We start from the raw sequence: 128,652 nt of genomic DNA, 5'->3' as shown, positions 1-128,652 counted from the left end.
AACCCGACCCGCTGAGATTCAGTACCCGAGGAAGTCGGTCTTAAACGAAAATAAAGTTTACAGGATTCTTTAAAATTAAAAAACTCTTTTCTATCACCAGAAAAACGGTCAGGCAAATGCATCTTTGGTTCAGGGACTACCCTTGGGGAAGCTCGCAAAAGATCTTCCTGCGACTTCACCCGAAGAGAAAGATCCTGAACCATCTGAGTAAGTTCTTGAATCTGGCTGACTAAGAGCTGACCAGGATTTGGCCCTAAACCTGTTGGATTCATGAGGCCGATAAACTCTCACAAAACTGAATGAGAAAAAATTAAACCCCGTTTAATTTTAAGTTTTGGTATGGCCGGTAATAATGTTATGATTCCAGCACTCTGGTCAGAGAAGATCTTATGGCAAGGACTGGAGCACTGGAACGGAATGCTGGGGAAGGGAGCAGGACAGGAAAATAGCCCCTGGCGCCCTAACTCTGTTGTCTCACCCGTGTTGTCAGAAATCCCCTGCGAGACTATGGTTTCTTGAGCCCTTGGCAGCCGCGTTTGAAGGGCGGATTATGTCTGCCCAACTTCGATGCCCCCCGGTCTTAATGAGAGACAAAGGGAAACCCGAGACAGGGTGATAACAAGAGGCCCTCTAACTAAACAACCAGGCCAGGGGCTAAGCAAACTCAAAACTATAATATGTGCGGAGAAACCGCCAGGAAAAAGGACAACCAAAATATCCACTTGTCCAATTCTCCTACCCGGCACCGCCAAGTACCAGAGAGGACTTGTGGAAGCGGAACCCTCCGCAAATGCTCCAAACACAAAATATAAAAGGTAAAGCGGCTGAGCCGCAACACACGGCAGAGCCGCAACTCACGAACACCACTGGATATAAAACGGTGATCAGTCAGGACTCCAGGGAACCAAACGACCTCTTGGGATGAGATGACAACTCCCGAATACCGGACTTCTGCGGACTGGAATGACCGGATACAGCAGGACTGGAAACAGACTCTCAGCAAACAAAGGCAGCATGCAGGAAGCTATTACCGGCGTCTGTGAGAAGCCCTGGGAGTGTATTTAACAAGGAGTCCTCCAATCAGCTGCTAAAGGCTGATTAGAATAAATGCCGTGCAGCTGCCTTGCTGCACGGCCAGAGAGCAGGTGAATATCTTAATTTCCTAAAGCCTAGCAACGGGGAACGCGGTCCGCCAGTGGCGTCCCCGTTGCTAGGGTCCGTGCGGCTCAGCGCGCCCGGCGTCTAGCGTTGCTAGGGAGCCGGCGGCAGTACGTGCACGGCGTCTCTAGTTGCTAGGCGCCGGGCCGCGCAGACCATCAAGCGGACCCCGGCGCCTAACAGTATGACTCCCAAAAACAACAACCGCGTCATTGGGACCAACTGCGATTTTGGCAAGTTTAGGAGCCAACCATGTTGTTGAAGAACTGTCAGGGAGAGTAGATGTTTTGCACCAACTGGTCCCTGGATCTTGCCTTTATCAGGAGATCATCCAAGTACGGGATAATTGTGACTCCTTGCTTGCGAAGGAGAACCATAATTTCCGCCATCACCCTGGTGAAAATCCTCGGAGCCGTGGACAGACCAAACGGCAATGTCTGAAATTGGTAATGACAATCCTGAATTGCAAACCTTAGGTAGCTTGAGGCAGTGGCTAAATGGGAACATGTAAGTAGGCATCCTTTATGTCTACCAAAACCATGAAATCTCCGTCCTCCGGACTGGAGATCACTGCCCTGAGAAATTCCATCTTGAAATTGAATTTCTTTAGGAAGAAATTGAGGGATTTCAGATTTAAGATTGGTCTGACTGAGCCGTCCGGCTTCGGGACCACGAAGAGGCTTGAATAAAAACATTCTCCCTGCTGACTAAGGCCAATTTGAACAATCGGTGAGGGGGAACGTCTTGAAACCCCAGTTTGTACCCTTGGGACACTATTTGTAAAACCCACGAGTCCAGGTCCGAATGAATCCAGAACTGACTGAAGAGTTTTAGACGTGCCCCCACTGGTGTGGGCTCCTGCAAGAAAGCCCCAGTGTCATGCAGTGGATGTTATGCATTCAGGACTGGGTCCTGGTGACCACGGATTCCAGCTTGAAAGGCTGGGGAGCAGTCACACAGGGAAAAAAATTTCCAGGGAGTGTGATCAAGTCTGGGGACTTCTCTCCGCATAAATATACTGGAGCTAAGAGCAATTTACAATGCTCTAAGCTTAGCAAGACCTCTGCTTCAAGGTCAGCCGGTATTGATCCAGTGGGACAACATCACGGCAGTCGCCCACGTAAACAGACAGGGCGGCACAAGAAGCAGGAGGACAATGGCAGAAACTGCAAGGATTCTTCGCTGGGCGGAAAATCATGTGATAGCACTGTCAGCAGTTTTCATTCCGGGAGTGGACAACTGGGAAGCAGACTTCCTCAGCACGACCTCCACCCGGGAGAGTGGGGACTTCATCGAGAAGTTTTTTCCACATGATTGTGCACCGTTGGGAAAGACCAAAGGTGGACATGATGGCGTCCCGCCTGAACAAAAAACTGGACAGGTATTGCGCCAGGTCAAGAGACCCTCAGGCAATAGCTGTGGACGTTCTGGTAACACCAGGGGTGTACCAGTCGGTGTATGTGTTCCCTCCTCTGCTTCTCATACCAAAGGTACTGAGAATTATAAGACGTAGAGGAGTAAGAACTATACTCGTGGCTCCGGATGGGCCAAGAAGGACTTGGTACCCGGAACTTCAAGAGATGCTCACAGAGGACTCAGGGCCTCTGCCGATAAGAAGGGACTTGTTTCAGCAAGTACCATGTCTGTTCCAAGACTTACCGCGGCTGCGTTTGACGGCATGGCGGTTGAACGCCGGATCCTAAGGGAAAAAGGCATTCCGGAAGAGGTCATTCCTACCCTGGTCAAAGCCAGGAAGGAGGTGACCGCACAACATTATCACCACATGTGGCGAAAATATGTTGCGTGGTGTGAGGCCAGGAAGGCCCCACGAAGAAATTTCAACTCGGTCGATTCCTGCATTTCCTGCAAACAGGAGTGTCTATGGGCCTCAAATTGGGGTCCATTAAGGTTCAAATTTCGGCCCTGTCGATTTTCTTCCAGAAAAAATTGGCTTCAGTTCCTGAAGTCCAGAAATTTGACAAGGGAGTACTGCATATACAACCCCCTTTTGTGCCTCCAGTGGCACTGTGGGATCTCAACGTAGTCCTGGGATTCCTCAAATCACGTTGGTTTAAACCGCTCAAATCTGTGGATTTGAAATATCTCACATGGAAAGTGACCATGATGTTGGCCCTGGCCTCGGCCAGGCGAGTGTCAGAATTGGCGGCTTTGTCTCACAAAAGCCCATATCTGATTGTCCATTCGGACAGGGCAGAGCTGCGGACTCGTCCCCAGTTTCTCCCTAAGTTGGTGTCAGCGTTTCATCTGAACCAGCTTATTGTGGTACCTGCGGCTACTAGAGACTTGGAGGACTCCAAGTTGCTAGATGTTGTCAGGGCCCTGAAAATATAGATTTCCAGGACGGCTGGAGTCAGGAAAACTGACTTGCTGTTATCCTGTATGCACCCAAAAAACTGGGTGCTCTTGCTTCTAAGCAGAAGATTGCTAGTTGAATGTGTAGTACAATTCAGCTTGCACATTCTGTGGCAGGACTGCCACAGCCAAAATATATAAATGCCCATTCCACAAGGAAGGGGGCTCATCTTGGGCGACTGCCCGAGGGGTCTCGGCTTTACAACTTTGCCGAGCTGCTACTTGGTCAGGGGCACACCCTGGCTGAGGAGGACCTGGAGTTCTCTCACTCGGTGCTGCAGAGTCATCCGCACTCTCCCGCCCGTTTGGGAGCTTTGGTATAATCCCCATGGTCCTGACGGAGTCCCCAGCATCCACTTAGGACGTCAGAGAAAATAAGATTTTACTTACCGATAAATCTATTTCTCGTAGTCCGTAGTGGATGCTGGGCGCCCATCCCAAGTGCGAATTGTCTGCAATACTTGTACATAGTTATTGTTACAAAAAAATTGGGTTGTTATTGTTGTGAGCCGTCTGTTCAGAGGCTCCTACGTTTGTCATACTGTTAACTGGGTTTAGATCACAAGTTATACGGTGTGATTGGTGTGGCTGGTATGAGTCTTACCCGGGATTCAATATCCTTCCTTATTGTGTACGCTCGTCCGGGCACAGTATCCTAACTGAGGCTTGGAGGAGGGTCATAGGGGGAGGAGCCAGTACACACCACCTGATCCTAAAGCTTTAGTTTTGTGCCCTGTCTCCTGCGGAGCCGCTAATCCCCATGGTCCTGACGGAGTCCCCAGCATCCACTACGGACTACGAGAAATAGATTTATCGGTAAGTAAAATCTTATTTTTATAACCTCAGCCTGCACGAGACCCCTTCCCTCACTCACTCTCGCTCTCCTGGCGGCCACTGCGCAGCCGCAACAAATTGAAAAGCCCTATCTCTATAATGGGGCATATTTCTCTTAATTAAAAAAACCCTATAACTTTCTGAAAAACCACAACCCCAAAAGGCACTACACTGGGGCATACTCTATCTAGTAAAACAAACCCCAAGTCTTAATTCGTCCTCTATCCGGAGTTATGCCTTCCCAAAAAATATCTAATTCACTCTATAGGAAAACGGTGTCAAAAAGCCACAAAGAAGTCACAGAAAAAAACTGACAGTTGGAATTTTAGGTTACTCCCAATTCCTCATTTTTTATTATTTTGCCCTGAAATTTGGCATGCAGCACCGGGTGACGATTCTACACGCCCATGCCAAATTTCAGCTCAGTACGTCCAATCAGTTTTGAGGTGTAGCCCCTCAAACACCATGCCCCCATCTCAGAAGTTCCCTATGGGAGAATTCCGTTTGTTCGATTCAGCCTTAATATAAGGGCACGACCGTGCCCTTATAATATCTATCTATCTATCTATCTATCTATCTATCTATCTATCTATCGTATGTGTGTGTATATATACATCTATACATACATGCGCTAACACCTGGACATACACTGATGTACCCACACCTAATATCCATACATACACGCCCTGACACCTGGACATACACCAACATTCCCACACCTGCATCTATACATACACATGCTGACACCTGGACATACACCAACATACAAGCACCTGCATCTATATATACACGCGCTGACAAATGGACATACACCGACGTACCCACACTTGCATCTATACATACATGCACTGACATCTGGACATACAAGCACCTGCATCTATACATACACGCGCTGACACCTGAACCTACACTGACCTTCCCACACCTGCATCTATACATACACATTCTGACACCTGGACATACACAGACGTACCCACACCTGCATCTATACATACACGCGTTGACACCTGGACGTACACTGACGTACACACACCTACATCTATATATGCATGGATGCAAATGTGGGTACGTCTGTATACGTCCAGGTGTTAGCATGTGTATGTATAGATGTTAGGTGTGGGTACATCAGTGTATGTCCAGGTGTCAGCACATGTATGTATAGATTCACATGTGGGTAAGCCGGTGTACGTCCACGTGTCAGCATGTGTAGGTATAGATGCAGGTGTGGGTACGTTGGTGTACGTTTAGGGGTCAGCGTGTTAATGTATAGATGTTGGTGTGTGTATGTCAGTGTACGTACAGATATAGGTGTGTGTGTGTGTATGTATGTATGTATGTATATGTATAGAGGAAGGTGTGATACATACATATAACACATACATGATAGATACATACATATATCACACACACGATAGATAGATAGATAGATAGATAGATAGATAGATAGAACACATACATACAAGATAGATACATACATACATACATGATAGATACATATATATACACACACATACGATAGATAGATAGATAGATAGATAGATAGATAGATAGATACATACATACATATATATACACACACATACGATAGATAGATAGATAGATAGATAGATAGATAGATAGATAGATAGATAGATAGATAGATAGATAGAGATAGATACATATATATATATATATATCACAAACATATATGATTCATACATATATCACACACACATACATGATACATACATGAGAAAGACCTGGGATGGTGATGAGGCCAGGGCCCCCTGCTGATGTTGCGTTGAGGAAGGCAGTGTTCCAGGGCGGATGCCAGTCGGGGAGAGCGCCGCGCAGCCCGGGAAAAATACTGCTGAGGAGCTACATCTGGAAGAGCCCCTGGGAGGGAGAGTGCCACATGCCCCATCCTGCGCGGCAGACTCTGCAGGCCTGCACATGGGAAGGGAGGTCTCTGGCCACACGTACTCACCCTTCTGCTGAAGCCCCGCTGCTGTCCCCATCAGCGCTCTCCAGCGGGGAGCGGGGCCAGGATGAACCTCAACCTGTGAGAACTATCTTCATGATCAAGAGATCTCATATGCAAGATAAGTATGTGTTGGGATAGGGCTGGGGAGGGTGGCTGCTCGGGCACACCCCCGTCAAGTTAAGGAGATTTAACTGAGGAAGCACAAGGGAACTCTCGTCTGGGGACAACAACTGCAGGGAGACCACATCTTTTCAGATGAACATGGGAGGGCGGAAGGCTGCCTAATACTGAAGCACCCTCAGACATTAAACCATATGCAACAACTATTGCAAGCATTCCTGGGGGAAGGTCTGCAGCAGACGGATTTGCATACGGTGATGTCATCCAAGCAGTGGGCCAAAGTTGGCTGGAACCCTCATCTGTATATGAAAAGAGAAAAGGGGCATGCGGGGCATGGCGGTCTTTTGCGGCGCTTGGATAACCCCAAGTTTGCATTAAACACCCCCACCCTCCTTCGGTGTGGGGCTCATGTTGGCCATGCCCAAGCCCCTGAAGCATTCAAGCTGATTTCTTGCAGCAGCTGGGCACTGTAACAGCTTCAGAGCTGCTCTACAAGACAAGTAAAAGGGTGTGGGCCCTGCAGCACCACCGGTAGTTTGCATACACACATATATAGTAGTGATGAGCGCCGGAAATTTTTCGGGTTTTGTGTTTTGGTTTTGGGTTCGGTTCCGCGGCCGTGTTTTGGGTTCGACCGCGTTTTGGCAAAACCTCACCGGGTTTTTTTTGTCGGATTCGGGTGTGTTTTGGATTCGGGTGTTTTTTTCAAAAAACACTAAAAAACAGCTTAAATCATAGAATTTGGGGGTAATTTTAATCCCAAAGTATTATTAACCTCAAAAAACATAATTTCCACTCATTTTCAGCCTATTCTGAACACCTCACACCTCACAATATTATTTTTAGTCCTAAAATTTGCACCGAGGTCGCTGTGTGAGTAAGATAAGCGACCCTAGTGGCCGACACAAACACCGTGCCCATCTAGGAGTGGCACTGCAGTGTCACGCAGGATGTCCCTTCCAAAAAACCCTCCCCAAACAGCACATGACGCAAAGAAAAAAAGAGGCACAATGAGGTAGCTGACTGTGTGTGTGAGAAAGATAAGCGACCCTAGTGGCCGACACAAACACCGTGCCCATCTAGGAGTGGCACTGCAGTGTCACGCAGGATGTCCCTTCCAAAAAACCCTCCCCAAACAGCACATGACGCAAAGAAAAAAAGAGGCGCAATGAGGTAGCTGACTGTGTGAGAAAGATAAGCGACCCTAGTGGCCGACACAAACACCGGGCCCATCTAGGAGTGGCACTGCAGTGTCACGCAGGATGTCCCTTCCAAAAAACCCTCCCCAAACAGCACATGACGCAAAGAAAAAAAGAGGCACAATGAGGTAGCTGACTGTGTGTGTGAGAAAGATAAGCGACCCTAGTGGCCGACACAAACACCGGGCCCATCTAGGAGTGGCACTGCAGTGTCACGCAGGATGTCCCTTCCAAAAAACCCTCCCCAAACAGCACATGACGCAAAGAAAAAAAGAGGCGCAATGAGGTAGCTGACTGTGTGAGAAAGATAAGCGACCCTAGTGGCCGACACAAACACCGGGCCCATCTAGGAGTGGCACTGCAGTGTCACGCAGGATGTCCCTTCCAAAAAACCCTCCCCAAACAGCACATGACGCAAAGAAAAATAAAAGAAAAAAGAGGTGCAAGATGGAATTGTCCTTGGGCCCTTCCCACCCACCCTTATGTTGTAACTATAAACAAAACAGGACATGCACACTTTAACCAACCCATCATTTCAGTGACAGGGTCTGCCACACGACTGTGACTGAAATGACGGGTTGGTTTGGACCCCCACCCAAAAAGAAGCAATTAATCTCTCCTTGCACAAACTGGCTCTACAGAGGCAAGATGTCCACCTCATCATCATCCTCCGATATATCACCGTGTACATCCCCCTCCTCACAGATTATCAATTCGTCCCCACTGGAATCCACCATGTCAGCTCCCTGTGTACTTTGTGGAGGCAATTGCTGCTGGTCAATGTCTCCACGGAGGAATTGATTATAATTCATTTTAATGAACATCATCTTCTCCACATTTTCTGGATGTAACCTCGTACGCCGATTGCTGACAAGGTGAGCGGCGGCACTAAACACTCTTTCGGAGTACACACTTGTGGGAGGGCAACTTAGGTAGAATAAAGCCAGTTTGTGCAAGGGCCTCCAAATTGCCTCTTTTTCCTGCCAGTATAAGTACGGACTGTGTGACGTGCCTACTTGGATGCGGTCACTCATATAATCCTCCACCATTCTATCAATGGTGATAGAATCATATGCAGTGACAGTAGACGACATGTCCGTAATGGTTGTCAGGTCCTTCAGTCCGGACCAGATGTCAGCATCAGCAGTCGCTCCAGACTGCCCTGCATCACCGCCAGCGGGTGGGCTCGGAATTCTGAGCCTTTTCCTCGCACCCCCAGTTGCGGGAGAATGTGAAGGAGGAGATGTTGACAGGTCGCGTTCCGCTTGACTTGACAATTTTCTCACCAGCAGGTCTTTTAAACCCAGCAGACTTGTGTGCGCCGGAAAGAGAGATCCAAGGTAGGTTTTAAATCTAGGATCGAGCACGGTGGCCAAAATGTAGTGCTCTGATTTCAACAGATTGACCACCCGTGAATCCTTGTTAAGCGAATTAAGGGCTCCATCCACAAGTCCCACATGCCTAGCGGAATCGCTCTGTCTTAGCTCCTCCTTCAATGTCTCCAGCTTCTTCTGCAAAAGCCTGATGAGGGGAATGACCTGACTCAGGCTGGCAGTGTCTGAACTGACTTCACGTGTGGCAAGTTCAAAGGGCATCAGAACTTTGCACAACGTTGAAATCATTCTCCACTGCGCTTGAGACAGGTGCATTCCACCTCCTATATCGTGGTCAGTTGTATAGGCTTGAATGGCCTTTTGCTGCTCCTCCAACCTCTGAAGCATATAGAGGGTTGAATTCCACCTCGTTACCACCTCCTGCTTCAGATGATGGCAGGGCAGGTTCAGGCGTTTTTGGTGGTGCTCCAGTCTTCTGTACGTGCTGCCTGTACGCCGAAAGTGTCCCGCAATTTTTCTGGCCACCGCCAGCATCTCTTGCACGCCCCTGTCGTTTTTTAAAAAATTCTGCACCACCAAATTCAAGGTATGTGCAAAACATGGGACGTGCTGGAATTTGCCCAGATGTAATGCACGCACAATATTGCTGGCGTTGTCCGATGCCACAAATCCACAGGAGAGTCCAATTGGGGTAAGCCATTCCGCGATGATCTTCCTCAGTTGCCGTAAGAGGTTTTCAGCTGTGTGCGTATTCTGGAAACCGGTGATACAAAGCGTAGCCTGCCTAGGAACGAGTTGGCGTTTGCGAGATGCTGCTACTGGTGCCGCCGCTGCTGTTCTTGCGGCGGGAGTCCATACATCTACCCAGTGGGCTGTCACAGTCATATAGTCCTGACCCTGCCCTGCTCCACTTGTCCACATGTCCGTGGTTAAGTGGACATTGGGTACAGCTGCATTTTTTAGGACACTGGTGACTCTTTTTCTGAGGTCTGTGTACATTTTCGGTATCGCAACCCTAGAGAAATGGAACCTAGATGGTATTTGGTACCGGGGACACAGTACCTCCAACAAGTCTCTAGTTGGCTCTGCAGTAATGATGGATACCGGAACCACGTTTCTCACCACCCAGGATGTCAAGGCCTCAGTTATCCGCTTTGCAGTAGGATGACTGCTGTGATATTTAATCTTCCTCGCAAATGACTGTTGGACAGTCAATTGCTTGGTGGAAGTAGTAAAAGTGGTCTTACGACTTCCCCTCTGGGATGACCATCGACTCCCAGCAGCAACAACAGCAGCGCCAGCAGCAGTAGGCGTTACACGCAAGGATGCATCGGAGGAATCCCAGGCAGGAGAGGACTCGTCAGAATTGCCAGTGACATGGCCTGCAGGACTATTGGCATTCCTGGGGAAGGAGGAAATTGACACTGAGGGAGTTGGTGGGGTGGTTTGCGTGAGCTTGGTTACAAGAGGAAGGGATTTACTGGTCAGTGGAGTGCTTCCGCTGTCACCCAAAGTTTTTGAACTTGTCACTGACTTATTATGAATGCGCTGCAGGTGACGTATAAGGGAGGATGTTCCGAGGTGGTTAACGTCCTTACCCCTACTTATTACAGCTTGACAAAGGGAGCACACGGCTTGACACCTGTTGTCCGCATTTCTGGTGAAATACCTCCACACCGAAGAGCTGATTTTTTTGGTATTTTCTCCTGGCATGTCAACGGCCATATTCCTCCCACGGACAACAGGTGTCTCCCCGGGTGCCTGACTTAAACAAACCACCTCACCATCAGAATCCTCCTGGTCAATTTCCTCCCCAGCGCCAGCAACACCCATATCCTCCGCATCCTGGTGGACTTCAACACTGACATCTTCAATCTCACTATCAGGAACTGGACTGCGGGTGCTCCTTCCAGCACTTGCAGGGGGCGTGCAAATGGTGGAAGGCGCATGCTCTTCACATCCAGTGTTGGGAAGGTCAGGCATCGCAACCGACACAATTGGACTCTCCTTGTGGATTTGGGATTTCGAAGAACGCACAGTTCTTTGCTGTGCTTTTGCCAGCTTGAGTCGTTTCATTTTTCTAGCGAGAGGCTGAGTGCTTCCATCCTCATGTGAAGCTGAACCACTAGCCATGAACATAGGCCAGGGCCTCAGCCGTTCCTTGCCACTCCGTGTGGTAAATGGCATATTGGCAAGTTTACGCTTCTCCTCCGACAATTTTATTTTAGGTTTTGGAGTCTTTTTTTTTCTGATATTTGGTGTTTTGGATTTGACATGCTCTGTACTATGACATTGGGCATCGGCCTTGGCAGACGACGTTGCTGGCATTTCATCGTCTCGGCCATGACTAGTGGCAGCAGCTTCAGCACGAGGTGGAAGTGGATCTTGATCTTTCCCTAATTTTGGAACCTCAACTTTTTTGTTCTCCATATTTTATAGGCAGAACTAAAAGGCACCTCAGGTAAACAATGGAGATGGATGGATTGGATACTAGTATACTATATATACAATTATGGACGGACTGCCACGGTTAGGTGGTATAAAAAAACCACGGTATAAAAAAACCACGGTATAAAAACCACGGTATAAAAAAACCACGGTATAAAAAAACCGCACTGTACACTGGTTGATAAAGAGATAGTAGTATACTCGTAACAATTAGGATGACACTATGACGGTATAAAGAATGAAAAAAAAACCACGGTTAGGTGGTAGGTATATAATAATAAATAATACAATTCTGGTCGGACGGACTGCCTGCCGTGTGCCGACACAGAGGTAGCCACAGCCGTGAACTACCGCACTGTACACTGGTTGATAAAGAGATAGTAGTATACTCGTAACAATTAGGATGACACTATGACGGTATAAAGAATGAAAAAAAAACCACGGTTAGGTGGTAGGTATATAATAATAAATAATACAATTCTGGTCGGACGGACTGCCTGCCGTGTGCCGGCACAGAGGTAGCCACAGCCGTGAACTACCGCACTGTACACTGGTTGATAAAGAGATAGTAGTATACTCGTAACAATTAGGATGACACTATGACGGTATAAAGAATGAAAAAAAAACCACGGTTAGGTGGTAGGTATATAATAATAAATAATACAATTCTGGTCGGACGGACTGCCTGCCGTGTGCCGACACAGAGGTAGCCACAGCCGTGAACTACCGCACTGTACACTGGTTGATAAAGAGATAGTAGTATACTCGTAACAATTAGGATGACACTATGACGGTATAAAGAATGAAAAAAAAAACCACGGTTAGGTGGTAGGTATATAATAATAAATAATACAATTCTGGTCGGACGGACTGCCTGCCGTGTGCCGACACAGAGGTAGCCACAGCCGTGAACTACCGCACTGTACACTGGTTGATAAAGAGATAGTAGTATACTCGTAACAATTAGGATGACACTATGACGGTATAAAGAATGAAAAAAAAACCACGGTTAGGTGGTAGGTATATAATAATAAATAATACAATTCTGGTCGGACGGACTGCCTGCCGTGTGCCGACACAGAGGTAGCCACAGCCGTGAACTACCGCACTGTACACTGGTTGATAAAGAGATAGTAGTATACTCGTAACAATTAGGATGACACTATGACGGTATAAAGAATGAAAAAAAAACCACGGTTAGGTGGTAGGTATATAATAATAAATAATACAATTCTGGTCGGACGGACTGCCTGCCGTGTGCCGACACAGAGGTAGCCACAGCCGTGAACTACCGCACTGTACACTGGTTGATAAAGAGATAGTAGTATACTCGTAACAATTAGGATGACACTATGACGGTATAAAGAATGAAAAAAAAACCACGGTTAGGTGGTAGGTATATAATAATAAATAATACAATTCTGGTCGGACGGACTGCCTGCCGTGTGCCGACACAGAGGTAGCCACAGCCGTGAACTACCGCACTGTACTGTGTCTGCTGCTAATATAGACTGGTTGATATTTAAAGAGATATTAGTAGTATACAACAATACTATACTGGTGGTCAGGCACTGGTCACCACTCCTGCAGCAAAAGTGTGCACTGTTAATTAATATAATTGTACTCCTGGCTCCTGCTAACAACCTGCAGTGCTCCCCAGTCTCCCCCACAATTAATTATAAGCTTTTAATTTATACATTGATGACTGTGCAGCACACTGGGCTGAGCTGAGTGCACACAGACTGAGTCACACTGTGTGACTGACTGTGCTGTGTATCGTTTTTTTTTTCAGGCAGAGAACGGATATAGCAGAGAGAAGTGAACGGATATATTATATTAAATAAAAGTTAACTAGCAACTGCACTGGTCACTGACTGTGGTAAACTAACTCTGTCTGCGACTCTGCACAATCTCTCTCTATCTAATCTATCTATCTCTATTCTAATGGAGAGGACGCCAGACACGTCCTCTCCCTATCAATCTCAATGCACGAGTGAAAATGGCGGCGACGCGCGGCTCCTTATATAGAATCCGAGTCTCGCGAGAATCCGACAGCGTCATGATGACGTTCGGGCGCGCTCGGGTTAACCGAGCAAGGCGGGAAGATCCGAGTCGCTCGGACCCGTGAAAAAAAAAGTGAAGTTCGTGCGGGTTCGGATTCAAAGAAACCGAACCCGCTCATCTCTAATATATAGGACAGCATCTCTTATATGCCCCAGGGTCAATAAAATAGTATCCTTGTCTAGGCTATCCATCCCCTCAAATAAGGCATTTATCCATGCCGCTACAGCACTACACACCCAGGTCGACGCAATTGCCGGTCTGAGTAAGGTACCTGAATGTGTATAAATGGACTTCAGGGTAATCTCCTGTTTGCGGTCAGCACACTCTTTGAGGGTAGCCGTATCCTGGGACGGGAGGGCTACCTTCTTGGATAAGCGTGTTAATGCTTTGTCCACCCTAGGGGAGGATTCCCATCGTAACCTATCCATTGATGGGAAAGGATACGCCATAAGAATCCTTTTGGAAATCTGCAGTCTTTTATCTGGAGATTTCCAAGCTTTTTCACATAACTCGTTCAGCTCGTGTGAGGGGGGAAAGGTTACCTCAGGCTTCTTTCCCTTGTACATATGTACCCTCTTGTCAGCGACAGGGGGTTACTCTGTGATGTGCAAAACATCTTTTATTGCCATAATCATAAATCTAATGGATTTTGCCAATTTTGGCTGTAACTTTGCATCATCGTAATCGACACTGGAGTCAGAATCCGTGTCGGTATCTGTGTCAACAAACTGGGATAGTGGGCGCTTATGAGACCCTGACAGTCCCTGCAACATAGGATCAGGCATGGGTTGAGACCCTGACTGTCCCAAAGCTTCTGCCTTGTCTAATCTTTTGTGCAATGAGTTTACACTAGCATTTAAAACATTCCACATATCCATCCAATCAGCTGTCGGTGGAGACACCACATTCATTTGCTCCCGCTCCTCTCTAATATAGCCTTCTTCCTCAGACATGTCGACACACGTGTACCGACACACCACACACACAGGGAATGCTTTTTCTGAAGACAGTTTCCCCACAAGGCCCTTTGAAGAGACAGAGAGAGAGTATGCCAGCACACACCCCAGCGCTATATAACCCAGGAATAAAACAGTAACTTAATGTTTGCCCAGTAGTGCTGCTGTATGTAATTTGCGAATTATGTGCCCCCCTCTTTTCAACCCTCTTGTCTGACGTGGTATAAGCAGGGTAGAGTCCGGGGAGCTTCCTCTCAGCGGTGCTGTGGAGAAAAAATGGCGCTGGTGAGTGCTGAGGGAGAAGCCCCGCCCCCTCGGAGGCGGGCTTCTGTCCCGCTTAAACTGTAAAATTGGTGGGGGCTCATACATATATACAGTGCCCAGCTGTATATATGTTATATTTTTGCGAAAGAGGTTTATATTGCTGCCCAGGGCGCCCCCCCTGCGCCCTGCACCCTTACAGTGACCGGAGTATGTGAGGTGTATGGGAGCAAAGGCGCACAGCTGCAGTGCTGTGCGTTACCTCAGTGAAGATCATGAAGTCTTCTGCCGCCTCTGAAGTCTTCTTTTCTTCTCATACTCACCCGGCTTCTATCTTCCGGCTCTGCGAGGGGGACGGCGGCGCGGCTCTGGGACGGACGGCGAGGGTGAGATCCTGCGTACCAATCCCTCTGGAGCTAATGGTGTCCAGTAGCCTAAGAAGCAGGACCTTGCAACTCAGAGAGTAGGGCTGCTTCTCTCCCCTCAGTCCCTCGATGAGGGAGTCTGTTGCCAGCAGTGCTCCTGAAAAGCACCCAGTCTCCACTGGGCACAGTATCAAACTGAGGTCTGTAGGAGGGGCATAGAGGGAGGAGCCAGTGCACACCCAGAACTAAAGTCTTTCTTAAAGTGCCCATGTCTCCTGCGGAGCCCGTCTATCCCCATGGTCCTTACGGAGTCCCCAGCATCCTCTAGGACGTTAGAGAAACTAGGATTTTAATACCTACTGGTAAATCCTTTTCTCTTAGTCCGTAGAGGATGCTGGGCACCCGTCCCAGTGCGTACTGTGTCTGCAGTTATTAAATGGCCCTTAACTCCAGAACATTTATGTGGAGAAAACTTTCCTGACTTGACCATCTTCCTTGGATGTTTTCCCCCTGTGTGACTGCTCCCCAGCCTCGGAGGGTTGCATCCGTGGTCCCTAGGATCCCGTCCTGGATCCCAAACCATCGCCCCTCTAGGTGGTGAGAACTGTGCAGCCACCAATGGAGTGAGATTCTGGTCTTGGAAGACAGGATTATCCTCCGGTGCATGTGTAGGTGGAATCCGGACCACTTGTCCAACAGGTCCCACTGGAACACTCTGGCATGGAGCCTGCCAAACTGAATGGCCTCGTAGGCCGCAACCATCTTCCCCAGCAACCGAATGCATTGATGGATTAACACTCTTGCTGGTTTCAGAATTTGTTTGACCAGACTCTGGATCTCCAGAGCCATTCGACTAGAAGAAAACCTCTTCTGTGTCCAGTATCACTCCCAAAAACAACAACCGCGTCATTAGGACCAACTGCGATTTTGGCAAGTTTAGGAGCCAACCATGTTGTTAAAGAACTGTCAGGGAGAGTAGATGTTTTGCACCAACTGGTACCTGGATCTCGCCTTTATCAGGAGATCATCGAAGTACGGGATAATTGTGACTCCTTGCTTGCGAAGGAGAACCATCATTTCCGCCATCACCCTGGTGAAAATCCTCGGAGCCGTGGACAGACCAAACGGCAACGTCTGAAATTGGTAATGACAATCCTGAATTGCAAACCTCAGGTAGCTTGATGCAGTGGCTAAATGGGACCATGTAAGTAGGCATCCTTTATGTCTACCAAAACCATGAAATCTCCTTTATCCCCCGGACTGGAGATCACTACCCTGAGAGATTCCATCTTGAAATTGAATTTCTTTAGGTAGAAATTAAGGGATTTCAGATTTCAGATTGGTCTGACTGAGCCGTCCGGCTTCGGGACCACGAAGAGGCTTGAATAAAAACCTTCTCCCTGCTGACTAAGGCGGATTTGAACAATCGGTGAGGGGGAACTTCTTGAAACCCCAGTTTGTACCCTTGGGACACTATTTGTAAAACCCACGAGTCCAGGTCCGAATTAATCCAGAACTGACTGAAGAGTTTTAGACGTGCCCCCCAGTGGCGGAACTAGCGAGCAGTGGGCCCATGTGCGACAAAATGGCTTGGGCCCCCCCCCATCCCATCCCATCCAAGTCCACCCCCTCACCCCTGGAGAGGATCTGGTGAGGGGCGCCTGCTCAGGGAAGTGGATACCTAGCAACAGTGCCGTAACTAGACATTTTAGCAGTGTGTACAAGAAACGGCATTGGAGCTCCACCCCTGCATGCAAAACAGGGGCAGTGCGCGCCGTAGGCGCGCGCAAAAATACATAGTGGCGTGGCTTCGTGGTTAAGGGGTGTGGCCACAAAATAATACCAATTCATAAACGGTGCACAGTAGTCTCCATTATTCAAATTACGCCGCACAGTAGCACCACTACACCAGGTAGAGACCCTTTTACACCTTACGGCGGACAGATTCCTCTTTTTACACATTACAGCAGACAGCGTCCTCTTTTTACACATTACAGCAGACAACGTCCCCTTTTTACACATTACGGCAGACAGCATCCCCCTTTTTTACACAACGGCAGACAGCGTGCCCTTGTTACACATAGCGGCAGACAGCGTACATTTTTTTCACATAACGGCAGACAGCCTGCCCTTGTTAAACATAGCGGCAGACAGCGTACACTTTTTACACATAACGGCAGACAGCCTGCCCTTGTTAAACATAGCGGCAGACAGCGTACACTTTTTTCACATAACAGCAGTCAGCCTGCCCTTGTTACACATAATGGCAGACATCGTACACTTTTTACACATTACAGCAGACAGCTTGCCCTTGTTACACATTACAGCAGACAGCTTGCCCTTGTTACACATTATGGCAGACAGCGTGCCCTTGTTACACATTACGGCAGACAGCATCCCCCTTGTTACACATTACGGCAGGCAGATTCCCCCTTGTTACACATTGCGGCAAGCAGATTCCCCCTTTTTACACATTGCGGCAAGCAGCTTCCCCCTTTTTTACACATTGCGGCAGGCAGATTCCCCCTTTTTACACATTGCGGCAGGCAGTCCCCCTTTTTACACATAGCTGCAGGCAGATTCCCCCTTTTTACACATAGCGGCAGGCAGATTCCCCCTTTTTACACATTGCGGCAGGCAGTCCCCCTTTTAACACATAGCTGCAGGCAGATTCCCCCCTTTTACACATAGCGGCAGGCAGATTCCCCCTTTTTACACATAGCGGCAGGCAGATTCCCCCTTTTTACACATAGCGGCAGGCAGATTCCCCCTTTTTACACATAGCGGCAGGCAGTCCCAACAAAGAAAGAAAGAGATGAAAGAAAGAAAGAACGAAAGAAAGAAAGAAAGAAAGAAAGAAAGAAAGAAAGAAAGAAAGAAAGAAAGAAAGAAAGAAAGAAAGAAAGAAAGAAAGAAGAATTATACTTACCCTCTCCGCTGGCTCAGGCTCCTCGTGCAGCTTGACGATTCCCGGGCAGTAGAGAAGGAGGAGGAGGGAGGTGGAGGAGGGAGCCGCAGCAGCGCTGTGTTATTGGTGGAGGCGCTGCTGCTGCTGCCCCTCTGCTTCACTATAGGCTGTTCTCGGAAGACAGCCTATAGTGAAGCAGAGGGGCAGCAACAGCAGCGCCTCCACCAGTAACAAAGCGCTGCTGCGGCTCCTTCCTTCACCTCCCTCCTCCTCCTCCTCCCCCCCGTGCCGCTGCTCCTCTCATCTCCAAGCGACCCTCCTCCCTCTTCGTGTGTTACAGAGGCGGCAGCGTGTCTGGTGCTGCGGCTGCTGCCCGTAGTGCCCTGGCCTGATCTGTTCGTTACGACGGGCGGGCGGCGGGAGTCGCAGGACGCAGACCCGACGGGAGCGCTGGTGTGCGGCTGCGGCATGATACAATGAGTCATTGTGACTCATTGTAATGCCGGCGGCTGTGGGCCCTTGAGTGCGGCGGGGCCCCAGTGCAATGCACTGCCTGCCCTGCCAGTAGTTCCGCCCCTGGTGCCCCCCACTGGTGTGGGCTCCTGCAAGAGAGCCCCAGCGTCATGCAGTGGATTTGGCAGAAGCAGAGGACGATCTCTGCTCCTGCGATCTTGAAGAGGCTACAGACCTCTTCCCTCTTTTCCTTCCTCTACCTGCAAAGAAAGGGGAATCTTAACTTCTTGTATATCTATTGGGCCGAAATGACTGCGTCAGATAATGATGCGTCTTCATCCGTTGAGAGGGAACATAGGGCAAGAAGGCTGACTTACCTGCGGGAGCTGCCGAGATCAAATTAACTAGGCCGTCGCCAAACAAGGCTTTACCTTCATAGGGAAGAGACTCCCTTTCTTCTTGGAGTCAGCATCAGCATTCCCTTGGTGAATCCACAATGCCCTCCTATCCGAGACTGCCATGAAATTGGCCCGTGAGCACTTGTGCCCGGTGTAGGATTTTTAAATATGTGTAGTTTACTGTATGCAAGGGTTTAAAACCTTTTAGGAACTGAGATCTAAGGTGTATTACATGTAGTTTAAAAAAAAACAAAAAAGGTTTATTTTATGGCAGTAGTTTCCAAACTGGGGTTCTTGCACTGGTAGCATAGTTTGGTGGTCCAGGACCAATTAAAATTATTTATACTTTATTAAATTGGCAAAACCATTCCCTCACAACATAACTGAACCTGAGGATGACATGCTATAAACACAATTTACTTAATTTTATATTTTTTTCTGAATTTCTCAATAAAAAAAACTTTGGCCTAGGGGTGCCGTGAAACAAATTTTGATACTATTTATTTATATAGTGCTCTTTCTCCAACAGGACTCAAGGCGCTTGAGATATGGCTTCTGGAACTGAACACAGGATTCTAAATGTGGCTGTACCAAGGACCTATACAGTGGCATTACAGGTTGAGTATCCCTTATCCAAAATGCTTGGGACCAGAGGAATTTTGGATATCGGATTTTTCTGTATTTTGAAATAATTGCATACCATAACGAGATATTATGGTGATGGGACCTAAATCTAAGCACAGAATGCATTTATGTTTCATATATACCATATACACACAGCCTGAAGGTCATTTTAGCCAATATTTTTTATAACTTTGTGCATTAAACAAAGTGTGTGTACATTCACAGAATTCATTAATGTGTCATATACACCTTATACACACAGTCTGAAGTTCATTTAATACAATAAGGTTTCACTATCTCAGTCTCACTCAAAAAAGTCCGTATTTCGGAATATTCCGTATTTCGGAATATTTGGATATGGGATACTCAACCTGTATTACTTTTTTCTGCTACTGGTTCTTTAACCTATGCAAACAAGCATCTGACTTGCCTTTCCTATTGCTTTGTTACATTGCTCACCTGAAATAGTAATACTTAGATAGCTTTCCTCTTGCCATTATAATGCCCTTAATATTATAGTTAGCCTTTGTATTTTTGAGACGTGTATGATTTTGCATTTTTTGGCATTAAATGTTGCCATGTTCTTGACCATTCCTCTAGTCCTGGGGCGGAACTGCCAGAGACAACGGAGTCAGTTGCCGCCGGGCTCCAGCCCTAAAGGGGCTTCCTCCATTGCCCTCCGGCTGTTACGTGCCCTTCCTACTAAATAGACAAAGGCGCTACCAGCAGGGTCTCGCAGTTTGTACATTCCATGCCGTAACACCCTTCTTTCCACCTTTTTCAAGACCCAGCCCAGCAGCCTCGCCGCTGCCACCACCGCTAGCTGCAGCACTGCCAGCGGTGGGGTGCCCCTGCTTCTTCTCACACCACAGATAGCTGGGCAGCACTGCAACTGCCTGCCTGATTGCTCCACCCCCTTCCGGCTCCCAAGCACCTCTGCTGCCCAGTGATCCAGGAGCCTGCTGCTAGGAAGAAGTGGCCGAGCTTCAGCAAGCGAGTCTGGACACTGGCGGAGGAAGCCATGATAACCAGATAATGGGGAGTGGAGAGCCAGTTCCAAGGTAATACTTTATACAGCTGGTTGAGATCCTGGTCGGTGGATATGGATTCCAAGAAAACCCTGGAGGTGCTTCCTTTCAAGGGAGACACTCTCTTTGGAGAAGACCTCAATAAGATTGTAGCTGATCTGGCTACTGCTAAAACAGCTTGCCTACCTAGTATGACTCCTACCACGCAGAAGGCTAAAAGTACTTTCCCTTGGCCCTTTCATCCTCAAGGTAAAGCGTACCCAAGGTCAGGCATACCCAAAGCAAGCTCATGCTTCCAGACCTGCCAAGCCCAGACTGAAGCAAGCCTGGGCTGCCCATCAGCCTGCTTCCAAAACGGACAAGCCTGCCGCATGACGGTGCAGGCCACCCTCTGGGGGATCCCAGGGTGGGGGGCCCGACTTCTAGGTTTGGCATAATTCTAAGCTAGAGAATTCTGTTTGGAGCTCACCTTGTACTTTGTGAAGAAATAGTCAGCATTGTGGCTGAGCAGATACATGTAGTGTGTGGCTGCAAACTGCATGGATCTGCTGCGTTGTAATGCTGATACTTTTTTTTTTCAAAGTACCAATAGCTTCATATAATGTTCACAATTTTTATGCAGGATCAAATAGTTCAATTGGTAGGGTGTTTGATTAGAATTCAACAGGTTATAGGTTTGAATCCTGGGTATGGTAGTTTGAGATGTGTTATTTAATAAAGTATGTTGTTCTGACTGCCGGCATCCTATCACCTGGGATATCATACTAAATAAATGGAGTTGATCAATTTTTTTTTTTTTTTTAAACTAGGGACAATTTCCAGATACTTTTCTTTATAACTGAGATTGCCCCCTGGAACTTCACATCACTTGACAACTATGCATGAGTGGGCAGTGCTTGCTCTGGATCTGCCCACCCATTTATGTGCCGTCATAAAAGAAAGCACAACTGACAGTTATCCTGGGCGTACACTACACAATTATCTGTCAGGCTATCTATCCAGTCTGGATGGATGGAATGAAAATCTGGTAATGTATAGTAGCAAATGTCAATTAACCATTTGCTCCCAAACACTAGAAAAGTGGTCAAAAATGGTCATTACACAAATTGGTTAAACCCAAAATTTAACCAATTTGTTTAGGGGACCATTTTTGTCCATTTTCTAGTGTTTGAGAGTAAATCGTTGATGGTCATTTGCTCACATAGATAACCGGATTTCTATTCCAACCAGCCAGTGTTGGAGATATGGTCTGCCAGATTACATAATGCATACCAGAGCCATAACTAGACTTTTTGGTGCCCTGTGACAGAGAATTATATGCCCCCACCCACCCCATTTGTGCAATATGGACAAAAGGCGCATGCCTTGTGGGGAAGGGGCATAACAAGATTGGTCTCAGAGAAAGCACATGAGATATGAAGATATATCTAGTATACTTGACACTCAATGGTTTGTGGTATTGCCGGGGTGCCCTCCTTAAATGCATATACAGTCACACATGGCGTGTTTGTGCAAATGGCATATCAGCAGTCAGCACTAACTGGTGACATGCCATTTGTACAAGTAAGCCATGTGTGACTAATATACAGGTTGAGTATCCCTTATCCAAAATGCTTGGGACCAGAGGTATTTTGGATATGGGATTTTTCCGTATTTTGGAATAATTGCATACCATAATGAGATATCATGGTGATGGGACCTAAATCTAAGCACAGAATGCATTTATGTTACATATACACCTCATACACACAGCATGAAGGTAATTTTAGCCAATATTTTTTATAACTTTGTGCATTAAACAAAGTGTGTCTACATTCACACAATTCATTTATGTTTCATATACACCTTATATACACAGCCTGAAGGTCATTTAATACAATATTATTAATAACTTTGTGTATTAAACAAAGTTTGTGTACAATGAAAAACAGATGAGAGGATAGATCAAAGGCGATAACAAATAAATACTTTTGATATACGTCACATAATATGGTGTCCTTTTGGATATTCAATCTCTCAATTTTCCCATGATATCCAGATGTCAAACATGCAAAAAAGAGAGATAATACACATGCATGGGTGGTATTGCTTTCAACAATTAATATAAGCAACCAATGAGTGTCCAGAAAATGAAGCCTGAAGTGCTGGACCCAACTTGATAGTAGATGAGAATAGTATCTCGCCACCAATTTATCAATATTTTGTGGACGTACCGAAACTCACATTAAAATGTGTAGGAACAGGTGTATAAAGGTATCTTTAAACTGCTATTTACCACGTGATGTAACACAGAAAAAGAGCTATTTTAAGAGGGCGTACCCCACTCACTTTGGAGGGGGATTAATTCCACATATAAAGGTATCTTTCAAGCCAGGATCAGGAATGACATCAAAAAATTAATCAAAGGGTTTTTATTAAAAGTTCATAAAACAGCAATCTGATGTTTTTCTAAGTAGTTTCCACTCTCTGGTACAAAACATGCAGGTCAGATGTAGTAGACAAAAAAACTGATGTAATCCGGTTTTACACCAGTACTGTCACGTTGAATATACTCCAAAAGTGGTATCTCATAAAAACAAAAGGTAAAAAATATAACTAAAAAGAATGAAAAACTCACTACCTGGTTTTCACCTGAAAGATACCTTTATATGTGGAATTAATCCCCCTCCAAAGTGAGTGGGGTACGCCCTCTTAAAATAGCTCTTTTTCTGTGTTACATCACGTGGTAAAATATTGATAAATTGGTGGCGAGATACTATTCTCATCTACTATCAAGTTGGGTCCAGCACTTCAGGCTTCATTTTCTGGACACTCATTGGTTGCTTATATTAATTGTTGAAAGCAATACCACCCATGCATGTGTATTATCTCTCTTTTTTGCATGTTTGACATCTGGATATCATGGGAAAATTGAGAGATTGAATATCCAAAAGGACACCATATTATGTGACGTATATCAAAAGTATTTATTTGTTATCGCCTTTGATCTATCCTCTCATCTGTTTTTCATTGAATATTGTTTTGATCTGTTATTTGGACTGATCTGCAGAGGATTTAGATTGGGCTGACAACTTTTTGCGCCAGGAATTTACACTACTGTGTTTTAATAAAGTTTGTGTACATTGAGCCATCAAAAAACAAAGGTTTCACTATCTCACTCTCACTCAAAAAAGTCCGTATTTCGGAATATTCCGTATTTCGGAATATTTGGATATGGGATACTCAACCTGTATAAACATACTTTATTAAATAACACCTCAAACTATCATACCCAGGATTCAAACCTATAACCTGTTGAATTCTAATCAAACACCCTACCCATTGAGCTACTTGATCCTGCATCTATTCTAACCTCCAAAAACAGATTCAGTTGCATTTTCCAGCGTGTTTTGTTTGCGCCTTTGCAAATGTCTTACATCGACAAACTTATTTAGTACTATTTTGCAAATAGGGTTACATTGTCGCAACATTGTGTTCCCTAATTGCTTGATTTTTTAAATGCAACAATTGATAAAGACACCTGATAATTGCTCTGTGGAGTCTTATTTTGTGTCTACTTCTTATCTACATTTAATTCCCTACCTCTAATCAAGGCATTTTTAAATGCTGGGGGCTGCCAGGACGTGAGGCCTACCTAGACTTTAGATCTGAATTTGAATGTACTTGTGAACTAACTTAATTTCCTACTTCTAAATTCATTCCTAAATTCACTACTTACATTAATCCTGTGGTTGGGCATTTTGAGCCTTCAATTGTGGGCATTGTTTTGTGTCCAGACCAGCAGCTGGTGGTGTGCATTTGCTGGAAAGGCATCGAAGACCTCCGATATGCTGCATCTCCTGATGTGTGTCTCCCTCAAGTGGCTGTCAGCAAATGCATGCTAGACACCCCATTCCAAGCTGATTGTGACATCACGGAACATGCATCATAGAACAGGCATGCTAGAATATGGGTCTTCAACCTGCGACCCTCCAGCTGCTGTGGAACTACACATCCCAGCATGCCCAGCCTCAGTTTTAGCATACCTTAATAGCAAAACTGTGGCAGGGCATGCTGGGATGTGTAGTTTCACAGCAGCTGGAGGGCCACAGGATGAAGACCCATGTGCTAGAGCCAAGCCGCAGGTACATTGAATGCTAGCAAGCTGAATGTTTAAATCATTTTTGTTCCGCAGCATTCCAATGCGGAAGATTCCATGGAACCAGAGATTATTCCATTGAGAAGGACATGCTGCCTGGATGACTGCACTGTGCAAATTAAATCACGGAGCCAGTTGGCTTGTGGGTGGCTCTGGTGACTGGGTGGTTGGGTGGGCGGTGTGTCGGAGGTGGAGCACATGCAAATGAATGTGTATCATCCAGCTAGTGAGAGTGAAAACTCATGCAGGAGTGTGCCTGCTTGTCAGTGGGTTATGCACCTTGCCAGGCGTCAAATCTACATGGAGCAGCTGGAGGGGACAAGAGCAGGTTTGCAAAATATAGATAGAAGAGCATATATGCTGGCGCATTTTCCATGATTGTGTCAGCTTATGTTTTGGTGCACTGCACTTTCCTTCACTAAGTTTTAGCCATTTTGGTTAAACGCAAGTGTAGTTGCTTCTCGCCCTTTTGGCTGTGATCTTGTATCGTGGTTGAAGAGTCTGCTGGAGGGATTGTTTTCTTCATTGGCGAGAGATTGAAGATATTCCAGGATGGAAGGCTTGGGAACACTATCCGTTTTTCAGTTGTGGAAGAGTTGAAAGACCGGATTGGACTACATTCTATAGTAAAGTCTTTGTATTTATTAATCCTCCCTTTATATGTGTCTGTCTTTCAATAAAGCTTCGGGCTTGTGATTCCCTCACCCTCTTACACTCCACACCCATAGCCTTATTAACTGTTGTATTATTGTATTGTTTAAATGTATAGTGCAGTTCATGATTTATAGTGTAGGCTGGCCTGTACTGTAGTTCTTGAACTGTACTATACCGACAGCATTTGTATTGTGTTTTGGCTGTGCTGCAACACGGTACTTATGTGTGTAATGTTTATGTATGTTTTTTTGCTTCTTTATGTCAATAAAGACTGCTTTTTCAATCCAATATCTGAAAACAATCAATGTTTATCTTTGATGGCAATAGAAGTGGTATGATATTTGCTGCTTTTGAAAGGCAATATCTGATATGTCCCCTATCTGGGAACCATATATTAAATGGCTTTTCAGAAAAGGGAGATGGGAGAAGAGCTTTCAGTACTTGTAGGACCGATGCACATTTCCTATTCTAGCCTCCAAAAACAGATTCAGTTGCATTTTCCAGCGTGTTTTGGATGCGCCTTTGCAAATGTCTTACACCGACAAACTTATTTAGTACTATTTTGCAAATAGGGTTACATTGTTGCAACATTGTGTTCCCTAATTGCTTGATTTTTTAAATGCAACAATTGATAAAGACACCTGATAACTGCTCTGTGGAGTCTTATTTTGTGTCTACTTCTTATCTACATTTAATTCTCTACCTCTAATCAATGCATTTTTAAATGCTGGGGGCTGCCAGGACGTGAGGCCTACCTAGACTTTAGATCTGAATTTGAATGTACTTGTGAACTAACTTAATTTCCTACTTCTAAATTCATTCCTAAATTCACTACTTACATGAATCCTGTAGTTGGGCATTTTGGGACTTCGATTGTGGGCATTGTTTTGTGTCCAGACCAGCAGCAGGTGGTGTGCATTTGCTGGAAAGGCATCGAAGACCTCCGATATGCTGCATCTCCTGATGTGTGTCTCCCTCAAGTGTCTGTCAGCAAATGCCTGCTAGACACCCCATTCCAAGCTGATTGTGACATTACGGTACATGCATCATAGAACAGGCATGCTAGAACATGGGTCTTCAACCTGCGACCCTCCAGCTGCTGTGGAACTACATATCCCAGCATGCCCTGCCTCAGTTTTAGCATACCTTAATAGCAAAACTGTGGCAGGGCATGCTGGGATGTGTAGTTTCACAGCAGCTGGAGGGCCACAGGATGAAGACCCATGTGCTAGAGCCAAGCCGCAGGTACATTGAATGCTAGCAAGCTGAATATTTAAATCCTTTTTGTTCCGCAGCATTCCAATGTGGAAGATTCCATGGAACCAGAGATCCTTCCATTGAGAAGGACATGCTGCCTGGATGACTACACTGTGCAAATTAAATCACGGAGCCAGATGGTTTGTGGGTGGCTCTGGTGACTGGGTGGTTGGGTGGGTGGTGTGTCGGAGGTGAAGCACATGCAAATGATTGTGTATCATCCAGCTAGTGAGAGAGAAAACTCATGCAGGAGTGTGCCTGCTTGTCAGTGGGTTATGCACCTTGCCAGACGTAAAATCTACATAGAGCAGCTGGAGGGGAAAAGAGCAGGTTTGCAAAATACAGATAGAAGAGCATATATGCTGGCACATTCTCCATGATTGTGTCAGCTTATGTTTTGGTGCACTGCACTTTCCTCCACTAAGTTTTAGCCATTTTTGTTAAGCTCAAGTGTAGTTACTTCTCAGCCTTTTGGCTGTGATCTTGTATCGTGGTTGAAGGGTCTGCTGGAGGGAGGGATTGTTTTCTTCATTGGCGAAAGACCAAAGATATTCCAGGATGGAAGGCTTGGGAACACTATCCGTTTTTCAGTTGTGCAAGAGCACAGAGGTCGGATTGGACTACATTCTATAGTAAAGGATACCTTTCTATTTATTGCCCCTCCCCTTATATGTGTCTGTGTTACAATAAAGCTTCGGTCTTGTGATTCCCTCACACTCTTACACTCCACACACATAGCCTTATTAACTGTTGTATTATTGTATAGTTTAAATGTATAGTGCAGTTCATGATTTATAGTGTAGGCTGGCCTGTGCTGTAGTTCTTGAACTGTACTATACCGACAGCATTTGTATTGTGCTTTGGCTGTGCTGCAACACAGTACTTATGTGTGTAATGTTTATGTATGTTTTTTTGCTTCTTTATGTCAATAAAGACTGCTTTTTCAATCCAATATCTGAAAACAATCAATGTTTATCTTTGATGGCAATAGAAGTGGTATGATATTTGTTGCTTTTGAAAGGCAATATCTGATATGTCCCCTATCTGGGAACCATATATTAAATGGCTTTTCAGAAAAGGAAGATGGTAGAAGAGCTTTCAGTACTTGTAGGACCGATGCACATTTCCTATTCTAGCCTCCAAAAACAGATTCAGTTGCATTTTCCAGCGTGTTTTAAATGCGCCTTTGCAAATGTCTTACATCGACAAACTTATTTAGTACTATTTTGCAAATAGGGTTACATTGTTGCAACATTGTGTTCCCTAATTGCTTGATTTTTTAAATGCAACAATTGATAAAGACACCTGATAACTGCTCTGTGGAGTCTTATTTTGCGTCTACTTCTTATCTACATTTAATTCCCTACCTCTAATCAAGGCATTTTTAAATGCTGGGGGCTGCCAGGACGTGAGGCCTACCTAGACTTTAGATCTGAATTTGAATGTACTTGTGAACTAACTGAATTTCCTACTTCTAAATTCATTCCTAAATTCACTACTTACATGAATCCTGTAGTTGGGCATTTTGGGACTTCGATTGTGGGCATTGTTTTGTGTCCAGACCAGCAGCAGGTGGTGTGCATTTGCTGGAAAGGCATCGAAGACCTCCGATATGCTGCATCTCCTGATGTGTGTCTCCCTCAAGTGGCTGTCAGCAAATGCCTGCTAGATACCCCATTCCAAGCTGATTGTGAAATCACGGAACATACATCATAGAACAGACATGCTAGAACATGGGTCTTCAACCTGCGACCCTCCAGCTGCTGTGGAACTACACATCCCAGCATGCCCTGCCTCAGTTTTAGCATACCTTAATAGCAAAACTGTGGCAGGGCATGCTGGGATGTGTAGTTTCACAGCAGCTGGAGGGCCACAGGATGAAGACCCATGTGCTAGAGCCAAGTCGCAGGTACATTGAATGCTAGCAAGCTGAATATTTAAATCCTTTTTGTTCCGCAGCATTCCAATGCGGAAGATTCCATGGAACCAGAGATCCTTCCATTGAGAAGGACATGCTGCCTGGATGACTACACTGTGCAAATTAAATCACGGAGCCAGTTGGTTTGTGGGTGGCTCTGGTGACTGGGTGGTTGGGTGGGTGGTGTGTTAGAGGTGAAGCACATGCAAATGATTGTGTATCATCCAGCTAGTGAGAGAGAAAACTCATGCAGGAGTGTGCCTGCTTGTCAGTGGGTTATGCACCTTGCCAGACGTCAAATCTACATAGAGCAGCTGGAGGGGACAAGAGCAGGTTTGCAAAATATATATAGAAGAGCATATATGCTGGCACATTCTCCATGATTGTGTCAGCTTTTGTTTTGGTGCACTGCACTTTCCTCCACTAAGTTTTAGCCATTTTTGTTAAGCTCAAGTGTAGTTGCTTCTCGGCCTTTTGGCTGTGATCTTGTATCGTGGTTGAAGGGTCTGCTGGAGGGAGGGATTGTTTTCTTCATTGGCGAAAGACCAAAGATATTCCAGGATGGAAGGCTTGGGAACACTATCCGTTTTTCAGTTGTGCAAGAGCACAGAGGTCGGATTGGACTACATTCTATAGTAAAGGATACCTTTCTATTTATTGCCCCTCCCCTTATATATGTCTATGTTACAATAAAGCTTCGGTCTTGTGATTCCCTCACACTCTTACACTCCACACACATAGCCTTATTAACTGTTGTATTATTGTATAGTTTAAATGTATAGTGCAGTTCATGATTTATAGTGTAGGCTGGCCTGTGCTGTAGTTCTTGAACTGTACTATACCGACAGCATTTGTATTGTGTTTTGGCTGTGCTGCAACACAGTACTTATGTGTGTAATGTTTATGTATGTTTTTTTGCTTCTTTATGTCAATAAAGACTGCTTTTTCAATCCAATATCTGAAAACAATCAATGTTTATCTTTGATGGCAATAGAAGTGGTATGATATTTGCTGCTTTTGAAAGGCAATATCTGATATGTCCCCTATCTGGGAACCATATATTAAATGGCTTTTCAGAAAAGGAAGATGGTAGAAGAGCTTTCAGTACTTGTAGGACCGATGCACATTTCCTATTCTAGCCTCCAAAAACAGATTCAGTTGCATTTTCCAACGTGTTTTGGATGCGCCTTTGCAAATGTCTTACACCGACAAACTTATTTAGTACTATTTTGCAAATAGGGTTACATTGTTGCAACATTGTGTTCCCTAATTGCTTGATTTTTTAAATGCAACAATTGATAAAGACACCTGATAACTGCTCTGTGGAGTCTTATTTTGCGTCTACTTCTTATCTACATTTAATTCCCTACCTCTAATCAAGGCATTTTTAAATGCTGGGGGCTGCCAGGACGTGAGGCCTACCTAGACTTTAGATCTGAATTTGAATGTACTTGTGAACTAACTTAATTTCCTACTTCTAAATTTATTCCTAAATTCACTACTTACATGAATCCTGTAGTTGGGCATTTTGGGACTTCGATTGTGGGCATTGTTTTGTGTCCAGACCAGCAGCAGGTGGTGTGCATTTGCTGGAAAGGCATCGAAGACCTCCGATATGCTGCATCTCCTGATGTGTGTCTCCCTCAAGTGGCTGTCAGCAAATGCCTGCTAGATACCCCATTCCAAGCTGATTGAGACATCACGGAACATACATCATAGAACAGGCATGCTAGAACATGGGTCTTCAACCTGCGACCCTCCAGCTGCTGTGGAACTACACATCCCAGCATGCCCTGCCTCAGTTTTAGCATACCTTAATAGCAAAACTGTGGCAGGGCATGCTGGGATGTGTAGTTTCACAGCAGCTGGAGGGCCACAGGATGAAGACCCATGTGCTAGAGCCAAGCCGCAGGTACATTGAATGCTAGCAAGCTGAATGTTTAAATCCTTTTTGTTCCGCAGCATTCCAATGCGGAAGATTCCATGGAACCAGAGATTATTCCATTGAGAAGGACATGCTGCCTGGATGACTGCACTGTGCAAATAAAATCACGGAGCCAGTTGGCTTGTGGGTGGCTCTGGTGACTGGGTGGTTGGGTGGGCGGTGTGTCGGAGGAGCAGCTGGAGGGGAAAAGAGCAGGTTTGCAAAATACAGATAGAAGAGCATATATGCTGGCACATTCTCCATGATTGTGTCAGCTTATGTTTTGGTGCACTGCACTTTCCTCCACTAAGTTTTAGCCATTTTTGTTAAGCTCAAGTGTAGTTGCTTCTCAGCCTTTTGGCTGTGATCTTGTATCGTGGTTGAAGGGTCTGCTGGAGGGAGGGATTGTTTTCTTCATTGGCGAAAGACCAAAGATATTCCAGGATGGAAGGCTTGGGAACACTATCCGTTTTTCAGTTGTGCAAGAGCACAGAGGTCGGATTGGACTACATTCTATAGTAAAGGATACCTTTTGTGACAAGAACACTGGGATAGTGTTTGAGGGCAGGTATATTTGTCCCAGGTTCTTGTCTTACATGTTTTAGAAAATGTTAACTTCTAGGAAAAATGCTTTTTGTTTTGTCTGAACCTTTTCAGTTTGCTGTAAAAGCTGGGTAAAGGCTCTGAGAGAGAGATAAGGCGAGTTCTAGACATTGGGCCCAGTTCGGGTCTTTGGCCTCACAGAGGGCTAATCAGGGTTTCAGCTGTGTAAGTGTGTTATAGTGCTGCTAACCTGATTAGTATGGGCAGACTGCCTGGGAAGGCTGAGGGATCTGTGTGTGAGAGACACGTTTTCTGATGCAAGTAAGCTATACAGTATGTACTGAAGAACTCTGTGTTTTGTTTAGTGACAGTTAGGAATATCTTATGTTTAGTTAGTGCCGGACAGGCAAGGTATTTTTATTTTGGGGTTTGTTTTATTTTCTGTTTCAATAAAACTGGCCGGGGTCAGTTGTACCATAAACTGGACTTGTGTTGTTCCTCAGCTGCTGCGTGCTACCATATTCCCCAGGAAAAGGCGCCTTGCACCCCTACAGTGTTACAACTTGGTGGAGAATGCGAGCAACCCCGTTCTGCGCATAAGTGAAAGCAGCAGCTTTGTGAGGCCTGCAGAAAACGGTGGTTTATGCAGATACAGCCCAGTGTGAAGTTACTGAGACTCACCCCTGAGGGTTTGATATATGTCTTGGGTGAAAGCAGCTACAAAGCCGCCTGAAAAATCTGTCGACATGGAGGATCTGCATAAAGCCTTGCTGCAAGCTACAGCGGCTCAGCAGGAGGCCAACCGACAGCAGCAGGTGGCAATGGAGGAAAATAGGAGACAGCAGCAGGTGGCTATTGACGAACTTTACCGGCAACAGCGTCAGGATAGAGAGGCCTTAACAGAAGTGGTGCAGAGCCTTGCAGCCCGGATTGGAGATGTGGCCGTCAGTGCTCCGACCAGCTCTAGTTCTATACGGGCCAGTCACTTCTTGCAGAAAATGACAGAGGCTGACGATGTGGAGGCCTACTTGACCACGTTTGAAAGGACTGCAGAGCGTGAGAACTGGCCAAAAGCACAGTGGGCCAGTCTGCTGGCACCTTTTCTGTCAGGTGAGCCCCAAAAAGCGTACTTTGATTTAAGCCCTGCTGAGGCTCGGGACTATGATAAACTAAAGACTGAGATCCTGACCCGCCTGGGAGTCACGCTGTCAGTACGAGCACAACGGGTGCACCGTTGGGTGTACGCCATGGAGAAGCCTCCGCGCTCTCAGATGCACGACCTTATTCAGCTAACAAAAAAATGGCTACAGCCAGAGACATTAACTGGTCCCCAGATGGTTGAAAGAGTCGTCATGGACCGCTACTTGAGATCTTTGCCCATGGTCCTGCGCAAGTGGGTGAGCCATGGAAACCCGGGTACTGCTGACCAATTAGTAGACATGGTAGAGCGGTATTTGGCAGCAGAGGAACTACTGATGACCACCCAGCAACCCATAGATCCTCGACAGCGCCCTTCAGTAAAGACTGGTAAGACTGTTCCGTGGGAAAATGTTGCTGGGCGGTTAAGAGAACGCAAGGCTGGAGAGACTGTAAACACTGGCCCTGGAGACAGGCCAATGGGGCTAGAACGGTCTATGTTGCCCAAACGGGTTGATAATCGTGTGGTTAAATGTTTTAGATGTGGTATGCCAGGTCATGTTGTTGCCAATTGCCCAGTCATGCAAGAACCCATGCAATGTGATGCTGCCTTTGAATGTCGCAGAATGTCTTTCTTTGCTAGGTTAGCCTGTACTGTGGTACCTTCACCTGAGCTGGAAAAACAAATGTGTGATGTGTTCTTAGAGGGTAACCGGGTAGAGGCCTTGCTAGATTCAGGAAGTTTAGTTACCCTCGTGAAAGCTGGGTTAGTGAACCCCTTAAAGGTCCAGCAAATACCTATTGGGGTAACTTGCATACATGGGGATACCCAACATTATGCCACTGCTGAGGTGAATATAGAAACTTGTTGTGGGTCAGCAATGGTTAAAGTGGGACTGGTCCCTACCTTGGTGCATGAGGCCATAATAGGGAGGGATTTTCCTCATTTTTGGAAACTGTGGGAATCACGGTTATCAACAGATGTGAGAAGTAAAAAGCCAGTTGATAATACCGGTGATTTTATGGATGTACGTGGGTCTTCGGAACTTTCTGGCCCTTTGCCTTTTGCTAGTTTGGCTGGGGAAGTGACAGATGGGGAGTCCAGTGAGGACCCTCTTGCCGGGAACAGAGACATAGTAGTTAGAACTGAAAGCGTGCCTGACCTGGAGGTAAAGAAGGATCTGTTTGCGTCTGAACAGTTAAAGGATCCTACCTTAATAAAGGCTAGAGAGAATGTTAAGATTGTTAATGGGGAACCTGTGGTACCAGGTGACAGGGTTACGTATCCCCACATGGCCATCTGTAATGAGCTCTTGTACCACATTGTCAAAAGGGGTGAGGATGTGGTAGAACAGCTGGTAGTTCCCCAGCCTTATCGGAGAACGGTACTAGATTTAGCTCATAGTCACGTTACCGCAGGACATTTAGGGGCAGAAAAAACCACTGAAAGAGTTTTACAAAGGTTCTTTTGGCCAGGGGTTTATAAAGAAGTGTCTGAATATTGTTCTTCCTGTCCTGAATGCCAGTATCATGCCCCTAGACCCCATTTCAGGAGCCCACTAGTTCCCATGCCTATTATAGAGGTCCCGTTTGACAGAATAGCCATGGATCTCGTGGGGCCCTTGTTAAAGTCTGCTCGGGGCCATCAGTATATCCTGGTAATTATGGACTATGCCACTCGATATCCTGAGGCTGTCCCTTTACGCACTATCACAACCAAGGCGATAGCTAAGGAGCTGGTGCAGGTATTTAGTAGAGTGGGAATACCAAAAGAAATTTTGACTGACCAAGGTACTCCATTTATGTCAAGGATCATGAAAGAATTGTGCAAGTTATTTAAGGTCACTCACCTCAGGACGTCCATCTACCATCCCCAAACTGACGGGTTGGTGGAAAGGTTTAATAAAACATTAAAAAGTATGTTAAAAAAGGTTGTTGAGAGAGATGGGAAAAACTGGGATTGTTTGTTGCCCTACTTGTTAATGGCCATCAGAGAAGTTCCTCAGTCCTCTACGGGGTTTTCTCCGTTTGATTTGTTGTATGGTAGACACCCCAGAGGGTTGTTGGATATTGCCAAAGAGACGTGAGAAGGACAGCCCACTCCTTATAGAAGCGTTATTGAGCATGTAACACAAATGCAGGATAGGATTGCAGCCGTGGTACCTGTTGTCAGAGAGCACATGGAACAGGCCCAAAGTGCTCAACAGAGGGTCTATAACCGGAGTGCCAAGATACGGGAATTTGCTCCTGGAGATAGAGTTCTTGTTTTGGTACCCACTGTGGAAAGCAAATTCCTAGCTAAATGGCAGGGTCCATTTGAGATTAGGGAAAAAGTGAATGAGGTTAATTACAAAGTATACCAGCCGGGAAAGAGAAAACCCGAACAGATTTACCATGTTAACTTAATCAAACCCTGGAAAGATAGGTTGTCTCTGTCAGCGGAGCCTTGCCCTTCGGTGTCTTCACCCCGGTTGCTTCCCGCAGTGAAGGTGTCAGAGACATTATCAGCTGATCAGAACAATCAGGTTAAAGAATTTCTCATCCAAAATAGGGAGGTATTTTCAGAGCTGCCTGGCCGAACGACCATAATAAAACATGACATTGTCACAGAACCAGGGGTCAGGGTTCATTTAAAGCCATATAGGATTCCTGAAGCTCAGCGAGAAGCTATTTCTAAGGAAGTTAAAACCATGTTAGAACTTGGAGTCATAGAGGAGTCTAACAGTGAGTGGTCCAGTCCCATAGTGCTCATCCCGAAGCCCGACGGTAGCATACGCTTCTGTAATGACTTTCGTAAGTTAAATGAGGTGTCCAAGTTTGACGCATACCCCATGCCCCGTGTGGATGAGCTTGTAGAAAGGCTGGGAACAGCCAGGTTTCTCACCACATTGGACCTGACCAAAGGTTACTGGCAAATACCTTTATCTGATAGCGCCAAAGAAAAAACAGCCTTTTCGGTTCCGGAGGGGCTGTACCAGTATAAGATGTTACCCTTTGGGTTGCATGGGGCTCCAGCAACCTTTCAACGGGCGATGGATAAAATTTTGAGGCCCCATAGAAAATATGCAGCTGCCTATTTGGATGATGTGGTAATTCACAGTACAGACTGGGGGTCCCATTTGGTTAAAGTACAAGCAGTACTGGACTCAATCAGAGAGGCAGGGTTAACTGCTAACCCAAAGAAGTGCTGCCTCGCAATGGAGGAGGTCAAATACTTGGGCTTCACCATAGGCAGAGGTCTGATTAGGCCCCAATTGAATAAAGTTGATGCTATTCAAAACTGGCCTCGTCCAGTGAATAAAAAACAGGTAAGGGCTTTTTTGGGAATTACTGGGTACTATAGACGGTTTATTCCTAATTTTGCGACCACAGCGGTGCCGTTGTCAGACCTTACCAAAGGGAAGCAGTCAAATGTGGTGAAATGGAACCCTGATGCAGAAAAGGCGTTCCAAGCGTTAAAAGTGGCTTTGTGTTCACAACCGGTGTTGATAACACCAGATTTTTTCAAAAGAATTTGTGGTACAGACAGATGCCTCAGAGGTAGGGATAGGTGCTGTGCTGTCCCAAACCAGAGATGGGGACGAACACCCTATCATTTATTTGAGTAGGAAACTCAATGAGCATGAAAAAAGGTATGCCATTGTGGAAAAGGAGGCTTTGGCCATTAAGTGGGCACTAGATACCTTGAGATATTACCTCTTGGGTAGACAATTCAGACTAGTGACAGACCATGCCCCTTTAAAATGGATGTATGTAAATAGAGGCAAGAATGCTCGTGTAACTAGATGGTTTCTAGCGTTGCAGGACTTTAAGTTTACTGTCGAACATAGACCGGGAACACAATTGGCCAACGCAGATGCATTGTCTCGCATCTTCTGTTTGGGGGCTACAAGTGTTCCGGCCCCTAGGTCGAAACAGGGGAGGGGGATATGTGACAAGAACACTGGGATAGTGTTTGAGGGCAGGTATATTTGTCCCAGGTTCTTGTCTTACATGTTTTAGAAAATGTTAACTTCTAGGAAAAATGCTTTTTGTTTTGTCTGAACCTTTTCAGTTTGCTGTAAAAGCTGGGTAAAGGCTCTGAGAGAGAGATAAGGCGAGTTCTAGACATTGGGCCCAGTTCGGGTCTTTGGCCTCACAGAGGGCTAATCAGGGTTTCAGCTGTGTAAGTGTGTTATAGTGCTGCTAACCTGATTAGTATGGGCAGACTGCCTGGGAAGGCTGAGGGATCTGTGTGTGAGAGACACGTTTTCTGATGCAAGTAAGCTATACAGTATGTACTGAAGAACTCTGTGTTTTGTTTAGTGACAGTTAGGAATATCTTATGTTTAGTTAGTGCCGGACAGGCAAGGTATTATTATTTTGGGGTTTGTTTTATTTTCTGTTTCAATAAAACTGGCCGGGGTCAGTTGTACCAGAAACTGGACTTGTGTTGTTCCTCAGCTGCTGCGTGCTACCATATTCCCCAGGAAAAGGCGCCTTGCACCCCTACAGTGTTACACTTTCTATTTATTGCCCCTCCCCTTATATGTGTCTGTGTTACAATAAAGCTTCGGTCTTGTGATTCCCTCACACTCTTACACTCCACACACATAGCCTTATTAACTGTTGTATTATTGTATAGTTTAAATGTATAGTGCAGTTCATGATTTATAGTGTAGGCTGGCCTGTGCTGTAGTTCTTGAACTGTACTATACCGACAGCATTTGTATTGTGTTTTGGCTGTGCTGCAACACAGTACTTATGTGTGTAATGTTTATGTATGTTTTTTTGCTTCTTTATGTCAATAAAGACTGCTTTTTCAATCCAATATCTGAAAACAATCAATGTTTATCTTTGATGGCAATAGAAGTGGTATGATATTTGCTGCTTTTGAAAGGCAATATCTGATATGTCCCCTATCTGGGAACCATATATTAAATGGCTTTTCAGAAAAGGAAGATGGTAGAAGAGCTTTCAGTACTTGTAGGACCGATGCACATTTCCTATTCTAGCCTCCAAAAACAGATTCAGTTGCATTTTCCAGCGTGTTTTGGATGCGCCTTTGCAAATGTCTTACACCGACAAACTTATTTAGTACTATTTTGCAAATAGGGTTACATTGTTGCAACATTGTGTTCCCTAATTGCTTGATTTTTTAAATGTAACAATTGATAAAGACACCTGATAACTGCTCTGTGGAGTCTTATTTTGCGTCTACTTCTTATCTACATTTAATTCCCTACCTCTAATCAAGGCATTTTTAAATGCTGGGGGCTGCCAGGACGTGAGGCCTACCTAGACTTTAGATCTGAATTTGAATGTACTTGTGAACTAACTGAATTTCCTACTTCTAAATTCATTCCTAAATTCACTACTTACATGAATCCTGTAGCTGGGCATTTTGGGACTTCGATTGTGGGCATTGTTTTGTGTCCAGACCAGCAGCAGGTGGTGTGCATTTGCTGGAAAGGCATCGAAGACCTCCGATATGCTGCATCTCCTGATGTGTGTCTCCCTCAAGTGGCTGTCAGCAAATGCCTGCTAGATACCCCATTCCAAGCTGATTGTGACATCACGGAACATACATCATAGAACAGGCATGCTAGAACATGGGTCTTCAACCTGCGACCCTCCAGCTGCTGTGGAACTACACATCCCAACATGCCCTGCCTCAGTTTTAGCATACCTTAATAGCAAAACTGTGGCAGGGCATGCTGGGATGTGTAGTTTCACAGCAGCTGGAGGGCCACAGGATGAAGACCCATGTGCTAGAGCCAAGCCGCAGGTACATTGAATGCTAGCAAGCTGAATGTCTAAATCCTTTTTGTTCCGCAGCATTCCAATGCGGAAGATTCCATGGAACCAGAGATTATTCCATTGAGAAGGACATGCTGCCTGGATGACTGCACTGTGCAAATAAAATCACGGAGCCAGTTGGCTTGTGGGTGGCTCTGGTGACTGGGTGGTTGGGTGGGCGGTGTGTCGGAGGTGGAGCACATGCAAATGAATGTGTATCATCCAGCTAGTGAGAGTGAAAACTCATGCAGGAGTGTGCCTGCTTGTCAGTGGGTTATGCACCTTGCCAGACGTCAAATCTACATGGAGCAGCTGGAGGGGACAAGAGCAGGTTTGCAAAATATAGATAGAAGAGCATATATGCTGGCGCATTCTCCATGATTGTGTCAGCTTATGTTTTGGTGCACTGCACTTTCCTCCACTAAGTTTTAGCTATTTTGGTTAAACGCAAGTGTAGTTGCTTCTCGCCCTTTTGGCTGCGATCTTGTATCGTGGTTGAAGAGTCTGCTGGAGGGATTGTTTTCTTCATTGGCGAGAGACTGAAGATATTCCAGGATACAAGGCTTGGGAACACTATCCGTTTTTAAGTTGTGGAAGAGTTGAAAGACCGGATTGGACTACATTCTATAGTAAAGGATATCTTTGTATTTATTAATCCTCCCTTTATATGTGTCTGTCTTTCAATAAAGCTTCGGGCTTGTGATTCCCTCACCCTCTTACATTCCACACCCATAGCCTTATTAACTGTTGTATTATTGTATTGTTTAAATGTATAGTGCAGTTCATGATTTATAGTGTAGGCTGGCCTGTGCTGTAGTTCTTGAACTGTACTATACCGACAGCATTTGTATTGTGTTTTATCTGTGCTGCAACACAGTACTTATGTGTGTAATGTTTATGTATGTTTTTTTGCTTCTTTATGTCAATAAAGACTGCTTTTTCAATCCAATATCTGAAAACAATCAATTTTTATCTTTGATGGCAATAGAAGTGGTATGATATTTGCTGCTTTTGAAAGGCAATATCTGATATGTCCCCTATCTGGGAACCATATATTAAATGGCTTTTCAGAAAAGGGAGATGGTAGAAGAGCTTTCAGTACTTGTAGGACCGATGCACATTTCCTATTCTAGCCTCCAAAAACAGATTCAGTTGCATTTTCCAGCGTGTTTTGGATGCGCCTTTGCAAATGTCTTACATCGACAAACTTATTTAGTACTATTTTGCAAATAGGGTTACATTGTTGCAACATTGTGTTCCCTAATTGCTTGATTTTTAAAATGCAACAATTGATAAAGACACCTGATAACTGCTCTGTGGAGTCTTATTTTGTGTCTACTTTTTATCTACATTTAATTCTCTACCTCTAATCAAGGCATTTTTAAGTGCTGGGGGCTGCCAGGACGTGAGGCCTACCTAGACTTTAGATCTGAATTTGAATGTACTTGTGAACTAACTTAATTTCCTACTTCTAAATTCATTCCTAAATTCACTACTTACATGAATCCAGTAGTTGGGCATTTTGGGACTTCGATTGTGGGTATTGTTTTGTGTCCAGACCAGCAGCAGGTGGTGTGCATTTGCTGGAAAGGCATCGAAGACCTCCGATATGCTGCATCTCCTGATGTGTGTCTCCCTCAAGTGGCTGTCAGCAAATGCCTGCTAGACACCCCATTCCAAGCTGATTGTGACATCACGGTACATGCATCATAGAACAGGCATGCTAGAACATGGGTCTTCAACCTGCGACCCTCCAGCTGCTGTGGAACTACACATGCCAGCATGCCCTGCCTCAGTTTTAGCATACCTTAATAGCAAAATTGTGGCAGGGCATGCTGGGATGTGTAGTTTCACAGCAGCTGGAGGGCCACAGGATGAAGACCCATGTGCTAGAGCCAAGCCGCAGGTACATTGAATGCTAGCAAGCTGAATATTTAAATCCTTTTTGTTCCGCAGCATTCCAATGTGGAAGATTCCATGGAACCAGAGATCCTTCCATTGAGAAGGACATGCTGCCTGGATGACTACACTGTGCAAATTAAATCACGTAGCCAGTTGGCTTGTGGGTGGCTCTGGTCACTGGGTGGTTGGGTGGGTGGTGTGTCGGGGGTGGAGCACATGCAAATGATTGTGTATCATCCAGCTAGTGAGAGAGAAAACTCATGCAGGAGTGTGTTTGCTTGTCAGTGGGTTATGCACCTTTCCAGACGTCAAATCTACATGGAGCAGCTGGAGAGGACAAGAGCAGGTTTGCAAAATATAGACAGAAGAGCTCTCCAGCCTAGTTTGCTGTCTGTTTCCACTTCTCTTTTCTTGAGCCGCTCCCTTCTATGCCCTTGCGCACTATCCTGACTTCTCCCGTCTGCTTACTTTGTGCCTTCCAATGCACAATGCAAACTGCAGGTAGTGCTGCAGGGCCCACACCCTTTTTCTTGCCTTACAGAGCAGCTCTGGAGCTGTTACAGTGCCCAGCTGCTGCAAGAAATCAGCTTGAATGCTTCAGGGGCTGGGGCATAGCCAACATGAGCCCCACACCGAAGGAGGGTGGAGGTGTTTAATGCGAACTAGGGGTCATCCAAGCGCCGCAAAAGGCCGCCATGCCCTGCACGCCCCTTTTCTCTTTTCATATGCAGACGAGGGTTAAAGCCAACTTTGACCCACTGCTTGGATGGCATTACCATATGCAAATCAATCTGCTGCAGGCCTTCCCCCAGGAATGCTTGCACTAGTTGTTGCATTTGGTTTGTTGTTTGGGGGTGCTTCAGTATTAGGCAGCCTTCTGCCCTCCCATGTTCATCTGAAAATATGTGTTCTCCCTGCAGTTGTTGTCCCCAGATGAGAGTTCCCTTGTGCTGCCTCAGTTGAATCTCCTTTACTTGACAGAGATGTGCCTGAGCAGCGGCCCTCTCCAGCCCTATCCCAAATCATACTTATCTTGCATAGGAGATTCCATGGTCATTAAGATTGTTCTCCCAGGGTGAGGTTCATTCATTGCATTCTGGGTATGCTGACCCCTGTGATTTCCCCAAATGTGGGAAACTTGACTGCATGATTTGTAGTAGTGGGGGACTGTGTTTGTGCTTTCCTCTGGTCAGCTCTGGTAAAAGTCAGATTTCTTTGTCTCATTTCTTCCTCTAGTCTTATTCTTCTTTTGAGAGTTCCCTTGTGCTGCCTCAGTTGGATCTCCTTCACTTGACAGGGGGGTGCTTGAGCAGCGATCCCCCCCAGCTCTAGCCCAACTCCTACTTACCTGCCAGGTGAGATACTATGATCATGAAGGTGCTTCTCCCAGGGCAAGGCTCACCCATTGCACTCTGGGTGTGCTGCTCCTGCGATTTCCCCAAATGTGGGACACTTGACTGCATAATTTGTGTTTCCCCTGGTCGGCTCTCGTATAATTCAGATCTCTTTGTCTCAGGTCTCTTTCCAGCCTAGTTTGCTGTCTGTTTCCACTTCTCTTTTCTTGAGCCGCTCCCTTCTATGCCCTTGCGCACTATTCTGACTTCTCCCATCTGCTTACTTTGTGCCTTGCAACGCACAATGCGAACTACAGGTAGTGCTGCAGGGCCCACACCCTTTTACTTGCCTTACAGAGCAGCTCTGGAGCTGTTACAGTGCCCAGCTACTGCAAGAAATCAGCTTGAATGCTTCAGGGGCTGGGGCATAGCCAACATGAGCCCCACACCGAAGGAGGGTGGAGGTGTTTAATGCGAACTAGGGGTCATCCAAGCGCCGCAAAAGGCCGCCATGCCCTGCACGCCCCTTTTATCTTTTCATATGCAGACGAGGGTTGAAGCCAACTTTGACCCACTGCTTGGATGACATCACCATATGCAAATCCATCTGCTGCAGGCCTTCCCCCAGGAATGCTTGCACTAGTTGTTGCATTTGGTTTGTTGTTTGGGGGTGCTTCAGTATTAGGCAGCCTTCTGCCCTCCCATGTTCATCTGAAAATATGTGTTCTCCATGCAGTTGTTGTCCCCAGATGAGAGTTCCCTTGTGCTGCCTCAGTTGAATCTTCTTTACTTGACAGAGATGTGCCTGAGCAGCGGCCCTCCCCAGCCCTATCCCAAATCATACTTATTTTGCATAGGAGATACCATGGTCATGAAGATTGTTCTCCCAGGGTGAGGTTCATTCATTGCATTCTGGGTATGCTGACCCCTGTGATTTCCCCAAATGTGGGAAACTTGACTGTATTATTTGTGGTAGTGGGGGACTGTGTTTGTGCTTTCCTCTGGTCAGCTCTGGTAAAAGTCAGATTTCTTTGTCTCAGATCTTCCTCTAGCCTTGTTCTTCTTTCGAGAGTTCCCTTGTGCTGCCTCAGTTGGATCTCCTTCACTTGACAGGGGGGTGCCCGAGCAGCGACCCTCCCCAGCTCTAGCCCAACTCCTACTTACCTGCCAGGTGAGATACTATGATCATGTAGGTGCTTCTCCCAGGGCAAGGCTCACCCATTGCACTCTGGGTGTGCTGCCCCTGTGATTTCCCCAAATGTGGGAAACTTGACTGCATGATTTGTAGTAGTGGGGGACTGTGTTTGTGCTTTCCTCTGGTCAGCTCTGGTAAAAGTCAGATTTCTTTGTCTCATTTCTTCCTCTAGTCTTATTCTTCTTTTGAGAGTTCCCTTGTGCTGCCTCAGTTGAATCTCCTTTACTTGACAGAGATGTGCCTGAGCAGCGGCCCTCTCCAGCCCTATCCCAAATCATACTTATCTTGCATAGGAGATTCCATGGTCATTAAGATTGTTCTCCCAGGGTGAGGTTCATTCATTGCATTCTGGGTATGCTGACCCCTGTGATTTCCCCAAATGTGGGAAACTTGACTGCATGATTTGTAGTAGTGGGGGACTGTGTTTGTGCTTTCCTCTGGTCAGCTCTGGTAAAAGTCAGATTTCTTTGTCTTATTTCTTCCTCTAGTCTTATTCTTCTTTTGAGAGTTCCCTTGTGCTGCCTCAGTTGGATCTCCTTCACTTGACAGGGGGGTGCTTGAGCAGCGATCCCCCCCAGCTCTAGCCCAACTCCTACTTACCTGCCAGGTGAGATACTATGATCATGAAGGTGCTTCTCCCAGGGCAAGACTCACCCATTGCACTCTGGGTGTGCTGCTCCTGCGATTTCCCCAAATGTGGGACACTTGACTGCATAATTTGTGTTTCCCCTGGTCGGCTCTCGTATAATTCAGATCTCTTTGTCTCAGGTCTCTTTCCAGCCTAGTTTGCTGTCTGTTTCCACTTCTCTTTTCTTGAGCCGCTCCCTTCTATGCCCTTGCGCACTATTCTGACTTCTCCCATCTGCTTACTTTGTGCCTTGCAACGCACAATGCGAACTACAGGTAGTGCTGCAGGGCCCACACCCTTTTACTTGCCTTACAGAGCAGCTCTGGAGCTGTTACAGTGCCCAGCTACTGCAAGAAATCAGCTTGAATGCTTCAGGGGCTGGGGCATAGCCAACATGAGCCCCACACCGAAGGAGGGTGGAGGTGTTTAATGCGAACTAGGGGTCATCCAAGCGCCGCAAAAGGCCGCCATGCCCTGCACGCCCCTTTTATCTTTTCATATGCAGACGAGGGTTGAAGCCAACTTTGACCCACTGCTTGGATGACATCACCATATGCAAATCCATCTGCTGCAGGCCTTCCCCCAGGAATGCTTGCACTAGTTGTTGCATTTGGTTTGTTGTTTGGGGGTGCTTCAGTATTAGGCAGCCTTCTGCCCTCCCATGTTCATCTGAAAATATGTGTTCTCCATGCAGTTGTTGTCCCCAGATGAGAGTTCCCTTGTGCTGCCTCAGTTGAATCTTCTTTACTTGACAGAGATGTGCCTGAGCAGCGGCCCTCCCCAGCCCTATCCCAAATCATACTTATTTTGCATAGGAGATACCATGGTCATGAAGATTGTTCTCCCAGGGTGAGGTTCATTCATTGCATTCTGGGTATGCTGACCCCTGTGATTTCCCCAAATGTGGGAAACTTGACTGTATTATTTGTGGTAGTGGGGGACTGTGTTTGTGCTCTCCTCTGGTCAGCTCTGGTAAAAGTCAGATTTCTTTGTCTCAGATCTTCCTCTAGCCTTGTTCTTCTTTCGAGAGTTCCCTTGTGCTGCCTCAGTTGGATCTCCTTCACTTGACAGGGGGTGCCCGAGCAGCGACCCTCCCCAGCTCTAGCCCAACTCCTACTTACCTGCCAGGTGAGATACTATGATCATGTAGGTGCTTCTCCCAGGGCAAGGCTCACCCATTGCACTCTGGGTGTGCTGCCCCTGTGATTTCCCCAAATGTGGGAAACTTGACTGCATAATTTGTGTTTCCCCTGGTCGGCTCTCGTATAATTCAGATCTCTTTGTCTCAGGTCTCTCTCCAGCCTAGTTTGCTGTCTGTTTCCACTTCTCTTTTCTTGAGCCGCTCCCTTCTATGCCCTTGCACACTATTCTGACCTCTCCTGTCTGCTTACTTTGTGCCTTCCAACGCACAATGCAAACTACAGGTAGTGCTGCAGGGCCCACACCCTTTTACATGCTTTACAGAGCAGCTCTGGAGCTGTTACAGTGCCCAGCTGCTGCAAGAAATCAGCTTGAATGCTTCAGGGGCTGGGGCATAGCCAACATGATCCCCACACCGAAGGAGGGTGGAGATGTTTAATGCGAATTAGGGGTCATCCAAGCGCCGCAAAAGGCCGCCATGCCCTGCACATCCCTTTTTTCTTTTCATATGCAGACGAGGGTTGAAGCCAACTTTGACCCACTGCTTGGATGACATCACCATATGCAAATCCATCTGCTGCAGGCCTTCCCCAGGAATGCTTGCACTAGTTGTTGCATTTGGTTTGTTGTTTGGGGTGCTTCAGTATTAGGCAGCCTTCTGCCCTCCCATGTTCATCTGAAAATATGTGTTCTCCCTGCAGTTGTTGTCCCCAGATGAGAGTTCCCTTGTGCTGCCTCAGTTGAATCGCCTTTACTTGACAGAGATGTGCCTGAGCAGCGGCCCTCCCCAGCCCTATCCCAAATCATACTTATTTTGCATAGGAGATACCATGGTCATGAAGATTGTTCTCCCAGGGTGAGGTTCATTCATTGCATTCTGGGTATGCTGACCTCTGTGATTTCCCCAAATGTTGGAAACTCGACTGCATTATTTGTGGTAGTGGGGGACTGTGTTTGTGCTTTCCTCTGGTCAGCTCTGGTAAAAGTCTGATTTCTTTGTCTCAGATCTTCCTCTAGCCTTGTTCTTCTTTCGAGAGTTCCCTTGTGCTGCCTCAGTTGGATCTCCTTCACTTGACAGGGGGGTGCCCGAGCAGCGACCCTCCCCAGCTCTAGCCCAACTCCTACTTACCTGCCAGGTGAGATACTATGATCATGTAGGTGATACTCCCAGGGCAAGGCTCACCCATTGCACTCTGGGTGTGCTGCCCCTGTGATTTCCCCAAATGTGGGAAACTTGACTGCAAAATTTGTGTTTCACCTGGTCGGCTCTCGTATAATTCAGATCTCTTTGTCTCAGGTCTCTCTCCAGCGTAGTTTGCAGTCTGTTTCCACTTCTCTTTTCTTGAGTTGCTCCCTTCTATGCCCTTGCGCACTATCATGACTTCTCCCGTCTGCTTACTTTGTGCCTTCCAACGCACAATGCAAACTACAGGTAGTGCTGCAGGGCCCACACCCTTTTTCTTGCCTTACAGAGCAGCTCTGGAGCTGTTACAGTGCCCAGCTGCTGCAAGAAATCAGCTTGAATGCTTCAGGGGCTGGGGCATAGCCATCATGAGCCCCACACCGAAGGAGGGTGGAGGTGTTTAATGCGAACTAGGGGTCATCCAAGCACCGCAAAAGGCCGCCATGCCCTGCATGCCAATTTTCTCTTTTCATATGCAGACGAGGGTTGAAGCCAACTTTGACCCACTGCTTGGATGACATCACCATATGCAAATCCATCTGCTGCAGGCCTTCCCCAGGAATGCTTGTACTAGTTGATGCATTTGGTTTGTTGTTTGGGGGTGCTTCCATATTAGGCAGCGTTCTGCCCTCCCATGTTCATCTGAAAATATGTGTACCTCCTGCAGTTGTTGTCCCCAGATGAGAGTTCCCTTGTGCTGCCTCAGTTGAATCTCCTTTACTTGACAGAGATGTGCCTGAGCAGCGGCCCTCTCCAGCCCTATCCCAAATCATACTTATTTTGCATAGGAGATACCATGGTCATGAAGATTGTTCTCCCAGGGTGAGGTTCATTCATTGCATTCTGGGTATGCTGACCCCTGTTATTTCCCCAAATGTGGTAAACTTGACAGCATTATTTGTGGTAGTGGGGGACTGTGTTTGTGCTTTCCTCTGGTCAGCTCTGGTAAAAGTCAGATTTCTTTGTCTCAGATCTTCCTCTAGCCTTGTTCTTCTTTCGAGAGTTCCCTTGTGCTGCCTCAGTTGGATCTCCTTCACTTGACAGGGGGGTGCCCGAGCAGCGACCCTCCCCAGCTCTAGCCCAACTCCTACTTACCTGCCAGGTGAGATACTATGATCATGTAGGTGCTACTCCCAGGGCAAGGCTCACCCATTGCACTCTGGGTGTGCTGCCCCTGTGATTTCCCCTAATGTGGGAAACTTGACTGCAAAATTTGTGTTTCCCCTGGTCGGCTCTCGTATAATTCAGATCTCTTTGTCTCATGTCTCTCTCCAGCCTAGTTTGCTGTCTGTTTACACTTCTCTTTTCTTGAGCCACTCCCTTCTATGCCCTTGCGCACTATCTTGACTTCTCCCGTCTGCTTACTTTGTGCCTTCCAACGCACAATGCGAACTACAGGTAGTGCTGCAGGGCCCACACCCTTTTAGTTGCCTTACAGAGCAGCTCTGGAGCTATTACAGTGCCCAGCTGCAAGTAATCAGCTTGAATGCTTCAGGGGCTGGGGCATAGCCAACATGAGCCCCACACCGAAGTAGGGTGGAGGTGTTTAATGCGAACTAGGGGTCATCCAAGCGCCGCAAAAGGCCGCCATGCCCTGCACGCCCCTTTTCTCTTTTCATATGCAGACGAGGGTTGAAGCCAACTTTGACCCACTGCTTGGATGACATCACCATATGCAAATCCATCTGCTGCAGGCCTTCCCCCAGGAATGCTTGTACTAGTTGTTGCATTTGGTTTGTTGTTTGGGGGTGCTTCAGTATTAGGCAGCCTTCTGCCCTCCCATGTTCATCTGAAAATATGTGTTCTCCCTGCAGTTGTTGTCCCCAGATGAGAGTTCCCTTGTGCTGCCTCAGTTGAATCTCCTTTACTTGACAAGGGAGGCATTTTGGATTTTTTCATTGGGTACCCTTACACCTGATGGTCTGAATGAGAGCATCGAACTGAACAACATTGGCAGTCTCTGAAGATTTTATCTATTGATTTACCTAATATATTATTTATTGAATATCCATTTATTGTATGTTTAATAAATAAACAAAATTATTAGAAGTAGCTATTTTGGAAACAGCTTTCCTCTTAGGATGAAACTGTATAATCCTGTTGTGTGTGTTCCTTTAAAGTTCTTTAGTAAAATCCACTAGTAATGATGAACATCAGATTTCTTCCTCCATCCTCTTTTTACACTTTCTCTTGGTTCTATATATATATTTTTTTTTTCTACTTTTATTTTTTTCCCCTCATTCTCCCAAAAGGCCCCCCTCCCTCCCCCCCTCCCTGTTTTAAATTTTAAAATCTTCAAATCTTTAAATCTTCGAATCCTTAAATTGTCTGTTTAATATTTATTTTTTCTTCAATTCTTTTTGTTGTTTAAACAGCAATGTAATTATTCCAGGGGTTAAAATAATGAAATATAGAAATAATATTAACAAAAATTAAAGGTAAAAATGAATTGATCGAATGATCCCATTAAAAGTAAATAAATAATATGGATGTTAAGCTGAGCGGGTTGGATTCGAACATGGGACTAGCTGCATAGAGTGCAGGTGATGTTTCCCCTGCGCCACAAGAACTGCTTTAGTAGTGGCATGGATTTATGTTACCCTAAAAGGTTTTATATAAGTAAATGGGGATCCTTAGTGCTGAGTCTCTGAATTATGTATATGTGATTATAGATATGAGGTATTGATTGAAAGATTATAGGTTAATCTGTATATAGATTATATATTTTCTGTTATTTTTTAAACCACCTTGTTGCTTATTTTATTATTATTTTTAATCACCATGTTGCTTATTTTTATATTATGAAATGCCTTTATATGTGCAATTGCAATTAGAAAGTTGTTCCATATGTGAGTCATTACATGTATGCATCCAATTAGTACATGTATGTATCCAATCAACTAATTAGTAATGCTATTGGTCCGGTGCATTTTAAAAAGAGCCTGCTAGGCTGCTGATGTATCCTCTGACGAAACCGCTCTTGGATAACAGCGGAGAAACGCGTAAGAAAGGTGATTACCGGACACTCTGATTGCTGAGATATAAGCCCGTTCATGAACGAGCTACATCATGGCGGACGTCTGATGTAAAGGCAGCGGTGAAGGGGAAAAAGCAATTTGAGACCGAGCAAAAGGAGGTCTCTACCCCACGGCAGGGAGAAATATCCCGACCGCGAGTGCCAATAAGATCCAGCCACGGTTAACGGGGGTCGTAGCATACCGCTGTGTTTCACCAACCATCACAGCGCTCTCCCCCTGTTTTCTTTCATTACTCACGTGAGTTACATATGAACTTTAACTGCAGTAAATAAGAGGCGTTGGTTACAACTGTTGCTGTTCATCCACAAGAAGGAATTTAATGTATCAATTACAATTGGAAAGTAACGATTAAATAACAACAGCTGTATCCAGGAGGATTTTTTCGACACTTTAATAAACATTCCGTTTTCATCAAGGGCAATATGAAATAGATCCTGATTACATTTAGATATGGATAGTGGTGCCTATATATGTTGACTCCATTGTATTTTATTGAATATGGGTTTCTTCTGTCTATATATATTTTTTAAAAATAAAGAGCTTGTATATTTTATTTTTTGCGCTCCCTTGATAACAAGTGTGATTATCTTTAAAATTTGGTTTATTATTGGTAGAACAGTACTACCTATGGGAGCAGCATTTTATAATATATGGTGAAAATTAATAGATGTATAAAGATTAAATAAGCAACAAATTGGTGAAATAGATAAGTTTTGATAGGAGCGCTGGGTTCTATATATATATATATATTGACATTTGGTTATATATATGTATAGACTTTATAAATTCTTGACAGAGATGTGCCTGAGCAGCGGCCCTTCCCAGCCCTATCCCAAATCATACTTATTTTGCATAGGAGATACCATGGTCATGAAGATTGTTCTCCCAGGGTGAGGTTCATTCATTGCATTCTGGGTATGCTGACCCCTGTGATTTCACCAAATGTGGGAACTCGACTGCATTATTTGTGGTAGTGGGGGACTGTGTTTGTGCTTTCCTCTGGTCAGCTCTGGTAAAAGTCAGATTTATTTGTCTCAGATCTTCCTCTAGCCTTGTTCTTCTTTCGAGAGTTTCCATGTGCTGCCTCAGTTGGATCTCCTTCACTTGACAGGGGGGTGCCCGAGCAGGGACCCTCCCCAGCTCTAGCCCAACTCCTACTTACCTGCCAGGTGAGATACTATGATCATGAAGGTGCTTCTCCCAGGGCAAGGCTCACCCATTGCACTCTGGGTGTGCTGCTCCTGCGGTTTCCCCAAATGTTGGACACTTGACAGCATAATTTGTGTTTCCCCTGGTCGGCTCTCGTATAATTCAGATCTCTTTGTCTCAGGTCTCTCTCCAGCCTAGTTTGCTGTCTGTTTCCACTTCTCTTTTCTTGAGTTGCTCCCTTCTATGCCCTTGCGCACTATCCTGACTTCTCTCGTCTGCTTACTTTGTGCCTTCCAACGCACAATGCAAACTACAGGTAGTGCTGCAGGGCCCACACCCTTTTACTTGCCTTACAGAGCAGCTCTGGAGCTGTTACAGTGCCCAGCTGCTGCAAGAAATCAGCTTGAATGCTTCAGGGGCTGGGGCATAGCCCCACACCGAAGGAGGGTGGAGGTGTTTAATGCGAACTAGGGGTCATCCAAGCGCCGCAAAAGGCCGCCATGCCCTGCACGCCCCTTTTCTCTTTTCATATGCAGACGAGGGTTGAAGCCAACTTTGACCCACTGCTTGGATGACATCACCATATGCAAATCCATCTGCTGCAGGCCTTCCCCCAGGAATGCTTGCACTAGTTGTTGCATTTGGTTTGTTGTTTGGGGGTGCTTCAGTATTAGGCAGCCTTCTGCCCTACCATGTTCATCTGAAAATATGTGTTCTCCCTGCAGTTGTTGTCCCCAGATGAGAGTTCCCTTGTGCTGCCTCAGTTGAATCTCCTTTACTTGACAGAGATGTGCCTGAGCAGCGGCCCTCCCCAGCCCTATCCCAAATCATACTTATTTTGCATAGGAGATACCATGGTCATGAAGATTGTTCTCCCAGGGTGAGGTTCATTCATTGCATTCTGGGTATGCTGACCCCTATGATTTCCCCAAATGTGGGAAACTCGACTGCATTATTTGTGGTAGTGGGGGACTGTGTTTGTTCTTTCCTCTGGTAAAAGTCAGATTTATTTGTCTCAGATCTTCCTCTAGCCTTGTTCTTCTATCGAGAGTTTCCTTGTGCTGCCTCAGTTGGATCTCCTTCACTTGACAGGGGGGTGCCCGAGCAGCGACCCTCCCCAGCTCTATCCCAAATCCTACTTACCTGCGAGGTGAGATACTATGATCACGAAGGTGCTTCTCCCAGGGAAAGTTTCACCCATTGCACTCTGGGTATGCTGCTCCTGCAATTTCCCCAAATGTGGGAAACTTGACTGCATAATTTGTGTTTCCCCTGGTCAGCTCTCATATAATTCAGATCTCTTTGTCTCAGGTCTCTCTCCAGCCTAGTTTGCTGTCTGTTTCCACTTCTTTTTTCTTGAGCCCCTCCATTCTATACCCTTGTGCACTATCCTGACTTCTCCTCCCGTCTGCTTACTTAGTGCCTTACAATGAACAATGCAAACTACAGGTAGTGCTGCAGGGCCCACACCCTTTTACTTGCCTTACAGAGCAGCTCTGGAGCTGTTACAGTGCCCAGCTGCTGCAAGAAATCAGCTTGAATGCTTCGGGGCTGGGACATAGCCAACATAAGCCCCACACCGAAGGAGGGTGGAGGTGTTTAATGCGAACTAGGGGTCATCCAAGCGCCGAAAAATGCTGCCATGCCCTGCACGCCCCTTTTCTCTTTTCATATGCAGACGAGGGTTGAAGCCAACTTTGACCCACTGCTTGGATGACATCACCATATGCAAATCCATCTGCTGCAGGCCTTCCCCCAGTAATGCTTGCACTAGTTGTTGCATTTGGTTTGTTGTTTGGGGGTGCTTCAGTATTAGGTAGCCTTCTGCCCTCCCATGTTCATCTGAAAATGTGTTCTCCCTGCAGTTGTTGTCCCCAGATGAGAGTTCCCTTGTGCTGCCTCAGTTGAATCTCCTTTACTTGACAGAGATGTGCCTGAGCAGCGGCCCTCCCCAGCCCTATCCCAAATCATACTTATTTTGCATAGGAGATACCATGGTCATGAAGATTGTTCTCCCAGGGTGAGGTTCATTCATTGCATTCTGGGTATGCTGACCCGTATGATTTCCCCAAATGTGGGAAACTCGACTGCATTATTTGTGGTAGTGGGGGACTGTGTTTGTTCTTTCCTCTGGTCAGCTCTGGTAAAAGTCAGATTTATTTGTCTCGGATCTTCCTCTAGCGTTGTTCTTCTTTCGAGAGATTCCTTGTGCTGCCTCAGTTGGATCTCCTTCACTTGACAGGGGGGTGCCCGAGCAGCGACCCTCCCCAGCTCTAGCCCAACTCCTACTTACCTGCCAGGTGATATACTATGATCATGAAGGTGCTTCTCCCAGGGCAAGGCTCACTCATTGCACTCTGGGTGTGCTGCTCCTGTGATTATTCCAAATGTGGCAAACTTGACTGCATAATTTGTGTTTCCCCTGGTCGGCTCTCGTATAATTCAGATCTCTTTGTCTCAGGTCTCTCTCCAGCCTAGTTTGCTGTCTGTTTCTACTTCTCTTTTCTTGAGCCGCTCCCTTCTATGCCCTTGCGCACTATCCTGACTTCTCCCGTCTGCTTAATTTGTGCCTTCCAACGCACAATGCGAACTACAGGTAGTGCTGCAGGGCCCACACCCTTTTACTTGCCTTACAGAGCAGCTCTGGAGCTGTTACAGTGCCCAGCTGCTGCAAGAAATCAGCTTGAATGCTTCAGGGGCTGGGGCATAGCCAACATGAGCCCCACACCGAAGGAGGGTGGAGGCGTTTAATGCGAACTAGGGGTCATCCAAGCGCCGCAAAAGGCCGCCATGCCCTGCACGCCCCTTTTCTCTTTTCATATGCAGACGAGGGTTGAAGCCAACTTTGACTCACTGCTTGGATGACATCACCATATGCAAATCCATCTGCTGCAGGCCTTCCCCCAGGAATGCTTGCACTAGTTGTTGCATTTGGTTTGTTGTTTGGGGGTGCTTCAGTATTAGGCAGCCTTCTGCCCTCCCATGTTCATCTGAAAATTTGTGTTCTCCCTGGAGTTGTTGTCCCCAGATGAGAGTTCCCTTGTGCTGCCTCAGTTGAATCGCATTTACTTGACAGAGATGTGCATGAGCAGCGGCCCTCCCCAAATCATACTTATTTTGCATAGGAGATACCATGGTCATGAAGATTGTTCTCCCAGGGTGAGGTTTATTCATTGCATTCTGGGTATGCTGACCCCTGTGATTTCCCCAAATGTTGGAAACTCGACTGCATTATTTGTGGTAGTGGGGGACTGTGTTTGTGCTTTCCTCTGGTCAGCTCTGGTAAAAGTCAGATTTCTTTGTCTCAGATCTTCCTCTAGCCTTGTTCTTCTTTCGAGAGTTCCCTTGTGCTGCCTCAGTTGGATCTCCTTCACTTGACAGGGGGGTGCCCGAGCAGCGACCCTCCCCAGCTCTAGCCCAACTCCTACTTACCTGCCAGGTGAGATACTATGATCATGTAGGTGCTTCTCCCAGGGCAAGGCTCACCCATTGCACTCTGGGTGTGCTGCCCCTGTGATTTCCCCAAATGTGGGAAACTTGACTGCATAATTTGTGTTTCCCCTGGTCGGCTCTCGTATAATTCAGATGTCTTTGTCTCAGGTCTCTCTCCAGCCTAGTTTGCTGTCTGTTTCCACTTTTCTTTTCTTGAGCCGCTCCCTTCTATGCCCTTGCGCACTATCCTGACTTCTACCGTCTGCTTACTTTGTGCCTTCCAACGCACAATGCGAACTACAGGTAGTGCTGCAGGGCCCACACCCTTTTACTTGCCTTACAGAGCAGCTCTGGAGCTGTTACAGTGCCCAGCTGCTGCAAGAAATCAGCTTGAATGCTTCAGGGGCTGGGGCATAGCCAACATGAGCCCCACACCGAAGGAGGGTGGAGGTGTTTAATGCGAACTAGGGGTCATCCAAGCGCCGCAAAAGGCCGCCATGCCCTGCACGCCCCTCTTCTCTATTCATATGCAGATGAGGGTTGAAGCCAACTTTGACCCACTGCTTGGATGACATCACCATATGCAAATCCTTCTGCTGCTGGCCTTCCCCCAGGAATGCTTGCACTAGTTGTTGCATTTGGTTTGTTGTTTGGGGGTGCTTCAGTATTAGGCAGCCTTCTGCCCTCCCATGTTCATCTGAAAATATGTGTTCTCCCTGCAGTTGTTGTCCCCAGATGAGAATTCCCTTGTGCTGCCTCAGTTGAATCTCCTTTACTTGACAGAGATGTGCCTGAGCAGCGGCCCTCCCCAGCTCTATCCCAAATCATACTTATTTTGCATAGGAGATACCATGGTCATGAAGATTGTTCTCCCAGGGTGAGGTTCATTCATTGCATTCTGGGTATGCTGACCCCTGTGATTTCCCCAAATGTGGGAAACTGGACTGCATTATTTGTGGTAGTGAGGGACTGTGTTTGTGCTTTCCTCTGGTCAGCTCTGGTAAAAGTCAGATTTCTTTGTCTCAGATCTTCCTCTAGCCTTGTTCTTCTTTCGAGAGTTCCCTTGTGCTGCCTCAGTTGGATCTCCTTCACTTGACAGGGGGGTGCCCGAGCAGCGACCCTCCCCAGCTCTAGCCCAATTCCTACTTACCTGCCAGGTGAGATACTATGATCATGAAGTTGCTTCTCCCAGGGCAAGGATCACCCATTGCACTCTGGGTGTGCTGCTCCTGCGATTTCCCCAAATGTGGGAAACTTGACTGCATAATTTGTGTTTCCCCTGGTCAGCTCTCATATAATTCAGATCTCTTTGTCTCAGGTCTCTCTCCAGCCTAGTTTGCTGTCTGTTTCCACTTCTCTTTTCTTGAGCCGCTCCCTTCTATGCCCTTGCGCACTATCCTGACTTCTCCCGTCTGCTTACTTTGTGCCTTCCAACGCACAATGCGAACTACAGGTAGTGCTGCAGGTCCCACACACTTTTATTTGCCTTACAGAGCAGCTCTGGAGCTTTTACAGTGCCCAGCTGCTGCAAGAAATCAGCTTGAATGCTTCAGGGGCTGGGGCATAGCCAACATGAGCCCCACACCGAAGGAGGGTGGAGGTGTTTAATGCGAACTAGGGGTCATCCAAGCGCCGCAAAAGGCCGCCATGCCCTGCACGCCCCTTTTCTCTTTTCATATGCAGACGAGGGTTGAAGCCAACTTTGACCCACTGCTTGGATGACATCACCATATGCAAATCCATCTGCTGCAGGCCTTCCCCAAGGAATGCTTGCACTAGTTGTTGCATTTTGTTTGTTGTTTGGGGGTGCTTCAGTATTAGGTAGCCTTCTGCCCTCCCATGTTCATCTGAAAATATGTGTTCTCCCTGCAGTTGTTGTCCCCAGATGAGAGTTCCCTTGTGCTGCCTCAGTTGAATCTCCTTTACTTGACAGAGATGTGCCTGAGCAGCGGCCCTCCCCAGCCCTATCCCAAATCATACTTATTTTGCATATGAGATACCATGGTCATGAAGATTGTTCTCCCAGGGTGAGGTTCATTCATTGCATTCTGGGTATGCTGACCCCTGTGATTTCCACAAATGTGGGAAACTCGACTGCATTATTTGTGGTAGTGGGGGACTGTGTTTGTTCTTTCCTCTGGTCAGCTCTGGTAAAAGTCAGATTTCTTTGTCTCAGATCTTCCTCTAGCCTTGTTCTTCTTTCGAGAGTTTCCTTGTGCTGCCTCAGTTGGATCTCCTTCACTTGACAGGGGGGTGCCCGAGCAGCGACCCTCCCCAGCTCTAGCCCAACTCCTACTTACCTGCCAGGTGAGATACTATGATCATGTAGGTGCTTCTCCCAGGGCAAGGATCACCCATTGCACTCTGGGTGTGCTGATCCTGCGATTTCCCCAAATGTGTGAAGCTTGACTGCGTAATTTGTGTTACCCCTGGTCGGCTCTCATATAATTCAGATCTCTTTGTCTCAGGTCTCTCTCCAGCCTAGTTTGCTGTCTGTTTCCACTTCTTTTTTCTTGAGCCCCTCCCTTCTATACCGTTGTGCACTATCCTGACTTCTCCTCCCGTCTGCTTACTTTGTGCCTTCCAACGCACAATGCGAACTACAGGTAGTGCTGCAGGGCCCACACTCTTTTACTTGCCTTACAGAGCAGCTCTGGAGCTGTTACAGTGCCCAGCTGCTGCAAGAAATCAGCTTGAATGCTTCAGGGGCTGGGGCATAGCCAACATGAGCCCCACACCGAAGGAGGGTGGAGGTGTTTAATGCGAACTAGGGGTCATCCAAGCGCCGCAAAAGGCCGCCATGCCCTGCACGCCCCTCTTCTCTATTCATATGCAGATGAGGGTTGAAGCCAACTTTGACCCACTGCTTGGATGACATCACCATATGCAAATCCATCTGCTGCTGGCCTTCCCCCAGGAATGCTTGCACTAGTTGTTGCATTTGGTTTGTTGTTTGGGGGTGCTTTAGTATTAGGCAGCCTTCTGCCCTCCCATGTTCATCTGAAAATATGTGTTCTCCCTGCAGTTGTTGTCCCCAGATGAGAGTTCCCTTGTGCTGCCTCAGTTGAATCTCCTTTACTTGACAGAGATGTGCCTGAGCAGCGGCCCTCCCCAGCTCTATCCCAAATCATACTTATTTTGCATAGGAGATACCATGGTCATGAAGATTGTTCTCCCAGGGTGAGGTTCATTCATTGCATTCTGGGTATGCTGACCCCTGTGATTTCCCCAAATGTGGGAAACTGGACTGCATTATTTGTGGTAGTGAGGGACTGTGTTTGTGCTTTCCTCTGGTCAGCTCTGGTAAAAGTCAGATTTCTTTGTCTCAGATCTTCCTCTAGCCTTGTTCTTCTTTCGAGAGTTCCCTTGTGCTGCCTCAGTTGGATCTCCTTCACTTGACAGGGGGGTGCCCGAGCAGCGACCCTCCCCAGCTCTAGCCCAACTCCTACTTACCTGCCAGGTGAGATACTATGATCATGAAGTTGCTTCTCCCAGGGCAAGGATCACCCATTGCACTCTGGGTGTGCTGCTCCTGCGATTTCCCCAAATGTGGGAAACTTGCCTGCATAATTTGTGTTTCCCCTGGTCAGCTCTCATATAATTCAGATCTCTTTGTCTCAGGTCTCTCTCCAGCCTAGTTTGCTGTCTGTTTCCACTTCTCTTTTCTTGAGCCGCTCCCTTCTATGCCCTTGCGCACTATCCTGACTTCTCCCGTCTGCTTACTTTGTGCCTTCCAACGCACAATGCGAACTACAGGTAGTGCTGCAGGTCCCACACACTTTTATTTGCCTTACAGAGCAGCTCTGGAGCTGTTACAGTGCCCAGCTGCTGCAAGAAATCAGCTTGAATGCTTCAGGGGCTGGGGCATAGCCAACATGAGCCCCACACCGAAGGAGGGTGGAGGTGTTTAATGCGAACTAGGGGTCATCCAAGCGCCGCAAAAGGCTGCCATGCCCTGCACGCCCCTTTTCTCTTTTCATATGCAGACGAGGGTTGAAGCCAACTTTGACCAACTGCTTGGATGACATCACCATATGCAAATCCATCTGCTGCAGGCCTTCCCCCAGGAATGCTTGCACTAGTTGTTGCATTTTGTTTGTTGTTTGGGGGTGCTTCAGTATTAGGTAGCCTTCTGCCCTCCCATGTTCATCTGAAAATATGTGTTCTCCCTGCAGTTGTTGTCCCCAGGTGAGAGTTCCCTTGTGCTGCCTCAGTTGAATCTCCTTTACTTGACAGAGATGTGCCTGAGCAGCGGCCCTCCCCAGCCCTATCCCAAATCATACTTATTTTGCATATGAGATACCATGGTCATGAAGATTGTTCTCCCAGGGTGAGGTTCATTCATTGCATTCTGGGTATGCTGACCCCTGTGATTTCCACAAATGTGGGAAACTCGACTGCATTATTTGTGGTAGTGGGGGACTGTGTTTGTTCTTTCCTCTGGTCAGCTCTGGTAAAAGTCAGATTTCTTTGTCTCAGATCTTCCTCTAGCCTTGTTCTTCTTTCGAGAGTTTCCTTGTGCTGCCTCAGTTGGATCTCCTTCACTTGACAGGGGGGTGCCCGAGCAGCGACCCTCCCCAGCTCTAGCCCAACTCCTACTTACCTGCCAGGTGAGATACTATGATCATGTAGGTGCTTCTCCCAGGGCAAGGATCACCCATTGCACTCTGGGTGTGCTGATCCTGCGATTTCCCCAAATGTGTGAAGCTTGACTGCGTAATTTGTGTTACCCCTGGTCGGCTCTCATATAATTCAGATCTCTTTGTCTCAGGTCTCTCTCCAGCCTAGTTTGCTGTCTGTTTCCACTTCTTTTTTCTTGAGCCCCTCCCTTCTATACCGTTGTGCACTATCCTGACTTCTCCTCCCGTCTGCTTACTTTGTGCCTTCCAACGCACAATGCGAACTACAGGTAGTGCTGCAGGGCCCACACCCTTTTACTTGCCTTACAGAGCAGCTCTGGAGCTGTTACAGTGCCCAGCTGCTGCAAGAAATCAGCTTGAATGCTTCAGGGGCTGGGGCATGGCCAACATGAGCCCCACACCGAAGGAGGGTGGGGGTGTTTAATGCGAACTAGGGGTCATCCAATCGCCGCAAAAGGCCGCCATGCCCTGCATACCCCTTTTCTCTTTTCATATGCAGATGAGGGTTCCAGCCAACTTTGGCCCACTGCTTGGATGACATCACCGTATGCAAATCCGTCTTCTGCAGACCTTCCCCCAGGAATGCTTGTACTAGTTGTTGCATTTGGTTTGTTGTTTGGGGGTGCATCAGTATTAGGCAGCCTTCTGCCCTCCCATGTTCATCTGAAAATATGTGTTCTCCCTGCAGTTGTTGTCCCCAGATGAGAGTTCCCTTGTGCTGCCTCAGTTGAATCTCCTTTACTTGACAGAGATGTGCCTGAGCAGCGGCCCTCCCCAGCCCTATCCCAAATCATACTTATTTTGCATAGGAGATACCATGGTCATGAAGTCTGTTCTCCCAGGGTGAGGTTCATTCATTGCATTCTGGGTATGCTGACCCCTGTGATTTCCCCAAATGTGGGAAACTCGACTGCATTATTTGTGGTAGTGGGGGACTGTGTTTGTGCTTTCCTCTGGTCAGCTCTGGTAAAAGTCAGATTTCTTTGTCTCAGATCTTCCTCTAGCCTTGTTCTTCTTTCGAGAGTTCCCTTGTGCTGCCTCAGTTGGATCTCCTTCACTTGACAGGGGGGTGCCCGAGCAGCGACCCTCCCCAGCTCTAGCCCAACTCCTACTTACCTGCCAGGTGAGATACTATGATCATGAAGCTGCTTCTCCCAGGGCAAGGATCACCCATTGCACTCTGGGTGTGCTGCCCCTGTGATTTCCCCAAATGTGGGAAACTTGACTGCATAATTTGTGTTTCCCCTGTTCGGCTCTCATATAATTCAGATCTCTTTGTCTCGGGTCTCTCTCCAGCCTAGTTTGCTGTCTGTTTCCACTTCTTTTTTCTTGAGCCCCTCCCTTCTATACCGTTGTGCACTATCCTGACTTCTCCTCCCGTCTGCTTACTTTGTGCCTTCCAACGCACAATGCGAACTACAGGTAGTGCTGCAGGGCCCACACCCTTTTACTTGCCTTACAGAGCAGCTCTGGAGCTGTTACAGTGCCCAGCTGCTGCAAGAAATCAGCTTGAATGCTTCAGGGGCTGGGGCATAGCCAACATGAGCCCCACACCGAAGGAGGGTGGAGGTGTTTAATGCGAACTAGGGGTCATCCAAGCGCCACAAAAGGCCGCCATGCCCTGCACGCCCCTCTTCTCTATTCATATGCAGATGAGGGTTGAAGCCAACTTTGACCCACTGCTTGGATGACATCACCATATGCAAATCCATCTGCTGCTGGCCTTCCCCCAGGAATGCTTGCACTAGTTGTTGCATTTGGTTTGTTGTTTGGGGGTGCTTCAGTATTAGGCAGCCTTCTGCCCTCCCATGTTCATCTGAAAATATGTGTTCTCCCTGCAGTTGTTGTCCCCAGATGAGAGTTCCCTTGTGCTGCCTCAGTTGAATCTCCTTTACTTGACAGAGATGTGCCTGAGCAGCGGCCCTCCCCAGCTCTATCCCAAATCATACTTATTTTGCATAGGAGATACCATGGTCATGAAGATTGTTCTCCCAGGGTGAGGCTCATTCATTGCATTCTGGGTATGCTGACCCCTGTGATTTCCCCAAATGTGGGAAACTGGACTGCATTATTTGTGGTAGTGAGGGACTGTGTTTGTGCTTTCCTCTGGTCAGCTCTGGTAAAAGTCAGATTTCTTTGTCTCAGATCTTCCTCTAGCCTTGTTCTTCTTTCGAGAGTTCCCTTGTGCTGCCTCAGTTGGATCTCCTTCACTTGACAGGGGGGTGCCCGAGCAGCGACCCTCCCCAGCTCTAGCCCAACTCCTACTTACCTGCCAGGTGAGATACTATGATCATGAAGTTGCTTCTCCCAGGGCAAGGATCACCCATTGCACTCTGGGTGTGCTGCTCCTGCGATTTCCCCAAATGTGGGAAACTTGACTGCATAATTTGTGTTTCCCCTGGTCAGCTCTCATATAATTCAGATCTCTTTGTCTCAGGTCTCTCTCCAGCCTAGTTTGCTGTCTGTTTCCACTTCTCTTTTCTTGAGCCGCTCCCTTCTATGCCCTTGCGCACTATCCTGACTTCTCCCGTCTGCTTACTTTGTGCCTTCCAACGCACAATGCGAACTACAGGTAGTGCTGCAGGTCCCACACACTTTTATTTGCCTTACAGAGCAGCTCTGGAGCTTTTACAGTGCCCAGCTGCTGCAAGAAATCAGCTTGAATGCTTCAGGGGCTGGGGCATAGCCAACATGAGCCCCACACCGAAGGAGGGTGGAGGTGTTTAATGCGAACTAGGGGTCATCCAAGCGCCGCAAAAGGCCGCCATGCCCTGCACGCCCCTTTTCTCTTTTCATATGCAGACGAGGGTTGAAGCCAACTTTGACCCACTGCTTGGATGACATCACCATATGCAAATCCATCTGCTGCAGGCCTTCCCCAAGGAATGCTTGCACTAGTTGTTGCATTTTGTTTGTTGTTTGGGGGTGCTTCAGTATTAGGTAGCCTTCTGCCCTCCCATGTTCATCTGAAAATATGTGTTCTCCCTGCAGTTGTTGTCCCCAGATGAGAGTTCCCTTGTGCTGCCTCAGTTGAATTTCCTTTACTTGACAGAGATGTGCCTGAGCAGCGGCCCTCCCCAGCCCTATCCCAAATCATACTTATTTTGCATATGAGATACCATGGTCATGAAGATTGTTCTCCCAGGGTGAGGTTCATTCATTGCATTCTGGGTATGCTAACCCCTGTGATTTCCACAAATGTGGGAAACTCGACTGCATTATTTGTGGTAGTGGGGGACTGTGTTTGTTCTTTCCTCTGGTCAGCTCTGGTAAAAGTCAGATTTCTTTGTCTCAGATCTTCCTCTAGCCTTGTTCTTCTTTCGAGAGTTTCCTTGTGCTGCCTCAGTTGGATCTCCTTCACTTGACAGGGGGGTGCCCGAGCAGCGACCCTCCCCAGCTCTAGCCCAACTCCTACTTACCTGCCAGGTGAGATACTATGATCATGTAGGTGCTTCTCCCAGGGCAAGGATCACCCATTGCACTCTGGGTGTGCTGATCCTGCGATTTCCCCAAATGTGTGAAGCTTGACTGCGTAATTTGTGTTACCCCTGGTCGGCTCTCATATAATTCAGATCTCTTTGTCTCAGGTCTCTCTCCAGCCTAGTTTGCTGTCTGTTTCCACTTCTTTTTTCTTGAGCCCCTCCCTTCTATACCGTTGTGCACTATCCTGACTTCTCCTCCCGTCTGCTTACTTTGTGCCTTCCAACGCACAATGCGAACTACAGGTAGTGCTGCAGGGCCCACACCCTTTTACTTGCCTTACAGAGCAGCTCTGGAGCTGTTACAGTGCCCAGCTGCTGCAAGAAATCAGCTTGAATGCTTCAGGGGCTAGGGCATAGCCAACATGAGCCCCACACCGAAGGAGGGTGGAGGTGTTTAATGCGAACTAGGGGTCATCCAAGCGCCGCAAAAGGCCGCCATGCCCTGCACGCCCCTCTTCTCTATTCATATGCAGATGAGGGTTGAAGCCAACTTTGACCCACTGCTTGGATGACATCACCATATGCAAATCCATCTGCTGCTGGCCTTCCCCCAGGAATGCTTGCACTAGTTGTTGCATTTGGTTTGTTGTTTGGGGGTGCTTTAGTATTAGGCAGCCTTCTGCCCTCCCATGTTCATCTGAAAATATGTGTTCTCCCTGCAGTTGTTGTCCCCAGATGAGAGTTCCCTTGTGCTGCCTCAGTTGAATCTCCTTTACTTGACAGAGATGTGCCTGAGCAGCGGCCCTCCCCAGCTCTATCCCAAATCATACTTATTTTGCATAGGAGATACCATGGTCATGAAGATTGTTCTCCCAGGGTGAGGTTCATTCATTGCATTCTGGGTATGCTGACCCCTGTGATTTCCCCAAATGTGGGAAACTGGACTGCATTATTTGTGGTAGTGAGGGACTGTGTTTGTGCTTTCCTCTGGTCAGCTCTGGTAAAAGTCAGATTTCTTTGTCTCAGATCTTCCTCTAGCCTTGTTCTTCTTTCGAGAGTTCCCTTGTGCTGCCTCAGTTGGATCTCCTTCACTTGACAGGGGGGTGCCCGAGCAGCGACCCTCCCCAGCTCTAGCCCAACTCCTACTTACCTGCCAGGTGAGATACTATGATCATGAAGTTGCTTCTCCCAGGGCAAGGATCACCCATTGCACTCTGGGTGTGCTGCTCCTGCGATTTCCCCAAATGTGGGAAACTTGACTGCATAATTTGTGTTTCCCCTGGTCAGCTCTCATATAATTCAGATTTCTTTGTCTCAGGTCTCTCTCCAGCCTAGTTTGCTGTCTGTTTCCACTTCTCTTTTCTTGAGCCGCTCCCTTCTATGCCCTTGCGCACTATCCTGACTTCTCCCGTCTGCTTACTTTGTGCCTTCCAACGCACAATGCGAACTACAGGTAGTGCTGCAGGTCCCACACACTTTTATTTGCCTTACAGAGCAGCTCTGGAGCTGTTACAGTGCCCAGCTGCTGCAAGAAATCAGCTTGAATGCTTCAGGGGCTGGGGCATAGCCAACATGAGCCCCACACCGAAGGAGGGTGGAGGTGTTTAATGCGAACTAGGGGTCATCCAAGCGCCGCAAAAGGCTGCCATGCCCTGCACGCCCCTTTTCTCTTTTCATATGCAGACGAGGGTTGAAGCCAACTTTGACCAACTGCTTGGATGACATCACCATATGCAAATCCATCTGCTGCAGGCTTTCCCCCAGGAATGCTTGCACTAGTTGTTGCATTTTGTTTGTTGTTTGGGGGTGCTTCAGTATTAGGTAGCCTTCTGCCCTCCCATGTTCATCTGAAAATATGTGTTCTCCCTGCAGTTGTTGTCCCCAGGTGAGAGTTCCCTTGTGCTGCCTCAGTTGAATCTCCTTTACTTGACAGAGATGTGCCTGAGCAGCGGCCCTCCCCAGCCCTATCCCAAATCATACTTATTTTGCATATGAGATACCATGGTCATGAAGATTGTTCTCCCAGGGTGAGGTTCATTCATTGCATTCTGGGTATGCTGACCCCTGTGATTTCCACAAATGTGGGAAACTCGACTGCATTATTTGTGGTAGTGGGGGACTGTGTTTGTTCTTTCCTCTGGTCAGCTCTGGTAAAAGTCAGATTTCTTTGTCTCAGATCTTCCTCTAGCCTTGTTCTTCTTTCGAGAGTTTCCTTGTGCTGCCTCAGTTGGATCTCCTTCACTTGACAGGGGGGTGCCCGAGCAGTGACCCTCCCCAGCTCTAGCCCAACTCCTACTTACCTGCCAGGTGAGATACTATGATCATGTAGGTGCTTCTCCCAGGGCAAGGATCACCCATTGCACTCTGGGTGTGCTGATCCTGCGATTTCCCCAAATGTGTGAAGCTTGACTGCGTAATTTGTGTTACCCCTGGTCGGCTCTCATATAATTCAGATCTCTTTGTCTCAGGTCTCTCTCCAGCCTAGTTTGCTGTCTGTTTCCACTTCTTTTTTCTTGAGCCCCTCCCTTCTATACCGTTGTGCACTATCCTGACTTCTCCTCCCGTCTGCTTACTTTGTGCCTTCCAACGCACAATGCGAACTACAGGTAGTGCTGCAGGGCCCACACCCTTTTACTTGCCTTACAGAGCAGCTCTGGAGCTGTTACAGTGCCCAGCTGCTGCAAGAAATCAGCTTGAATGCTTCAGGGGCTGGGGCATGGCCAACATGAGCCCCACACCGAAGGAGGGTGGGGGTGTTTAATGCGAACTAGGGGTCATCCAATCGCCGCAAAAGGCCGCCATGCCCTGCATACCCCTTTTCTCTTTTCATATGCAGATGAGGGTTCCAGCCAACTTTGGCCCACTGCTTGGATGACATCACCGTATGCAAATCCGTCTTCTGCAGACCTTCCCCCAGGAATGCTTGTACTAGTTGTTGCATTTGGTTTGTTGTTTGGGGGTGCATCAGTATTAGGCAGCCTTCTGCCCTCCCATGTTCATCTGAAAATATGTGTTCTCCCTGCAGTTGTTGTCCCCAGATGAGAGTTCCCTTGTGCTGCCTCAGTTGAATCTCCTTTACTTGACAGAGATGTGCCTGAGCAGCGGCCCTCCCCAGCCCTATCCCAAATCATACTTATTTTGCATAGGAGATACCATGGTCATGAAGACTGTTCTCCCAGGGTGAGGTTCATTCATTGCATTCTGGGTATGCTGACCCCTGTGATTTCCCCAAATGTGGGAAACTCGACTGCATTATTTGTGGTAGTGGGGGACTGTGTTTGTGCTTTCCTCTGGTCAGCTCTGGTAAAAGTCAGATTTCTTTGTCTCAGATCTTCCTCTAGCCTTGTTCTTCTTTCGAGAGTTCCCTTGTGCTGCCTCAGTTGGATCTCCTTCACTTGACAGGGGGGTGCCCGAGCAGCGACCCTCCCCAGCTCTAGCCCAACTCCTACTTACCTGCCAGGTGAGATACTATGATCATGAAGCTGCTTCTCCCAGGGCAAGGATCACCCATTGCACTCTGGGTGTGCTGCCCCTGTGATTTCCCCAAATGTGGGAAACTTGACTGCATAATTTGTGTTTCCCCTGTTCGGCTCTCATATAATTCAGATCTCTTTGTCTCGGGTCTCTCTCCAGCCTAGTTTGCTGTCTGTTTCCACTTCTTTTTTCTTGAGCCCCTCCCTTCTATACCGTTGTGCACTATCCTGACTTCTCCTCCCGTCTGCTTACTTTGTGCCTTCCAACGCACAATGCGAACTACAGGTAGTGCTGCAGGGCCCACACCCTTTTACTTGCCTTACAGAGCAGCTCTGGAGCTGTTACAGTGCCCAGCTGCTGCAAGAAATCAGCTTGAATGCTTCAGGGGCTGGGGCATAGCCAACATGAGCCCCACACCGAAGGAGGGTGGAGGTGTTTAATGCGAACTAGGGGTCATCCAAGCGCCGCAAAAGGCCGCCATGCCCTGCACGCCCCTCTTCTCTATTCATATGCAGATGAGGGTTGAAGCCAACTTTGACCCACTGCTTGGATGACATCACCATATGCAAATCCATCTGCTGCTGGCCTTCCCCCAGGAATGCTTGCACTAGTTGTTGCATTTGGTTTGTTGTTTGGGGGTGCTTCAGTATTAGGCAGCCTTCTGCCCTCCCATGTTCATCTGAAAATATGTGTTCTCCCTGCAGTTGTTGTCCCCAGATGAGAGTTCCCTTGTGCTGCCTCAGTTGAATCTCCTTTACTTGACAGAGATGTGCCTGAGCAGCGGCCCTCCCCAGCTCTATCCCAAATCATACTTATTTTGCATAGGAGATACCATGGTCATGAAGATTGTTCTCCCAGGGTGAGGTTCATTCATTGCATTCTGGGTATGCTGACCCCTGTGATTTCCCCAAATGTGGGAAACTGGACTGCATTATTTGTGGTAGTGAGGGACTGTGTTTGTGCTTTCCTCTGGTCAGCTCTGGTAAAAGTCAGATTTCTTTGTCTCAGATCTTCCTCTAGCCTTGTTCTTCTTTCGAGAGTTCCCTTGTGCTGCCTCAGTTGGATCTCCTTCACTTGACAGGGGGGTGCCCGAGCAGCGACCCTCCCCAGCTCTAGCCCAACTCCTAGTTACCTGCCAGGTGAGATACTATGATCATGAAGTTGCTTCTCCCAGGGCAAGGATCACCCATTGCACTCTGGGTGTGCTGCTCCTGCGATTTCCCCAAATGTGGGAAACTTGACTGCATAATTTGTGTTTCCCCTGGTCAGCTCTCATATAATTCAGATCTCTTTGTCTCAGGTCTCTCTCCAGCCTAGTTTGCTGTCTGTTTCCACTTCTCTTTTCTTGAGCCGCTCCCTTCTATGCCCTTGCGCACTATCCTGACTTCTCCCGTCTGCTTACTTTGTGCCTTCCAACGCACAATGCGAACTACAGGTAGTGCTGCAGGTCCCACACACTTTTATTTGCCTTACAGAGCAGCTCTGGAGCTGTTACAGTGCCCAGCTGCTGCAAGAAATCAGCTTGAATGCTTCAGGGGCTGGGGCATAGCCAACATGAGCCCCACACCGAAGGAGGGTGGAGGTGTTTAATGCGAACTAGGGGTCATCCAAGCGCCGCAAAAGGCTGCCATGCCCTGCACGCCCCTTTTCTCTTTTCATATGCAGACGAGGGTTGAAGCCAACTTTGACCCACTGCTTGGATGACATCACCATATGCAAATCCATCTGCTGCAGGCCTTCCCCCAGGAATGCTTGCACTAGTTGTTGCATTTTGTTTGTTGTTTGGGGGTGCATCAGTATTAGGTAGCCTTCTGCCCTCCCATGTTCATCTGAAAATATGTGTTCTCCCTGCAGTTGTTGTCCCCAGATGAGAGTTCCCTTGTGCTGCCTCAGTTGAATCTCCTTTACTTGACAGAGATGTGCCTGAGCAGCGGCCCTCCCCAGCCCTATCCCAAATCATACTTATTTTGCATATGAGATACCATGGTCATGAAGATTGTTCTCCCAGGGTGAGGTTCATTCATTGCATTCTGGGTATGCTGACCCCTGTGATTTCCACAAATGTGGGAAACTCGACTGCATTATTTGTGGTAGTGGGAGACTGTGTTTGTTCTTTCCTCTGGTCAGCTCTGGTAAAAGTCAGATTTCTTTGTCTCAGATCTTCCTCTAGCCTTGTTCTTCTTTCGAGAGTTTCCTTGTGCTGCCTCAGTTGGATCTCCTTCACTTGACAGGGGGGTGCCCGAGCAGCGACCCTCCCCAGCTCTAGCCCAACTCCTACTTACCTACCAGGTGAGATACTATGATCATGTAGGTGCTTCTCCCAGGGCAAGGATCACCCATTGCACTCTGGGTGTGCTGATCCTGCGATTTCCCCAAATGTGTGAAGCTTGACTGCGTAATTTGTGTTACCCCTGGTCGGCTCTCATATAATTCAGATCTCTTTGTCTCAGGTCTCTCTCCAGCCTAGTTTGCTGTCTGTTTCCACTTCTTTTTTCTTGAGCCCCTCCCTTCTATACCGTTGTGCACTATCCTGACTTCTCCTCCCGTCTGCTTACTTTGTGCCTTCCAACGCACAATGCGAACTACAGGTAGTGCTGCAGGGCCCACACCCTTTTACTTGCCTTACAGAGCAGCTCTGGAGCTGTTACAGTGCCCAGCTGCTGCAAGAAATCAGCTTGAATGCTTCAGGGGCTGGGGCATGGCCAACATGAGCCCCACACCGAAGGAGGGTGGGGGTGTTTAATGCGAACTAGGGGTCATCCAATCGCCGCAAAAGGCCGCCATGCCCTGCATACCCCTTTTCTCTTTTCATATGCAGATGAGGGTTCCAGCCAACTTTGGCCCACTGCTTGGATGACATCACCGTATGCAAATCCGTCTTCTGCAGACCTTCCCCCAGGAATGCTTGTACTAGTTGTTGCATTTGGTTTGTTGTTTGGGGGTGCATCAGTATTAGGCAGCCTTCTGCCCTCCCATGTTCATCTGAAAATATGTGTTCTCCCTGGAGTTGTTGTCCCCAGATGAGAGTTCCCTTGTGCTGCCTCAGTTGAATCTCCTTTACTTGACAGAGATGTGCCTGAGCAGCGGCCCTCCCCAGCCCTATCCCAAATCATACTTATTTTGCATAGGAGATACCATGGTCATGAAGACTGTTCTCCCAGGGTGAGGTTCATTCATTGCATTCTGGGTATGCTGACCCCTGTGATTTCCCCAAATGTGGGAAACTCGACTGCATTATTTGTGGTAGTGGGGGACTGTGTTTGTGCTTTCCTCTGGTCAGCTCTGGTAAAATTCAGATTTCTTTGTCTCAGATCTTCCTCTAGCCTTGTTCTTCTTTCGAGAGTTCCCTTGTGCTGCCTCAGTTGGATCTCCTTCACTTGACAGGGGGGTGCCCGAGCAGCGACCCTCCCCAGCTCTAGCCCAACTCCTAATTACCTGCCAGGTGAGATACTATGATCATGAAGCTGCTTCTCCCAGGGCAAGGATCACCCATTGCACTCTGGGTGTGCTGCCCCTGTGATTTCCCCAAATGTGGGAAACTTGACTGCATAATTTGTGTTTCCCCTGTTCGGCTCTCATATAATTCAGATCTCTTTGTCTCGGGTCTCTCTCCAGCCTAGTTTGCTGTCTGTTTCCACTTCTTTTTTCTTGAGCCCCTCCCTTCTATACCGTTGTGCACTATCCTGACTTCTCCTCCCGTCTGCTTACTTTGTGCCTTCCAACGCACAATGCGAACTACAGGTAGTGCTGCAGGGCCCACACCCTTTTACTTGCCTTACAGAGCAGCTCTGGAGCTGTTACAGTGCCCAGCTGCTGCAAGAAATCAGCTTGAATGCTTCAGGGGCTGGGGCATGGCCAACATGAGCCCCACACCGAAGGAGGGTGGGGGTGTTTAATGCGAACTAGGGGTCATCCAATCGCCGCAAAAGGCCGCCATGCCCTGCATACCCCTTTTCTCTTTTCATATGCAGATGAGGGTTCCAGCCAACTTTGGCCCACTGCTTGGATGACATCACCGTATGCAAATCCGTCTTCTGCAGACCTTCCCCCAGGAATGCTTGTACTAGTTGTTGCATTTGGTTTGTTGTTTGGGGGTGCATCAGTATTAGGCAGCCTTCTGCCCTCCCATGTTCATCTGAAAATATGTGTTCTCCCTGGAGTTGTTGTCCCCAGATGAGAGTTCCCTTGTGCTGCCTCAGTTGAATCTCCTTTACTTGACAGAGATGTGCCTGAGCAGCGGCCCTCCCCAGCCCTATCCCAAATCATACTTATTTTGCATAGGAGATACCATGGTCATGAAGATTGTTCTCCCAGGGTGAGGTTCATTCATTGCATTCTGGGTATGCTGACCCCTGTGATTTCCCCAATTGTGGGAAACTCGACTGCATTATTTGTGGTAGTGGGGGACTGTGTTTGTGCTTTCCTCTGGACAGCTCTGGTAAAAGTCAGATTTCTTTGTCTCAGATCTTCCTCTAGCCTTGTTCTTCTTTCGAGAGTTCCCTTGTGCTGCCTCAGTTGGATCTCCTTCACTTGACAGAGGGGTGCCCGAGCAGCGAACATCCCCAGCTCTTGCCAAACTCCTACTTACCTGCCAGGTGAGATACTATGATCATGAAGGTGCTTCTCCCAGGGCAAGGCTCACCCATTGCACTCTGGGTGTGCTGCTCCTGCGATTTCCCCAAATGTGGGAAACTTGACTGCATAATTTGTGTTTCCCCTGGTCGGCTCTCATATAATTCAGATCTCTTTGTCTCGGGTCTCTCTCCAGCCTAGTTTGCTGTCTGTTTCCACTTCTCTTTTCTTGAGCCGCTCACTTCTATGCCCTTGCGCACTATCCTGACTTCTCCCATCTGCTTACTTTGTGCCTTCCAACGCACAATGCGAACTACAGGTAGTGCTGCAGGTCACACACCCTTTTATTTGCCTTACAGAGCAGCTCTGGAGCTGTTACAGTGCCCAGTTGCTGCAAGAAATCAGCTTGAATGCTTCGAGGGGCTGGGGCATAGCCAACATGAGCCCCACACCGAAGGAGGGTGGAGGTGTTTAATGCGAACTAGGGGTCATCCAAGCGCCGAAAAAGGCTGCCATGCCCTGCATGCCCCTTTTCTCTTTTCATATGCAGACGAGGGTTGAAGCCAACTTTGACCCACTGCTTGGATGACATCACCATATGCAAATCCATCTGCTGCAGGCCTTCCCCCAGGAATGCTTGCACTAGTTGTTGCATTTGGTTTGTTGCTTGGTGGTGCTTCAGTATTAGGTAGCCTTCTGCCCTCCCATGTTCATCTGAAAATATGTGTTCTCCCTGCAGTTGTTGTCCCCAGATGAGAGTTCCCTTGTGCTGCCTCAGTTGAATCTCCTTTACTTGACAGAGATGTGCCTGAGCAGCGGCCCTCCCCAGCCCTATCCCAAATCATACTTATTTTGCATAGGAGATACCATGGTCATGAAGATTGTTCTCCCAGGGTGAGGTTCATTCATTGCATTCTGGGTATGCTGACCCCTGTGATTTCCCCAAATGTGGGAAACTCGACTGCATTATTTGTGGTAGTGGGGGACTGTGTTTGTGCTTTCCTCTGATCAGCTCTGGTAAAAGTCAGATTTCTATGTCTCAGATTTTCCTCTAGCCTTGTTCTTCTTTCGAGAGTTCCCTTGTGCTGCCTCAGTTGGATCTCCTTCACTTGACAGGGGGGTGCCTGAGCAGCGACCCTCCCCAGCTCTAGCCCAACTCCTACTTACCTGCCAGGTGAGATACTATGATCATGAAGTTGCTTCTCCCAGGGCAATTCTCACCCATTGCACTCTGGGTGTGCTGCCCCTGCGATTTCCGCAAATGTGGGAAACTTGACTGCATAATTTGTGTTTCCCCTGGTCGGCTCTCGTATAATTCAGATCTCTTTGTCTCAGGTCACTCTCCAGCCTAGTTTGCTGTCTGTTTCCACTTCTTTTTTCTTGAGCCCCTCCCTTCTATACCCTTGTGCACTATCCTGACTTCTCCTCCCGTCTGCTTACATTGTGCCTTCCAATGCACAATGCAAACTACAGGTAGTGCTGCAGGGCCCACACCCTTTTACTTGCCTTACAGAGCAGCTCTGGAGCTGTTACAGTGCCCAGCTGCTGCAAGAAATCAGCTTGAATGCTTCAGGGGCTGGGGCATGGCCAACATGAGCCCCACACCGAAGGAGGGTGGAGATGTTTAATGCAAACTAGGGGTCATCCAAGTGCTGCAAAAGGCTGCCATGCCCTGCACGCCCCTTTTCTCTTTTCATATGCAGACGAGGGTTGAAGCCAACTTTGACCCACTGCTTGGATGACATCACCATATGCAAATCCATCTGCTGCAGGCCTTCCCCCAGGAATGCTTGCACTAGTTGTTGCATTTGGTTTGTTGTTTGGGGGTGCTTCAGTATTAGGCAGCCTTCTGCCCTCCCATTTTCATCTGAAAATGTGTGTTCTCCCTGGAGTTGTTGTCCCTAGATGAGAGTTCCCTTGTGCTGCCTCAGTTGAATCTCCTTTACTTGACAGAGATGTTTCTGAGCAGCGGCCCTCCCCAGCCCTATCCCAAATCATACTTATTTTGCATAGGAGATACCATGGTCATGAAGATTGTTCTCCCAGGGTTAGGTTCATTCATTGCATTCTGGGTATGCTGACCCCTGTGATTTCCCCAAATGTGGGAAACTCGACTGCATTATTTGTGGTAGGGGGGGACTGTGTTTGTGCTTTCCTCTGGTCAGCTCTGGTAAAAGTCAGATTTATTTGTCTCAGATTTTCCTCTAGCCTTGTTCTTCTTTCGAGAGTTCCCTTGTGCTGCCTCAGTTGGATCTCCTTCACTTGACAGGGGGGTGCCCGAGCAGCGACCCTCCCCAGCTCTAGCCCAACTCCTATTTACCTGCCAGGTGAGATACTATGATTATGAAGTTGCTTCTCCCAGGGCAAGGATCACCCATTGCACTCTGGGTGTGCTGCTCCTGCGATTTCCCCAAATGTGGGGAACTTGACTGCATAATTTGTGTTTCCCCTGGTCAGCTCTCATATAATTCAGATCTCTTTGTCTCAGGTCTCTCTCCAGCCTAGTTTGCTGTCTGTTTCCACTTCTTTTTTCTTGAGCCACTCCCTTCTATACCCTTGTGCACTATCCTGACTTCTCCTCCCGTCTGCTTACTTAGTGCCTTACAATGCACAATGCAAACTACAGGTAGTGCTGCAGGGCCCACACCCTTTTACTTGCCTTACAGAGCAGCTCTGGAGCTGTTACAGTGCCCAGCTGCTGCAAGAAATCAGCTTGAATGCTTCAGGGGCTGGGGCATAGCCAACATGAGCCCCACACCGAAGGAGGGTGGGGGTGTTTAATGCGAACTAGGGGTCATTCAAGCGCCGAAAAAGGCTGCCATGCCCTGCACGCCCCTTTTCTCTTTTCATATGCAGACGAGGGTTGAAGCCAACTTTGACCCACTGCTTGGATGACATCACCATATGCAAATCCATCTGCTGCAGGCCTTCCCCCAGGAATGCTTGCACTAGTTGTTGCATTTGGTTTGTTGTTTGGGGGTGCTTCAGTATTAGGTAGCCTTCTGCCCTCCCATGTTTATCTGAAAATATGTGTTCTCCCTGCAGTTGTTGTCCCCAGATGAGTTCCCTTGTGCTGCCTCAGTTGAATCTCCTTTACTTGACAGAGATGTGCCTGAGCAGCGGCCCTCCCCAGCCCTATCCCAAATCATACTTATTTTGCATAGGAGATACCATGGTCATGAAGACTGTTCTCCCAGGGTGAGGTTCATTCATTGCATTCTGGGTATGCTGACCCCTGTGATTTCCCCAAATGTGGGAAACTCGACTGCATTATTTGTGGTAGTGGGGGACTGTGTTTTTGCTTTCCTCTGGTCAGCTCTGGTAAAAGTCAGATTTCTTTGTCTCAGATCTTCCTCTAGCCTTGTTCTTCTTTCGAGAGTTCACTTGTGCTGCCTCAGTTGGATCTCCTTCACTTGACAGGGGGGTGCCCGAGCAGCGACCCTCCCCAGCTCTAGCCCATCTCCTACTTACCTGCCAGGTGATATACTATGATCATGAAGGTGCTTCTCCCAGGGCAAGGCTCACCCATTGCACTCTGGGTGTGCTGCTCCTGTGATTTCTCAAAATGTGTGAGACTTGACTGCATAATTTGTGTTTCCCCTGGTCGGCTCTCGTATAATTCAGATCTCTTTGTCTCAGGTCTCTCTCCAGCCTAGTTTGCTGTCTGTTTCCACTTCTCTTTTCTTGAGCCGCTCCCTTCTATGCCCTTGCGCACTATCATGACTTCTCCCGTCTGCTTAATTTGTGCCTTCCAACGCACAATGCAAACTACAGGTAGTGCTGCAGGGCCCACGCCCTTTTACTTGCCTTACAGAGCAGCTCTGGAGCTGTTACAGTACCCAGCTGCTGCAAGAAATCAGCTTTAATGCTTCGGGGCTGGGGCATAGCCAACATGAGCCCCACACCGAAGGAGGGTGGAGGTGTTTAATGCGAACTAGGGGTCATCCAAGCGCCGAAAAAGGCTGCCATGCCCTGCACGCCCCTTTTCTCTTTTCATATGCAGACGAGGGTTGAAGCCAACTTTGACCCACTGCTTGGATGACATCACCATATGCAAATCCATCTGCTGCAGGCCTTCCCCCAGGAATGATTGCACTAGTTGTTGCATTTGGTTTGTTGTTTGGGGGTGCTTCAGTATTAGGTAGCCTTCTGCCCTCCCATGTTCATCTGAAAATATGTGTTCTCCCTGCAGTTGTTGTCCCCAGATGAGAGTTCCCTTGTGCTGCCTCAGTTGAATCTCCTTTTCTTGACAGAGATGTGCCTGAGCAGCGGCCCTCCCCAGCCCTATCCCAAATCATACTTATTTTGCATAGGAGATACCATGGTCATGAAGATTGTTCTCCCAGGGTGAGGTTCATTCATTGCATTCTGGGTATGCTGACCCCTGTGATTTCCCCAAATGTGGGAAACTCGACTGCATTATTTGTGGTAGTGGGGGACTGTGTTTGTTCTTTCCTCTGGTCAGCTCTGGTAAAAGTCAGATTTTTTTGTCTCAGATCTTCCTCTAGCCTTGTTCTTCTTTCGAGAGTTCCCTTATGCTGCCTCAGTTGGATCTCCTTCACTTGACAGGGGGGTGCCCGAGCAGCGACCCTCCCCAGCTCTAGCCCAACTCCTACTTACCTGCCAGGTGATATACTATGATCATGAAGGTGCTTCTCCCAGGGCAAGGCTCACCCATTGCACTCTGGGTGTGCTGCTCCTGTGATTTCCCCAAATGTGGGAAACTTGACTGCATAATTTGTGTTTCCCCTGGTCAGCTCTCATATAATTCAGATCTCTTTGTCTCAGGTCTCTCTCCAGCCTAGTTTGCTGTCTGTTTCCACTTCTCTTTTCTTGAGCCGCTCCCTTCTATGCCCTTGCGCACTATCCTGACTTCTCCCGTCTGCTTACTTTGTGCCTTCCAACGCACAATGCGAACTACAGGTAGTGCTGCAGGTCCCACACACTTTTATTTGCCTTACAGAGCAGCTCTGGAGCTTTTACAGTGCCCAGCTGCTGCAAGAAATCAGCTTGAATGCTTCAGGGGCTGGGGCATAGCCAACATGAGCCCCACACCGAAGGAGGGTGGAGGTGTTTAATGCGAACTAGGGGTCATCCAAGCGCCGCAAAAGGCCGCCATGCCCTGCACGCCCCTTTTCTCTTTTCATATGCAGACGAGGGTTGAAGCCAACTTTGACCCACTGCTTGGATGACATCACCATATGCAAATCCATCTGCTGCAGGCCTTCCCCAAGGAATGCTTGCACTAGTTGTTGCATTTTGTTTGTTGTTTGGGGGTGCTTCAGTATTAGGTAGCCTTCTGCCCTCCCATGTTCATCTGAAAATATGTGTTCTCCCTGCAGTTGTTGTCCCCAGATGAGAGTTCCCTTGTGCTGCCTCAGTTGAATTTCCTTTACTTGACAGAGATGTGCCTGAGCAGCGGCCCTCCCCAGCCCTATCCCAAATCATACTTATTTTGCATATGAGATACCATGGTCATGAAGATTGTTCTCCCAGGGTGAGGTTCATTCATTGCATTCTGGGTATGCTGACCCCTGTGATTTCCACAAATGTGGGAAACTCGACTGCATTATTTGTGGTAGTGGGGGACTGTGTTTGTTCTTTCCTCTGGTCAGCTCTGGTAAAAGTCAGATTTCTTTGTCTCAGATCTTCCTCTAGCCTTGTTCTTCTTTCGAGAGTTTCCTTGTGCTGCCTCAGTTGGATCTCCTTCACTTGACAGGGGGGTGCCCGAGCAGCGACCCTCCCCAGCTCTAGCCCAACTCCTACTTACCTGCCAGGTGAGATACTATGATCATGTAGGTGCTTCTCCCAGGGCAAGGATCACCCATTGCACTCTGGGTGTGCTGATCCTGCGATTTCCCCAAATGTGTGAAGCTTGACTGCGTAATTTGTGTTACCCCTGGTCGGCTCTCATATAATTCAGATCTCTTTGTCTCAGGTCTCTCTCCAGCCTAGTTTGCTGTCTGTTTCCACTTCTTTTTTCTTGAGCCCCTCCCTTCTATACCGTTGTGCACTATCCTGACTTCTCCTCCCGTCTGCTTACTTTGTGCCTTCCAACGCACAATGCGAACTACAGGTAGTGCTGCAGGGCCCACACCCTTTTACTTGCCTTACAGAGCAGCTCTGGAGCTGTTACAGTGCCCAGCTGCTGCAAGAAATCAGCTTGAATGCTTCAGGGGCTAGGGCATAGCCAACATGAGCCCCACACCGAAGGAGGGTGGAGGTGTTTAATGCGAACTAGGGGTCATCCAAGCGCCGCAAAAGGCCGCCATGCCCTGCACGCCCCTCTTCTCTATTCATATGCAGATGAGGGTTGAAGCCAACTTTGACCCACTGCTTGGATGACATCACCATATGCAAATCCATCTGCTGCTGGCCTTCCCCCAGGAATGCTTGCACTAGTTGTTGCATTTGGTTTGTTGTTTGGGGGTGCTTTAGTATTAGGCAGCCTTCTGCCCTCCCATGTTCATCTGAAAATATGTGTTCTCCCTGCAGTTGTTGTCCCCAGATGAGAGTTCCCTTGTGCTGCCTCAGTTGAATCTCCTTTACTTGACAGAGATGTGCCTGAGCAGCGGCCCTCCCCAGCTCTATCCCAAATCATACTTATTTTGCATAGGAGATACCATGGTCATGAAGATTGTTCTCCCAGGGTGAGGTTCATTCATTGCATTCTGGGTATGCTGACCCCTGTGATTTCCCCAAATGTGGGAAACTGGACTGCATTATTTGTGGTAGTGAGGGACTGTGTTTGTGCTTTCCTCTGGTCAGCTCTGGTAAAAGTCAGATTTCTTTGTCTCAGATCTTCCTCTAGCCTTGTTCTTCTTTCGAGAGTTCCCTTGTGCTGCCTCAGTTGGATCTCCTTCACTTGACAGGGGGGTGCCCGAGCAGCGACCCTCCCCAGCTCTAGCCCAACTCCTAGTTACCTGCCAGGTGAGATACTATGATCATGAAGTTGCTTCTCCCAGGGCAAGGATCACCCATTGCACTCTGGGTGTGCTGCTCCTGCGATTTCCCCAAATGTGGGAAACTTGACTGCATAATTTGTGTTTCCCCTGGTCAGCTCTCATATAATTCAGATCTCTTTGTCTCAGGTCTCTCTCCAGCCTAGTTTGCTGTCTGTTTCCACTTCTCTTTTCTTGAGCCGCTCCCTTCTATGCCCTTGCGCACTATCCTGACTTCTCCCGTCTGCTTACTTTGTGCCTTCCAACGCACAATGCGAACTACAGGTAGTGCTGCAGGTCCCACATACTTTTATTTGCCTTACAGAGCAGCTCTGGAGCTGTTACAGTGCCCAGCTGCTGCAAGAAATCAGCTTGAATGCTTCAGGGGCTGGGGCATAGCCAACATGAGCCCCACACCGAAGGAGGGTGGAGGTGTTTAATGCGAACTAGGGGTCATCCAAGCGCCGCAAAAGGCTGCCATGCCCTGCACGCCCCTTTTCTCTTTTCATATGCAGACGAGGGTTGAAGCCAACTTTGACCAACTGCTTGGATGACATCACCATATGCAAATCCATCTGCTGCAGGCCTTCCCCCAGGAATGCTTGCACTAGTTGTTGCATTTTGTTTGTTGTTTGGGGGTGCTTCAGTATTAGGTAGCCTTCTGCCCTCCCATGTTCATCTGAAAATATGTGTTCTCCCTGCAGTTGTTGTCCCCAGGTGAGAGTTCCCTTGTGCTGCCTCAGTTGAATCTCCTTTACTTGACAGAGATGTGCCTGAGCAGCGGCCCTCCCCAGCCCTATCCCAAATCATACTTATTTTGCATATGAGATACCATGGTCATGAAGATTGTTCTCCCAGGGTGAGGTTCATTCATTGCATTCTGGGTATGCTGACCCCTGTGATTTCCACAAATGTGGGAAACTCGACTGCATTATTTGTGGTAGTGGGGGACTGTGTTTGTTCTTTCCTCTGGTCAGCTCTGGTAAAAGTCAGATTTCTTTGTCTCAGATCTTCCTCTAGCCTTGTTCTTCTTTCGAGAGTTTCCTTGTGCTGCCTCAGTTGGATCTCCTTCACTTGACAGGGGGGTGCCCGAGCAGTGACCCTCCCCAGCTCTAGCCCAACTCCTACTTACCTGCCAGGTGAGATACTATGATCATGTAGGTGCTTCTCCCAGGGCAAGGATCACCCATTGCACTCTGGGTGTGCTGATCCTGCGATTTCCCCAAATGTGTGAAGCTTGACTGCGTAATTTGTGTTACCCCTGGTCGGCTCTCATATAATTCAGATCTCTTTGTCTCAGGTCTCTCTCCAGCCTAGTTTGCTGTCTGTTTCCACTTCTTTTTTCTTGAGCCCCTCCCTTCTATACCGTTGTGCACTATCCTGACTTCTCCTCCCGTCTGCTTACTTTGTGCCTTCCAACGCACAATGCGAACTACAGGTAGTGCTGCAGGGCCCACACCCTTTTACTTGCCTTACAGAGCAGCTCTGGAGCTGTTACAGTGCCCAGCTGCTGCAAGAAATCAGCTTGAATGCTTCAGGGGCTGGGGCATGGCCAACATGAGCCCCACACCGAAGGAGGGTGGGGGTGTTTAATGCGAACTAGGGGTCATCCAATCGCCGCAAAAGGCCGCCATGCCCTGCATACCCCTTTTCTCTTTTCATATGCAGATGAGGGTTCCAGCCAACTTTGGCCCACTGCTTGGATGACATCACCGTATGCAAATCCGTCTTCTGCAGACCTTCCCCCAGGAATGCTTGTACTAGTTGTTGCATTTGGTTTGTTGTTTGGGGGTGCATCAGTATTAGGCAGCCTTCTGCCCTCCCATGTTCATCTGAAAATATGTGTTCTCCCTGCAGTTGTTGTCCCCAGATGAGAGTTCCCTTGTGCTGCCTCAGTTGAATCTCCTTTACTTGACAGAGATGTGCCTGAGCAGCGGCCCTCCCCAGCCCTATCCCAAATCATACTTATTTTGCATAGGAGATACCATGGTCATGAAGACTGTTCTCCCAGGGTGAGGTTCATTCATTGCATTCTGGGTATGCTGACCCCTGTGATTTCCCCAAATGTGGGAAACTCGACTGCATTATTTGTGGTAGTGGGGGACTGTGTTTGTGCTTTCCTCTGGTCAGCTCTGGTAAAAGTCAGATTTCTTTGTCTCAGATCTTCCTCTAGCCTTGTTCTTCTTTCGAGAGTTCCCTTGTGCTGCCTCAGTTGGATCTCCTTCACTTGACAGGGGGGTGCCCGAGCAGCGACCCTCCCCAGCTCTAGCCCAACTCCTACTTACCTGCCAGGTGAGATACTATGATCATGAAGCTGCTTCTCCCAGGGCAAGGATCACCCATTGCACTCTGGGTGTGCTGCCCCTGTGATTTCCCCAAATGTGGGATACTTGACTGCATAATTTGTGTTTCCCCTGTTCGGCTCTCATATAATTCAGATCTCTTTGTCTCGGGTCTCTCTCCAGCCTAGTTTGCTGTCTGTTTCCACTTCTTTTTTCTTGAGCCCCTCCCTTCTATACCGTTGTGCACTATCCTGACTTCTCCTCCCGTCTGCTTACTTTGTGCCTTCCAACGCACAATGCGAACTACAGGTAGTGCTGCAGGGCCCACACCCTTTTACTTGCCTTACAGAGCAGCTCTGGAGCTGTTACAGTGCCCAGCTGCTGCAAGAAATCAGCTTGAATGCTTCAGGGGCTAGGGCATAGCCAACATGAGCCCCACACCGAAGGAGGGTGGAGGTGTTTAATGCGAACTAGGGGTCATCCAAGCGCCGCAAAAGGCCGCCATGCCCTGCACGCCCCTCTTCTCTATTCATATGCAGATGAGGGTTGAAGCCAACTTTGACCCACTGCTTGGATGACATCACCATATGCAAATCCATCTGCTGCTGGCCTTCCCCCAGGAATGCTTGCACTAGTTGTTGCATTTGGTTTGTTGTTTGGGGGTGCTTTAGTATTAGGCAGCCTTCTGCCCTCCCATGTTCATCTGAAAATATGTGTTCTCCCTGCAGTTGTTGTCCCCAGATGAGAGTTCCCTTGTGCTGCCTCAGTTGAATCTCCTTTACTTGACAGAGATGTGCCTGAGCAGCGGCCCTCCCCAGCTCTATCCCAAATCATACTTATTTTGCATAGGAGATACCATGGTCATGAAGATTGTTCTCCCAGGGTGAGGTTCATTCATTGCATTCTGGGTATGCTGACCCCTGTGATTTCCCCAAATGTGGGAAACTGGACTGCATTATTTGTGGTAGTGAGGGACTGTGTTTGTGCTTTCCTCTGGTCAGCTCTGGTAAAAGTCAGATTTCTTTGTCTCAGATCTTCCTCTAGCCTTGTTCTTCTTTCGAGAGTTCCCTTGTGCTGCCTCAGTTGGATCTCCTTCACTTGACAGGGGGGTGCCCGAGCAGCGACCCTCCCCAGCTCTAGCCCAACTCCTAGTTACCTGCCAGGTGAGATACTATGATCATGAAGTTGCTTCTCCCAGGGCAAGGATCACCCATTGCACTCTGGGTGTGCTGCTCCTGCGATTTCCCCAAATGTGGGAAACTTGACTGCATAATTTGTGTTTCCCCTGGTCAGCTCTCATATAATTCAGATCTCTTTGTCTCAGGTCTCTCTCCAGCCTAGTTTGCTGTCTGTTTCCACTTCTCTTTTCTTGAGCCGCTCCCTTCTATGCCCTTGCGCACTATCCTGACTTCTCCCGTCTGCTTACTTTGTGCCTTCCAACGCACAATGCGAACTACAGGTAGTGCTGCAGGTCCCACACACTTTTATTTGCCTTACAGAGCAGCTCTGGAGCTGTTACAGTGCCCAGCTGCTGCAAGAAATCAGCTTGAATGCTTCAGGGGCTGGGGCATAGCCAACATGAGCCCCACACCGAAGGAGGGTGGAGGTGTTTAATGCGAACTAGGGGTCATCCAAGCGCCGCAAAAGGCTGCCATGCCCTGCACGCCCCTTTTCTCTTTTCATATGCAGACGAGGGTTGAAGCCAACTTTGACCCACTGCTTGGATGACATCACCATATGGAAATCCATCTGCTGCAGGCCTTCCCCCAGGAATGCTTGCACTAGTTGTTGCATTTTGTTTGTTGTTTGGGGGTGCATCAGTATTAGGTAGCCTTCTGCCCTCCCATGTTCATCTGAAAATATGTGTTCTCCCTGCAGTTGTTGTCCCCAGATGAGAGTTCCCTTGTGCTGCCTCAGTTGAATCTCCTTTACTTGACAGAGATGTGCCTGAGCAGCGGCCCTCCCCAGCCCTATCCCAAATCATACTTATTTTGCATATGAGATACCATGGTCATGAAGATTGTTCTCCCAGGGTGAGGTTCATTCATTGCATTCTGGGTATGCTGACCCCTGTGATTTCCACAAATGTGGGAAACTCGACTGCATTATTTGTGGTAGTGGGAGACTGTGTTTGTTCTTTCCTCTGGTCAGCTCTGGTAAAAGTCAGATTTCTTTGTCTCAGATCTTCCTCTAGCCTTGTTCTTCTTTCGAGAGTTTCCTTGTGCTGCCTCAGTTGGATCTCCTTCACTTGACAGGGGGGTGCCCGAGCAGCGACCCTCCCCAGCTCTAGCCCAACTCCTACTTACCTACCAGGTGAGATACTATGATCATGTAGGTGCTTCTCCCAGGGCAAGGATCACCCATTGCACTCTGGGTGTGCTGATCCTGCGATTTCCCCAAATGTGTGAAGCTTGACTGCGTAATTTGTGTTACCCCTGGTCGGCTCTCATATAATTCAGATCTCTTTGTCTCAGGTCTCTCTCCAGCCTAGTTTGCTGTCTGTTTCCACTTCTTTTTTCTTGAGCCCCTCCCTTCTATACCGTTGTGCACTATCCTGACTTCTCCTCCCGTCTGCTTACTTTGTGCCTTCCAACGCACAATGCGAACTACAGGTAGTGCTGCAGGGCCCACACCCTTTTACTTGCCTTACAGAGCAGCTCTGGAGCTGTTACAGTGCCCAGCTGCTGCAAGAAATCAGCTTGAATGCTTCAGGGGCTGGGGCATGGCCAACATGAGCCCCACACCGAAGGAGGGTGGGGGTGTTTAATGCGAACTAGGGGTCATCCAATCGCCGCAAAAGGCCGCCATGCCCTGCATACCCCTTTTCTCTTTTCATATGCAGATGAGGGTTCCAGCCAACTTTGGCCCACTGCTTGGATGACATCACCGTATGCAAATCCGTCTTCTGCAGACCTTCCCCCAGGAATGCTTGTACTAGTTGTTGCATTTGGTTTGTTGTTTGGGGGTGCATCAGTATTAGGCAGCCTTCTGCCCTCCCATGTTCATCTGAAAATATGTGTTCTCCCTGCAGTTGTTGTCCCCAGATGAGAGTTCCCTTGTGCTGCCTCAGTTGAATCTCCTTTACTTGACAGAGATGTGCCTGAGCAGCGGCCCTCCCCAGCCCTATCCCAAATCATACTTATTTTGCATAGGAGATACCATGGTCATGAAGACTGTTCTCCCAGGGTGAGGTTCATTCATTGCATTCTGGGTATGCTGACCCCTGTGATTTCCCCAAATGTGGGAAACTCGACTGCATTATTTGTGGTAGTGGGGGACTGTGTTTGTGCTTTCCTCTGGTCAGCTCTGGTAAAATTCAGATTTCTTTGTCTCAGATCTTCCTCTAGCCTTGTTCTTCTTTCGAGAGTTCCCTTGTGCTGCCTCAGTTGGATCTCCTTCACTTGACAGGGGGGTGCCCGAGCAGCGACCCTCCCCAGCTCTAGCCCAACTCCTAATTACCTGCCAGGTGAGATACTATGATCATGAAGCTGCTTCTCCCAGGGCAAGGATCACCCATTGCACTCTGGGTGTGCTGCCCCTGTGATTTCCCCAAATGTGGGAAACTTGACTGCATAATTTGTGTTTCCCCTGTTCGGCTCTCATATAATTCAGATCTCTTTGTCTCGGGTCTCTCTCCAGCCTAGTTTGCTGTCTGTTTCCACTTCTTTTTTCTTGAGCCCCTCCCTTCTATACCGTTGTGCACTATCCTGACTTCTCCTCCCGTCTGCTTACTTTGTGCCTTCCAACGCACAATGCGAACTACAGGTAGTGCTGCAGGGCCCACACCCTTTTACTTGCCTTACAGAGCAGCTCTGGAGCTGTTACAGTGCCCAGCTGCTGCAAGAAATCAGCTTGAATGCTTCAGGGGCTGGGGCATGGCCAACATGAGCCCCACACCGAAGGAGGGTGGGGGTGTTTAATGCGAACTAGGGGTCATCCAATCGCCGCAAAAGGCCGCCATGCCCTGCATACCCCTTTTCTCTTTTCATATGCAGATGAGGGTTCCAGCCAACTTTGGCCCACTGCTTGGATGACATCACCGTATGCAAATCCGTCTTCTGCAGACCTTCCCCCAGGAATGCTTGTACTAGTTGTTGCATTTGGTTTGTTGTTTGGGGGTGCATCAGTATTAGGCAGCCTTCTGCCCTCCCATGTTCATCTGAAAATATGTGTTCTCCCTGGAGTTGTTGTCCCCAGATGAGAGTTCCCTTGTGCTGCCTCAGTTGAATCTCCTTTACTTGACAGAGATGTGCCTGAGCAGCGGCCCTCCCCAGCCCTATCCCAAATCATACTTATTTTGCATAGGAGATACCATGGTCATGAAGATTGTTCTCCCAGGGTGAGGTTCATTCATTGCATTCTGGGTATGCTGACCCCTGTGATTTCCCCAATTGTGGGAAACTCGACTGCATTATTTGTGGTAGTGGGGGACTGTGTTTGTGCTTTCCTCTGGACAGCTCTGGTAAAAGTCAGATTTCTTTGTCTCAGATCTTCCTCTAGCCTTGTTCTTCTTTCGAGAGTTCCCTTGTGCTGCCTCAGTTGGATCTCCTTCACTTGACAGAGGGGTGCCCGAGCAGCGACCATCCCCAGCTCTTGCCAAACTCCTACTTACCTGCCAGGTGAGATACTATGATCATGAAGGTGCTTCTCCCAGGGCAAGGCTCACCCATTGCACTCTGGGTGTGCTGCTCCTGCGATTTCCCCAAATGTGGGAAACTTGACTGCATAATTTGTGTTTCCCCTGGTCGGCTCTCAGATAATTCAGATCTCTTTGTCTCGGGTCTCTCTCCAGCCTAGTTTGCTGTCTGTTTCCACTTCTCTTTTCTTGAGCCGCTCACTTCTATGCCCTTGCGCACTATCCTGACTTCTCCCATCTGCTTACTTTGTGCCTTCCAACGCACAATGCGAACTACAGGTAGTGCTGCAGGTCACACACCCTTTTATTTGCCTTACAGAGCAGCTCTGGAGCTGTTACAGTGCCCAGTTGCTGCAAGAAATCAGCTTGAATGCTTCGAGGGGCTGGGGCATAGCCAACATGAGCCCCACACCGAAGGAGGGTGGAGGTGTTTAATGCGAACTAGGGGTCATCCAAGCGCCGAAAAAGGCTGCCATGCCCTGCATGCCCCTTTTCTCTTTTCATATGCAGACGAGGGTTGAAGCCAACTTTGACCCACTGCTTGGATGACATCACCATATGCAAATCCATCTGCTGCAGGCCTTCCCCCAGGAATGCTTGCACTAGTTGTTGCATTTGGTTTGTTGCTTGGTGGTGCTTCAGTATTAGGTAGCCTTCTGCCCTCCCATGTTCATCTGAAAATATGTGTTCTCCCTGCAGTTGTTGTCCCCAGATGAGAATTCCCTTGTGCTGCCTCAGTTGAATCTCCTTTACTTGACAGAGATGTGCCTGAGCAGCGGCCCTCCCCAGCTCTATCCCAAATCATACTTATTTTGCATAGGAGATACCATGGTCATGAAGATTGTTCTCCCAGGGTGAGGTTCATTCATTGCATTCTGGGTATGCTGACCCCTGTGATTTCCCCAAATGTGGGAAACTGGACTGCATTATTTGTGGTAGTGAGGGACTGTGTTTGTGCTTTCCTCTGGTCAGCTCTGGTAAAAGTCAGATTTCTTTGTCTCAGATCTTCCTCTAGCCTTGTTCTTCTTTCGAGAGTTCCCTTGTGCTGCCTCAGTTGGATCTCCTTCACTTGACAGGGGGGTGCCCGAGCAGCGACCCTCCCCAGCTCTAGCCCAATTCCTACTTACCTGCCAGGTGAGATACTATGATCATGAAGTTGCTTCTCCCAGGGCAAGGATCACCCATTGCACTCTGGGTGTGCTGCTCCTGCGATTTCCCCAAATGTGGGAAACTTGACTGCATAATTTGTGTTTCCCCTGGTCAGCTCTCATATAATTCAGATCTCTTTGTCTCAGGTCTCTCTCCAGCCTAGTTTGCTGTCTGTTTCCACTTCTCTTTTCTTGAGCCGCTCCCTTCTATGCCCTTGCGCACTATCCTGACTTCTCCCGTCTGCTTACTTTGTGCCTTCCAACGCACAATGCGAACTACAGGTAGTGCTGCAGGTCCCACACACTTTTATTTGCCTTACAGAGCAGCTCTGGAGCTTTTACAGTGCCCAGCTGCTGCAAGAAATCAGCTTGAATGCTTCAGGGGCTGGGGCATAGCCAACATGAGCCCCACACCGAAGGAGGGTGGAGGTGTTTAATGCGAACTAGGGGTCATCCAAGCGCCGCAAAAGGCCGCCATGCCCTGCACGCCCCTTTTCTCTTTTCATATGCAGACGAGGGTTGAAGCCAACTTTGACCCACTGCTTGGATGACATCACCATATGCAAATCCATCTGCTGCAGGCCTTCCCCAAGGAATGCTTGCACTAGTTGTTGCATTTTGTTTGTTGTTTGGGGGTGCTTCAGTATTAGGTAGCCTTCTGCCCTCCCATGTTCATCTGAAAATATGTGTTCTCCCTGCAGTTGTTGTCCCCAGATGAGAGTTCCCTTGTGCTGCCTCAGTTGAATCTCCTTTACTTGACAGAGATGTGCCTGAGCAGCGGCCCTCCCCAGCCCTATCCCAAATCATACTTATTTTGCATATGAGATACCATGGTCATGAAGATTGTTCTCCCAGGGTGAGGTTCATTCATTGCATTCTGGGTATGCTGACCCCTGTGATTTCCACAAATGTGGGAAACTCGACTGCATTATTTGTGGTAGTGGGGGACTGTGTTTGTTCTTTCCTCTGGTCAGCTCTGGTAAAAGTCAGATTTCTTTGTCTCAGATCTTCCTCTAGCCTTGTTCTTCTTTCGAGAGTTTCCTTGTGCTGCCTCAGTTGGATCTCCTTCACTTGACAGGGGGGTGCCCGAGCAGTGACCCTCCCCAGCTCTAGCCCAACTCCTACTTACCTGCCAGGTGAGATACTATGATCATGTAGGTGCTTCTCCCAGGGCAAGGATCACCCATTGCACTCTGGGTGTGCTGATCCTGCGATTTCCCCAAATGTGTGAAGCTTGACTGCGTAATTTGTGTTACCCCTGGTCGGCTCTCATATAATTCAGATCTCTTTGTCTCAGGTCTCTCTCCAGCCTAGTTTGCTGTCTGTTTCCACTTCTTTTTTCTTGAGCCCCTCCCTTCTATACCGTTGTGCACTATCCTGACTTCTCCTCCCGTCTGCTTACTTTGTGCCTTCCAACGCACAATGCGAACTACAGGTAGTGCTGCAGGGCCCACACCCTTTTACTTGCCTTACAGAGCAGCTCTGGAGCTGTTACAGTGCCCAGCTGCTGCAAGAAATCAGCTTGAATGCTTCAGGGGCTGGGGCATAGCCAACATGAGCCCCACACCGAAGGAGGGTGGAGGTGTTTAATGCGAACTAGGGGTCATCCAAGCGCCGCAAAAGGCCGCCATGCCCTGCACGCCCCTCTTCTCTATTCATATGCAGATGAGGGTTGAAGCCAACTTTGACCCACTGCTTGGATGACATCACCATATGCAAATCCATCTGCTGCTGGCCTTCCCCCAGGAATGCTTGCACTAGTTGTTGCATTTGGTTTGTTGTTTGGGGGTGCTTCAGTATTAGGCAGCCTTCTGCCCTCCCATGTTCATCTGAAAATATGTGTTCTCCCTGCAGTTGTTGTCCCCAGATGAGAGTTCCCTTGTGCTGCCTCAGTTGAATCTCCTTTACTTGACAGAGATGTGCCTGAGCAGCGGCCCTCCCCAGCTCTATCCCAAATCATACTTATTTTGCATAGGAGATACCATGGTCATGAAGATTGTTCTCCCAGGGTGAGGTTCATTCATTGCATTCTGGGTATGCTGACCCCTGTGATTTCCCCAAATGTGGGAAACTGGACTGCATTATTTGTGGTAGTGAGGGACTGTGTTTGTGCTTTCCTCTGGTCAGCTCTGGTAAAAGTCAGATTTCTTTGTCTCAGATCTTCCTCTAGCCTTGTTCTTCTTTCGAGAGTTCCCTTGTGCTGCCTCAGTTGGATCTCCTTCACTTGACAGGGGGGTGCCCGAGCAGCGACCCTCCCCAGCTCTAGCCCAACTCCTACTTACCTGCCAGGTGAGATACTATGATCATGAAGTTGCTTCTCCCAGGGCAAGGATCACCCATTGCACTCTGGGTGTGCTGCTCCTGCGATTTCCCCAAATGTGGGAAACTTGACTGCATAATTTGTGTTTCCCCTGGTCAGCTCTCATATAATTCAGATCTCTTTGTCTCAGGTCTCTCTCCAGCCTAGTTTGCTGTCTGTTTCCACTTCTCTTTTCTTGAGCCGCTCCCTTCTATGCCCTTGCGCACTATCCTGACTTCTCCCGTCTGCTTACTTTGTGCCTTCCAACGCACAATGCGAACTACAGGTAGTGCTGCAGGTCCCACACACTTTTATTTGCCTTACAGAGCAGCTCTGGAGCTGTTACAGTGCCCAGCTGCTGCAAGAAATCAGCTTGAATGCTTCAGGGGCTGGGGCATAGCCAACATGAGCCCCACACCGAAGGAGGGTGGAGGTGTTTAATGCGAACTAGGGGTCATCCAAGCGCCGCAAAAGGCTGCCATGCCCTGCACGCCCCTTTTCTCTTTTCATATGCAGACGAGGGTTGAAGCCAACTTTGACCAACTGCTTGGATGACATCACCATATGCAAATCCATCTGCTGCAGGCCTTCCCCCAGGAATGCTTGCACTAGTTGTTGCATTTTGTTTGTTGTTTGGGGGTGCTTCAGTATTAGGTAGCCTTCTGCCCTCCCATGTTCATCTGAAAATATGTGTTCTCCCTGCAGTTGTTGTCCCCAGGTGAGAGTTCCCTTGTGCTGCCTCAGTTGAATCTCCTTTACTTGACAGAGATGTGCCTGAGCAGCGGCCCTCCCCAGCCCTATCCCAAATCATACTTATTTTGCATATGAGATACCATGGTCATGAAGATTGTTCTCCCAGGGTGAGGTTCATTCATTGCATTCTGGGTATGCTGACCCCTGTGATTTCCACAAATGTGGGAAACTCGACTGCATTATTTGTGGTAGTGGGGGACTGTGTTTGTTCTTTCCTCTGGTCAGCTCTGGTAAAAGTCAGATTTCTTTGTCTCAGATCTTCCTCTAGCCTTGTTCTTCTTTCGAGAGTTTCCTTGTGCTGCCTCAGTTGGATCTCCTTCACTTGACAGGGGGGTGCCCGAGCAGCGACCCTCCCCAGCTCTAGCCCAACTCCTACTTACCTGCCAGGTGAGATACTATGATCATGTAGGTGCTTCTCCCAGGGCAAGGATCACCCATTGCACTCTGGGTGTGCTGATCCTGCGATTTCCCCAAATGTGTGAAGCTTGACTGCGTAATTTGTGTTACCCCTGGTCGGCTCTCATATAATTCAGATCTCTTTGTCTCAGGTCTCTCTCCAGCCTAGTTTGCTGTCTGTTTCCACTTCTTTTTTCTTGAGCCCCTCCCTTCTATACCGTTGTGCACTATCCTGACTTCTCCTCCCGTCTGCTTACTTTGTGCCTTCCAACGCACAATGCGAACTACAGGTAGTGCTGCAGGGCCCACACCCTTTTACTTGCCTTACAGAGCAGCTCTGGAGCTGTTACAGTGCCCAGCTGCTGCAAGAAATCAGCTTGAATGCTTCAGGGGCTGGGGCATGGCCAACATGAGCCCCACACCGAAGGAGGGTGGGGGTGTTTAATGCGAACTAGGGGTCATCCAATCGCCGCAAAAGGCCGCCATGCCCTGCATACCCCTTTTCTCTTTTCATATGCAGATGAGGGTTCCAGCCAACTTTGGCCCACTGCTTGGATGACATCACCGTATGCAAATCCGTCTTCTGCAGACCTTCCCCCAGGAATGCTTGTACTAGTTGTTGCATTTGGTTTGTTGTTTGGGGGTGCATCAGTATTAGGCAGCCTTCTGCCCTCCCATGTTCATCTGAAAATATGTGTTCTCCCTGCAGTTGTTGTCCCCAGATGAGAGTTCCCTTGTGCTGCCTCAGTTGAATCTCCTTTACTTGACAGAGATGTGCCTGAGCAGCGGCCCTCCCCAGCCCTATCCCAAATCATACTTATTTTGCATAGGAGATACCATGGTCATGAAGACTGTTCTCCCAGGGTGAGGTTCATTCATTGCATTCTGGGTATGCTGACCCCTGTGATTTCCCCAAATGTGGGAAACTCGACTGCATTATTTGTGGTAGTGGGGGACTGTGTTTGTGCTTTCCTCTGGTCAGCTCTGGTAAAAGTCAGATTTCTTTGTCTCAGATCTTCCTCTAGCCTTGTTCTTCTTTCGAGAGTTCCCTTGTGCTGCCTCAGTTGGATCTCCTTCACTTGACAGGGGGGTGCCCGAGCAGCGACCCTCCCCAGCTCTAGCCCAACTCCTACTTACCTGCCAGGTGAGATACTATGATCATGAAGCTGCTTCTCCCAGGGCAAGGATCACCCATTGCACTCTGGGTGTGCTGCCCCTGTGATTTCCCCAAATGTGGGAAACTTGACTGCATAATTTGTGTTTCCCCTGTTCGGCTCTCATATAATTCAGATCTCTTTGTCTCGGGTCTCTCTCCAGCCTAGTTTGCTGTCTGTTTCCACTTCTTTTTTCTTGAGCCCCTCCCTTCTATACCGTTGTGCACTATCCTGACTTCTCCTCCCGTCTGCTTACTTTGTGCCTTCCAACGCACAATGCGAACTACAGGTAGTGCTGCAGGGCCCACACCCTTTTACTTGCCTTACAGAGCAGCTCTGGAGCTGTTACAGTGCCCAGCTGCTGCAAGAAATCAGCTTGAATGCTTCAGGGGCTGGGGCATAGCCAACATGAGCCCCACACCGAAGGAGGGTGGAGGTGTTTAATGCGAACTAGGGGTCATCCAAGCGCCGCAAAAGGCCGCCATGCCCTGCACGCCCCTCTTCTCTATTCATATGCAGATGAGGGTTGAAGCCAACTTTGACCCACTGCTTGGATGACATCACCATATGCAAAACCATCTGCTGCTGGCCTTCCCCCAGGAATGCTTGCACTAGTTGTTGCATTTGGTTTGTTGTTTGGGGGTGCTTCAGTATTAGGCAGCCTTCTGCCCTCCCATGTTCATCTGAAAATATGTGTTCTCCCTGCAGTTGTTGTCCCCAGATGAGAGTTCCCTTGTGCTGCCTCAGTTGAATCTCCTTTACTTGACAGAGATGTGCCTGAGCAGCGGCCCTCCCCAGCTCTATCCCAAATCATACTTATTTTGCATAGGAGATACCATGGTCATGAAGATTGTTCTCCCAGGGTGAGGTTCATTCATTGCATTCTGGGTATGCTAACCCCTGTGATTTCCCCAAATGTGGGAAACTGGACTGCATTATTTGTGGTAGTGAGGGACTGTGTTTGTGCTTTCCTCTGGTCAGCTCTGGTAAAAGTCAGATTTCTTTGTCTCAGATCTTCCTCTAGCCTTGTTCTTCTTTCGAGAGTTCCCTTGTGCTGCCTCAGTTGGATCTCCTTCACTTGACAGGGGGGTGCCCGAGCAGCGACCCTCCCCAGCTCTAGCCCAACTCCTACTTAAATGCCAGGTGAGATACTATGATCATGAAGTTGCTTCTCCCAGGGCAAGGATCACCCATTGCACTCTGGGTGTGCTGCTCCTGCGATTTCCCCAAATGTGGGAAACTTGACTGCATAATTTGTGTTTCCCCTGGTCAGCTCTCATATAATTCAGATCTCTTTGTCTCAGGTCTCTCTCCAGCCTAGTTTGCTGTCTGTTTCCACTTCTCTTTTCTTGAGCCGCTCCCTTCTATGCCCTTGCGCACTATCCTGACTTCTCCCGTCTGCTTACTTTGTGCCTTCCAACGCACAATGCGAACTACAGGTAGTGCTGCAGGTCCCACACACTTTTATTTGCCTTACAGAGCAGCTCTGGAGCTGTTACAGTGCCCAGCTGCTGCAAGAAATCAGCTTGAATGCTTCAGGGGCTGGGGCATAGCCAACATGAGCCCCACACCGAAGGAGGGTGGAGGTGTTTAATGCGAACTAGGGGTCATCCAAGCGCCGCAAAAGGCTGCCATGCCCTGCACGCCCCTTTTCTCTTTTCATATGCAGACGAGGGTTGAAGCCAACTTTGACCCACTGCTTGGATGACATCACCATATGCAAATCCATCTGCTGCAGGCCTTCCCCCAGGAATGCTTGCACTAGTTGTTGCATTTTGTTTGTTGTTTGGGGGTGCATCAGTATTAGGTAGCCTTCTGCCCTCCCATGTTCATCTGAAAATATGTGTTCTCCCTGCAGTTGTTGTCCCCAGATGAGAGTTCCCTTGTGCTGCCTCAGTTGAATCTCCTTTACTTGACAGAGATGTGCCTGAGCAGCGGCCCTCCCCAGCCCTATCCCAAATCATACTTATTTTGCATATGAGATACCATGGTCATGAAGATTGTTCTCCCAGGGTGAGGTTCATTCATTGCATTCTGGGTATGCTGACCCCTGTGATTTCCACAAATGTGGGAAACTCGACTGCATTATTTGTGGTAGTGGGAGACTGTGTTTGTTCTTTCCTCTGGTCAGCTCTGGTAAAAGTCAGATTTCTTTGTCTCAGATCTTCCTCTAGCCTTGTTCTTCTTTCGAGAGTTTCCTTGTGCTGCCTCAGTTGGATCTCCTTCACTTGACAGGGGGGTGCCCGAGCAGCGACCCTCCCCAGCTCTAGCCCAACTCCTACTTACCTACCAGGTGAGATACTATGATCATGTAGGTGCTTCTCCCAGGGCAAGGATCACCCATTGCACTCTGGGTGTGCTGATCCTGCGATTTCCCCAAATGTGTGAAGCTTGACTGCGTAATTTGTGTTACCCCTGGTCGGCTCTCATATAATTCAGATCTCTTTGTCTCAGGTCTCTCTCCAGCCTAGTTTGCTGTCTGTTTCCACTTCTTTTTTCTTGAGCCCCTCCCTTCTATACCGTTGTGCACTATCCTGACTTCTCCTCCCGTCTGCTTACTTTGTGCCTTCCAACGCACAATGCGAACTACAGGTAGTGCTGCAGGGCCCACACCCTTTTACTTGCCTTACAGAGCAGCTCTGGAGCTGTTACAGTGCCCAGCTGCTGCAAGAAATCAGCTTGAATGCTTCAGGGGCTGGGGCATGGCCAACATGAGCCCCACACCGAAGGAGGGTGGGGGTGTTTAATGCGAACTAGGGGTCATCCAATCGCCGCAAAAGGCCGCCATGCCCTGCATACCCCTTTTCTCTTTTCATATGCAGATGAGGGTTCCAGCCAACTTTGGCCCACTGCTTGGATGACATCACCGTATGCAAATCCGTCTTCTGCAGACCTTCCCCCAGGAATGCTTGTACTAGTTGTTGCATTTGGTTTGTTGTTTGGGGGTGCATCAGTATTAGGCAGCCTTCTGCCCTCCCATGTTCATCTGAAAATATGTGTTCTCCCTGGAGTTGTTGTCCCCAGATGAGAGTTCCCTTGTGCTGCCTCAGTTGAATCTCCTTTACTTGACAGAGATGTGCCTGAGCAGCGGCCCTCCCCAGCCCTATCCCAAATCATACTTATTTTGCATAGGAGATACCATGGTCATGAAGATTGTTCTCCCAGGGTGAGGTTCATTCATTGCATTCTGGGTATGCTGACCCCTGTGATTTCCCCAATTGTGGGAAACTCGACTGCATTATTTGTGGTAGTGGGGGACTGTGTTTGTGCTTTCCTCTGGTCAGCTCTGGTAAAAGTCAGATTTCTTTGTCTCAGATCTTCCTCTAGCCTTGTTCTTCTTTCGAGAGTTCCCTTGTGCTGCCTCAGTTGGATCTCCTTCACTTGACAGAGGGGTGCCCGAGCAGCGACCATCCCCAGCTCTAGCCAAACTCCTACTTACCTGCCAGGTGAGATACTATGATCATGAAGGTGCTTCTCCCAGGGCAAGGCTCACCCATTGCACTCTGGGTGTGCTGCTCCTGCGATTTCCCCAAATGTGGGAAACTTGACTGCATAATTTGTGTTTCCCCTGGTCGGCTCTCATATAATTCAGATCTCTTTGTCTCGGGTCTCTCTCCAGCCTAGTTTGCTGTCTGTTTCCACTTCTCTTTTCTTGAGCCGCTCACTTCTATGCCCTTGCGCACTATCCTGACTTCTCCCATCTGCTTACTTTGTGCCTTCCAACGCACAATGCGAACTACAGGTAGTGCTGCAGGTCACACACCCTTTTATTTGCCTTACAGAGCAGCTCTAGAGCTGTTACAGTGCCCAGTTGCTGCAAGAAATCAGCTTGAATGCTTCGGGGCTGGGGCATAGCCAACATGAGCCCCACACCGAAGGAGGGTGGAGGTGTTTAATGCGAACTAGGGGTCATCCAAGCGCCGAAAAAGGCTGCCATGCCCTGCACGCCCCTTTTCTCTTTTCATATGCAGACGAGGGTTGAAGCCAACTTTGACCCACTGCTTGGATGACATCACCATATGCAAATCCATCTGCTGCAGGCCTTCCCCCAGGAATGCTTGCACTAGTTGTTGCATTTGGTTTGTTGTTTGGGGGTGCTTCAGTATTAGGTAGCCTTCTGCCCTCCCATGTTCATCTGAAAATATGTGTTCTCCCTGCAGTTGTTGTCCCCAGATGAGAGTTCCCTTGTGCTGCCTCAGTTGAATCTCCTTTACTTGACAGAGATGTGCCTGAGCAGTGGCCCTCCCCAGCCCTATCCCAAATCATACTTATTTTGCATAGGAGATACCATGGTCATGAAGATTGTTCTCCCAGGGTGAGGTTCATTCATTGCATTCTGGGTATGCTGACCCCTGTGATTTCCCCAAATGTGGGAAACTCGACTGCGTTATTTGTGGTAGTGGGGGACTGTGTTTGTTCTTTCCTCTGGTCAGCTCTGGTAAAAGTCAGATTTTTTTGTCTCAGATCTTCCTCTAGCCTTGTTCTTCTTTCGAGAGTTCCCTTATGCTGCCTCAGTTGGATCTCCTTCACTTGACAGGGGTGTGCCCGAGCAGCGACCCTCCCCAGCTCTAGCCCAACTCCTACTTACCTGCCAGGTGATATACTATGATCATGAAGGTGCTTCTCCCAGGGCAAGGCTCACCCATTGCACTCTGGGTGTGCTGCTCCTGTGATTTCTCCAAATGTGGGAAACTTGACTGCATAATTTGTGTTTCCCCTGGTCGGCTCTCGTATAATTCAGATCTCTTTGTCTCAGGTCTCTCTCCAGCCTAGTTTGCTGTCTGTTTCCACTTCTCTTTTCTTGAGCCGCTCCCTTCTATGCCCTTGCGCACTATCCTGACTTCTCCCGTCTGCTTAATTTGTGCCTTCCAATGCACAATGCGAACTACAGGTAGTGCTGCAGGTCCCACACCCTTTTATTTGCCTTACAGAGCAGCTCTGGAGCTGTTACAGTGCCCAGCTGCTGCAAGAACTCAGCTTGAATGCTTCGGGGCTGGGGCATAGCCAACATGAGCCCCACACCGAAGGAGGGTGGGGGTGTTTAATGCGAACTAGGGGTCATTCAAGCGCCGAAAAAGGCTGCCATGCCCTGCACGCCCCTTTTCTCTTTTCATATGCAGACGAGGGTTGAAGCCAACTTTGACCCACTGCTTGGATGACATCACCATATGCAAATCCATCTGCTGCAGGCCTTCCCCCAGGAATGCTTGCACTAGTTGTTGCATTTGGTTTGTTGTTTGGGGGTGCTTCAGTATTAGGTAGCCTTCTGCCCTCCCATGTTCATCTGAAAATATGTGTTCTCCCTGCAGTTGTTGTCCCCAGATGAGTTCCCTTGTGCTGCCTCAGTTGAATCTCCTTTACTTGACAGAGATGTGCCTGAGCAGCGGCCCTCCCCAGCCCTATCCCAAATCATACTTATTTTGCATAGGAGATACCATGGTCATGAAGACTGTTCTCCCAGGGTGAGGTTCATTCATTGCATTCTGGGTATGCTGACCCCTGTGATTTCCCCAAATGTGGGAAACTCGACTGCATTATTTGTGGTAGTGGGGGACTGTGTTTTTGCTTTCCTCTGGTCAGCTCTGGTAAAAGTCAGATTTCTTTGTCTCAGATCTTCCTCTAGCCTTGTTCTTCTTTCGAGAGTTCACTTGTGCTGCCTCAGTTGGATCTCCTTCACTTGACAGGGGGGTGCCCGAGCAGCGACCCTCCCCAGCTCTAGCCCATCTCCTACTTACCTGCCAGGTGATATACTATGATCATGAAGGTGCTTCTCCCAGGGCAAGGCTCACCCATTGCACTCTGGGTGTGCTGCTCCTGTGATTTCTCAAAATGTGGGAGACTTGACTGCATAATTTGTGTTTCCCCTGGTCGGCTCTCGTATAATTCAGATCTCTTTGTCTCAGGTCTCTCTCCAGCCTAGTTTGCTGTCTGTTTCCACTTCTCTTTTCTTGAGCCGCTCCCTTCTATGCCCTTGCGCACTATCCTGACTTCTCCCGTCTGCTTAATTTGTGCCTTCCAACGCACAATGCAAACTACAGGTAGTGCTGCAGGGCCCACGCCCTTTTACTTGCCTTACAGAGCAGCTCTGGAGCTGTTACAGTACCCAGCTGCTGCAAGAAATCAGCTTTAATGCTTCGGGGCTGGGGCATAGCCAACATGAGCCCCACACCGAAGGAGGGTGGAGGTGTTTAATGCGAACTAGGGGTCATCCAAGCGCCGAAAAAGGCTGCCATGCCCTGCACGCCCCTTTTCTCTTTTCATATGCAGACGAGGGTTGAAGCCAACTTTGACCCACTGCTTGGATGACATCACCATATGCAAATCCATCTGCTGCAGGCCTTCCCCCAGGAATGCTTGCACTAGTTGTTGCATTTGGTTTGTTGTTTGGGGGTGCTTCAGTATTAGGTAGCCTTCTGCCCTCCCATGTTCATCTGAAAATATGTGTTCTCCCTGCAGTTGTTGTCCCCAGATGAGAGTTCCCTTGTGCTGCCTCAGTTGAATCTCCTTTACTTGACAGAGATGTGCCTGAGCAGCGGCCCTCCCCAGCCCTATCCCAAATCATACTTATTTTGCATAGGAGATACCATGGTCATGAAGATTGTTCTCCCAGGGTGAGGTTCATTCATTGCATTCTGGGTATGCTGACCCCTGTGATTTCCCCAATTGTGGGAAACTCGACTGCATTATTTGTGGTAGTGGGGGACTGTGTTTGTTCTTTCCTCTGGTCAGCTCTGGTAAAAGTCAGATTTTTTTGTCTCAGATCTTCCTCTAGCCTTGTTCTTCTTTCGAGAGTTCCCTTATGCTGCCTCAGTTGGATCTCCTTCACTTGACAGGGGGGTGCCCGAGCAGCGACCCTCCCCAGCTCTAGCCCAACTCCTACTTACCTGCCAGGTGATATACTATGATCATGAAGGTGCTTCTCCCAGGGCAAGGCTCACCCATTGCACTCTGGGTGTGCTGCTCCTGTGATTTCTCCAAATGTGGGAAACTTGACTGCATAATTTGTGTTTCCCCTGGTCGGCTCTCGTATAATTCAGATCTCTTTGTCTCAGGTCTCTCTCCAGCCTAGTTTGCTGTCTGTTTCCACTTCTCTTTTCTTGAGCCGCTTCCTTCTATGCCCTTGCGCACTATCCTGACTTCTCCCGTCTGCTTAATTTGTGCCTTCCAATGCACAATGCGAACTACAGGTAGTGCTGCAGGTCCCACACCCTTTTATTTGCCTTACAGAGCAGCTCTGGAGCTGTTACAGTGCCCAGCTGCTGCAAGAACTCAGCTTGAATGCTTCGGGGCTGGGGCATAGCCAACATGAGCCCCACACCGAAGGAGGGTGGAGGTGTTTAATGCGAACTAGGGGTCATCCAAGCGCCGAAAAAGGCTGCCATGCCCTGCACGCCCCTTTTCTCTTTTCATATGCAGACGAGGGTTGAAGCCAACTTTGACCCACTGCTTGGATGACATCACCATATGCAAATCCATCTGCTGCAGGCCTTCCCCCAGGAATGCTTGCACTAGTTGTTGCATTTGGTTTGTTGTTTGGGGGTGCTTCAGTATTAGGTAGCCTTCTGCCCTCCCATGTTCATCTGAAAATATGTGTTCTCCCTGCAGTTGTTGTCCCCAGATGAGAGTTCCCTTGTGCTGCCTCAGTTGAATCTCCTTTACTTGACAGAGATGTGCCTGAGCAGCGGCCCTCCCCAGCCCTATCCCAAATCATACTTATTTTGCATAGGAGATACCATGGTCATGAAGATTGTTCTCCCAGGGTGAGGTTCATTCATTGCATTCTGGGTATGCTGACCCGTATGATTTCCTCAAATGTGGGAAACTCGACTGCATTGTTTGTGGTAGTGGGGGACTGTGTTTGTTCTTTCCTCTGGTCAGCTCTGGTAAAAGTCAGATTTATTTGTCTCAGATCTTCCTCTAGCCTTGTTCTTCTTTCGAGAGATTCCTTGTGCTGCCTCAGTTGGATCTCCTTCACTTGACAGGGGGGTGCCCGAGCAGCGACTCTCCCCAGCCCTATCCCAAATCATACTTATTTTGCATAGGAGATACCATGGTCATGAAGATTGTTCTCCCAGGGTGAGGTTCATTCATTGCATTCTGAGTATGCTGACCCGTATGATTTCCCCAAATGTGGGAAACTCGACTGCATTATTTGTGGTAGTGGGGGACTGTGTTTGTTCTTTCCTCTGGTCAGCTCTGGTAAAAGTCAGATTTCTTTGTCTCAGATTTTCCTCTAGCCTTGTTCTTCTTTCGAGAGTTCCCTTGTGCTGCCTCAGTTGGGTCTCCTTCACTTGACAGGGGGGTGCCCGAGCAGCGACCCTCCCCAGCTCTAGCCCAACTCCTACTTACCTGCCAGGTGATATACTATGATCATGAAGGTGCTTCTCCAAGGGCAAGGCTCACCCATTGCACTCTGGGTGTGCTGCTCCTGTGATTTCTCCAAATGTGGGAAACTTGACTGCATAATTTGTGTTTCCCCTGGTCGGCTCTCGTATAATTCAGATCTCTTTGTCTCAGGTCTCTCTCCAGCCTAGTTTGCTGTCTGTTTCCACTTCTCTTTTCTTGAGCCGCTCCCTTCTATGCCCTTGCGCACTATCCTGACTTCTCCCGTCTGCTTAATTTGTGCCTTCCAACGCACAATGCGAACTACAGGTAGTGTTGCAGGGCCCACGCCCTTTTACTTGCCTTACAGAGCAGCTCTGGAGCTGTTACAGTGCCCAGCTGCTGCAAGAAATCAGCTTGAATGCTTCAGGGGCTGGGGCATAGCCAACATGAGCCCCACACCGAAGGAGGGTGGAGGTGTTTAATGCGAACTAGGGGTCATCCAAGCGCCGAAAAAGGCTGCCATGCCCTGCACGCCCCTTTTCTCTTTTCATATGCAGACGAGGGTTGAAGCCAACTTTGACCCACTGCTTTGATGACATCACCATATGCAAATCCATCTGCTGCAGGCCTTCCCCCAGGAATGCTTGCAATAGTTGTTGCATTTGGTTTGTTGTTTGGGGGTGCTTCAGTATTAGGTAGCCTTCTGCCCTCCCATGTTCATCTGAAAATATGTGTTCTCCCTGCAGTTGTTGTCCCCAGATGAGAGTTCCCTTGTGCTGCCTCAGTTGAATCTCCTTTACTTGACAGAGATGTGCCTGAGCAGCGGCCCTCCCCAGCCCTATCCCAAATCATACTTATTTTGCGTTGGAGATAACATGGTCATGAAAATTGTTCTCCCAGGGTGAGGTTCATTCATTGCATTCTGGGTATGCTGACCCCTGTGATTTCCCCAAATGTGGGAAACTCGACTGCATTATTTGTGGTAGTGGGGGACTGTGTTTGTTCTTTCCTCTGGTCAGCTCTGGTAAAAGTCAGATTTTTTTTGTCTCAGATCTTCCTCTAGCCTTGTTCTTCTTTCGAGAGTTCCCTTGTGCTGCCTCAGTTGGATCTCCTTCACTTGACAGGGGGGTGCCCGAGCAGCGACCCTCCCCAGCTCTAGCCCAACTCCTACTTACCTGCCAGGTGAGATACTATGATCAGGAAGGTGCTTCTCCCAGGGCAAGGCTCACCCATTGCACTCTGGGTGTGCTGCTCCTGTGATTTCCCCAAATGTGGGAAACTTGACTGCATAATTTGTGTTTTCCCTGGTCGGCTCTCGTATAATTCAGATCTCTTTGTCTCAGGTCTCTCTCCAGCCTACTTTGCTGTCTGTTTCCACTTCTCTTTTCTTGAGCCGCTCCCTTCTATGCCCTTGCGCACTATCCTGACTTCTCCCGTCTGCTTACTTTGTGCCTTCCAATGCACAATGCGAACTACAGGTAGTGCTGCAGGTCCCATACCCTTTTATTTGCCTTACAGAGCAGCTCTGGAGCTGTTACAGTGCCCAGCTGCTGCAAGAACTCAGCTTGAATGCTTCGGGGCTGGGGCATAGCCAACATGAGCCCCACACCAAAGGAGGGTGGAGGTGTTTAATGCGAACTAGGGGTCATCCAAGCGCCGAAAAAGGCTGCCATGCCCTGCACGCCCCTTTTCTCTTTTCATATGCAGACGAGGGTTGAAGCCAACTTTGACCCACTGCTTGGATGACATCACCATATGCAAATCCATCTGCTGCAGGCCTTCCCCCAGGAATGCTTGCACTAGTTGTTGCATTTGGTTTGTTGTTTGGGGGTGCTTCAGTATTAGGTAGCCTTCTGCCCTCCCATGTTCATCTGAAAATATGTGTTCTCCCTGCAGTTGTTGTCCCCAGATGAGAGTTCCCTTGTGCTGCCTCAGTTGAATCTCCTTTACTTGACAGAGATGTGCCTGAGCAGCGGCCCTCCCCAGCCCTATCCCAAATCATACTTATTTTGCATAGGAGATACCATGGTCATGAAGATTGTTCTCCCAGGGTGAGGTTCATTCATTGCATTCTGGGTATGCTGACCCGTATGATTTCCCCAAATGTGGGAAACTCGAATGCATTATTTGTGGTAGTGGGGGACTGTGTTTGTTCTTTCCTCTTGTCAGCTCTGGTAAAAGTCAGATTTATTTGTCTCAGATCTTCCTCTAGCCTTGTTCTTCTTTCGAGAGATTCCTTGTGCTGCCTCAGTTGGATCTCCTTCACTTGACAGGGGGGTGCCCGAGCAGCGACCCTCCCCAGCTCTAGCCCAACTCCTACTTACCTGCCAGGTGAGATACTATGATCATGAAGTTGCTTCTCCCAGGGCAAGGATCACCCATTGCACTCTGGGTGTGCTGCCCCAGTGATTTCCCCAAATGTGGGAAACTTGACTGCATAATTTGTATTTCCCCTGGTCGGCTCTCATATAATTCAGATCTCTTTGTCTCAGGTCTCTCTCCAGCCTAGTTTGCTGTCTGTTTCCACTTCTTTTTTCTTGAGCCCCTCCCTTCTATACCCTTGTGCACTATCCTGACTTCTCCTCCCGTCTGCTTACTTTGTGCCTTACAATTCACAATGCAAACTACAGGTAGTGCTGCAGGGCCCACACCCTTTTACTTGCCTTACAGAGCAGCTCTGGAGCTGTTACAGTGCCCAGCTGCTGCAAGAAATCAGCTTGAATGCTTCAGGGGCTGGGGCATGGCCAACATGAGCCCCACACCGAAGGAGGGTGGGGGTGTTTAATGCGAACTAGGGGTCATCCAAGCGCCGCAAAAGGCCGCCATGCCCTGCATACTCCTTTTCTCTTTTCATATGCAGATGAGGGTTCCAGCCAACTTTGGCCCACTGCTTGGATGACATCACCATATGCAAATCCATCTGCTGCAGGCCTTCCCCCAGGAATGCTTGCACTAGTTGTTGCATTTGGTTTGTTGTTTGGGGGTGCTTCAGTATTAGGTAGCCTTCTGCCCTCCCATGTTCATCTGAAAATATGTGTTCTCCCTGCAGTTGTTGTCCCCAGATGAGAGTTCCCTTGTGCTGCCTCAGTTGAATCTCCTTTACTTGACAGAGATGTGCCTGAGCAGCGGCCCTCCCCAGCCCTATCCCAAATCATACTTATTTTGCATAGGAGATACCATGGTCATGAAGATTGTTCTCCCAGGGTGAGGTTCATTCATTGCATTCTGGGTATGCTGACCCCAGTGATTTCCCCAAATGTGGGAAACTTGACTGCATTATTTATGGTAGTGGGGGACTGTGTTTGTGCTTTCCTCTGGTCAGCTCTGGTAAAAGTCAGATTTCTTTGTCTCAGACCTTCCTCTAGCCTTGTTCTTCTTTCGAGAGTTCCCTTGTGCTGCCTCAGTTGGATCTCCTTCACTTGACAGGGGGGTGCCCGAGCAGCGACCCTCCCCAGCTCTAGCCCAACTCCTACTTACCTGCCAGGTGAGATACTATGATCAGGAAGGTGCTTCTACCAGGGCAAGGCTCACCCATTGCACTCTGGGTTTGCTGTTCCTGTGATTTCCCCAAATGTGGGAAACTTGACTGCATAATTTGTGTTTCCCCTGGTCGGCTCTCGTATAATTCAGATCTTTTTGTCTCAGGTCTCTCTCCAGCCTAGTTTGCTGTCTGTTTCCACTTCTCTTTTCTTGAGCCGCTCCCTTCTATGCCCTTGCGCACTATCCTGACTTCTCATGTCTGCTTAATTTGTGCCTTCCAACGCACAATGCGAATTACAGGTAGTGCTGCAGGGCCCACACCCTTTTACTTGCCTTACAGAGCAGCTCTGGAGCTGTTACAGTGCCCAGCTGCTGCAAGAAATCAGCTTGAATGCTTCAGGGGCTGGGGCATAGCCAACATGAGCCCCACACCGAAGGAGGGTGGAGGCGTTTAATGCGAACTAGGGGTCATCCAAGCGCCGCAAAAGGCCGCCATGCCCTGCACGCCCCATTTCTCTTTTCATATGCAGACGAGGGTTGAAGCCAACTTTGACTCACTGCTTGGATGACATCACCATGTTCAAATCCATCTGCTGCAGGCCTTCCCCCAGGAATGCTTGCACTAGTTGTTGCATTTGGTTTGTTGTTTGGGGGTGCTTCAGTATTAGGCAGCCTTCTGCCCTCCCATGTTCATCTGAAAATGTGTGTTCTCCCTGGAGTTGTTGTCCCCAGATGAGAGTTCCCTTGTGCTGCCTCAGTTGAATCTCCTTTACTTGACAGAGATGTGCCTGAGCAGCGGCCCTCCCCAGCCCTATCCCAAATCATACTTATTTTGCATAGGAGATACCATGGTCATGAAGATTGTTCTCCCAGGGTGAGGTTCATTCATTGCATTCTGAGTATGCTGACCCGTATGATTTCCCCAAATGTGGGAAACTCGACTGCATTATTTGTGGTAGTGGGGGACTGTGTTTGTTCTTTCCTCTGGTCAGCTCTGGTAAAAGTCAGATTTATTTGTCTCAGATCTTCCTCTAGCCTTGTTCTTCTTTCGAGAGATTCCTTGTGCTGCCTCAGTTGGATCTCCTTCACTTGACAGGGGGGTGCCCGAGCAGCGACCCTCCCCAGCTGTAGCCCAACTCCTACTTACCTGCCAGGTGAGATACTATGATCATGAAGGTGCTTCTCCCAGGGCAAGGCTCACCCATTGCACTCTGGGTGTGCTGCTCCTGTGATTTCTCCAAATGTGGGAAACTTGACTGCATAATTTGTGTTTCCCCTGGTCGGCTCTCGTATAATTCAGATCTCTTTGTCTCAGGTCTCTCTCCAGCCTAGTTTGCTGTCTGTTTCCACTTCTCTTTTCTTGAGCCGCTCCCTTCTATGCCCTTGCGCACTATCCTGACTTCTCCCGTCTGCTTAATTTGTGCCTTCCAACGCACAATGCGAACTACAGGTAGTGCTGAAGGTCCCACGCCCTTTTACTTGCCTTACAGAGCAGCTCTGGAGCTGTTACAGTGCCCAACTGCTGCAAGAAATCAGCTTGAATGCTTCGGGGCTGGGGCATAGCCAACATGAGCCCCACACCGAAGGAGGGTGGAGGTGTTTAATGCGAACTAGGGGTCATCCAAGCCCCGAAAAAGGCTGCCATGCCCTGCACGCCCCTTTTCTCTTTTCATATGCAGACGAGGGTTGAAGCCAACTTTGACCCACTGCTTGGATGACATCACCATATGCAAATCCATCTACTGCAGGCCTTCCCCCAGGAATGCTTGCACTAGTTGTTGCCTTTGGTTTGTTGTTTGGGGGTGCTTCAGTATTAGGTAGTCTTCTGCCCTCCCATGTTCATCTGAAAATATGTGTTCTCCCTGCAGTTGTTGTCCCCAGATGAGAGTTCCCTTGTGCTGCCTCAGTTGAATCTCCTTTACTTGACAGAGATGTGCCTGAGCAGCGGCCCTCCCCAGCCCTATCCCAAATCATACTTATTTTGCATAGGAGATACCATGGTCATGAAGATTGTTCTCCCAGGGTGAGGTTCATTCATTGCATTCTGGGTATGCTGACCCGTATGATTTCCCCAAATGTGGGAAACTCGACTGCATTATTTGTGGTAGTGGGGGACTGTGTTTGTTCTTTCCTCTGGTCAGCTCTGGTAAAAGTCAGATTTATTTGTCTCAGATCTTCCTCTAGCCTTGTTCTTCTTTCGAGAGATTCCTTGTGCTGCCTCAGTTGGATCTCCTTCACTTGACAGGGGGGTGCCCGAGCAGCGACCCTCCCCAGCTGTAGCCCAACTCCTACTTACCTGCCAGGTGAGATACTATGATCATGAAGTTGCTTCTCCCAGGGCAAGGATCACCCATTGCACTCTGGGTGTGCTACCCCAGTGATTTCCCCAAATGTGGGAAACTTGACTGCATAATTTGTGTTTCCCCTGGTCGGCTCTCATATAATTCAGATCTCTTTGTCTCAGGTCTCTCTCCAGCCTAGTTTGCTGTCTGTTTCCACTTCTTTTTTCTTGAGCCCCTCCCTTCTATACCCTTGTGCACTATCCTGACTTCTCCTCCCGTCTGCTTACTTTGTGCCTTACAATTCACAATGCAAACTACAGGTAGTGCTGCAGGGCCCACACCCTTTTACTTGCCTTACAGAGCAGCTCTGGAGCTGTTACAGTGCCCAGCTGCTGCAAGAAATCAGCTTGAATGCTTCAGGGGCTGGGGCATGGCCAACATGAGCCCCACACCGAAGGAGGGTGGGGGTGTTTAATGCAAACTAGGGGTCATCCAAGCGCCGCAAAAGGCCGCCATGTCCTGCATACTCCTTTTCTCTTTTCATATGCAGATGAGGGTTCCAGCCAACTTTGGCCCACTGCTTGGATGACATCACCGTATGCAAATCCGTCTTCTGCAGACCTTCCCCCTGGAATGCTTGTACTAGTTGTTGCATTTGGTTTGTTGTTTGGGGGTGCTTCAGTATTAGGCAGCCTTCTGCCTTCCCATGTTCATCTGAAAATATGTGTTCTCCCTGCAGTTGTTGTCCCCAGATGAGAGTTCCCTTGTGCTGCCTCAGTTGAATCTCCTTTACTTGACAGAGATGTGCCTGAGCAGCGGCCCTCCCCAGCCCTATCCCAAATCATACTTATTTTGCATAGGAGATACCATGGTCATGAAGATTGTTCTCCCAGGGTGAGGTTCATTCATTGCATTCTGGGTATGCTTACCCCTGAGATTTCCCCAAATGTGGGGAAACTCGACTGCATTATTTGTGGTAGTGGGGGACTGTGTTTGTGCTTTCCTCTGGTCAGCTCTGGTAAAAGTCAGATTTCTTTGTCTCAGATTTTCCTCTAGCCTTGTTCTTCTTTCGAGAGTTCTCTTGTGCTGCCTCAGTTGGATCTCCTTCACTTGACAGGGGGGTGCCCGAGCAGCGACCCTCCCCAGCTCTAGCCCAACTCCTACTTACCTGCCAGGTGAGATACTATGATCATGAAGGTGCTTCTCCCAGGGCAAGGCTCACCCATTGCACTCTGGGTGTGCTGCTCCTGCGATTTCCCCAAATGTGGGAAACTTGACTGCATAATTTGTGTTTCCCCTGGTCGGCTCTCGTATAATTCAGATCTTTTTGTCTCAGGTCTCTCTCCAGCCTAGTTTGCTGTCTGTTTCCACTTCTCTTTTCTTGAGCCGCTCCCTTCTATGCCCTTGCGCACTATCCTGACTTCTCCCGTCTGCTTACTTTGTGCCTTCCAACGCACAATGCGAACTACAGGTAGTGCTGCAGGTCCCACACCCTTTTATTTGCCTTACAGAGCAGCTCTGGAGCTTTTACAGTGCCCAGCTGCTGCAAGGAATCAGCTTGAATGCTTCAGGGGCTGGGGCATAGCCAACATGAGACCCACACCGAAGGAGGGTGGAGGTGTTTAATGCGAACTAGGGGTCATCCAAGCGCCGAAAAAGGCTGCCATGCCCTGCACGCCCCGTTTCTCTTTTCATATGCAGATGAGGGTTGAAGCCAACTTTGACCCACTGCTTGGATGACATCACCATATGCAAATCCATCTGCTGCAGGCCTTCCCCCAGGAATGCTTGCACTAGTTGTTGCATTTGGTTTGTTGTTTGGGGGTGCTTCAGTATTAGGTAGCCTTCTGCCCTCCCATGTTCATCTGAAAATATGTGTTCTCCCTGCAGTTGTTGTCCCCAGATGAGAGTTCACTTGTGCTGCCTCAGTTGAATCTCCTTTACTTGACAGAGATGTGCCTGAGCAGCGGCCCTCCCCTGCCCTATCCCAAATCATACTTATTTTGCATAGAAGATACCATGGTCATGAAGATTGTTCTCCCAGGGTGAGGTTCATTCATTGCATTCTGGGTATGCTGACCCCTGTGATTTCCCCAAATGTGGGAAACTCGACTGCATTATTTGTGGTAGTGGGGGACTGTGTTTGTGCTTTCCTCTGGTCAGCTCTGGTAAAAGTCAGATTTCTTTGTCTCAGATCTTCCTCTAGCCTTGTTCTTCTTTCGAGAGTTCCCTTGTGCTGCCTCAGTTGGATCTCCTTCACTTGACATGGGGGTGCCCGAGCAGCGACCCTCCCCAGCTCTAGCCCAACTCCTACTTACCTGCCAGGTGAGATACTATGATCAGGAAGGTGCTTCTCCCAGGGCAAGGCTCACCCATTGCACTCTGGGTGTGCTGCTCCTGTGATTTCCCCAAATGTGGGACACTTGACTGCATAATTTGTGTTTCCTCTGGTCGGCTCTCGTATAATTCAGATCTCTTTGTCTCAGGTCTCTCTCCAGCCTAGTTTGCTGTCTGTTTACACTTCTCTTTTCTTGAGCCGCTCCCTTCTATGCCCTTGCGCACTATCCTGACTTCTCCCATCTGCTAACTTTGTGCCTTCCAATGCACAATGCAAACTACAGGTAGTGCTGCAGGTCCCGCACCCTTTTATTTGCCTTACAGAGCAGCTCTGGAGCTGTTACAGTGCCCAGCTGCTGCAAGAAATCAGCTTGAATACTTTAGGGGATGGTGCATAGCCAACATGAGACCCACACCGAAGGAGGGTGGAGATGTTTAATGCGAACTAGGGGTCATCCAAGTGCTGCAAAAGGCTGCCATGCCCTGCACGCCCCTTTTCTCTTTTCATATGCAGACGAGGGTTGAAGCCAACTTTGACCCACTGCTTGGATGACATCACCATATGCAAATCCATCTGCTGCAGCCTTCCCCCAGGAATGCTAGCACTAGTTGTTGCATTTGGTTTGTTGTTTGGGGGTGCTTCAGTATTAGGCAGCCTTCTGCCCTCCCATGTTCATCTGAAAATATGTGTTCTCTCTGCAGTTGTTGTCCCCAGATGAGAGTTCCCTTGTGCTGCCTCAGTTGAATCTCCTTTACTTGACAGAGATGTGCATGAGCAGCGGCCCTCCCCAGCCCTATCCCAAATCATACTTATTTTGCATAGCCGATACCATGGTCATGAAGATTGTTCTCCCAGGGTGAGGTTCATTCATTGCATTCTGGGTATGCTGACCCCTGTGATTTCCCCAAATGTGGCAAACTCGACTGCATTATTTGTGGTAGTGGGGGACTGTGTTTGTGCTTTCCTCTGGTCAGCTCTGGTAAAAGTCAGATTTCTTTGTCTCAGATTTTCCTCTAGCCTTGTTCTTCTTTCGAGAGTTCCCTTGTGCTGCCTCAGTTGGATCTCCTTCACTTGACAGGGGGGTGCCCGAGCAGCGACCCTCCCCAGCTCTAGCTCAACTCCTACTTACCTGTCAGGTGAGATACTATGATCATGAAGTTGCCTCTCCCAGGGCAAGGATCACCCATTGCACTCTGGGTGTGCTGCCCCTGTGATTTCCCCAAATGTGGGAAACTTGACTGCATAATTTGTGTTTCCCCTGGTCAGCTCTCATATAATTCAGATCTCTTTGTCTCAGGTCTCTCTCCAGCCTAGTTTGCTGTCTGTTTCCACTTCTTTTTTCCTTGTGCACTATCCTGACTTCTCCTCCTATCTGCTTACTTAGTGCCTTACAATGCACAATGCAAACTACAGGTAGTGCTGCAGGGCCCACACCCTTTTACTTGCCTTACAGAGCAGCTCTGGAGCTGTTACAGTGCCCAGCTGCTGCAAGAAATCAGCTTGAATGCTTCAGGGGCTGGGGCATGGCCAACATGAGCCCCACACCGAAGGAGGGTGGGGGTGTTTAATGCAAACTAGGGGTCATCCAAGCGCCGCAGAAGGCCGCCATGCCCTGCATACCCCTTTTCTCTTTTCATATGCAGTTGAGGGTTCCAGCCAACTTTGGCACACTGCTTGGATGACATCACCGTATGCAAATCCGTCTTCTGCAGACCTTCCCCCAGGAATGCTTGTACTAGTTGTTGCATTTGGTTTGTTGTTTAGTGGTGCTTCAGTATTAGTCAGCCTTCTGCCCTCCCATGTTCATCTGAAAATATGTGTTCTCCCTGCAGTTGTTGTCCCCAGATGAGAGTTCCCTTGTGCTGCCTCAGTTGAATCTCCTTTACTTGACAGAGATGTGCCTGAGCAGCGGCCCTCCCCAGCCCTATCCCAAATCATACTTATTTTGCATAGGAGATACCATGGTCATGAAGATTGTTCTCCCAGGGTGAGGTTCATTCATTGCATTCTGGGTATGCTGACCCCTGTGATTTCCCCAAATGTGGGTAACTTGACTGCATTATTTGTGGTAGTGGGGGACTGTGTTTGTGCTTTCCTCTGGTCAGCTCTGGTAAAAGTCAGATTTCTTTGTCTCAGATCTTCCTCTAGCCTTGTTCTTCTTTCGAGAGTTTCCTTGTGCTGCCTCAGTTGGATCTCCTTCACTTGACAGGGGGGTGCCTGAGCAGCGACCCTCCCCAGCTCTAGCCCAACTCCTACTTACCTGCCAGGTGAGATACTTTGATCATGAAGGTGCTTCTCCCAGGGCAAGGCTCACCCATTGCACTCTGGGTGTGCTGCTCCTGCGATTTCCCCAAATGTGGGAAACTTGACTGCATAATTTGTGTTTCCCCTGGTCGGCTCTCGTATAATTCAGATCTCTTTGTCTCAGGTCTCTCTCCAGCCTAGTTTGCTGTCTGTTTCCACTTCTCTATTCTTGAGCCGCTCCCTTCTATGCCCTTGCGCACTATCCTGACTTCTCCTGTCTGCTTACGTCCTTACGTCCTAGAGGATGCTGGGGACTCCGTAAGGACCATGGGGATAGACGGGCTCCGCAGCCCTTAACTCCAGAACATTTATGTGGAGACAACTTTCCTGACTTGACCATCTTCCTTGGACGTTTTCCCCCTGTGTGACTGCTCCCCACCTCGAAAGGGTTGCATCCGTGGTCCCTAGAATCCAGTCCTGGATCCCGAACCATCGCCCCTCTAGGAGGTGAGAACTGTGCAGCCACCAATGGAGTGATATTCTGGTCTTGGAAGACAGGATTATCCTCCGGTGCATGTGTAGGTGGGATCCGGACCACTTGTCCAACAGGTCCCACTGGAACACTCTGGCATGGAACCTGCCAAACTGAATGGCCTCGTAGGCCAAAACCATCTTCCCCAGCAACCGAATGCATTGATGGATTAACACTCTTGCTGGTTTCAGAATTTGTTTGACCAGACTCTGGATCTCCATAGCCTTTCCACTGGAGGAAAACCTCTTCTGTGTCCAGTATCACTCCCAAAAACAACAACCGCGTCATTGGGACCAACTGCGATTTTGGCAAGTTTAGGAGCCAACCATGTTGTTGAAGAACTGTCAGGGAGAGTGCAATGTTTTGCACCAACTGGTCCCTGGATCTCGCCTTTATCAGGAGAACATCCAAGTACGGGATAATTGTGACTCCTTGCTTGCGAAGGAGAACCATCATTTCCGCCATCACCCTGGTGAAAATCCTCGGAGCCGTGGACAGACCAAATGGCAACATCTGAAATTAATAATGACAATCCTGAATTGCAAACCTCAGGTAGCTTGATGCAGTGGCTAAATGGGAACATGTAAGTAGGCATCCTTTAAGTTTACCAAAACCATGAAATCTCCTTCCTCCGGACTGGAGATCACTACCGTGAGAGATTCCATCTTGAAATTGAATTTCTTTAGGTAGAAATTAAGGGATTTCAGATTTCAGATTGGTCTGACTGAGCCGTCCGGCTTCGGGACCACGAAGAGGCTTGAATAAAAACCTTCTCCCTGCTGACTAAGGCTGATTTGAACAATCGGTGAGGGGGAACGTCTTGAAACCCCAGTTTGTACCCTTGGGACACTATTTATAAAACCCACGAGTCCAGGTCCGAATGAATCCAGAACTGACTGAAGAGTTTTAGACGTGCCCCCACTGGTGCGGGCTCCTGCAAGAAAGCCCTAGCGTCATGCAGTGGATTTGGCAGAAGCAGAGGACAATCTCTGCTCCTGCAATCTTGAAGAGGCTACAGACCTCTTCCCTCTTCTCCTTCCTCTACCTGCAAAGAAAGGGGAATCTTAACTTCTTGCATATCTATTGGGCCGAAATGACTGCATCAGATAATGATGCGTCTTTATCCGTTGAGAGGGAACATAGTGCAAGAAGGTTGACTTACCTGCGGGAGCTGCCGAGATCAAATTAACTAGGCCGTCGCCAAACAAGGCTTCACCTTCATAGGGAAGAGACTCCCTTTCTTCTTGGAGTCAGCATCAGCATTTCCTTGGTGAATCCAGATATACAGGGAATGGGGGGAAGGGGATGTGTTCTGCACCAGCTATTAAATTCTAAATATTTGTAAGAAGAGGCCCCAATAAATGTCCATCAGTTATATTAAATATTAATTGTAGGACGTTCGGGGGTGCTACCAGAGACAAGTAATGTTATGCAGGAAAGGAGAAGAGAAAAGAATGTCTCTTTTGCTGGCGCACAAATGATGATTTAAAAATTAACTTTTAATAAATTCGTTAAAATTGTCTAAACACGAAATAAAGTACAATAAGTTTGTATAATGTAATTACCATATATAATAAATGGAAATACATTTATTAATATCAAGGTTCGCTACCTGTGTTGTGTCTTTATTATTGATCCAAATTGACTATATCAATTAGTCTGATACTGAATTACTGGACACTATGTAATATTAGTTGAATGTATATTAGTAATTCACTTGACAAATGTCAGAACCTGGCAATAGTTCTACATATAATACACTTACAGAACTCTTTCCACAATATTTTCCCTTTATTCCAGATCAAATGGTATAATCCCCCACAGTAATTATTCCTGTTATAGTATAGTACAGTATGGTTGCTGGGGACGTCTTTAATGAAAAGAGAGGGAACATCTAATGTGTCTCCTTATGGGTAAAATACTTGCAAGCTAAGTGCTATGAATAGCATCAGCATGTAGATAAATGCTGAGTGTTAGGTGAGTAATGCAGATAAATAGGGATATCTAATAATTCTATAGAATAGTGGGTGAATTATTAGATATCCCTATTTATCTGCACCTCTAAGCACACTATTTGACTGTCCACACCCTGCTGTGCCTATTACCCATCTCCTCCACCACCCTCAACACTGACCCACACATCATTCACCCACAAAGATACAATAAAGGTAGTTTGGATAAATTAGCTAAATGAAATGGATTTAACCAATTTATCTAAATGACCATTTTTGGATGTTTTCCAGTGTTTGGGAGCAAATGGTCAATTGTCATTTGCTGCCACATATTAGCATAATTTTGTTTCAACTAGAAAAAAAAATTGGACAGATAATCTAAGTGTGGATCCAGTTTAATGCTGATTTCAGAGCCAACTATAGACTTGATTGAGGTACTGTGTCCCCGGTACCAAATACCAATTAAAATAATATTGTGAGGTGTTAGGTGTTCAAAAAAGACTGAAAATGAGTGGAAATTATGGTTATTGAGGTTAATAATACTATGGGATCAAAATGACCCCCAAATTCTATGATTTAAGCTGTTTTTTAGGGTTTTTTGAAAAAAACACCCGAATCCAAAACACACCCGAATCCGACAAAAAAATTTCGGTGAGGTTTTGCCAAAACGCGTCCAAACCCAAAACACGGCCGCGGAACCGAACCCAAAACCAAAACCCGAAAAATTTCCGGTGCTCATCACTACTTAATTAGAACTTCGGTCAATGTAAATTAACCATTGGACTCAATATGGTTATCCTTAAAACCCAGGGGTCTATTTAAGATCGATCTTAATCGATGTTGGGCTTCCAGGTTGAAAAAAACACACACATTTACTAACATTTTAAAATTTATATAAAAAATCATCTGTTCGTAAATGCAGTGCACATGGTTTTGCCCAACTGCTAACAAAATTCCTGCTGCGATCAACTTGGAATTACCCCCATCGATTGATGTTTTCACACTGCTCGTTCCAACCGCAAAAACTATGAAGAGGATGGGGACATATACGCAGGGTCCATCCTGTGCATGTGCCTACATTTTCTCCGGGTGCCCCGCAGAAAATGCGAATGCCTCTGCCTGTCAATCAGTAGAGGGCGTACCTTCGCAGGTATATCGCGATCATGAGCCATGTCTCCCATTTTTGTCATTATAGGTGCTCTGTGAGCTGCTGACCATGCCCCAGCCCCTCTGTCTCCCGTGAATAGACATTGGGGCTTATTCAGACCAGATCGCTTCAATTTATTTTCACCCAGCGGGCAATCAGGTCTGCACTGCACATGCGTATGCGCCACAATGCGTAGGTGCGACGGTCCGGAGATCACAAGAAGATTGACAAGAAGAGGGTGTTTGTGTGGGTGGCAACTGAATGTTTCTAGGGAGTGTCCGGAAAAACACTGGAGGGACCCGGCGTTTTGTGGGAGGATTTGTGACGTCACCTCAATGGCTGAGTAAGTGCTGAGCTGTGCAGCTCTTGTGCACATGTGATCACACACCTGCACAGCAAATTTTCCCTTCCGCTGTAGGCGGCAACCACCTGATCACAGGGATGCAAAAACGCACCCTAGCGATCAGGTCTGAATTACCCACAATGTGCATATTTGCAGAGCAACAAGCTACAGGGAGCCTTCCACCCCCCCCTTCCCCATGACTATGGGACACTGGGGGGGGGGGGGGGTTGTTTGGGTTAGCTGGACATTCCCAAAAAAAGTGACTGTCCTGCAAAAATTGGGTTAGTTGGGAGGTATGTGCAAATACATTTATTGTTTTGCATGCAGGGTAAATACTGGCTTCTTTGACATTTAGCCACAAATGCTGCACAGTTGAATTACAGTATTACACTGCAATTAACAGTTATGCTAGGACATTCCTTCTCCCAAAATCTACCTTTCTCTGCATTAACTTAAAGGAGAAGGGTCTGAATGGGTTAAAAAAAATGTGTGAGGTCCCCCCTCCTTAGTATAACCAGCCTCTTTGAGCCGGTCCTGGTTATTTAAATACTGGAGGAAAAATTGGACAGAGGTTCCCCGTATTTAGACAACCAGCACCGGGCTCTTAGACGGGTCTTGGTTCCAAAAATACGTGGGACAAAAGATGTAGGGGTCCCCCATATTTTTAAAACCAGCACCGGGCTCCACTAGCCAGAGAGATAATGCCACAGCCGGGGGACACTTTTATGTAGGTCCCTGCGGCCCTGGCATTTCCCCTCCAACTAGTCATCCCTGGCCGAGGTTCCCTGGAGGAGTGGGGACCCCTTAAATCAAGAGGTTCCTCCCTTCGAGGCACCCAAGGGCCAGGGGTGAAGCCCGAGGCAGCCCCTGGGTGGTGGGTGCCGGGCTGATAGCCATCTGTGTAAAAAAAGAATATTGTTTTTTTGTTGTGGAACTACAAGGCCCAGCAAGCCTCCCCCACTTGCTGGTACTTTGAGAACCTCAAGTACCAGCAGGCGGGGAAATAACGGGCTCGCTGGTACCTGTAGTTCTACAACAACAAAAAATACCCAAATAAAAACACAAACACACACACCGTGACAGTAAAATTATACCCCTTTCACATCGCACAAATAACCCGGTACCGACACGGCATATTGCCGTGTCGAACCGGGTCAGTGTGCGATGTGAAAGCACACTGGCCGATTTAGCGGGTCGCCTGACCCGGTAAATCAACCCGGTAAAAAAGAAGGGTTTTACCCGGGTTGATTACCGGGTCAGGTGCGGTGTGAATGGGAGCCGTGTCGATGCGACACGGTTCCCATTCACAAGATAGGGAGAGGCGGCGCTGGAGATGAGCTCATCTCCCGACGCTGCCTCCACCCCCGCCCCTGCTGCTGCTGCGCGCTCCGTTGTTATGGCAACCGACCCGGTATATTGCCGGGTCGGAAAGCCAGCAGCGGAGTGCAAATGCCGGATCCCACCCGGTAAGTACACGTTTGTCTTACCGGGTAGGATCCGGCATTTGCAGTCTGAATGCAGCATTATTGAGACAGGCTGTAGCATGTGGATGCATGTAACCCTATAAAAGTGATGGATTGGGTGACTATTACAATACCCACTGTTGCTGTCTGAAAAATGATGGATTTATAGATTGCTCTGCCGAGATATGTTTTTTTTCTAAAATCCACAGGTATGGATGGATAGTATACTTGACGACACAGAGGTAGGTAGAGCAGTGGCCTATTGTACCGTACTGCTATATATTATATTATTTATTATTATTATCCTTTATTTATATGGCGCCACAAGGGTTCCGCAGCACCCAATTACAGAGTACATAAACAAATAATCAAACAGGAAAACAGCAACTTACAGTTGATGACAATATAGGACAAGTACAGGGTAAATAAACATAGCTACATCAGCAGATGACACTGGAATAAGTATCAGGTGGCAGAAGACTGCTGGATTTGGTGCAGCTGAAGATTATTAAAGTAAGAAAAGAGTAAGCACATGAGGGAAGAGGGCCCTGCTCATGAGAGCTTACATTCTAAAGGGGAGGGGTAGACAGACAGGGGTGAGACAGATGGGGTACATAGAGAGTGTGGAACAGAGGTTTAGGATGAGATTTGGCTGGGTTTGGTGAAGAAGTGGGTCTTGAGAGCCCATTTGAAATTTTGTAGAGAGGTGGAGAGTCTGAGGGGGAGAGGTAGGGAATTCCAGAGAAGTGGTGCAGCACGTGAAAAATCTTGGAGGTAGGAGTGGGAGGAAGTAATCCGTAGGCAGGAGAGTCGGCGTGCATTAGCAGAGCGAAGAGGACGGGTGGGAGTGTAAAGCGAGATAAGATCAGAGATGTAGATGGGAGAGGAGTAGGTGAGGGTTTTGTAAGCAAGTGTGAGAAGCTTGAAATGGATTCTGAAAGGGAAGGGGAGCCAGTGAAGGACTAGTAAGAGAGGAGAGGTGGACGTAGTGCATTTGGTGAGGAAAATGAGCCGGGCAGCAGCATTGAGGATAGATTGGAGTGGAGAGAGGTATTTGTCAGGAATGCCAGTCAGGAGGAGATTACAGTAGTCCAGTCTGGAGATGACCAGTGAGTGGATAAGAGTCTTAGTAGCATCCTGGGTCAGAAAGGGTCTGATCCTGGAAATATTTTTTAGATGAAAACGGCAGGTTTGTGAGAGGTGCTGAATGTGTGGTTTGAAGGAGAGGGAGGAGTCAAGGATTACTCCAAGACAGCACATTTGGGGGGTAGAGGAGATAGTAGTGCCATCAATAGATAATGAGATTGTAGGAGGTGAGGTTATGCGGGAGGGAGGGAAGATGATCAGCTCGGTCTTAGACATGTTAAGTTTAAGAAAGCGCTGGGACATCCAGGAAGAGATAGCAGAGAGACAGTTGGAGATACGAGTGAGGAGAGTAGGGGAGAGGTCTGGAGAGGAAAGATAGATTTGAGTGTCATCAGCATAGAGATGATATTGGAAACCAAAAGAACTAATGAGCTTACCTAGTGAGGACGTATAGAGAGAGAAGAGGACCAAGGACAGAACCTTGGGGTACCCCTACAGTTAGTGGAAGTGAGGGGGAGGTGGAGTCATGAGAGGAGACAGAGAATGAACGGTCAGAAAGGTAGGACGACAACCAAGAGAGGGCAGTGTTACGCAGACCAATGGAGTGAAGGATTTGCAGTAGGAGAGGGTGGTCCACAGTGTCAAAAGCAGCAGAGAGATCAAGTAGAATAAGTAGAGAGTAGTGTCCCTTAGATTTAGCAGCATGGAGGTCATTGCATACTTTTGTAAGGGCAGTTTCAGTGGAGTGGAGAGGACGGAAGCCAGACTGGAATGGGTCAAGCAGTGAGTGTGAGGAAAGAAAGGAAGTAAGGCGGTTGTAGACAATACGCTCAAGGAGTTTGGAGGCAAAAGGGAGAAGAGAGATGGGTCGGTAGTTGGAGAGAGTGTTTGGATCAAGGGTAGGTTTTTTAAGAATAGGAGAGATGAGAGCGCGCTTGAAGGCAGAGGGGACAGTGCCTGATGAGAGGGAGAGATTGAGAAGGTGGGAAAGTTGGGAACAAGCAGAAGAAGAGATGTGGCAGAGGAGGCGGGAGGGGATAGGGTCAAGTGGGGAGGTGGTGAGGGGACAGGAACGAATGAGGGCCATGACTTCCTCTCCAGATGCATGGGAGAAAGATGACAGAGTTGGTGCGAGGGATGGGGAGGGTTGGTAAGGGATGGGAGAAGGCTGGTTACTGATAGTCTGGTGTGATGTGATGTCCTGACGTATGGAGTCAATTTTGGATGTGAAGTAAGTGGCAAAGTCAAGAGCAGAGAGTGAGGAAGGGAGACGAGGTGGAGGTGGGCAGAGGAGTGAGTTGAGAGTGGCAAAGAGGCGCCAGGGGTTGGAAGACTGGGAGGAGATGAGGTTCTTGAAGTATGACTGTTTAGCAAGAGAAAGGGCAGCACTGAAGGATGAGAGCATAAGTTTGAAATGGAGGAAGTCTGCCTTAGAGCGTGATTTCCTCCAGTGTCGCTCAGCAGTACGTGAGCATTTTTGCAGATATCTGATGCATTTGGTGTGCCAGGTTTGAGGTGTTAATTTGCGAGGGTGAATAGTGGTTGGTGGAGCAACAGAGTCAAGAGCAGAAGTAAGGGAAGCATTGTATGTGGAAGTGGCTTGTTCAGGGCATGAGAGAGAGAGAGAATAGGAGAGAGAAGTGAGTCAAACAGGGAGGAAAGGAATGTGGTGTCAATAGCTTCAATGTTACGCTTAGTGATGGTAGCCTTAGGAGGTAGAGATGGGGAAGTCGAGAGAGATAGGTTTAAGGAGAGCAGGTGGTGGTCAGAGAGGGGAAATGGGGAGTTGGAAAAATCAGAAATATCACAGCGGTGAGTGAAGACCAGATCCAGTGAGCTCCCATTCACATGGGAGGGTGAGGAGGTCCACTGGGAGAGACCAAGTGAAGAGGTGAGGTTAAGGAGTTTAGAGGCAGGGGATTGTGTGGGGATGTCAATAGGGATGTTGAAATCGCCTAGGATAATGGTGGGAATGTCAGAAGAGAGGAAGTGAGGAAGCAAAGTTGTCGATGAATTTGGAAGCAGTGCCAGGGGGGCGGTAAATGACAGCTACTCTAAGATGGACTGGTTGGAAGAGACATATGGAGTGGACCTCAAATGTAGAGAATATAAGGGATGGTTCTGGTGGTATGAGTTGGTAGGAGTAACTAGAAGGTAAAAGGACCCCAACACCACCCCCATGGCGACCCCCAGGTCGGGGGGTGTGTGTGAATGTAAGGCCCCCAGCAGAGAAAGCAGCAGCAGTAGTAGTGTCAGAGGGCGTAATCCAAGTTTCAGTAATGGCTAGTAGGTGTAGGGAGTTGGAAATGAAAAGGTCATGAGTGGGGACCAGTTTGTTACAAACGGATCTGGCATTCCAGAGGGCGCAGGATAGGGGGTATGAGTTTGTGGGAGAGATGTGAATTAGATTTTCAGGGTTGCTGTAGCGATGAGGTGGGATTAACTTTGAGGGCAGGGATGAGAGAGTAGTGATGGTACGGGTGCCTGAGCTAGGAGGGGAAACTGCAGGAGGTGGGCAGGGAGGGAGGTCAGTGTGATGTGGATGGGGGTGTGGGGAGGTGACAGGGAAGGGAGAGAGGGAGCAGGGCTGAGTTGTGGGGTAGCAGGACCATGGGGCAGAGGTGAATGAAAGTGGGGTAACAGGAAAGGTGGGGGAAGGAAACAGAGGGATGGAGGGGAGACAGAGGAGGAGGTGGAGGAGACTAGGGGGGAAGGATAAAGATACATTATTAGGTATACACTGAGTGATGTGGGGAGTATAAGAAAGCATTGACATAGTGTTAAGTAGGTAAACAGGTTGAGGGAAAGTGGAAGTAGGAGAGGAGACTGTAAGGGAATCCGAGCAGAAGAATTGTAGAAATGCAGGTGAGAAAAGCAGTGTAGGCTCAAGGGGTGTAGATTTAGTATGAAATGAGTCAAAAGCGTAGATAAAGTGGGTGCAGAAATGTATTTGGAGTGTAAGAAATGAAAGGATTGTGAGAGGTTTAAGAAGCAATGGTAATTATTAGAGATGAGCGCCTGAAATTTTTCGGCTTATGTGTTTTGGTTTTGGGTTCGGTTCCGCGGCCGTGTTTTGGGTTCGAACGCGTTTTGGCAAAACCTCACCGAATTTTTTTTGTCGGATTCGGGTGTGTTTTGGATTCGGGTGTTTTTTTCAAAAAACACTAAAAAACAGCTTAAATCATAGAATTTGGGGGTCATTTTGATCCCAAAGTATTATTAACCTCAAAAACCATAATTTACACTCATTTTCAGTCTATTCTGAATACCTCACACCTCACAATATTATTTTTAGTCCTAAAATTTGCACCGAGGTCGCTGTGTGAGTAAGATAAGCGACCCTAGTGGCCGACACAAACACCGGGCCCATCTAGGAGTGGCACTGCAGTGTCACGCAGGATGTCCCTTCCAAAAAACCCTCCCCAAACAGCACATGACGCAAAGAAAAAAAGAGGCGCAATGAGGTAGCTGTGTGAGTAAGATTAGCGACCCTAGTGGCCGACACAAACACCGGGCCCATCTAGGAGTGGCACTGCAGTGTCACGCAGGATGGCCCTTCCAAAAAACCCTCCCCAAACAGCACATGATGCAAAGAAAAAAAGAGGCGCAATGAGGTAGCTGTGTGAGTAAGATTAGCGACCCTAGTGGCCGACACAAACACCGGGCCCATCTAGGAGTGGCACTGCAGTGTCACGCAGGATGTCCCTTCCAAAAAACCCTCCCCAAACAGCACATGACGCAAAGAAAAAAAGAGGCGCAATGAGGTAGCTGACTGTGTGAGTAAGATTAGCGACCCTAGTGGCCGACACAAACACCGGGCCCATTTAGGAGTGGCACTGCAGTGTCACGCAGGATGTCCCTTCCAAAAAACCCTCCCCAATCAGCACATGATGCAAAGAAAAAGGTTAGGTGGTATACAATTATGGACGGACTGCCTGCCGAGTGCAGACACAGAGGTAGCCACAGCCGTGAACTACCGTACTGTACTGTGTCTGCTGCTAATATAGACTGGTTGATAAAGAGATGTCGTAGTAGTATGTATGTATAAAGAAGAAAAAAAAACCACGGTTAGGTGGTATACAATTATGGACGAACTGCCTGCCGAGTGCAGACACAGAGGTAGCCACAGCCGTGAACTACCGTACTGTGTCTGCTGCGACTGGATGATAAATGATATAAAAAATATATATATATCACTACTGCAGCCGGACAGGTATATATTATATATTATATAATGACGGACCTGCTGGACACTGTCTGTCAGCAGAATGAGTTTTATTTTTATAGAATAAAAAAAACAACAACACACAAGTGAAGTCACACGACGAGTGTTTAACTTTTTCAGGCAATCACAATATAAGTATACTACTAACTATACTGGTAGTCAGTGTGGTCAGGTCACTGGTCAGTCACACTGGCAGTGGCACTCCTGCAGCAAAAGTGTGCACTGTTTAATTTTAATATAATATTATGTACTCCTGGCTCCTGCTATAACCTATAACTGGCACTGCAGTGCTCCCCAGTCTCCCCCACAATTATAAGCTGTGTGAGCTGAGCAGTCAGACAGATATATAATATATATAGATGATGCAGCACACTGGGCTGAGCCTGAGCAGTGCACACAGATATGGTATGTGACTGAGTCACTGTGTGTATCGCTTTTTTCAGGCAGAGAACGGATATATTAAATAAACTGCACTGTCTGGTGGTCACTCACTATATAATATTATGTACTCCTGGCTCCTGCTATAACCTTTAACTGGCACTGCAGTGCTCCCCAGTCTCCCCCACAATTATAAGCTGTGTGAGCTGAGCAGTCAGACAGATATATAATATATATAGATGATGCAGCACACTGGGCTGAGCCTGAGCAGTGCACACAGATATGGTATGTGACTGAGTCACTGTGTGTATCGCTTTTTTCAGGCAGAGAACGGATATATTAAATAAACTGCACTGTCTGGTGGTCACTCACTAGTAAACTCTCTGCACTCTCTACACTTCTACAGTACTCCTCCTAGTCCTAAGCTCCAGTAAATCTCTCTCTCTTATAATCTAAATGGAGAGGACGCCTGCCACGTCCTCTCACTATCAATCTCAATGCACGTGTGAAAATGGCGGCGACGCGCGGCTCCTTATATAGAATCCGAGTCTCGCGAGAATCCGACAGCGTCATGATGACGTTCGGGCGCGCTCGGGTTAACCGAGCAAGGCGGGAGGATCCGAGTCTGCTCGGACCCGTGAAAAAAACCATGAAGTTCGGGCGGGTTCGTATTCAGAGAAACCGAACCCGCTCATCTCTAGTAATTATGTTAGATGTTTTAAGTGTTTGCAGGTAAAATTGCATTGGTGCAGCTGTGCTTAAAAAACAAAATTACAATAATACAGATACAGGCATTTGTAGGTGAAATGGATGGTTTATGAAATGTCCAAGTAAGGTAGTTCTGTGCTATGTAATCAGATGCAACAATCAGGAGGTGAGTGATCTGAGGAGTAAGTGACTCACATTTGTTATTAGTTCTTCAGTTTTCTTTGTTTTGTTAGATTGGTGTGCTTCTGTTTTCCTTCTTTTTCACTTCGATTGAACGCTAATTGAACACTGCTGTTATGTGTCAATTTTATCACGCTTTTATAAAAATGCACGCTTAGATCAATAAATGCACAGCCAAATGGCTTTGCACAGCCTACACCATTGGACTTAAGTAGAAGACTATTACAAGTGAAACCAATAATTGAAATCTGTAACCACACCCCACCCCCTCAAATGCCAGGCAATGAATTACCTTAAAAACAACAACCAGGCATTCCACAAAGATTAAACTGGGTCTATATCATTCAAAACTTTAAAAAAGTACTTCAAAATCACATACTATGCAATAATGTTTCAATTTGCATTACCCAGCAGAATTAGCTTTGCATATATAGATATAGTGCAGCAGAATATATTGGTGGTTGTAGTCAATTGTAATTACCTGTAGGCGACAAGAAGAGAAGAAACGTCAATTCACAATCGATATCAGCTGAAGATAAGAATTAGCTTTGCATATATAGATATAGTGCAGCAGAATAGATTGGTGGTTGTAGTCAATTGTAATTACCCAGCAGAATTAGCTTTGCATATATAGATATAGTGCAGCAGAATAGATTGGTGGTTGTAGTCAATTGTAATTACCTGTAGGTGACAAGAAGAGAAGAAACGTCAATTCACAATCGATATCAGCTGAAGATAAATTAACGCTGAATGAACGCTGCGTTATGTGTCAATTTTATCACGCTTTGATAAAAATGCATGCTTAGATCAATAAATGCACAGCCAAACGGCTTTGCACATCCTACACCATTGGACTTAAGTAGAAGTCTGGTGGTCAGCAAAATGTTGCACTGTCCTCCTACTATATATAGTGCGCACAACTACTAAAATACACCACAGGTATGGATGGATAGTATACTTGACGACACGGAGGTAGGTAGAGCAGTGGCCTACTGTACCGTACTGCTATATATTATATACTGGTGGTCAGCAAAATTCTGCCCTGTCCTCCTACTATATACTACAATGCAGCACAGATATGGAGCATTTTTCAGGCAGAGAACGTAGATATTTTCAGCACACTGAGCACAGATATTTGCAAGCACACTGAGCACAGATATTTGCAGCACACTGAACACAGAAACTGAGAAAACGCTGCACGTCCTCTCCCTATCATCTCCAATGCACAAGTGAAAATGGCGGTGACGCGTGGCTCCTTATATAGAATAGAATAGCTGCTGACGGGCACGATTGAGGGAGGAAAGGGACATATGAATCCAGCCCATAGATGCAATGTGAATATGTTTTTTGTACCTTCCTATCTTAAAATGTATATACAGTGTATATGTTACAACTGAGGGCCTGAGCTGACTGGAGGCAGCCTCAGTTGTAGGGGCTGAGGTGTAGTGGAACCTGGGAGGTTGTATCAGACCCCTGGACATGTAAGTTAAATGAAGAAGAATTGCCCGAAGGCGTGCCCACGACAACCAGGATAAAAGTCAATGATGTTTATTTTGACAAACTCCATGCATCACAGCAGTAATAAAAGAGAAACATAAAATCAGCAGAGAAATAATACAGTTCCTGGGTACTACAGGAGGGCAAGGACCACAGGGCTCTGGTAGTATGAGACAGTTCTTATCTTCTAGTTGGAAAGTCCTTAACAGGCCCGACTGTAGCAATGGAGATAGCCCAGGATCGTACTAGCTGGTGTTCCAGGAAAAGCTGGGCTGCTGTGGATAAAATGGCTGCTGTGGGTACTGGCTGAAACCAGACTGATGTAAGCACGGAGTGGATTGCTGGATGGAACCAGCCAAATAATAAATGAAGCTTGAGAGCTATGAAATATGATTGATATATGGAGTTTGAGAGCGGTGAAATAATAGTACCGGTGGTGAGTGGTAATCTGCGGAAATGATACCGGCACTTTAAGAAGAGCTGATCTCTGCTGGAAGCTAGGCTGGAAGCAGGTAAATCTGTAACTGGAAACAGATGAGTCCCAGAGGACTGGAGAGTCAGGCTGCACCACAGGTGGTAGACTAGAGCGGGTCTCTTTAGTGGAGGTTTGGAGATGGTAACTGGAACCTGGAAAACAACCACGGGAGAGAGACAAACTGGAACTAGGTTTGACAACCAAAGCACTGACGCCTTCCTTGCTCAGGCACAGAATACTTATACCTGCAGCAAGGAAGGGATTGGCTAGGCAATTATGCAGATTACAATGGAAACAGCGGATTGGTGGAAATAAACAGGTGACAGAATCCAACATGGCTGCGCCCATGCAGACACTTGGAGGGAAAATTGGTTTGATAATCCATGTGGGAACTTTAACAGCAATGGCGGCGCCGGCCACAGTAAACAGGAGACGCCAGACTGATGAGTGCACATTTGAACCACGCGGGCAACAGCGGAGGCCGCAGCTGACATAAGCGCCACTCTGACATCCTGCATGCAGAAACTCAGGGACGGCGGCGGAGGCCGCGGGAGATGCCATTCAAGTTGTAACATGGCGCCGCTGTGACAGCGTCTCAGAGTGACAGGAGAGGAGGCAGGAATAAGGACATCTGAATAACAGATGGGATCCGGTCCTGGAGCGCTGAGCAAGCCTTAGGAGGCATCTAAAAGGTAAGTAATGGCGTCCAGATACCCGGATCGTGACAGTATACACTAGAGGTCTTTCCGAACCCCCTAATCCTAACATTGTAATTTGCTTTAGGGCGCACCTCCAATTAGTCTAGTATTTCTTGCTGCCTTTCCAATGAAGCAAGTTTAATTTAGTAATAGGTGAAAAACCATCCCTACAAAGGTGTTAATCAGAGACTTGGCTTTGTGGACACTTTTCAGAGAACAACTTTGTTAGCATAGAAGTAAAGCCAGAAAATGAAGAGCTGTTTAATCACTCAATTGGATTTTTTTGCCAGCATATTTCTTTTTCTCTGCAACCCATTGCTAAATTGTGCTTCCTAGGTGTTTTTATAAAATCACTGAATCAAATCTAACTCTGATTACATCAGAGAAGGCCAGGTACCCTACACCATAACAGGGGGTTTGAAATTTTGACTTGTCTACTTAAAGATCACCAAAATCTGATAACAAGGTCAATTACGTCCCTGGGTGGGATTGAACCACCAACCTTTTGGTTAATAGCCGTACACACTAACTGATTGCGCCACAGAGACACTTTGCAAAAGTCCATACTGACAAAGGCTAATAAGCATTCATCTAAAACGTTTCCTAAAAAAACTTTAAAAAGTCAATAATCTGGAGAGTTTTTGTAAGATGTTTCTTCCATCAACCAACGAAGAAACACATTGGTACTTTCCCATGATGAGTGAGTGCTTCAGGATCTCTTGCACTTACATGTGCAGCAGAGTACAGCAATGGAAGCATGCTGGGCCCATAACCCAGAGGTAGGCAGATTGAAACTATCCTCTGCTATATGCATTTTTTTTTGTTAATTAAAGTAATCCAAAACTGGGATTGATATTTTGGCTCTTTTATTTTTACTTAAAGTACAATAACTTTTACCATTTTAATTTGTTTTAATAGTATATTGACAGTATTGTTTTCTTTCAAAAATCCACTTAATTTTCTTTACCCTATTATTAAAATGGTAATTGACAAAAACAAACTACATTGTCACCAAAAGAGCAATACAAAATGTACAAGTGATATATTAAAATCATCTTTCCAGCTTGAATTTCAATGATGCATTGGGGCAACGATTTTGTGAGAAACATCTTCACCCTTAAATAAAGATTTTCTTAATTCCTTACCTGTGTGCTTATTAGATATCACCTTGTTTTCACATTAAACAGACTTCCACATGAGAAAGCAGCAAGGATGCATTGGCGTTAATGTTTCCTGGTGTCAACCTGTATTATTTCAGTAGACATTGAAATGAGGATGCATCTTGCTGCCTTTCCAATGAAGCAAGTTTAATTTAGTAATAGGTGAAAAACCATCCCTACAAAGGTGTTAATCAGAGACTTGGCTTTGTGGACACTTTTCAGAGAACAAATTTGTTAGCATAAAAATAAAGCCAGAAAATGAAGAGCTGTTTATTCACTCAATTGGATTTTTTTGCCAGCATATTTCTTTTTCTCTGCAACCCACTGCTAAATTGTGCTTCCTAGCTGTTTTTATAAAATCACTGAATCAAATCTAACTGATTACATCAGAAAAGGCCAGGTACCCTACACCATAACAGGGGGTTTGAAATTTTGACTTGTCTACTTAAAGATCACCAAAATCTGATAACAAGGTCAATTACGTCCCTGGGTGGGATTGAACCACCAACCTTTTGGTTAATAGCCGTACACACTAACTGATTGCACCACAGAGACTCTTTGCAAAAGTCTATACTGACAAAGGCTAATAAGCATTCATCTAAAACGTTTCCTAGAAAAACTTTAAAAAGTCAATAATCTGGAGAGTTTTTGTAAGATGTTTCTTCCATCAACCAACGAAGAAACACATTGGTACTTTCCCATGATGAGTGAGTGCTTCAGGATCTCTTGCACTTACATGTGCAGCAGAGTACTGCAATGGAAGCATGCTGGGCCCATAACCCAGAGGTAGGCAGATTGAAACTATCCTTTGCTATATGCAGTTTTTTTTTTTTGTTAATTTAAGTAATCAAAACTGGGATTGATATTTTTGCTCTTTTATTTTTACTTAAAGTACAATAACTTTTACCATTTTAATTTGTTTTAATAGTATATTGACAGTATAGTTTTCTTTCAAAAATCCACTTAATTTTCTTTACCCTATTATTAAAATGGTAATTGACAAAAACAAACTACATTGTCACCAGAAGAGCAATACAAAATGTACAAGTGATATATTAAAATCATCTTTCCAGCTTGAATTTCAATGATGCATTGGGGCAACGATTTTGTGAGAAACATCTTCCCCCTTAAATAAAGATTTTCTTAATTCCTTACCTGTGTGCTAATTAGATATCACCTTGTTTTCACATTAAACAGACTTCCACATGAGAAAGCAGCAAGGATGCATTGGCGTTAATGTTTCCTGGTGTCAACCCGTATTATTTCAGTAGACATTGAAATGAGGATACATCTTGCTGCCTTTCCAATGAAGCAAGTTTAATTTAGTAATAGGTGAAAAACCATCCTTACAAAGGTGTTAATCAGAGACTTGGCTTTGTGGACACTTTTCAGAGAACAGATTTGTTAGCATAAAAATAAAGCCAGAAAATGAAGAGCTGTTTAATCACTCAATTTGATTTTTCTGCAAGCATATTTTTTTTTTCTCTGCAACCCACTGCTAAATTGTGCTTCCTAGCTGTTTTTTATAAAATCACTTAATCAAATCTAACTCTGATTAAATCAGAGAAGGCCAGGTACCCTACACCATAAGAGGGGGTTTGAAATTTTGACTTGACTACTTAAAGATCACCAAAATCTTATCACAAGGTCAATTACGTCCCTGGGTGGGATTGAACCACCAACCTTTTGGTTAGCAGCCAAACACACTAACTGATTGCGCCACAGAGACACTTTGCAAAAGTGCATACTGACAAAGGCTAATAAGCATTCATCTAGAACGTTTATTAAAAAAACTTTAAAAAGTTAATAATCTGGAGAGTTTTTGAAAGATGTTTCTTCCATAAACCAACGAAGAAACACATTGGTACTTTCCCATGATGAGTGAGTGCTTCAGGATCTCTTGCACTTACATGTGCAGCAGAGTACTGCAATGGAAGCATGCTGGCCATAACCCAGAGGTAGGCAGATTGAAACTATCCTTTGCTATATGCAGTTTTTTTTTTGTTAATTTAAGTAATAAAAACTGGGATTGATATTTTTGCTCTTTTATTTTTACTTAAAGTACAATAACTTTTACCATTTTAATTTGTTTTAATAGTATATTGACAGTATAGTTTTCTTTCAAAAATCCACTTAATTTTCTTTACCCTATTATTAAAATGGTAATTGACAAAAACAAACTACATTGTCACCAGAAGAGCAATACAAAATGTACAAGTGATATATTAAAATCATCTTTCCAGCTTGAATTTCAATGATGCATTGGGGCAACGATTTTGTGAGAAATTCAGGGCTATGTCGTGTAGATGATGGCTTAACAGGAGGCTTTAAAATTTTCTTTCTAGTGACCTTCGTTTGGGAGAAAAATGCAATGGTACAAGACAGCTTTTCCTTGCCAATATCTCTCTTTTGCAAAGAGCTGCGCATTGGAAAATTCAGGGCTATGTCGTGTAGATGATGGCCTAACAGGAGGCTTTAAAATTTTAATTCTAGTGTCCTTCGTTTGGGAGAAAAATGCAAAGGTACAAGACAGCTTTTCCTTGCCAATATCTCTCTTTTGCAAAGAGCTGCGCATTGGAAAATTCAGGGCTATGTCGTGTAGATGATGGCCTAACAGGAGGCTTTAAAATTTTCTTTCTAGTGTCCTTCGTTTGGGAGAAAAATGCAATGGTACAAGACAGCTTTTCCTTGCCAATATCTCTCTTTTGCAAAGAGCGGCGCATTGGAAAATTCTGGGCTATGTCGTGTAGATGATGGTCTAACAGGAGGCTTTAAAATTTTCTTTCTAGTGTCCTTCGTTTGGGAGAAAAATGCAATGGTACAAGACAGCTTTTCCTTGCCAATATCTCTCTTTTGCAAAGAGCTGCGCATTGGAAAATTCAGGGCTATATCGTGTAGATGATGGCCTAACAGGAGGCTTTAAAATTGTAATTCTAGTGTCCTTCGTTTGGGAGCAAAATGCAAAGGTACAAGACAGCTTTTCCTTGCCAATATCTCTCTTTTGCAAAGAGCTGCGCATTGGAAAATTCAGGGCTATGTCGTGTAGATGATGGCCTAACAGGACGCTTTAAAATTTTAATTCTAGTGTCCTACGTTTGGGAGAAAAATGCAAAGGTACAAGACAGCTTTTCCTTGCCAATATCTCTCTTTTGCAAAGAGCTGCGCATTGGAAAATTCAGGGCTATGTCGTGTAGATGATGGCCTAACAGGAGGCTTTAAAATTTTCTTTCTAGTGTCCTTCGTTTGGGAGAAAAATGCAATGGTACAAGACAGCTTTTCTTTGCCAATATCTCTCTATTGCAAAGAGCTGCGCATTGGAAAATTCTGGGCTATGTCGTGTAGATGATGGTCTAACAGGAGGCTTTAAAATTTTAATTCTAGTGTCCTTCGTTTGGGAGAAAAATGCAATGGTACAAGACAGCTTTTCCTTGCCAATATCTCTCTTTTGCAAAGAGCTGCGCATTGGAAAATTCAGGGCTATGTCGTGTAGATGATGGCCTAACAGGAGGCTTTAAAATTTTCTTTCTAGTGTCCTTCGTTTGGGAGAAAAATGCAAAGGTACAAGACAGCTTTTCCTTGCCAATATCTCTCGTTTGCAAAGAGCTGCGCATTGGAAAATTCAGGGCTATATCGTGTAGATGATGGCCTAACAGGAGGCTTTAAAATTTTAATTCTGATGTCCTTCGTTTGGGAGAAAAATGCAATGGTACAAGACAGCTTTTCCTTGCCAATATCTCTCTTTTGCAAAGAGCTGCGCATTGGAAAATTCAGGGCTATGTCGTGTAGATGATGGTCTAACAGGAGGCTTTAAAATTTTCTTTCTAGTGTCCTTCGTTTGGGAGAAAAATGCAATGGTACAAGACAGCTTTTCCTTGCCAATATCTCTCTTTTGCAAAGAGCTGCGCATTGGAAAATTCAGGGCTATGTCGTGTAGATGATGGCCTAACAGGAGGCTTTAAAATTTTCTTTCTAGTGTCCTTCGTTTGGGAGAAAAATGCAAAGGTACAAGACAGCTTTTCCTTGCCAATATCTCTCTTTTGCAAAGAGCTGCGCATTGGAAAATTCAGGGCTATATCGTGTAGATGATGGCCTAACAGGAGGCTTTAAAATTTTAATTCTAGTGTCCTTCGTTTGGGAGAAAAATGCAAAGGTACAAGACAGCTTTTCCTTGCCAATATCTCTCTTTTGCAAAGAGCTGCGCATTGGAAAATTCATGGCTATGCCGTGTAGATGATGGTCTTACAGGAGGCTTTAAAATGTTCTTTCTAGTGTCCTTCGTTTGGGAGAAAAATGCAAAGGTACAAGACAGCTTTTCCTTGCCAATATCTCTCGTTTGCAAAGAGCAGCGCATTGGAAAATTCAGGGCTATATCGTGTAGATGATGGCCTAACAGGAGGCTTTAAAATTTTAATTCTAGTGTCCTTCGTTTGGGAGAAAAATGCAATGGTACAAGACAGCTTTTCCTTGCCAATATCTCTCTTTTGCAAAGAGCTGCGCATTGGAAAATGCAGGGCTATGTCGTGTAGATGATGGTCTAACAGGAGGCTTTAAAATTTTATTTCTAGTGTCCTTCGTTTGGGAGAAAAATGCAATGGTACAAGACAGCTTTTCCTTGCCAATATCTCTTTTGCAAAGAGCTGCGCATTGGAAAATTCAGGGCTATGTCGTGTAGATGATGGCCTAACAGGAGGCTTTAAAATTTTCTTTCTAGTGTCCTTCGTTTGGGAGAAAAATGCAAAGGTACAAGACAGCTTTTCCTTGCCAATATCTCTCTTTTGCAAAGAGCTACGCATTGGAAAATTCAGGGCTATGTCGTGTAGATGATGGCCTAACAGGAGGCTTTAAAATTTTCTTTCTAGTGACCTTCGTTTGGGAGAAAAATGCAAAGGTACAAGACAGCTTTTCCTTGCCAATATCTCTCTTTTGCAAAGAGATACGCATTGGAAAATTCAGGACTATGTCGTGTAGATGATGGACTAACAGGAGGCTTTAAAATTTTCTTTCTAGTGACCTTCGTTTGGGAGAAAAATGCAAAGGTACAAGACAGCTTGTCCTTGCCAATATCTCTCTTTTGCAAAGAGCTGCGCATTGGAAAATTCAGGGCTATGTCGTGTAGATGATGGCCTAACAGGAGGCTTTAAAATTTTAATTCTAGTGTCCTTCGTTTGGGAGAAAAATGCAAAGGTACAAGACAGCTTTTCCTTGCCAATATCTCTCTTTTGCAAAGAGCTACGCATTGGAAAATTCATGGCTATGCCGTGTAGATGATGGTCTAACAGGAGGCTTTAAAATTTTCTTTCTAGTGTCCTTCGTTTGGGAGAAAAATGCAATGGTACAAGACAGCTTTTCCTTGCCAATATCTCTCTTTTGCAAAGAGCTGCGCATTGGAAAATTCAGGGCTATGTCATGTAGATGATGGCCTAACAGGAGGCTTTAAAATTTTAATTCTAGTGTCCTTCGTTTGGGAGAAAAATGCAAAGGTACAAGACAGCTTTTCCTTGCCAATATCTCTCTTTTGCAAAGAGCTGCGCATTGGAAAATTCAGGGCTATGTCGTGTAGATGATGGCCTAACAGGAGGCTTTAAA

The 128,652-nt window shown here is 47.3% G+C and overlaps 92 non-coding genes and 24 pseudogenes across 92 annotated transcripts; 115 read left to right on the top strand and 1 right to left on the bottom strand.

Annotated features, from left to right (window-relative positions):
* The first annotated feature begins 40,761 nt into the window (after nt 1–40,761).
* LOC135014324 (U1 spliceosomal RNA) lies at nt 40,762–40,925 on the top strand. The gene has a single exon (XR_010212866.1). It is a non-coding gene; the product is annotated as a U1 spliceosomal RNA (small nuclear RNA).
* A 152-nt stretch (nt 40,926–41,077) lies between these two features.
* Nucleotides 41,078–41,240, top strand: LOC135014389 (U1 spliceosomal RNA). Its single transcript, XR_010212925.1, has one exon. It is a non-coding gene; the product is annotated as a U1 spliceosomal RNA (small nuclear RNA).
* Nucleotides 41,241–41,911: 671 nt separating this feature from the next.
* Nucleotides 41,912–42,075, top strand: LOC135014532 (U1 spliceosomal RNA). The gene has a single exon (XR_010213027.1). It is a non-coding gene; the product is annotated as a U1 spliceosomal RNA (small nuclear RNA).
* A 152-nt stretch (nt 42,076–42,227) lies between these two features.
* Nucleotides 42,228–42,390, top strand: LOC135014296 (U1 spliceosomal RNA). Its single transcript, XR_010212839.1, has one exon. It is a non-coding gene; the product is annotated as a U1 spliceosomal RNA (small nuclear RNA).
* A 152-nt stretch (nt 42,391–42,542) lies between these two features.
* Nucleotides 42,543–42,706, top strand: LOC135014323 (U1 spliceosomal RNA). The gene has a single exon (XR_010212865.1). It is a non-coding gene; the product is annotated as a U1 spliceosomal RNA (small nuclear RNA).
* Nucleotides 42,707–42,858: 152 nt separating this feature from the next.
* LOC135014415 (U1 spliceosomal RNA) lies at nt 42,859–43,021 on the top strand. The gene has a single exon (XR_010212949.1). It is a non-coding gene; the product is annotated as a U1 spliceosomal RNA (small nuclear RNA).
* A 671-nt stretch (nt 43,022–43,692) lies between these two features.
* On the top strand, nt 43,693–43,856 carry LOC135014273 (U1 spliceosomal RNA). The gene has a single exon (XR_010212817.1). It is a non-coding gene; the product is annotated as a U1 spliceosomal RNA (small nuclear RNA).
* A 151-nt stretch (nt 43,857–44,007) lies between these two features.
* Nucleotides 44,008–44,170, top strand: LOC135014402 (U1 spliceosomal RNA). The gene has a single exon (XR_010212937.1). It is a non-coding gene; the product is annotated as a U1 spliceosomal RNA (small nuclear RNA).
* A 669-nt stretch (nt 44,171–44,839) lies between these two features.
* Nucleotides 44,840–45,003, top strand: LOC135014297 (U1 spliceosomal RNA). The gene has a single exon (XR_010212840.1). It is a non-coding gene; the product is annotated as a U1 spliceosomal RNA (small nuclear RNA).
* Nucleotides 45,004–45,155: 152 nt separating this feature from the next.
* Nucleotides 45,156–45,318, top strand: LOC135014435 (U1 spliceosomal RNA). The gene has a single exon (XR_010212958.1). It is a non-coding gene; the product is annotated as a U1 spliceosomal RNA (small nuclear RNA).
* A 670-nt stretch (nt 45,319–45,988) lies between these two features.
* On the top strand, nt 45,989–46,152 carry LOC135014329 (U1 spliceosomal RNA). The gene has a single exon (XR_010212871.1). It is a non-coding gene; the product is annotated as a U1 spliceosomal RNA (small nuclear RNA).
* A 152-nt stretch (nt 46,153–46,304) lies between these two features.
* Nucleotides 46,305–46,467, top strand: LOC135014449 (U1 spliceosomal RNA). The gene has a single exon (XR_010212971.1). It is a non-coding gene; the product is annotated as a U1 spliceosomal RNA (small nuclear RNA).
* Nucleotides 46,468–49,094: 2,627 nt separating this feature from the next.
* Nucleotides 49,095–49,257, top strand: LOC135014279 (U1 spliceosomal RNA). The gene has a single exon (XR_010212822.1). It is a non-coding gene; the product is annotated as a U1 spliceosomal RNA (small nuclear RNA).
* Nucleotides 49,258–49,409: 152 nt separating this feature from the next.
* Nucleotides 49,410–49,572, top strand: LOC135014478 (U1 spliceosomal RNA). Its single transcript, XR_010212981.1, has one exon. It is a non-coding gene; the product is annotated as a U1 spliceosomal RNA (small nuclear RNA).
* A 661-nt stretch (nt 49,573–50,233) lies between these two features.
* On the top strand, nt 50,234–50,397 carry LOC135014521 (U1 spliceosomal RNA). Its single transcript, XR_010213016.1, has one exon. It is a non-coding gene; the product is annotated as a U1 spliceosomal RNA (small nuclear RNA).
* A 142-nt stretch (nt 50,398–50,539) lies between these two features.
* LOC135014504 (U1 spliceosomal RNA) lies at nt 50,540–50,681 on the top strand (annotated as a pseudogene).
* A 692-nt stretch (nt 50,682–51,373) lies between these two features.
* On the top strand, nt 51,374–51,537 carry LOC135014335 (U1 spliceosomal RNA). Its single transcript, XR_010212877.1, has one exon. It is a non-coding gene; the product is annotated as a U1 spliceosomal RNA (small nuclear RNA).
* Nucleotides 51,538–51,689: 152 nt separating this feature from the next.
* Nucleotides 51,690–51,852, top strand: LOC135014487 (U1 spliceosomal RNA). The gene has a single exon (XR_010212985.1). It is a non-coding gene; the product is annotated as a U1 spliceosomal RNA (small nuclear RNA).
* Nucleotides 51,853–52,512: 660 nt separating this feature from the next.
* LOC135014399 (U1 spliceosomal RNA) lies at nt 52,513–52,676 on the top strand. Its single transcript, XR_010212935.1, has one exon. It is a non-coding gene; the product is annotated as a U1 spliceosomal RNA (small nuclear RNA).
* A 152-nt stretch (nt 52,677–52,828) lies between these two features.
* LOC135014406 (U1 spliceosomal RNA) lies at nt 52,829–52,991 on the top strand. Its single transcript, XR_010212941.1, has one exon. It is a non-coding gene; the product is annotated as a U1 spliceosomal RNA (small nuclear RNA).
* A 671-nt stretch (nt 52,992–53,662) lies between these two features.
* Nucleotides 53,663–53,826, top strand: LOC135014309 (U1 spliceosomal RNA). Its single transcript, XR_010212852.1, has one exon. It is a non-coding gene; the product is annotated as a U1 spliceosomal RNA (small nuclear RNA).
* A 152-nt stretch (nt 53,827–53,978) lies between these two features.
* On the top strand, nt 53,979–54,120 carry LOC135014423 (U1 spliceosomal RNA; annotated as a pseudogene).
* Nucleotides 54,121–54,812: 692 nt separating this feature from the next.
* LOC135014353 (U1 spliceosomal RNA) lies at nt 54,813–54,976 on the top strand. The gene has a single exon (XR_010212895.1). It is a non-coding gene; the product is annotated as a U1 spliceosomal RNA (small nuclear RNA).
* A 152-nt stretch (nt 54,977–55,128) lies between these two features.
* Nucleotides 55,129–55,291, top strand: LOC135014498 (U1 spliceosomal RNA). The gene has a single exon (XR_010212995.1). It is a non-coding gene; the product is annotated as a U1 spliceosomal RNA (small nuclear RNA).
* A 674-nt stretch (nt 55,292–55,965) lies between these two features.
* LOC135014308 (U1 spliceosomal RNA) lies at nt 55,966–56,129 on the top strand. The gene has a single exon (XR_010212851.1). It is a non-coding gene; the product is annotated as a U1 spliceosomal RNA (small nuclear RNA).
* A 152-nt stretch (nt 56,130–56,281) lies between these two features.
* On the top strand, nt 56,282–56,423 carry LOC135014448 (U1 spliceosomal RNA; annotated as a pseudogene).
* A 692-nt stretch (nt 56,424–57,115) lies between these two features.
* Nucleotides 57,116–57,279, top strand: LOC135014352 (U1 spliceosomal RNA). Its single transcript, XR_010212894.1, has one exon. It is a non-coding gene; the product is annotated as a U1 spliceosomal RNA (small nuclear RNA).
* Nucleotides 57,280–57,431: 152 nt separating this feature from the next.
* On the top strand, nt 57,432–57,594 carry LOC135014497 (U1 spliceosomal RNA). Its single transcript, XR_010212994.1, has one exon. It is a non-coding gene; the product is annotated as a U1 spliceosomal RNA (small nuclear RNA).
* A 674-nt stretch (nt 57,595–58,268) lies between these two features.
* On the top strand, nt 58,269–58,432 carry LOC135014283 (U1 spliceosomal RNA). Its single transcript, XR_010212826.1, has one exon. It is a non-coding gene; the product is annotated as a U1 spliceosomal RNA (small nuclear RNA).
* A 152-nt stretch (nt 58,433–58,584) lies between these two features.
* LOC135014453 (U1 spliceosomal RNA) lies at nt 58,585–58,720 on the top strand (annotated as a pseudogene).
* A 701-nt stretch (nt 58,721–59,421) lies between these two features.
* On the top strand, nt 59,422–59,585 carry LOC135014292 (U1 spliceosomal RNA). The gene has a single exon (XR_010212835.1). It is a non-coding gene; the product is annotated as a U1 spliceosomal RNA (small nuclear RNA).
* Nucleotides 59,586–59,737: 152 nt separating this feature from the next.
* Nucleotides 59,738–59,879, top strand: LOC135014422 (U1 spliceosomal RNA; annotated as a pseudogene).
* A 692-nt stretch (nt 59,880–60,571) lies between these two features.
* Nucleotides 60,572–60,735, top strand: LOC135014355 (U1 spliceosomal RNA). The gene has a single exon (XR_010212897.1). It is a non-coding gene; the product is annotated as a U1 spliceosomal RNA (small nuclear RNA).
* A 152-nt stretch (nt 60,736–60,887) lies between these two features.
* On the top strand, nt 60,888–61,050 carry LOC135014495 (U1 spliceosomal RNA). Its single transcript, XR_010212993.1, has one exon. It is a non-coding gene; the product is annotated as a U1 spliceosomal RNA (small nuclear RNA).
* A 674-nt stretch (nt 61,051–61,724) lies between these two features.
* LOC135014307 (U1 spliceosomal RNA) lies at nt 61,725–61,888 on the top strand. Its single transcript, XR_010212850.1, has one exon. It is a non-coding gene; the product is annotated as a U1 spliceosomal RNA (small nuclear RNA).
* Nucleotides 61,889–62,040: 152 nt separating this feature from the next.
* LOC135014418 (U1 spliceosomal RNA) lies at nt 62,041–62,182 on the top strand (annotated as a pseudogene).
* Nucleotides 62,183–62,874: 692 nt separating this feature from the next.
* On the top strand, nt 62,875–63,038 carry LOC135014351 (U1 spliceosomal RNA). Its single transcript, XR_010212893.1, has one exon. It is a non-coding gene; the product is annotated as a U1 spliceosomal RNA (small nuclear RNA).
* A 152-nt stretch (nt 63,039–63,190) lies between these two features.
* Nucleotides 63,191–63,353, top strand: LOC135014494 (U1 spliceosomal RNA). The gene has a single exon (XR_010212992.1). It is a non-coding gene; the product is annotated as a U1 spliceosomal RNA (small nuclear RNA).
* Nucleotides 63,354–64,027: 674 nt separating this feature from the next.
* Nucleotides 64,028–64,191, top strand: LOC135014519 (U1 spliceosomal RNA). Its single transcript, XR_010213014.1, has one exon. It is a non-coding gene; the product is annotated as a U1 spliceosomal RNA (small nuclear RNA).
* A 152-nt stretch (nt 64,192–64,343) lies between these two features.
* On the top strand, nt 64,344–64,479 carry LOC135014452 (U1 spliceosomal RNA; annotated as a pseudogene).
* A 701-nt stretch (nt 64,480–65,180) lies between these two features.
* LOC135014306 (U1 spliceosomal RNA) lies at nt 65,181–65,344 on the top strand. Its single transcript, XR_010212849.1, has one exon. It is a non-coding gene; the product is annotated as a U1 spliceosomal RNA (small nuclear RNA).
* Nucleotides 65,345–65,496: 152 nt separating this feature from the next.
* Nucleotides 65,497–65,638, top strand: LOC135014461 (U1 spliceosomal RNA; annotated as a pseudogene).
* A 692-nt stretch (nt 65,639–66,330) lies between these two features.
* Nucleotides 66,331–66,494, top strand: LOC135014363 (U1 spliceosomal RNA). The gene has a single exon (XR_010212905.1). It is a non-coding gene; the product is annotated as a U1 spliceosomal RNA (small nuclear RNA).
* A 152-nt stretch (nt 66,495–66,646) lies between these two features.
* Nucleotides 66,647–66,809, top strand: LOC135014510 (U1 spliceosomal RNA). Its single transcript, XR_010213006.1, has one exon. It is a non-coding gene; the product is annotated as a U1 spliceosomal RNA (small nuclear RNA).
* A 674-nt stretch (nt 66,810–67,483) lies between these two features.
* On the top strand, nt 67,484–67,647 carry LOC135014518 (U1 spliceosomal RNA). The gene has a single exon (XR_010213013.1). It is a non-coding gene; the product is annotated as a U1 spliceosomal RNA (small nuclear RNA).
* Nucleotides 67,648–67,799: 152 nt separating this feature from the next.
* LOC135014476 (U1 spliceosomal RNA) lies at nt 67,800–67,935 on the top strand (annotated as a pseudogene).
* Nucleotides 67,936–68,636: 701 nt separating this feature from the next.
* On the top strand, nt 68,637–68,800 carry LOC135014443 (U1 spliceosomal RNA). The gene has a single exon (XR_010212966.1). It is a non-coding gene; the product is annotated as a U1 spliceosomal RNA (small nuclear RNA).
* Nucleotides 68,801–68,952: 152 nt separating this feature from the next.
* LOC135014385 (U1 spliceosomal RNA) lies at nt 68,953–69,094 on the top strand (annotated as a pseudogene).
* Nucleotides 69,095–69,787: 693 nt separating this feature from the next.
* LOC135014388 (U1 spliceosomal RNA) lies at nt 69,788–69,951 on the top strand. Its single transcript, XR_010212924.1, has one exon. It is a non-coding gene; the product is annotated as a U1 spliceosomal RNA (small nuclear RNA).
* Nucleotides 69,952–70,103: 152 nt separating this feature from the next.
* Nucleotides 70,104–70,266, top strand: LOC135014503 (U1 spliceosomal RNA). Its single transcript, XR_010213000.1, has one exon. It is a non-coding gene; the product is annotated as a U1 spliceosomal RNA (small nuclear RNA).
* A 674-nt stretch (nt 70,267–70,940) lies between these two features.
* Nucleotides 70,941–71,104, top strand: LOC135014511 (U1 spliceosomal RNA). The gene has a single exon (XR_010213007.1). It is a non-coding gene; the product is annotated as a U1 spliceosomal RNA (small nuclear RNA).
* A 152-nt stretch (nt 71,105–71,256) lies between these two features.
* On the top strand, nt 71,257–71,398 carry LOC135014481 (U1 spliceosomal RNA; annotated as a pseudogene).
* Nucleotides 71,399–72,091: 693 nt separating this feature from the next.
* Nucleotides 72,092–72,255, top strand: LOC135014286 (U1 spliceosomal RNA). The gene has a single exon (XR_010212829.1). It is a non-coding gene; the product is annotated as a U1 spliceosomal RNA (small nuclear RNA).
* A 152-nt stretch (nt 72,256–72,407) lies between these two features.
* Nucleotides 72,408–72,570, top strand: LOC135014484 (U1 spliceosomal RNA). Its single transcript, XR_010212984.1, has one exon. It is a non-coding gene; the product is annotated as a U1 spliceosomal RNA (small nuclear RNA).
* Nucleotides 72,571–73,240: 670 nt separating this feature from the next.
* LOC135014477 (U1 spliceosomal RNA) lies at nt 73,241–73,404 on the top strand. Its single transcript, XR_010212980.1, has one exon. It is a non-coding gene; the product is annotated as a U1 spliceosomal RNA (small nuclear RNA).
* Nucleotides 73,405–73,556: 152 nt separating this feature from the next.
* Nucleotides 73,557–73,698, top strand: LOC135014429 (U1 spliceosomal RNA; annotated as a pseudogene).
* Nucleotides 73,699–74,390: 692 nt separating this feature from the next.
* Nucleotides 74,391–74,554, top strand: LOC135014350 (U1 spliceosomal RNA). Its single transcript, XR_010212892.1, has one exon. It is a non-coding gene; the product is annotated as a U1 spliceosomal RNA (small nuclear RNA).
* A 152-nt stretch (nt 74,555–74,706) lies between these two features.
* LOC135014493 (U1 spliceosomal RNA) lies at nt 74,707–74,869 on the top strand. Its single transcript, XR_010212991.1, has one exon. It is a non-coding gene; the product is annotated as a U1 spliceosomal RNA (small nuclear RNA).
* Nucleotides 74,870–75,543: 674 nt separating this feature from the next.
* LOC135014305 (U1 spliceosomal RNA) lies at nt 75,544–75,707 on the top strand. The gene has a single exon (XR_010212848.1). It is a non-coding gene; the product is annotated as a U1 spliceosomal RNA (small nuclear RNA).
* Nucleotides 75,708–75,859: 152 nt separating this feature from the next.
* Nucleotides 75,860–76,001, top strand: LOC135014460 (U1 spliceosomal RNA; annotated as a pseudogene).
* A 692-nt stretch (nt 76,002–76,693) lies between these two features.
* Nucleotides 76,694–76,857, top strand: LOC135014349 (U1 spliceosomal RNA). The gene has a single exon (XR_010212891.1). It is a non-coding gene; the product is annotated as a U1 spliceosomal RNA (small nuclear RNA).
* A 152-nt stretch (nt 76,858–77,009) lies between these two features.
* On the top strand, nt 77,010–77,172 carry LOC135014492 (U1 spliceosomal RNA). Its single transcript, XR_010212990.1, has one exon. It is a non-coding gene; the product is annotated as a U1 spliceosomal RNA (small nuclear RNA).
* Nucleotides 77,173–77,846: 674 nt separating this feature from the next.
* On the top strand, nt 77,847–78,010 carry LOC135014517 (U1 spliceosomal RNA). Its single transcript, XR_010213012.1, has one exon. It is a non-coding gene; the product is annotated as a U1 spliceosomal RNA (small nuclear RNA).
* A 152-nt stretch (nt 78,011–78,162) lies between these two features.
* On the top strand, nt 78,163–78,298 carry LOC135014469 (U1 spliceosomal RNA; annotated as a pseudogene).
* Nucleotides 78,299–78,999: 701 nt separating this feature from the next.
* On the top strand, nt 79,000–79,163 carry LOC135014304 (U1 spliceosomal RNA). The gene has a single exon (XR_010212847.1). It is a non-coding gene; the product is annotated as a U1 spliceosomal RNA (small nuclear RNA).
* Nucleotides 79,164–79,315: 152 nt separating this feature from the next.
* Nucleotides 79,316–79,457, top strand: LOC135014459 (U1 spliceosomal RNA; annotated as a pseudogene).
* Nucleotides 79,458–80,149: 692 nt separating this feature from the next.
* LOC135014362 (U1 spliceosomal RNA) lies at nt 80,150–80,313 on the top strand. The gene has a single exon (XR_010212904.1). It is a non-coding gene; the product is annotated as a U1 spliceosomal RNA (small nuclear RNA).
* Nucleotides 80,314–80,465: 152 nt separating this feature from the next.
* Nucleotides 80,466–80,628, top strand: LOC135014509 (U1 spliceosomal RNA). The gene has a single exon (XR_010213005.1). It is a non-coding gene; the product is annotated as a U1 spliceosomal RNA (small nuclear RNA).
* Nucleotides 80,629–81,302: 674 nt separating this feature from the next.
* On the top strand, nt 81,303–81,466 carry LOC135014516 (U1 spliceosomal RNA). Its single transcript, XR_010213011.1, has one exon. It is a non-coding gene; the product is annotated as a U1 spliceosomal RNA (small nuclear RNA).
* A 152-nt stretch (nt 81,467–81,618) lies between these two features.
* LOC135014475 (U1 spliceosomal RNA) lies at nt 81,619–81,754 on the top strand (annotated as a pseudogene).
* A 701-nt stretch (nt 81,755–82,455) lies between these two features.
* Nucleotides 82,456–82,619, top strand: LOC135014432 (U1 spliceosomal RNA). The gene has a single exon (XR_010212956.1). It is a non-coding gene; the product is annotated as a U1 spliceosomal RNA (small nuclear RNA).
* A 152-nt stretch (nt 82,620–82,771) lies between these two features.
* LOC135014382 (U1 spliceosomal RNA) lies at nt 82,772–82,934 on the top strand. The gene has a single exon (XR_010212922.1). It is a non-coding gene; the product is annotated as a U1 spliceosomal RNA (small nuclear RNA).
* A 672-nt stretch (nt 82,935–83,606) lies between these two features.
* On the top strand, nt 83,607–83,770 carry LOC135014303 (U1 spliceosomal RNA). The gene has a single exon (XR_010212846.1). It is a non-coding gene; the product is annotated as a U1 spliceosomal RNA (small nuclear RNA).
* A 152-nt stretch (nt 83,771–83,922) lies between these two features.
* LOC135014420 (U1 spliceosomal RNA) lies at nt 83,923–84,064 on the top strand (annotated as a pseudogene).
* A 692-nt stretch (nt 84,065–84,756) lies between these two features.
* LOC135014348 (U1 spliceosomal RNA) lies at nt 84,757–84,920 on the top strand. Its single transcript, XR_010212890.1, has one exon. It is a non-coding gene; the product is annotated as a U1 spliceosomal RNA (small nuclear RNA).
* Nucleotides 84,921–85,072: 152 nt separating this feature from the next.
* Nucleotides 85,073–85,235, top strand: LOC135014491 (U1 spliceosomal RNA). The gene has a single exon (XR_010212989.1). It is a non-coding gene; the product is annotated as a U1 spliceosomal RNA (small nuclear RNA).
* A 674-nt stretch (nt 85,236–85,909) lies between these two features.
* On the top strand, nt 85,910–86,073 carry LOC135014302 (U1 spliceosomal RNA). Its single transcript, XR_010212845.1, has one exon. It is a non-coding gene; the product is annotated as a U1 spliceosomal RNA (small nuclear RNA).
* Nucleotides 86,074–86,225: 152 nt separating this feature from the next.
* On the top strand, nt 86,226–86,367 carry LOC135014419 (U1 spliceosomal RNA; annotated as a pseudogene).
* Nucleotides 86,368–87,059: 692 nt separating this feature from the next.
* On the top strand, nt 87,060–87,223 carry LOC135014347 (U1 spliceosomal RNA). The gene has a single exon (XR_010212889.1). It is a non-coding gene; the product is annotated as a U1 spliceosomal RNA (small nuclear RNA).
* A 152-nt stretch (nt 87,224–87,375) lies between these two features.
* On the top strand, nt 87,376–87,538 carry LOC135014490 (U1 spliceosomal RNA). The gene has a single exon (XR_010212988.1). It is a non-coding gene; the product is annotated as a U1 spliceosomal RNA (small nuclear RNA).
* Nucleotides 87,539–88,212: 674 nt separating this feature from the next.
* Nucleotides 88,213–88,376, top strand: LOC135014515 (U1 spliceosomal RNA). Its single transcript, XR_010213010.1, has one exon. It is a non-coding gene; the product is annotated as a U1 spliceosomal RNA (small nuclear RNA).
* Nucleotides 88,377–88,528: 152 nt separating this feature from the next.
* On the top strand, nt 88,529–88,664 carry LOC135014451 (U1 spliceosomal RNA; annotated as a pseudogene).
* A 701-nt stretch (nt 88,665–89,365) lies between these two features.
* On the top strand, nt 89,366–89,529 carry LOC135014328 (U1 spliceosomal RNA). The gene has a single exon (XR_010212870.1). It is a non-coding gene; the product is annotated as a U1 spliceosomal RNA (small nuclear RNA).
* A 152-nt stretch (nt 89,530–89,681) lies between these two features.
* On the top strand, nt 89,682–89,823 carry LOC135014474 (U1 spliceosomal RNA; annotated as a pseudogene).
* Nucleotides 89,824–90,515: 692 nt separating this feature from the next.
* On the top strand, nt 90,516–90,679 carry LOC135014361 (U1 spliceosomal RNA). The gene has a single exon (XR_010212903.1). It is a non-coding gene; the product is annotated as a U1 spliceosomal RNA (small nuclear RNA).
* A 152-nt stretch (nt 90,680–90,831) lies between these two features.
* LOC135014508 (U1 spliceosomal RNA) lies at nt 90,832–90,994 on the top strand. The gene has a single exon (XR_010213004.1). It is a non-coding gene; the product is annotated as a U1 spliceosomal RNA (small nuclear RNA).
* Nucleotides 90,995–91,668: 674 nt separating this feature from the next.
* LOC135014421 (U1 spliceosomal RNA) lies at nt 91,669–91,832 on the top strand. The gene has a single exon (XR_010212952.1). It is a non-coding gene; the product is annotated as a U1 spliceosomal RNA (small nuclear RNA).
* Nucleotides 91,833–91,984: 152 nt separating this feature from the next.
* On the top strand, nt 91,985–92,126 carry LOC135014384 (U1 spliceosomal RNA; annotated as a pseudogene).
* Nucleotides 92,127–92,817: 691 nt separating this feature from the next.
* LOC135014527 (U1 spliceosomal RNA) lies at nt 92,818–92,981 on the top strand. The gene has a single exon (XR_010213022.1). It is a non-coding gene; the product is annotated as a U1 spliceosomal RNA (small nuclear RNA).
* Nucleotides 92,982–93,133: 152 nt separating this feature from the next.
* On the top strand, nt 93,134–93,296 carry LOC135014438 (U1 spliceosomal RNA). Its single transcript, XR_010212961.1, has one exon. It is a non-coding gene; the product is annotated as a U1 spliceosomal RNA (small nuclear RNA).
* A 668-nt stretch (nt 93,297–93,964) lies between these two features.
* LOC135014285 (U1 spliceosomal RNA) lies at nt 93,965–94,128 on the top strand. The gene has a single exon (XR_010212828.1). It is a non-coding gene; the product is annotated as a U1 spliceosomal RNA (small nuclear RNA).
* A 152-nt stretch (nt 94,129–94,280) lies between these two features.
* LOC135014470 (U1 spliceosomal RNA) lies at nt 94,281–94,443 on the top strand. The gene has a single exon (XR_010212976.1). It is a non-coding gene; the product is annotated as a U1 spliceosomal RNA (small nuclear RNA).
* Nucleotides 94,444–95,113: 670 nt separating this feature from the next.
* Nucleotides 95,114–95,277, top strand: LOC135014528 (U1 spliceosomal RNA). The gene has a single exon (XR_010213023.1). It is a non-coding gene; the product is annotated as a U1 spliceosomal RNA (small nuclear RNA).
* A 152-nt stretch (nt 95,278–95,429) lies between these two features.
* Nucleotides 95,430–95,592, top strand: LOC135014437 (U1 spliceosomal RNA). Its single transcript, XR_010212960.1, has one exon. It is a non-coding gene; the product is annotated as a U1 spliceosomal RNA (small nuclear RNA).
* Nucleotides 95,593–96,262: 670 nt separating this feature from the next.
* Nucleotides 96,263–96,426, top strand: LOC135014357 (U1 spliceosomal RNA). Its single transcript, XR_010212899.1, has one exon. It is a non-coding gene; the product is annotated as a U1 spliceosomal RNA (small nuclear RNA).
* A 152-nt stretch (nt 96,427–96,578) lies between these two features.
* On the top strand, nt 96,579–96,742 carry LOC135014314 (U1 spliceosomal RNA). The gene has a single exon (XR_010212857.1). It is a non-coding gene; the product is annotated as a U1 spliceosomal RNA (small nuclear RNA).
* Nucleotides 96,743–96,894: 152 nt separating this feature from the next.
* LOC135014473 (U1 spliceosomal RNA) lies at nt 96,895–97,057 on the top strand. Its single transcript, XR_010212979.1, has one exon. It is a non-coding gene; the product is annotated as a U1 spliceosomal RNA (small nuclear RNA).
* A 671-nt stretch (nt 97,058–97,728) lies between these two features.
* Nucleotides 97,729–97,892, top strand: LOC135014339 (U1 spliceosomal RNA). Its single transcript, XR_010212881.1, has one exon. It is a non-coding gene; the product is annotated as a U1 spliceosomal RNA (small nuclear RNA).
* Nucleotides 97,893–98,045: 153 nt separating this feature from the next.
* LOC135014391 (U1 spliceosomal RNA) lies at nt 98,046–98,208 on the top strand. Its single transcript, XR_010212927.1, has one exon. It is a non-coding gene; the product is annotated as a U1 spliceosomal RNA (small nuclear RNA).
* A 670-nt stretch (nt 98,209–98,878) lies between these two features.
* Nucleotides 98,879–99,042, top strand: LOC135014281 (U1 spliceosomal RNA). The gene has a single exon (XR_010212824.1). It is a non-coding gene; the product is annotated as a U1 spliceosomal RNA (small nuclear RNA).
* Nucleotides 99,043–99,194: 152 nt separating this feature from the next.
* On the top strand, nt 99,195–99,329 carry LOC135014486 (U1 spliceosomal RNA; annotated as a pseudogene).
* Nucleotides 99,330–100,031: 702 nt separating this feature from the next.
* On the top strand, nt 100,032–100,195 carry LOC135014289 (U1 spliceosomal RNA). Its single transcript, XR_010212832.1, has one exon. It is a non-coding gene; the product is annotated as a U1 spliceosomal RNA (small nuclear RNA).
* Nucleotides 100,196–100,347: 152 nt separating this feature from the next.
* LOC135014468 (U1 spliceosomal RNA) lies at nt 100,348–100,510 on the top strand. Its single transcript, XR_010212975.1, has one exon. It is a non-coding gene; the product is annotated as a U1 spliceosomal RNA (small nuclear RNA).
* A 671-nt stretch (nt 100,511–101,181) lies between these two features.
* LOC135014313 (U1 spliceosomal RNA) lies at nt 101,182–101,345 on the top strand. The gene has a single exon (XR_010212856.1). It is a non-coding gene; the product is annotated as a U1 spliceosomal RNA (small nuclear RNA).
* A 152-nt stretch (nt 101,346–101,497) lies between these two features.
* Nucleotides 101,498–101,660, top strand: LOC135014411 (U1 spliceosomal RNA). The gene has a single exon (XR_010212946.1). It is a non-coding gene; the product is annotated as a U1 spliceosomal RNA (small nuclear RNA).
* Nucleotides 101,661–102,330: 670 nt separating this feature from the next.
* LOC135014334 (U1 spliceosomal RNA) lies at nt 102,331–102,494 on the top strand. Its single transcript, XR_010212876.1, has one exon. It is a non-coding gene; the product is annotated as a U1 spliceosomal RNA (small nuclear RNA).
* Nucleotides 102,495–102,646: 152 nt separating this feature from the next.
* LOC135014465 (U1 spliceosomal RNA) lies at nt 102,647–102,788 on the top strand (annotated as a pseudogene).
* A 695-nt stretch (nt 102,789–103,483) lies between these two features.
* Nucleotides 103,484–103,648, top strand: LOC135014514 (U1 spliceosomal RNA). The gene has a single exon (XR_010213009.1). It is a non-coding gene; the product is annotated as a U1 spliceosomal RNA (small nuclear RNA).
* A 152-nt stretch (nt 103,649–103,800) lies between these two features.
* Nucleotides 103,801–103,963, top strand: LOC135014374 (U1 spliceosomal RNA). The gene has a single exon (XR_010212915.1). It is a non-coding gene; the product is annotated as a U1 spliceosomal RNA (small nuclear RNA).
* Nucleotides 103,964–104,634: 671 nt separating this feature from the next.
* LOC135014531 (U1 spliceosomal RNA) lies at nt 104,635–104,798 on the top strand. Its single transcript, XR_010213026.1, has one exon. It is a non-coding gene; the product is annotated as a U1 spliceosomal RNA (small nuclear RNA).
* Nucleotides 104,799–104,950: 152 nt separating this feature from the next.
* On the top strand, nt 104,951–105,113 carry LOC135014394 (U1 spliceosomal RNA). Its single transcript, XR_010212930.1, has one exon. It is a non-coding gene; the product is annotated as a U1 spliceosomal RNA (small nuclear RNA).
* A 670-nt stretch (nt 105,114–105,783) lies between these two features.
* Nucleotides 105,784–105,947, top strand: LOC135014341 (U1 spliceosomal RNA). The gene has a single exon (XR_010212883.1). It is a non-coding gene; the product is annotated as a U1 spliceosomal RNA (small nuclear RNA).
* Nucleotides 105,948–106,099: 152 nt separating this feature from the next.
* LOC135014464 (U1 spliceosomal RNA) lies at nt 106,100–106,241 on the top strand (annotated as a pseudogene).
* Nucleotides 106,242–106,914: 673 nt separating this feature from the next.
* Nucleotides 106,915–107,078, top strand: LOC135014274 (U1 spliceosomal RNA). The gene has a single exon (XR_010212818.1). It is a non-coding gene; the product is annotated as a U1 spliceosomal RNA (small nuclear RNA).
* A 152-nt stretch (nt 107,079–107,230) lies between these two features.
* LOC135014398 (U1 spliceosomal RNA) lies at nt 107,231–107,393 on the top strand. The gene has a single exon (XR_010212934.1). It is a non-coding gene; the product is annotated as a U1 spliceosomal RNA (small nuclear RNA).
* Nucleotides 107,394–124,721: 17,328 nt separating this feature from the next.
* Nucleotides 124,722–124,795, bottom strand: TRNAS-GCU (transfer RNA serine (anticodon GCU)). The gene has a single exon. It is a non-coding gene; the product is annotated as a tRNA-Ser (tRNA).
* Nucleotides 124,796–128,652: the final 3,857 nt, after the last annotated feature.

Source organism: Pseudophryne corroboree, unplaced genomic scaffold (genome assembly GCF_028390025.1).
Source record: "Pseudophryne corroboree isolate aPseCor3 unplaced genomic scaffold, aPseCor3.hap2 scaffold_280, whole genome shotgun sequence".
NCBI lineage: Eukaryota > Metazoa > Chordata > Amphibia > Anura > Myobatrachidae > Pseudophryne > Pseudophryne corroboree.
The sequence above is the reverse complement of the archived record's forward strand: the minus strand, read 5'-3'. Positions and strand labels throughout refer to the sequence as shown.